At 41.4% G+C, this 144,179-nt stretch overlaps 2 protein-coding genes across 6 annotated transcripts in view; both read right to left on the bottom strand.

The window, feature by feature from the left end:
- The window catches only part of LOC142370286 (vasoactive intestinal polypeptide receptor 2-like), a 62,576-nt gene extending 11,290 nt beyond the window's left edge, over positions 1–51,286 (bottom strand). Inside the window, exons 1-9 of one of the 2 annotated variants that reach the window (XM_075452779.1) lie at positions 50,864–51,286; positions 42,636–42,735; positions 38,749–38,856; positions 33,293–33,390; positions 19,139–19,236; positions 14,826–14,964; positions 9,037–9,187; positions 6,771–6,831; positions 3,574–3,643 (exon numbers count right to left, since the gene is read on the bottom strand). In XM_075452779.1, the coding sequence (XP_075308894.1) occupies positions 3,574–3,643; positions 6,771–6,831; positions 9,037–9,187; positions 14,826–14,964; positions 19,139–19,236; positions 33,293–33,390; positions 38,749–38,856; positions 42,636–42,735; positions 50,864–50,914 (876 nt within the window). In that variant the 5' untranslated portion in view covers positions 50,915–51,286. The remainder of the gene's footprint in view (positions 1–3,573; positions 3,644–6,770; positions 6,832–9,036; positions 9,188–14,825; positions 14,965–19,138; positions 19,237–33,292; positions 33,391–38,748; positions 38,857–42,635; positions 42,736–50,863) is intronic. The other variant, XM_075452780.1, reaches the window with a different exon arrangement.
- Positions 51,287–64,456: 13,170 nt separating this feature from the next.
- LOC142369724 (disco-interacting protein 2 homolog C-like) lies at positions 64,457–142,701 on the bottom strand. 4 transcript variants are annotated; one of them, XM_075452066.1, is made up of 38 exons: positions 142,323–142,701; positions 127,294–127,356; positions 126,571–126,675; positions 122,330–122,455; positions 120,699–120,995; positions 119,145–119,267; positions 118,462–118,620; positions 117,817–117,936; positions 114,746–114,943; positions 111,557–111,648; positions 110,840–110,950; positions 109,683–109,806; positions 107,305–107,414; positions 104,163–104,265; positions 104,017–104,081; positions 101,467–101,560; positions 101,250–101,369; positions 100,095–100,209; positions 99,586–99,725; positions 93,169–93,305; positions 90,260–90,468; positions 87,680–87,794; positions 87,096–87,297; positions 86,906–87,006; positions 85,510–85,590; positions 85,172–85,295; positions 84,937–85,058; positions 84,493–84,604; positions 81,660–81,769; positions 81,235–81,365; positions 80,267–80,435; positions 77,723–77,893; positions 77,378–77,439; positions 77,238–77,295; positions 71,388–71,462; positions 70,968–71,142; positions 69,891–70,014; positions 64,457–69,136 (listed from the first exon to the last, which is right to left on the bottom strand). In XM_075452066.1, exons 1-38 carry the CDS (start codon positions 142,399–142,401, stop codon positions 68,884–68,886), a joined length of 4,875 nt encoding a protein of 1,624 aa, XP_075308181.1. In that variant the 5' UTR covers positions 142,402–142,701; the 3' UTR covers positions 64,457–68,883. The 4 variants fall into 4 exon arrangements, with proteins under 4 accessions (XP_075308181.1, XP_075308182.1, XP_075308184.1 ...); XM_075452067.1 differs by having other exon boundaries at positions 120,699–120,974; XM_075452069.1 differs by lacking the exon at positions 117,817–117,936.
- Between the last annotated feature and the right edge of the window lie 1,478 nt (positions 142,702–144,179).

Below are 144,179 nucleotides of genomic sequence, written 5' to 3'. Positions count from 1 at the left end.
ATGAAAAAGTATCTCCTGACTCTCTCTGTGAGCTTTTCCAGCATCGATATTAGACGCCTGATGTGATTGTCCATGATTAATATCACCATCATGCAGACCATGAACACGGTGGCCTCCCCACTCTCCATATTAGCTTCTTGGTGGTGTTTTTTCTACTCTTATTACTTTTACCGTTTTGTTTTGTGTTTGAATGTAGCGCTAAACGGCTAACGGCTAACACGTCACTGAAGCAGACGGCTGCGCGCGGCGCATCAGTCCCTATCAGGCAGAGAGTCTCCCGACTCATGTGCGAATGCAGACTGAAACAGTTCCGCTGGGGAAGGATAGTTATCAGAACGAAATTCGAGGAGGGTAGTTCTGATAACTACTTTCTTAGAACGGTCTGTCCGAAAGCGGCTTATGTCAGTCCAGAGAGATTCGGGGCTGAAGCCCCGAATGACCAGGTCTCTCGACGCCCCTGTTTTTAACTGAGAAGCTGGTTGTTTGAACATTCTGAGTAATATGTAAATCAAATAAAATACAAAAATGGTCAGACAAGGCCAAATCAATAACCACAACAGAAGAAATATCAACACCTTTAGAAATGACCAGGTCCAGAATGTGACCTCGAAGGTGGGTTGGTTCTGTTACATGTTGCCACAAACCAAACATGTCCAGCACAGAAGAAAATTCTTTGGCAGTACCATCCGTCATATTATCTATGTGAATGTTAAAATCCCCGGTCAAGATAAAATGGTTAAAATCAGTCGAAATAACAGAAAATAATTCAGAAAAATCATCAATAAAACTTGCACAGTATCCTGGAGATCTGTAGGCTAAATGATTAAGAACAGGATTTTAGGAACACCCTTTAAAATAAAACTCAGATATTCAAAAGAAGTGAAATCACCAAATGATATCTCTTTACACTGGAATGTATCTTTAAATAAGGCAGCTTCACCCCCACCTTTCCTACCATTTCGGCATTTATCCATAAAACTAAAGTTTGGGGGGGCTGCTTCATTAAGAACAGTAGCACTTGTGCCAGAGATCTAATATTAAGTAAGGCTAGCTTTGTGGAGTTTACACTGGTCTCTGTTGTATTCTGAGTTGTACGTGGTACCGTTAACAGATTAGATAGATTCACCCAGGAAGTTGACTGTTTTCGATTCCTTCTTTTACTAACTAATACAGGAATCCTATTGAGCCCCAGCTTGTTCTCAGAACAGCTGTCAGAAGTCGGACTACTATAGCAGGGACCCTGAACGCATCATGGCATGGTATCTTTGTTTTTAACTCTGGATGTTGTGCTGCTCCTTGAACACCCTGCACCCTGCACATCCCCTTGTGTTCTGCTCTGCCAGGACAGATGATGTAAGAGGAGGAGGAGGGGGTGCCTTGCGTTTCTTGGTAGATGGTGTTCGCTGGAGTCCTGGCTGGGATAGAGACATCCTTTGGAGACCTTGGGTGATGTGGAGTAAAGGGTCTGGTGAGGAGGGAGGTCTGGGGGTTGTTTGCCTCGCTGCTGTGTCCTTCAGTCTAATCTGTACAGTCATGTTTGGGTTTTGCTGTCCCAACAGCATGACGTAAATGTGCACCAAGTAATCTGCATCCAGTTCGATTGGGATGCACGCCATCAGGTCTGAAACGCTCCTTACAGTTCCAAAAGATATTAAAGTTATCAATGAACTTAATCCCATGGGCGATGCATGCATTTGACAACCATGTGTTTAGGCCAAGAAGTCTGCTGAAAAGTTCAATTCCTTTACCCACAGTAGGAATGGGGCCAGAAATGGAGACCCGGTGTGCTCCATAGTGACACAGTCTCTCAAACAGCAGAGAAAACTCCTTCTTCAGGATCTCAGAGCCAGTCTTCCTTCTCAGAATATCAAAATACCCTGTATGGACAATGATCCTCATGCCATCTGGATGAGTACACAGAATGGTCGGCAAAACATCTATCACTTCCCTGACTGATGTATCAGAAAAAGTTATATTTTCCGTCTTTGCCATTCTGACATGCTGTGTTATAGAGTCCCCGATTAGAATGGTGTCTATTGCTTTTTGTGTGGAGGTGTCGATCACTTCTGTAGTCCTCACCTTGGTTGTGGGATTTGGGCTTCTCCTGATGATCTGGTTAGCCCTAGGCTGAGGTTTGGGGCCATTTCTCTTGTTTGTCTTCATGTTTGGGTTACATTCATCATCACAGACTCTATTTTGAGTCAACGGATCATATCTATTATGCAATAGAACTTCAGGTGGCGGAGTGAGTGCTGGAGATTTAGTTTTGGTGCTGGATTTACCTCTGCGACGGACAACATGAGACCAGATCCTGGCTGGGGTTGATGATTTGGTTTGGCACCAACACTGTTCCAGTGGGAGATGTCAGTCGGACCGTCCGGTTTGGAAGCTTCACCAGATATTCCAGTGTTGTTTGGACAGATCCAGGGAAGTGTGTCAGCCAGGGCTGCAGTGTGAGATTCCACATCAGCTGTGATCCCGTGTAGGAATATCTGAGTTAGTCCTTTGGCACATGAAGGCTCCACAGCCAGCGCAGGAGCTATAATAGAGTCAATAAATTCCTCGTCGTTACGAATGTCTTGCAGCGTTTCAATCCTCTTCTCGAGCTGTGCTACCTTCGCAAAGAGTAGCTCACACTGTGTGCAGCTCACTGATACTGCAGGGTTAGGAGACATTGTTCTGTCCGATTCTCTTTGTAAACAGGAGGGCTAATACCGTTTACAAATATACAATTAAAAGAAAAAGAATAAAAGAATAAAATTATATCCAAGACTTGTGGAAAGAAGTAGAATGATTTAAAAGCGAATAAAGCAATAAGCAGCAGGAGGAAGCAGAGACACGTCTGCACTCTTCAGAAGCAGGAAGTAATTTGAGCAACCTCAGCCAAAACCTTCTCTGAATACATGCAAACAAGCAGTAAACATATGCTTACATGTGAGAAATATGCTGCTAAAACAGGAAAGTAAAGTTCAGGATGTCTCCTTTATCTGACTGGTCATCTGCTGGCCAACATGTTTCAAAATAAATTGCTAAAAATGAAACTTTATCAAGCACTTCACTCTGTTTTCAGATATTTTCTCAATGACTCCAGTGTGGAAACTTCTGAAATCCTTCACTGAGGGAGTAAGAAACCTACACTGTAGGTAGCACTGAGTAAAACTCCTGAGCCACCCCTCATATATTACCAGAAAAACAGGAAATAGATTAAATGATTTATTGAAACATGTGCAAACAGGAATGTAAATACAGTATTTAAGGCAAACACAGAGTTTGTACAATTCTGATGAGCTTTAAAGTGAATATTTCGACTGCCTTTTATTCCGTTCTCCATCAAGTTGATCCCACACTATTATTTTCTATTAAGTTTATTGTAGATTGTGAGAATAATCAAACTACCTCTCAACTCACTGAAAGATCTGAATAAAATGAGACAAGGGAAGTGTCTCAAATGTTAGACAGGGGAAAATAGTGACCTATGTCAAGAGTGTAAAAGGTTGATGGTTAAAAAAACAACGGGTAGTTGAAACAGCAAACTGATTAAATGTAAAAACCAAAAAAATGGACAAAACTCACAATGACAGACGTCATGATGGGCCAGTTGATGAGTCTGTCAGGGATGGGGTTGTCATTAAATTCCCAACAGCTGAAAATTAATAAGGAAAGAAATGTTTATGTTACATGTTTTTTACATTTATTCTACATATTTTACATGGCCAGCTGCCAAACATGACAAATGAATGAGGTTAGATAATGTAACATTTTTACATTAGTATGACGTTAAGAATTAGGACAGAAAAAAAAATCTTTCAAATAAATGGACGATAATTAGGAAAGCCTGTTTTAGGAAAGATTCTCGTATTTGTTAGTGTTACTGGATATGATTTACCATTCTCAAAATAAAAAACTGCAAGATGATGCATGTCAAAACCTTCATTCCTGTGTTCATTTTCAATCCTCAACCCAAATTCACATCCTATTTGTTGTGCAGTTTGAATTATTTAACATGATATCATCGGTTCAAGACAACAATGTCACACTGCGGTGAGGTTAAGTTGGGTTTTTGTCTCGTTTCATGTATTGTTTCGTCATTTCCTGTTTTATTTTGAAAGATTAACTTCCCTCTCGTTTCAGGTCACTTGCCCTTCCTCTCGTGCTCCAGTCTGATTGTCGTATGAACGAATCCACCTGTTTCCCATTACCCCGGTGTGCTTAAAAGTCTGCGTCTCCCCCTGTCTTGTGCCAGTGTGTTGTGTATCTGTCCGACTGACGTACCTCACTCTCGCCTTGTACCAAGCCTGGGGTCCGTTTCACAAAGCAGGTTCAACCAACTCTGAGTCTATTCCTGATCTCTGAGTTGATCTACTCTGAGATAGAAAACCCTGAGTTTTCGGTTCCAGAAACGCTGATTTGAGTGAGTTTAATCAACTCTGAGTAGGACCTTGAGTTTTGCGTGTGCACCACAACTTTAAAAAGCCAGCATCAATGGAGCCCCGATTCGACAAGTCACCTTGGCAACGGGGAAGAGGAGGGGCTACGTTTTTCACCAACCTCGAATTGGAAATCTTAATGCGCTCATACGGCGAGTTTCAATACGTTTTTAGAAATAAGTGCAACACCGCTGCAGCAGCAAAAGTGTAAGTTTAAATGTAGTTCTTTGCAATCACAATAATATTACAGGGAAACTGCTTGAATGGTAGCCCATTCATTTATTTAATTTAGGTGCAATCCCGCGGGGGAGAAGCGCACTTGGCAGCAGTTTAAGATGAAATATAAAAACATTGTTCAAACAGGTGAGACCTCGGCATGGAGGTACCTCATTTTGATCATGTTTTACACTGTAAAGTAAATATTAAGTGGCTATTTGACTGTGCAGTTATTTTATCCCTAACATAATGCTGTTTTCACACACATAAACTATGTCTTCTCATCTATATCATGTTCTGTTAAATAATTAAGCCTATTTAAACTAACACAGACTTCTACTGAGCCAACAGAAAGAAGGCAGATGCCCGTAAAACGGGTGGTGCCCAGCACCACCACCTCTAACGGGAGGGCAGTGGCTGAGGGAATCCCCGGAGGGAGTCCACCCCCAAGAAACGAGTGCCTTTATAAAATATAATAGGCCTATATATGTCTTTTTTAAGCATATTCATACAAATATTTATTTGTCTTTTATGTCTTTTTTTTTCTTTTGTCCCAACACATTCTGATGGTGCCGCTCAAAAAGATAATTGTCTGTAAATGCAAAAATCTATGCGCGGTCTGATAACCATCTCCAACGAATATTTATTTCTCTGCGCAGTAATGCTGCACCTTCATCCACGGGATGGTTGTCTAAAGGACATGCCATGTTCGTGAAAAAAGTCGCCTCATACTGTGCCTAAAGGACTTCTAGAAGTAGAAGAACTCACTCTGCTGACAGAATGAATGAGGAAATCAAATGTCGAGTGTGGCTGAAAGAGGGCGGAGACAGAGAGAAACTCGAGGTTTCTTGAGGAAAACCTGGTCCCGACCAGGTTAGGTTCAGAGAGTCTGTTACTACGGTAACTGACCGAGAGGTTGAGTTACCTCCCTTTGTGAAACGGAAAACTCAGGGTTTCCCTTATTTCAGGGTTAATCAACTCAGAGTTTTCACTAAGGTGCTGTTTACACATACCTGGGTATTTTGATAAACGCATATTTTCTAACCTTCGTTTGCAAAAAAAACTTGGTGCACACAGCCCCGTTTTTAAAAAAAAACACGTCTACATTTATCAGCATAAATACGCTATCAAGAGCTGTTAAATTACGCCAAGCCTGACGGTGGCAGTGTTAGAACAATGAGAATTCCACACAAGCCAATCATTCCATTCCCAAAACTCCGTTTTTGTCTCTTTCAACCAGTTTACACACAAATGCTAAACGGAGTTTTTAAAAAATCTCCACTTTTGCCGGAGTTTTTTTTTAGCTTCGTTTTCGGAGGAAAAAACTCCGTTTGTGTATAAACGAAAGGCACAAACGAAGGGAAAGGTCTTCGTTTATCAAAATACCCAGGTATGTGTAAACAGCACCTAAACCTGCCTCGTGAAACGGACCTCTGATCTATTGCCAAGTTTGTCCCAAGTCTGCCAGTTGGTAAATTCCTCATAAGAGAGTTTTTTGTTTTCCTGATAACGTTTAATAATTAATCCTGTAAGAGTTACAGAGATAGTTTATGTTTATAGCCCTCTTGTTTTTTCCTCCCGGTTGGAGTGATTTTCATTTGTAATATTCTAATAGTATAGTTCCTCCGCTTTTTCATTTATGAGTCAGACCTCACAATCGCTTGGCGCTATTTTCTCTCCCTTCATATCACTACGGGCTGTGTAAACTGTGCAGACCGAAGAGCAGACCGAGCAGTAAACACCGTAACAGGTGCAGCTATCGCTAGGTGGCTGAGAGGTCTGACTTTTTCCTGGAGAACGATTTTGTGATGCAAATGTATTACTCTTTTGAACGCATATTGTTTTGAGAAGCAAGACGCTTTATTTTTGTGGCCCCAGCCAACTAGCCGGACTACCTTTGTTGACGCCAAAACTCGGCTGGAACTCGGCTTACAGGACGCAGCAGGGGGTAAGAAGATGTTCATAAATGATATTACTAATATGGGATGTCATACAGCTTCATGTCAAAAGAGGCGAACTATCCCTTTAAGATGCTGGGCACAAGGAGAAACAATATCAACAATCAGTTGTAAAATAGTGATGCTTTGCAAATACTTGGAGCTTGCAGGTCACAAGGTGTGGACTCACCTTGTGTTTTCCAGATTTATCCTAGTTATGATCCACGCCAACATGAAAACAAAAGGGATGCCTGAGAGTCAGAGAGAGGAGACAGTCTGTTTAGATTCTCCATCTGCCAGAAACAGAACATCCTCACAAGGTGCCACGCAGGAAATATGACGTCAACACTCACACGTACATTAAACAGCTGGGGCTCAGTGGTGATGCATTTAGGGGGGGTGGAGTGTTGGTAAAGTGGTGATAAATAGTGGAAGAAGGTGTCACGAGGCAGAAGCTGAGACTGAATGGAAAAAAACTAACACAGAGGCCGGGAGAGTGTTTAGAGCCCGACCTTTTCCTAAATACACCAATCCACTGTGGGCTTGTCCGTCTGACTGTGGGACATTTTCTGTAGCAGCTCATGAAGCGCCGTGAAAAAAACAAAGAATCAGGTATCTAATGTATGGAAAGAACATAAAAGACCCAGTTATGTTCAGTAAATGTTAAACCTTTAAGTTAATAATCACTTAAATTTTTTAAGAAAAAGAAAAGCTGATTCTCTGGGTGAATTAAATGATACTTTTACTACAATTGGAGAAATCTTATTATGACAGAGTTGGCACAGGAGAGAGAGCACAGGCTTGAAGGAATGTAAAAAATAATTTAATAAAACTGTCATCATTTTGAGTAGAAATGATATGAAGAGCCTTGTCTTTGATATTTGAGCTGTTAAATATATTGTAGTAATTTTGTAAGACATTAAGCCACAACATTTACCCCCCCTGCTTATTACAGTAGGTCCCTCTCATACTGTCCAAACTGATTTGTCATGGCCTAGGTTGTGGCTTTCTGTTGGGCCCAGGCTGCAGCTTCAATAGATTAAAACTTTAGTGGCAAAAACTGCTGTTCCTTGAATGGTCTTTTGAGCGGAGCAACAATTTTGAAGCCATTTGGCACCAGTGTGTTATGGCTTTGAACTCCAATACCTCCTCCTCTTTTGTTGACAAAGACACAGAATCATTGTGAAAATCAATTTGTTTCTTTGTCTTTGAAGAACATACAAAGATTACTTTATTTATTCAAACTTTTTTAATATTTCTTCTGCTTTTGTCCTGTTAAGAGACAAACTCCAAACATATCACCGCACCTCTAACTAATCTGAAACTTGAACCTTAGGATTATGAACAAGCTACTTTATTGATTTGAATGCCCAATTTTCAGATGGGTTAGGGTTGAAACAAGGCCGTGCAGCAGTGGCGGCTGCTGACTTTTAAAACAGGGGAAGCCCATATTACGCGTTCAGGGTTGTAGTGGCTCGTGCCATCCCAAAGCAGAAGATAGCAAAGTTTAAAAGAATTAGTTATAACATAGCTGTGTCTAGTATGACAAGTTTGCCCAGCAAATACACAGAAAGAAGGTATAGACTTTTTCACACAGCAAGGCCAAAATCAAGTATGATCGAATCAAAGGCCTGTAAATGGCTGGATCTGTGGCTGGATCAGAATCTGTGCAGCATTTTTCCCTGTCATAATGAATACTTAGAGTTTGATGGAGCATAGCCGCCATTGTGACAAAACTACTAGCTAACACGACAAACAAATGCACAACAGGAATATGATTGACAAAACTTCTAAACAACAAGGATGTGTTTCTTATTTACAGCGTAATATTTACAAAAGTGCATGTGTGTGAGGATGGAAATGGAAACCATGGGAAATGAGCGAAACTCCGACAGCACTTTCACAGACAACCAGTCTCTTTCGTATCCGCTTTGGGACTGAAGTTCCAGCGTGCTTCTCCCCGCTTAAAAATTTGGCTGCCACAGAATCTCTCATGATGGACAAACACTAACTCCAATCATCTCGACACAGCCCCTCATATTGACACGCCCACGTCTAATCTACCCCCAGAGACGCCGGGCAGCCTCGGAAGTGATGAGTTTTTGTCGATTTAGCCAATGATGACCTAGAATTGTAGAAAAAAACTTGACTCTCCCGCCCCCTCCTGAAGCCGGGCAGCCCTCGGCTCGGAAGCCTGGCTGTTAGTGGCGGCTTCATAACATGATTTCCTCAGTGAACGGCGGCGATTTCAGAACAAATCACTTCATTAAGCTACAGGACAACATGTTGTAGTTATGAAAGTAAATGCAGTATTGGGCTTATCTTGTGTTTTGTGAATAACTGTTTTATCGTCAATTTAACATTGAAGATGTAGCAATTTCGCCAGAGAAAGGGAGAGGCTGCCCGGCTTCCCCCTGTTGTCTCTGAATAGCCGCGGCTGCCGTGCGCCAACCTACCCCAGCCGATGAACATAAAGATGGAGAGACGAGTGGAGTAGGCGTGGACGACGATCAACAGCATGTGCAGGTAGAGGCCCTCCACCAGCAGCCAGAAGAAGTTTGCCATGACGAAGTAGTTAAAGAACACCAGGCTGGCCTTACAGCCCACCTACAACAACAGCAAACAGTTTGCACAGTTCAGCTGTAAAGACACGTAGATTAATCAAGAAAGTGACATTCTTTTTTAGTAATGTTATGGATTTTACAAAAATCATTACGTTGATCCTCATCGCTTTTGTGCACACGGCAATAAAACTAGAGTTTAGTTAAGTTTTAATTCATCACACACAGAGCAGCAGGTAAACATACTGATTCTGTAGTCGTGTCTAATAAAAATACATCTGTTTGAGAAGGATTTCCGCTTTAGTACTCATCAACACTTCTAGATTTGAATTTTCCCAGAACAACATCAGGGAAAAGTCATAAGACCTTTCAGCCTGGCTTGGAATGATTAGAAGGTGCACCAGTAGGCTAATGGTATAAGCAGACACCATATAACATACATGATTTGACTCGTGGCTGGCTGCACATTTGTTACATGCCACAACACGTCACAAACACAGTGGCCATTGTTTTGAGATAAATAACATGTGGCTCAGTCTGAAGAGAAACAAGGACTCATACAGAACAGCTCTGATTGAGACACATCACAAGCTACCAACAGTTTTCCAACTAAATCTCATTTTGAAGAGAATCATTTTCTCCACCTGACTCCAATCCATTATGGTTGACTACTTGAGGACCTACAGCACTACTTCAGGTGTTTAGATAACTTTCCATCACGTTAAGACTGCAAAACCAAACGTACATCCAAAATGATCTTTAGTCGCACACAAAAAAAGGCCTACAAGTGAAGCCACTGACCATAAAATCTGAGCTACTGTGAGATGTACTGAGGAGAACCAGTGCTGCTTTGAAGCTAATATTGCTCAACCAAAATACAGATTTTTTTTTCTTTAATTTTCTTCAGTTTACATAAAATCAGCTAATGAATACTATTATTACTCCAGCTGTTACTAATTCTTAGCTACAGATGCAATGAATTTGCTTCGATTATGACCAAGGAGGTCATTAGATTTACACAAAAAGGCTGAAAGTTAAATAAATAACACTTAAAATTATACTTGCTAATTTATGCACTCAATCAAATGCTATAATATGAAATTAACAGGGTTAACGAGGAACTCACCGCTCTAACAAATGGTGCTGTTGATCATTTAGCTGATTTAGCTGGCTTTTTACACACTGAAACAGAACAGAGCCACCTCTATTTTGTATGTGTGAATTAATAAAGAGGACCAGTGGCGGGTTAACGAAGATATCGTTTTTGCGCTGATAAGACACTACACTGGAAAAAATCTAAATCTTACCAAGTATATTTTTCTCATTGAGTATCTCATTACACTTGATATAAGATATGTACCATTTCAGCCAGATATAGGGACTTGTTTGAAGACAATACATCTGGAATATCTTGTTAAATGAAAAAGTCTTGAAAACAAATTGTTTTGAGTCACATATCATATGAAACAAGCTTTTTTTTTCATTTGAAGAGGTTTTTAAGCTAATTTCAAGATCACTTTTAACTCACAAGTCCTAAATATCACATCTTATATCAAGAAATCTTGACAAGCCGATTTTCACTAGTTCCATTGGCAGATTTTTTTTGCTTATTTCAAGCAAAAACGTCTCGTATTTGTTGTTTTTTTACTTATTTTTGGAGGGGCATTTTTTCCAGTGTACTGCAATGGGGAAATGAACTGCTCACTTCAGGTCTTTCCATATCTATATGTCAAGGTAATTTCAAAACAGCAACTTAATCATTCTTTAACCATTCTTTTGTAGAACCACGTGTGCTGAGCATTACCGTCTTGCTGCTTGACAATTCTCCTCTTCACATTCAATTATAACACCAAAAGTATTATTTAAACCCTTTTTTTTTCTTTTTAAACATGGTTACACCCACTAAAACAAAGCCAGTGAATCATTTCCCACTGAAAAGTAACAGTTAACCTCAGTACTGATTTACCTCCTTCCATGGAGCAAGATGACATTACACTCTACCTGCAGGCTGTATTGGACTAAAGCTTCTGATCATCCCAAATCAAAATTAGGCTAGTTTAATATTTTTTACTGGACTACAGAGGCAGCGCCGGCGCCACGGGGGGGCACTCGCGGGCATTGCCCCCCCCCGTCCACGCCGGTGTGCCCCCCCCTGTTGCCCGGTGGGTCGGTCCACATCTGGGCCGGTGGCCTCCGATTTTTTATTTTATTTTTTTTAAATATACGATTTTTAAATGTATTTATCTAGTCTACATTTGCTAGCAGCCCGTTAATGGCCATGTGGCTCGTAATGTATTGTATATATATTTTTTTGGGGGGGTGCACAGACCTTGCCTCTTCAGGACAAGTTCTGAAGCAGGTGCGTGTTACGATTGCGCCCCCTGCCCCCATCCCTCAAGTGGATCTGTCCATGCCGCCATTACAGGATCTCCGCGGATCCTTAAAAAGTATTAAAAAGTCTTAAATAAAAAATACGTTTTTTAAGGTCTTAAAATGTCTTAAATTTCGCCGATTTTCGAAGAGTGGCATTAAATTTCATCTGGGCGGAATGAAAGAAAGATATGTCTGGAGAGAGCGTTTGTGTGTGCGCGCGAGTACTTCCGGTGTAAACTTCCGGTGATTGACAGCTAGCGCGTCAGGTTAGGGCCAGTGGCCGTAAACAAAGGTTATAGCCGAGAAGAAAGATGATAATATAACGTAGCTAAAAAGACTAGCTTTCTTCTGTAGCCTAATGCTTACCGATTTAGCAAGCCTAGCAGCCTCGTTGCTAATGCTAGCCGCCGTAACGTTACCAACCATACCCGACGTCAAGGAGTTGTGCTGAGCAGGGGCAAGATTATGGGGCTGGCAGAGTTAACTTCATAATGGGTGAGTGCAGGTTTCATTCACTTGTTTTCATTCTTTCACAGGATTGATTCACTTCATTGGTTTATCCGATTGCTGGCCGCCGAGCCATTATGTGTCTGGGTTTGTGTAGGTTACTGATCATGGTTGTTAGCAGTCGATAGTCAGGTTGTGTGTGTATTTTTTCTATGGGTACATGCCATTGACTGAGCGGTCTGTGCTCGTTTTTTATTTTTATTTAATTAGATTGGAGATACTAATTAATACTGAGGGGAGGGGGCTGGTCCCGGGGAAAATTGCCAGGGCCGATTTTTTTTTTCCCAGTCCGACCCTGAACTACATGTTCAAATGCGTTCTGATGTCGGCTCAACGCCAGTCTAAATTCACTGTGGCTGTGCGTGGGCGTTGCTGTTGTTGTTGCGCTCCTGTTTGCTCGTTGTGTGTATATTAGTATTAATGGCGACTAGAAAGGGGCAAACGTGATCTGGGCTTTGCGTTCAATTTATGCACCGATGATTATACAGAGTGGATGAAACTGTGCAGGCTATTCGAGATGTCTCCGAATGCCTACTTTAAAGGAAGCGTGATGTGTTTGCCAGGGCTGCCTAAACGAGTTGCCAACCGTCCCTTCAAATAATGGAACCGTCACGTATTTAGTAACAAAAGGACAGTTCCTTATTGGGCTGAAACGGGGCCCACAATTCGGTTAAAATGCAGGAAATTGCATCAAAGAAATACCAAATTTTCGGGGGGAGGACCCCCAGACCCCCCGCTAGGGGCCCCCCCTACTCATTTAAATGCCCGTCCAATAGCTTGTCTCTGCCGCCGGGTCTGAACAGAGGTCAGCCCCACAGAGTGAGCTGCCAGTGGTCTTGCACACAGGTAAATTTGATCATTTTCTTGTCAGCGATTTCGTGCCGTCAGTTTTGGAGACTGAATACAAGGCGTAACGGTCGTTGAGTGCGTATTTTTTTTTAGAAAAAATAAACTGTATCCACTCTTCAGGGCCCAAACAAGCATCGTCAGTGAAAATTAGCGTGGGTACCCGGGTGAGTATCACATTGCACTAAAAAGCACTAAAAAGCCAGATGTGGGCGGGTGTTTAAAGAAGCTTTATGAGTTGTTTTGCCTCTGTGATGACAAGCCGTTCTGGTCCAGATGTGGAAGACCATGATACTCCCACCACTGTTTTCCTTCCTCGAAGAATAACTTTTTTTATTTCAATCAAAAAGTTCTACTTGTGTCTCATCTGCCCATAAAGTATTTATCAAACAGTCCTTTGGTGTGTTTAATATGATCTTCAGGAAACTGCAGAATCAGGCAGGAATGTTTTGGTTTTTATTTGGGGTAATGGGGACTTTCTCCTTGCAGCTCTGTCATGCACATTATTGTTGCTCAGGGTTCACTCATGAACAGGGGTGGAGCAGTGATTTTAAATGTGGGGGTGTTACAGGGGAGGCACATGAGCGCCACATCAAGCACATAGACACGACGCTGAAGTTGGCATCCGATTCACGAATTAAATGGATGGGCATAAAGGGCCATTTCACTGCATTTTTTTGCATTTTGATCGCCCTAAACTGGGTCCTGTATGGAAACTACAATAGTTACACTGCTCAAATCTGGATGGGATTATTCTAAAGAGGCTATAGATTCATTAAAACCTTGTTTGGGATTTGTGAAACCTTTTTCTGTGAGTGAAAATGCAGAACAGGGCCATTTTACTGGTTTTTTTTGCATTTTGACCGCCCTAAACTAGGTCCTGTATGGAAACTACAATAGTTAGACTGCTCAAATCTGGATAGAATTATTCTAAAGAGGGTACAGAGTCTTTAAAACACATTTTATGATTTGTTAAAACTTTATTTGGTCGTTGAAAATTCAAAAAGGTGAAATCATCTTTCTGTAAAAGTGGGGGTGTTGAAACACCCCCATCCCCCAGGGGTGGGACGCCCATGCTCGTGAATGTCAACATTACCCAATATCAGAAAGGCCTCTGGTTGCCTGGAGGTAACCCTGAGTTCCTTTGATGCCTTCCACATATTTCTGTTGGTCTCATTTTTGTTGGTCAACTACTCCTGCAGGAGGTAGAAATGATTATGAATGGTCTCCTATACTTGCATATAATCTGTCTGATTGCGAATTAAGGTCCAAACTCTTAAGAGATGATTATAATAATGCATTTTATTTATAGGCGCCTTTCATAGGCACTCGAGGTCACCTTACATAAAACCAAACACAATTTAAAATACATAACAAATAGATAAAAAATAAAGTTAATTAAAACAACAATAATCACAATGCATAGGCTAATTTAAACAAATGTGGCAATGTTTGTGTTACGGAGATCAGGTGGAAGAGAGTTCCAGAGCTGGGGAGCAGATGAATTAAATGCTCTGCTCCCCATAGCAACAAGACTGACGGGGGGGGACAGTGAGATGAATAGAGGATGAGGATCTGAGGGTACGAGCAGGTATAGTAATGTGAATAAGGTCTGAAAGATACGGAGGAGCAAGATTGTGGAGAGCTTTAAAGGTAAGAAGAAGCATTTTGTTGTGAATACGATATGGGATAGGAAGCCAATGAAGCTGTTGCAAAACAGGTGTGATGTGATGGATTGAAGGGGTCCGCGTGATGATGCGGGCAGCCGAGTTTTGAACCAACTGTAATTTATGTAAAGTTTTCTGAGGTAGTGTTGTGGGGTTCACATACTTTTGCCCGACACAGATATGTGATATTGAACCATCTTCCCATGACCAGGTTTAATATCATTTTACGTTTATTTGATAGCGTTTAAGAACTTTGTGAAAGAAGCGCGTGTGAGTGTTGTGTGCGCTCACCAGTGAAGGTTGTGTGCTGCAGTCGATGGTTTCATCCTCTGAGAAGAGCAGGGTGTCTTTGATCAGCACGGCCACGGCTCTCAGCATGAACGACACAAACAAGTTGAGATGGATGTAATTCCGCATGCAGTGGAGCCTCCTACAAACACAAGAATGTTGAGAAGTGTGTTTATAGAAAGTGTCAGGGCGTGAATCCAGTGATGGATGCTGATAGCGGCCGAGTGAACAGCTGGAGTTCATCCAGACTGAGCTGCAGTCGAGTCTCACACATTTTTACAACAAACTCTTATAAACACAAGTGCTCTGTGTGTTAAAAGACATGTATGTGAGGGTGTGTTTAATGGGCTATTATATAAACTGAGTTCATTTGTCCAAATTATCTCGACTTTTACGGGTTATTCTGAGTTTAAGGCATTTGCACGCATAATTCAAGCAAAGTGCATCATTAATGATTCTTAGTAAAGAAATGAACATGACGAGAAAATACTCCTGCAACATGATACAAAGCAAATTATTAATAATAATTAGGACATTTAAAGAATTTTGATTTCTTCTGTGCCAGAAATTTTGATTATTTACGAAGATCGATGTTCAATTCAATTTTACCTGAAAACAAATCAAATGTTGAAATTGATTCACTGTTTAATTTTGAAAGAAATGCTCATTTTGAAGTTGATGTGAGCAACATTTAACAAAAGGGGGGTTTATTTTGTTTATTTTCGCAGCACAAACCACTTCCTGTATTACAACTACGTGGCTCTGTGGCAAAAAGAGTCTGGATGATAAATTGATGTGTCCGTGCTCCAGAACTCACACGACTGAAAAAGATCTGCGATGCAAACGTTTTGGCAAAATAAATCAAATAAAAAAAATTTAAAAAACACCTGGTGACACATCTCATAGCTAACTAGCAGCAGGCACACCCTAACACCTACGAGTTCCTTCCAGCTGCTTGTTTTTTAAAGTTCTTCTTTGGACATTGGCTGCTTTTTTACTCATTTTCAGTCCAGTCCTGGTACCTCATCATTTTCGGAGGAATACGTTTGTTTGCTAAGCCACTTAACTCTGACCTATGAATCCTTCAAGCAGAAAAAAGGCTCCTAACTCAAGCGATGAACCAGTGTTGTGTCGACACTAGGGGTGGAACGGTACAAAAAACTCACGGTTCGGTACGTACCTTGGTACGGACCCTACGGTTAGGTACATTTTCGGTACAGTGCCGAAGGAGGCGTGTAGCGAGGTTCGAGCACATGTAATAGATATCTGAATCCTGCTTCTTCTACAGTGGAATATGGGCGCATAGCAGATGCGATGTAAATTCATATTGCTTCGGTAATTTGTTTTGCTCTGCATGTATTCGTATCCAGGGGTTGTTGTAATACATTTGGGAGACGTAATTGGTCGGGTCTTTTCATGGTTCTATAGAACACACCTGACGGAGGTGTGTGGTGGTCGGTAGCTACGCCCCATGTCATGCTATCACGGCTGAAATGTTTCATCATACCACAGATAGAACCGGCGCGTGTTTAATAAGTTAAACTTACACGTTGTCTCCTTTGTCTGTGGCGCTCTGCTCTCCTTTCTTCCTTCATGAAATGAAGAAGTATCGCCTGCGCTTGATCCTGACTCTCTGTGAGCTCTTCCAGCCTCGATGTTAGACGCCTGATGTGATTGTCCATGATTAATATCACCATCATGCAGACCATGAACACAGTGGCCTCCCCGCTCTCCATATTAGCTTCTTGGTGGTGTTTTTTCTTCTCTCGGGTTTTGTTTTGTTTTGTTTTGGTGTTGAATGTGGCGCTAAACGGCTAACGACTAACACGTCACTGACGCGGACGGCTGCGCGCGGCGCATCAGTCCCGACTCATGTGCAATGCAGACTGAAACAGCTCCGCTGGGGAAGGATAGTTATCAGAACGAAATTCGAGTAGGACAGTTCTGATAACTGCGTTCTTATAACTACTCTGTCCGAAAGCGTATATCTCTACGGACCAATCAGAGCTTGCATGTGGCAGTGTTTAAATGGGTCCTGAAGGAAACTCTTGCAAAATAACAGTTCCGCGTTCAGAAAACTTCCGTACCGTGTGTATTCTGCGTGGAAATGCGCGTACCGAACCGTGACCCCCGTACCGTGACGGTTCGGTACGAATACATATACCGTGCCGGCCCTAGTCGACACATAACAGACAACTTAGCAAAGAAGCAGTTTTAAATTGTATCTTTAGGCACTTTGTTACTAGCAGCCTGTCACAAAGACACATCATTTGTTCCCATTTCTTTAGTTTCATCTATGAAAAACAGCAAAGATAACACAGTGTGACAGACAGAAAACAGGATTTCTGCAGCAACAAGGTGATTCCCAAAGAGCTGTTAGCTGAAAACTTGGCATATCTCAGCATGGTGTGCAGTGTGTCCTTAAAACATTTGAGGAAACTGGACAAGTGGAGGACAAAAGAAGAAGTGTCAGGCCTAAAGAACTATCTTACAGCAGATGAACATCCAAAGAAGAGCTTTGGGATGTCCTTCAAGAAGCCTGGAGAACTATTCCTGAAGACTCCTTAAAGAAAGGACAGAAAGCTCGTCTGAGAGGGTTCAGGCTGTGTTGGAGGAGAAAGGTGCTCAGACCAAATATTCACTTTAAAACTCCTTAGAACTGTACAAACTCTGTTTTTACTGCATATTTAAACAAATAGTTTATGGTATATAGTATCAGAACAACCCTACCCGACCTGTAAGGATGGGAATCGAGAACCGATTCTTGTTGAGAACCGGTTCCCAGTGTTTCAATTCCTTGGAATCGTTTGGCGATTTTGCAAACGATTCCCTTATCGATTCCAGTGGGCACGAATGACGTCACCACGCAACGTTGCGTGGCGAGTCCAGTGCAGCCAGCAGCCAACAGTAAACATGGCGCCCAAGCGGTACAAACGCTCGAAAGTTTGATTACACATCCCTAAAAAAAGACGACAACAGGGCAACTTGCAAAGTGAATATTTCACCAAAGGGAGGAAATACTACCAACATGCAATAACTATGAATGAATGTTGCGTTTTCGATCTGCTCCGGACTAACGTTGGTGAATCTGAACCCAGCAACGTTAGCAACGTTAGCATGTCCTCGGCTAACACTGCAGGTCACTAACTAACTAACACTGCCTATCATGTTAGCACCATTTGCCTCATTGTAAAAGCTGCTGTTAGTAACGGTTAAGGTTAAATGAATGCCTTCTCAGGCATTACATTTAGATGAAATCATGAGAGACAGAGCCTGAGTGGCTCAGAGCCAGAGGCTGGTGGTACTACCCCCAGTTCACCTCTACCTCCAGCTTCTCCTTTCACCAGAGCAGGAAGAGTTAAATTATGCAGGCCATGATAGACGTTTGTAAGGGTTTGTAAGGTCATGACTCGTGTTACTTCTAAACTAAACAAAGTTGATGCTAATCGACCGGTTTGTTGTCCTTTTTCTCCAAATGAGAATCGATAGGGGAACCGATAAAGAACCGAATCGTTAAGCAGAATCAAAAATGGAATTGGAATCGTAAAAATCATCAATTCCCACCACCACCCCGGACCCTCGCTCCTCTCCCTGCTGCCTTCAGGCCGGTTCCGCGGCCTGAGAACCAGCACTGAGAGGATGAGGAAAAGTTTCTTTCCCCAGGCCATCCTGTCTGCTCAACAGTGAGCGTTAAACTGGACTCCACTTCTATCTGTTAATACTGTTAATACTGTACATTTCAGATACCTTATACATTTTTTTTATTCTTTTTTTTATTCATTTTTACTTATATTTCACATTTAATTTTAATTATCTTTTTATTGGTAGCAGGACAAGGAAGAATTTCACTGCACATTGTACTGTGTATGATTGTGTATGTGACAAATAAAACTATCTTGAATCTCTTGAATCTTGGAAGAGTCCCTTGTGAGAAGCTGAAATCCAATATAATGCAAGACTGGAAACATTGTGCTTGCTGTTAAAAGAAGCTGCTGTGAAAACCAGCATTAAACATGGCCCTGTTCCATTCGTTTTGAGACATTTTCTCACATCAAATTAAATCAAGTACTTATTTTCTATAAGAATAACAAACAGTCTCAGTTTTAACTTCTGATATGTTGTCTTTGTGCTATTTTCAGTTGAATAAATGTTTCAGCAATTTTCAAATAATCTATTCCTGGTTTTGTTTACATTTTTTCACAGTGACCCAACTTTGGATTTTTGGAAATTAAGCCAAAAACTTGTTTTATTTCATCAACAGAAGAAGATGTATCACAAGTTTTGTCTGTTGTGGTTGTGTGTGAGGCTGCGTTTACCTGAACAAACACATGATGACGGTGCTGGTGAGCAGAGCGATGAGCGACAGGCTGTGGCCCAGAGTGGACAGAATCTGCACCACTTTGTAGAAGACCAGCTGGACACAAAGACAGAGAAATGACTCAGGGAGCATTGAATCAGGAACAATAAGACCATTAATCAAATGATAATCCCATAATGTAAAGCACAGCTGGGCTGCTTTCCACAAGCACATTATGTTTCATAAGTGCAGGTGAAAATGGATGATAAGATAACACCGCCTGGCCCAGTTAAACCACTTTGGGCTGACAGTTATTGATCCTGATGTTGAAGGAAAGCTTTTGAATCGATAAAAAGTAGAAAGTAGGGATCGGACATCATCTTTAGAAAGTTACCGTGAACTGCAAACAAAACCTTGAGGGTTAGGACACAAACAAAAAGGTCTGCCAAAATATGAGAGAATCAGCTGTCTTCTCCTCGCAGCTTTCAAGCTTCTCATTTCATCGGTTCCTTATGAAAAGCCCCTTCCAAGCAGTCAGACTTGGGGTTTGGTCAAATAGTCTAATAAAAATGATCTCCTAATATCTTTTCATTTCCTCTTGTCAATGACCTTGTTGGAAAACAGCACAGGGGTAAGGATGGGTGGTAGGAGAAATTCTTATGGACTTAACTTTAAGTTAACTGCACTACAGTGAGAATCCACCCACACCGACGCTAAACCTGTGACGTCGGTCTGTAGCTCTGAAATTACACCGGTTCAATAAATCTGCTAGAAAAAGTGCTTTATAACACACTGTTACACAAAGACTATCTCACATATTAGAGCCAACATATAATATTACTTTATCATAGTGATGGAGTTTAATTTAGTAAGTTATCTTAAATGTTACCTCCTCACTTAGCCTTGTGTTTTATCATTTGTTTGAATTGACTGTTAAACTAACTGGTCATTTAGTTTCTTTGTTGTTAGATTATTTGTAATTATTTATTATTTATATATTATTTATTATTATTTGTAAGTGTTTGCTTTCCCTTCTTTGTGTCAGACTGGTATGATCAGCCAGTATTTAAGCCCCCTTTGTTTGCTGAGTGTTAGGTCAGTTTGTTTCTGTTGAGCAGTTTAGTTTGGAGTTACTTTGTTAAGTTGCTGTTATGACTGAAGTTTGATTCTTCTCCTTTAAGGGCCCTATGTAGCTTGGTTGATTTTTTTTTAGAAATAGAAACAGAAAAATACTTTATTCATCCCCCAATGGGGGAAATTCAAATTAGTCAAGTAGCTCAATTTAAAAAAAAAAATATTTACAATGATTGTATTAACAACAACAATAATAATACCAATTCTAGTATAAAATACTACTACTAACTAATAATAATGACTAAATAAACAAATAAATAATAAAAAAACAAAAAAAACCAACAAAACTAAATTTTAAAAAACTATATATATATATATATATATATAAATATTTAATAATATTGTTTGCATTTTTGGATAAATAAAACCCACTTTTTCCTAAAATTACCACTGCGCCCTCATGCCTAACCAGCTTGGTCCCTCACAGTTATTGGGGTTGGTAATTATAAAAGGGAATTATAGTGTTATCACAAGCAGCTCGCACTCACTCTCCTGTTCTTCTATTTATTCATTTTTATGTAAATCAGTTGGTTCCTTAGTTGAGAAAGATGCAAGTAGAGAATATAAGTGAGCTGAGACTTGTGTTCGGTGGTACAGCGACTTTTTAATTTTTTGTTCTATATCTCTTTAAAATAAATAAACTTGTGTTAATTGTGCTGGACAAATAGCTTCTGATTTCCACTGAAATATCTCCAGAATTGCCCCGCTCTTTTAAAACATTATTCAATATGGCCCATAGCATTGACAGAAGATTTTTATGCTCTTTTAACACTTAAAGATATAGACTTGTTAATAAGGTTAAAACTTGATTTTTAGCAGAGGGTAACATTACCCGCAGCAGTCAGCTGCAAGTTAAAAACACATTTTTAAGATTAAACGCGTCTTTGTTTGATCAACATAGAGAAGAATAACATCCATCCCAATGACTACAGTAAACACACCTCTGAATGTATTTGTTAGTGTTAGAATTAGTTTTCTTTGATAAACTGGCCAAAAAATTGTGGGTCAAACTTTATGGTGCGGTTGGCAAAATACCAGCTTGCTAATTAGTAGATCTTTCATTCAGCAGTGTGACACAATTTCTCTTGGAAAAAGTCCCTCTACTTTCTCCTCTTTCTTTCTCCATCTCAAACCTTCTTTCCTTCTCTATCTTTAGCCAAACAAAACTGAATCTAACCAGGTAACAACAGCAGTAGGCAGAGGTAACAGGATCAGTCCTTACAACATGGCGATCTCTTCCCTGCATGCAGCACGGTGATGTGATCATTTAGCTCCCAAGAGTATCATCTTGGTAGGATGTTCTGAGTTTAATAAAGTATTTCTGACTATGATTTCAGACTGACCTGTTTTAAAAGTCCAGTTTCAGTCAACTAGCACAATAACTTGACAGCTTCTGAGGTCCTGTAAATGTACGGAGTGAAAAGACAGAACACTCTCAAGGAAACTTTTCCCACACCACCCTACAGTGACGAGATGCATAAGTGGGAAACTTGGCGGTAAGATTAACAACACTTGATGCCTCCTGCTTCTTTTTCCAGAGTTCAGAGGCTCTTTCACAACTGCTCTCATCATCTGTAAACAGCATTCCCCATGTCTGACACGCCGCCTGGCAACTGACTGGGAATACATTCTCATTATGTAGCATGCAATCACAGAAGCATCACACAAACATACAGGCAAAAATACACACATGAACTATCACATCAACATTTTTACAACATGGACTCGTTCAGTTTCATGTTCTCACAAAGACAGATTACCAGGAGGCGCGTGATCAACATCTCCAGCTGCTGTACTCGAGTATCATTTGGAGACGCTTGTCTTTTAACTTAAATATTTCCATTTTTGGAGACTCACTACTCCCTCCATTCTTCTCTCTACTCATCTTTTTCTTTTTTTCAGTTTCTCCTTATTTGTTCCCATTGCGAAAACTGTTTCACTCTGTCTTTTAAACCATATTTTACCAATTTACCTTTATGTAGCCTACTTCCAGAGATGGGACCAAGTCACACATGTGCAAGTCTCAAGTAAGTCCCAAGTAATTTTTTCTTGGGCAAGTCAAGTCTAGTCACTTTATTATTGCAATTTTACCTGCAGAATCTGATCTTAATAAAGTGAAAAGACAAGATATAAGTAACTGTCAGTGTAGGAGCTATTTCTCTATTTCTAGTTAAGTATTAGAATTTAGATTTATTTTTATATTATTTGCTTAGTTTTTGGTTGATAATTAGCATTTTTTTTATTTGAGTTGTTTAGGATAAATTGGTTTGTAATTCATTTAATTAATTTTTTGTTTGGGAAATGGGCGTTTCACACATAAATACTTTTTTTTAGGGTTTTAGGGAGCTCTGGGCGCACTTGGGTGGTCACATGTTTTTTTTTTTTTTTACCAGTTAGCAGTTTTCAGTTGTCGGTTTGTCAATCAGTGGGTGAACAGGTGAGGCAAGCAGAAGCAAGTACGGGAATCAGAGCAGGAGAGGCAAGAAGGGATCCTGTAAAGCTTGTCATGTTCTGTTTTGCCCTCAAACTCGGAATAAACCCACAAGTAACTATTTGAGTTCTGTTTAATTTTAGTTTGGTAACCTTTAAGACAAAAGGTTTTTATTTTCTTTTTATTATTATTTTCATAAACAAATAGTCATTACATTCAATAAACATCATTGGCCAATGTGTCCAACCTGTCCACCCCGTATCATATCAAGCTAACGTTAGCTAACTACTGACTAGGCTAACAGGATAATATTAGCTTATTATTAATTTTATATTCAAACTGAAAACATGAACTGAATAACACTCAAGTCATTCAAGTCATCGTGTCTCATGTCAAGTCAAGTGCCGAGTCTTTAACTTCCAAGTCCGAGTCGAGTCTCAAGTCTTTTCTTTTTTGTCAAGTCAAGTCACAAGTCATCAAAATAGTGACTCGAGTCGACTTGAGTCCAAGTCACAGTGACTCGAGTAAAAAAATGACTTGGGACTTACTTGAGACTTGCACATTTGGGACTTGGTCCCATCTCTACCACACCATAGCGCAGCCCCATGAAGCAACTTTTGAGGAAAACATCCTTAAAGCTGCCGTCTGCAACTTTTTTTTAGTCATATTAGCTTGAACTGTCATGGGATTCTGGAAGTAGAATATTAAATAGGCTGTTTAGGAAAAATAACTAATTCTGTAGCTCCCTCTAAAGCCTGTAATCATGCTTACAAAAACCGAGCGCTCCCGGCTGTTTTTAACCAATCACGTTAGGGTGGAGGAATCCTACCTGTCAATCACAGCTTGTGCACACGCTGCTGAGCGTGAGTCTGCCCCAGCTTGTGTGCGCGCACACTGGTGTGAACTCACGTGCACAACCTCGTCCACAGAGGGGGAGGGGCTTGGAGCTTGGTAGAGGTTGGGGGAGGGAACTGAAAGTTGTATCAGTTCGAATTTTCCGACTTTAGACTCGGAATTTTGAAAACCTGCCGACGGCAGCTTTAACACAATTGGCTAGAAAAACTGAAAAGTTTTCTAAAATGAAACAAAAAACACTTAAATATGGTTATTTGTTTGAACTTTTTACAGACATGAGAACAAATAATTCTAAGTTCGTCATATCTAGAAAATATGAACAAATCCAGAATTTGCTGCCAGTAATAGACTCAAAACAACTCATCTGACCACAGAACACGTGTCCACTGTCTTTCCGTCTATATCAGATGAGCTTGTGTCCAGAGAACAGAGTTGACATATGGCTTCCTCCTTGTGAAGTACAGGTTCAGGTTACATTTCTGGATGCAGCCAGGTGCTGTGTTAATAATCCACGCTGAGATTTCCCCAGACTCTCTGAATCTTTTCACAATATTCTGCTCTGTAGATGCTGAAAGACCAAAGTTCTTTACAACCTTACATTTGAAAATGTAATTTTAAAACTTACTGATGGTTCTCTGTAATAGAGTTTGGAACAAAGTGGTGAGCCACAACCCCCACCCAAACCTTTGCTGGATGCTCCTTTTACAACCAATCCTGACACCCTCACCTGTCACAGATTAATCTGCTGATTGCAGAATCTTCCAGAACGATGTTACATGTATAAACTTTTCTTTCCTTGCCTCTCTGCCAACTTGTTCCGAGTGTGCTGTTGCATCAACTTCTAGATTTGTTTATATTTTCTGAATACGATAAAGCTGATCAGAGAACACACATAAAAACATTCCTTTGCGCTTGTGTCTGTTAAAGCTGCCGTCGGCAACTTTTTTTTTAGTCATATTAGCTTGAAATGTCATGGGATTCTGGAAGTAGAATATTAAATAGGCTGTTTAGGAAAAATCCCGAATTCTGTAGCTCCCTCTGAAGCCTGTAATCATGCTTGCAAAAATCGAGCGCTCCCGGCTGTTTTTAACCAATCAAGTTAGGTTTATTATTGATCTATTATCTGAGCAGAACAGTCACCAACCACGTCTTCCATGCTGAGCGTGAGTCTGCCCCCAGCTTGTGTGCGCGCACACTGGTGTGAACTCACGTGCACAACCTCGTCCACAGAGGGGGAGGCACCTGAAAGTTGTATCAGTTCGAATTTTCCGACTTTAGACTCGGAATTTTGAAAACCTGCCGACGGCAGCTTTAAAGCCGAAGAGCTTGAATCGGGACAACTGGACTTCTTTTTGAAGAATCAAGACTTCTGGACCATGATCTGGATGACAGAAAATACAGCAACATGTGCCTGTTAAAGATTTAAATAAATGTATTCCTGCATCTTAGAAAGCTTCCCAACTTTTCTAGAAATGTGGTTTATACGCTTTAGTATCAGAGAATCTTTCCTTATTTCTAACTTTTTTTATCAATAGTAATATTTTCAATTGGAAATTGAATGCATGCTCGCACTGACCCCACTTAAAAGCCCGTAATTTAAATTTAAAGGCTGAGTATAACTAACATTGCTTTCATTATAAGGATAAATAAGCGCTTAAGCGTCAGGATGGTAAAATATTGTGATTTTTCGTAGGAAGTTTGGACTGATCAATCAATCCCACATGATTGTGACTATAATTTACCTTCTGTAACCAGTAAAAGTTTGGTTAATTTGTTTGAGTTGATTTGTTCACGTTTGAATTCAAATTCTGCTGAATTCTGCCTCATTAACGAGGTGAGAGTCATCTGTAGGTGAAATGTTTTGGACACCACAGATTAAATGTTTGGACTTGCTTTAAAGGAGCAGAATGATCATTATTCTGACCAGACATCTTCGTGATGGTACAGCGTGATGGAAACAAAGCAAAGTATCTAAAATATCTCAACTTTCTGTCCAGTGCTATAACTTTAAACCCAGCAGAGATTTTTTTATTGGCTATAAAGGCTAAATTGTTCTCAGATATAAATCCTGCAGGGTATTTTTCCACTGTGGCAGGACTTAGCCTGCAGTATCACTACAGTATTTCCTCCAGCAGTCTCTGCCCATTATAAATATTCCCACATACACAGACATAAACAGCCTGGCATCAGTGTCTCATTCCTCAGTTTGACTCTCAGGCCTTCTGGCTGGGAACTGATGACCTGCCGGTTCTGCTCTGCTGCAGCCACACTGCCTTCTATGTTCAAATGCACATCCATCCATAAACTGTGGCTCACTCGCCTCTCCGTCTTCCTCTCCGACACCAGAGAATTAAAGCGATGCTGCGATTTAGGGCTCCCTGACAGCATCCTGGCCACGGAGCAAGTCAAAGTCTACAGAACTCTTTACTCTCCACTCTTCTGGGTTTTAAATGACATCTCTAGTCGTAGCAAAGAGTTATCTGAGCTAAAACGAACATGTTTATTTTCTTTCAGGTACTATAAACCCTCTCTATTAGTCTTGCACATTACATGAAAAAGGGTTGTGGTGAGGTTCTGCCCCCGCACACACGTGTTAAGTGTTAAATACCATGTGATATAAGAACGGAAGTTTACATCTGTAAAGAGATATCAAATTTGCACAATAATTTAGATAAGATGTTAAATCTCACCCCTCCTCCATAGAAGTAGCTGCAACTTAACAAAATAATTCTTCCTCGGCTATGATATTTGGGATTTTTCTATCATGTAGATGCATCCTTCTCAAGAAATAAACGTAGCGAAATGAAAGATAAATTACCTAAAAATGAAAGAAATGCTGCCATGTCTCAGTTTTAACAGCGAGACCTTCCATCTCTAAACTCTGCTCTGCATTTTGATCAGTGGAAGAGAGGCCCAACATATCAAAACAAAGATAACAACCCATCAAAGATTAGAAAAAAATCCAGGAAGTCGTGACAAATTGTGCAGGAGAACTTTTGTTTAACTTCTGTAATTAATGATCTCATAATGCTTATTAACCCTTTAGACGGGTCCGATAGCAGGGACGGAAACCTATTCAAAGCAAAACTCAGTATAAATATCTATCAATCCATTTTCTATACCCGCTTAATCCAATTCAGGTCATTGGGCGAGCGGCAGGGTACACCCTGGACGGGTGTTTGTTATAGTTGTAGTCAGTTTTTGACTGCTGCTTTGGTCATTTTGGTGTTGACAGTTTGATTTCGTCTTAGCAGAATGACTCAGCTGTTCTCCAAGGTGATTTTTGATTCAATACAGTTTGGTTTACATAACCTGAAAGTAGCATAATGCTAAGATGCATTAATGATAATCATGAAAGTTTGATAAAATTCTGAAAAAAAACAACATTTGCCAGTTAAACCACACTCGATACGGCTTCTTGTGTCTCTTGAAGTCGTCTTTTCCTTGAGGTCATAAATGATTGTATCCCCACTTTTGAGCTCTGCTCACATGTTGCAGTGTTTTTTTTGATGATTTCAACAACTGTATGAGCAAAAACATTACAAAGCTGATCTCCTAAAGCAGCACATGCAACGGTTTTGCTTTATCAAAGGTTATGTGAACCGTCAGTTGTCGTTAATAAGTTAAATGTAGGAGGAATGTGCAGATATTGGATCAGATGGACTTTTACAACGTCCAGACGACAGGATCAGAGCATGTTGGGTGCCAGTGAACTGAGGCAAGACAAACCTATGACAAGCCACAAGGTGTTGAAAGATATGCTGGAACAAGTCTGATCCTCAGTACTCCAACAGCCAAGGCTTAAAGGGTCCACTGACTTAGAGCCTGACACCACAGAGCACCTCCTACGGTCTTGTAGAGGCCTCAGAAAGACTGCATAGCTTTCACTCAAGAGGGAGCACCCAAGATCTGAAAAGTTCATATGCTAAGAAAGATTCAAGTGAGATCAAAGTGCTGATTATAGAAAAGGAAGCCTGAAATTTTTTTTTTGTTGTTGTGTTTTTTTACTTTGGATCAGTAGCAACTAGCTTAGAGAAACACACGGTTATTGAAATTCAATAAAAAAAAGTGGATTAAAAGAAAAGGGTGATTGCGCTGAGAGTGACTGACACAGGCTGACGTGAAGAAAGCTGATTAAACGAACAAAAATAAAACACTAAATCAATCCCAAAGAGAAAATCTAATCATTTAGATACTTTGAAATGATTTTTTATCACTAACAGTTGTTTCATATGTTTAGTGAACTCCAGAGGTACAGAAGTCATGGAAAATATCAACTAAATTAACAACTAACAGAAGAATTACAGTGATTCTTACATAAATTTAGACTTCTCTTTCATGACAGACTCCTGAACCCAAGATATGTCATGCTTTTTATTGTAAACTTCATTGAATTTGTTAATATTCATCCACTTTTTTTGCATTTCAGGCATTCAACACGATCCCCCCCCCCAAAAAAAGGAGAGAAAAACAGTTGGAACGGGCCATAAAGGTGGTAAAAACCTGGTAATGTCAACAGGTGATCGTAAACATGAAGCAGCACCATTACAAAATAGCAAACACTTTATCAACCAATGAAACCAAACCATGAAATATTTTCCCTCATACTGTCTGCAATGAGAATAAAAGTAAACTCAAGTATATCAGCCCAAGATATCTGATTCCTGAGTCCCAGGAATGCGAGAAAAGAAAGTGTGAAAACACACCAGTGAGACACGGAGTTCTTTGGTAATTTATTCCTTCAGTGAAGTTCATTTGGACTCCTCACACACCTCCCGTGGCTAGAAATACTGACTAAAGCAGCAAAATTGGATTAATCTGCAGCTGAAAATCGCATGCTTGTGTGTTGATGTGGATGATTTGTGATAGACAGTGCCTCCTAATTTCCAGAATAAAACCACTGACTTTGAAGCACAACATAAAGAAGATTAGGAAAAAGTTGTTTTATGATTTAAGAGGCAACAAGAAACAACAGAGGGTGAGAAAATAAACTCTGTGGCATCACACAGGATGTGCCTCGGGGTGTGAAGATGTACAGATACTAACACACATCCTGCAGACTAACAGCAGAGCTGACACAAATGCAGACGCTGCAGAGAAAACTTAGACAGTTTAATCTTTGTTCTTCAAAGATCTGCAACACTCATAAGGGCAAATACTCAGCTGTGTCACTCAGCTTCATAATCCTCTACAGAGTAAGACGATGGCGGGGGAATTCAAGCTTTACCTTCATCTTGTGAAAGAGCAGATATGGAAACAGACGAGAGCAGATTAGAGCGCCAAGTGTGCCTCGACCGATAACTGAACCCTTTATCTCTGCTGGAGGAGCTGGAAATTTAAGCCAGTGTCTCGCCTTGAGAGCAAACAACACCAAACCACCTGCCTAATATTATTCAAGTCCCACCCATGTTGCTAAAAGAGCCCTGACCCGTCGAGGACTCCACAAGACCTCTGCAGAGGTCCTGAGGTACAGTGTCAGGCACACATAAGCAGCAGATCCTTTAAGTCCTGTAAAGTGTGGGCCTCTCCTTGCACTGGACTTGTTTTTCCACAGAAAAAGATTGAAATCTGAGGATTTGGAGGCTAACTCAATACCTTTAATTGGTTTGTCATGCTCTTCAAACTGTTCTTGAACAATATTTGGAGTGTAGATAGAAGCTTTATTCTGCTAGAAGAGACCACTGCCCTCAGGAAGTCCCCCTGCTAATAAAGAGGTGTACTCTGACAACTTAGATGTCCAAATGTATTAAATAACAACCATATGGAAACCAGGACTTAAGGGTTTCCAGCAGAACATTTTCCTGAGCCTCACAGAGCGTTCTTCCCACAGAGCTTCCTCTTATAACAACAGACAGACCTGGTTGTCCAACATGATTACATTTTTTTTGCCAATTACACTCATAACAAGTATGAAACTATAGAAAATGTCTAAAAAAAACACCATAAGATCAGTATATCATGACAGCCCTAATCCATCCATCCATTTTCTATATCCGCTTAATCCAAGTTAGAGTTGCGGGGGGGTGGAGCCTATCCCTGCTGTCATATTGTTAAAATCAGGAACATCTTGTCTCAGAGTGATGCAGAAAAACTAATTCATGCATTTGTTACTTCAAGATTGGACTACTGTAATTCTTTATTATTGGGCTGTCCCACATATTCTCTGAAAAGCCTTCAGTTGATCCAAAATGCTGCAGCCAGAGTTTTGATGAGAACTAACAGGAGAGATCATATTTCTCCAGTTTTAGCTTCTCTTCATTGGCTCCCTGTTAAATTCAGAATAGAATTTAAGATTCTTCTCCTCACATATAAAGCTCTTAATGACCGAGCTCCATCATATCTTAAAGATCTCATTGTAAGATATTTTCCTAACAGAGCACTTCGTTCCCAAACTGCAGGTTTACTTGAGGTTCCCAGAGTTTCTGAAAGTAGAATGGGAGGCAGAGCCTTCAGTTATCAGGCCCCTCTCTTGTGGAATAAGCTGCCAGTAAATGTCCGGGAAGCAGACACCCTTTCCACTTTTAAGACCAGGCTTAAAACTTTCCTTTTTGATAAAGCTTATAGTTAGGGATGGCTCAGGTGATCCTGAAACATCCCATAGTTAAGCTGCTATAGGCCTAGACTGCTGGGGGGGGCTCACACCTTTCCTCACTTTACTCTCTTTATGTATATGTGACATTATTGTGGTCATTAACTCGTGTTTCCCTGTTCCAACAGGTATCCTTTGAATGGTGTTACAGCGCCGCCGCCGCCCCCCGCTCTATATGAACGAATTGGATTATTTTATGAATAATTATGATTACAATGAATTGAATTCCAATTGGCTTGAATTGGACTTTATTATTTAAGTGCCTTAAGATGACATCTGTTGTATTTGGCGCTATATAAATAAAAATGAATTGAATTGAATTGAATTGGATGAGAGGCGGGGTCCAACCTGGACAGGTCGCCAGTCCATCACAGGGCCACACAGAGACAAATGAGACAAACAACCATCCACGCTCACACTCACACTGGAAAAAATGCCCCTCCAAAAATAAGTAAAACAAACAACAAATAAAAGACGTTTTTGCTTGAAATAAGCAAAAAAATCTGCCAATGGAACTAGTGAAAATCGGCTTGTCAAGATTTCTTGAAATAAGATGTGATATTTAGGACTTTTGAGATAAAAGTGATCTTGAAATTAGCTTAAAAACCTCTTCAAATGTAAAAAAAAAAGCTTGTTTCATATGAAATTCGACTCAAAACAATTTGTTTTCAAGACTTTTTCATTTAACAAGATATTCCAGATGTATTGTCTTGAAACAAGTCCCTATATCTGGCTGAAATGGTACTTGTTAGGCAGTTGTGTCTGATATTAAGTGTAATGAGATATTTTGACTAGAAATGAGACAAATATACTTGGTAAGACTTTGATTTTTTTCAGTGCACTCCTCGGGTCAACTTTAGAGACACCAGTTAACCTAACATGCATGTTTTTGGACAGTGGGAGGAAGCCGGAGTACCCGGAGAGAACCCACGCATACACGGGGAGAACATGCAGACTCCACACAGAGAGGCCCCAGCTGGGATTCAAACCAGGAACCGTCTTGCTGTGAGGCGACGGTGCTAACCACCACACCACCGTGCAGCCCACAACACACCTAATTCAGATCAAATTTTTTAAAAAGAGCTTAAAGGTTTAAAATGTGTTTTAAATAGCTTTTGGGATTTTTGTTCCTTTCCTTCTGAGTGTTTATCAACTCTATATGTGCATTTAAAAGCTGGAAAAGAAAGCGTACTCATACATAAACCACTGGCTGCAAACTGCTTCTACGTAGATCTTGTTGTGAGGTTACAAAAACATTTGTGTATCGTTCCGGGATGAGCTCTGAGAAATGTGTGGCTTGACGTAGTCATCCTCTGTGGTCTGTAAGCCAAACCCACGGAAAAATATGTTGACTCTAAATCATTTTTAGAGTCAACATACTAACTAAGTACTACTAACCTAAAGGAAGCCCAGATAGAACTGGAGTTTCCCTCACCGCACAGCTAAGGTGTTACATATAAACATCTCTGAAACTGGACTGTAGTTTGCATTTAATAAACCAGAAATCTCACATCTAGATCTGCTCAACAGAATATATACCAAGTCTGCGATCTGTGCAAGAAAGCCCTCCATAAAAGCTGCACTTATATAAGAAGCCAACCTGGTTTCACAGATAAGAGTGCAATAGTTAGAAAGATGTAAATCTTTGTATCTGATGTTTTTTTTTCCCTTTTCACGCCACTCGACATAACTTTAAAAGTAAAGTCTTTATCTTGTGTCTCCTTAATGTATTCTGTCCGTTGCAGAAGGAGTGGAGCTCGGCACCTCATCCGTCTGTTAAACATGTGACCTTGTGGCTGAAAGCAACCGAGATTATCCATTTTACTTATACTAACTGGTGCATTCTGTGCTGCTACCATTTGTGATAAGAGAGGTTCCCTCGACTCCAAGTTGTCGTATCAGACATGAGCTGTGCACAGTTTGAGATTGCTCAGCAGATAATATAACAAAGGCAAGGCAAGTTTATTTGTAGAGCACAATTCGTACACAAGGCAACAAAGTGCTTTACAGCTACATAAAAAGAAGGCAAATAAAATCATTCCAAAAAACATTAAAAAATAATCATTAATTAATTAATTTAAAAGTGAAGAGTGCAGATAAAATTCTTTCAGGTGTCATATGCACAGCTAAACAGAACTGTTTTCAGCCTGGATTTAAACATTGTCAGAGTCGAGGCCTGTCTCACATCTTCTGGAAGGCTGATGTTAGGAGCATAAGAATTTTACACGAGCAGAGCTGTTATAAACTCTATTCTCTGAGCGACAGGAAGCCAGTGCAGAGACCTGAGCACTGGACTAATATGGTCGTATTTCCTGGTTCTAGTCAGGACTCGAGCAGCAGCGTTCTGGATGTACTGCAGCTGTCTTACAGCCCGTTTAGAGAGCCCAGTGAGCAGGCCGTTACAGCAGTCTAACCTGCTGGAGACAAACGCATGGATCAGTCTCTCTAAGTCTGGTTTAGACACTATTCCTTTGATTCTGGCCATGTTTTTTAGATGGTAAAAAGCTGCTGATGTTACAGATTTAATGTGGCTGTTAAAGTTCAGGTCTGAGTCCATTATTACCCCGAGATTTCTAACCTGATTAGTAGGTTTTAGAGAGAGAGTCTGAAGGTGACTGATAACACTTTCAGTATGAGGTGGATATGAAACTAAACAGATACACACGCAGCTCTGAACAGATCAGGAGACTTTCAGAGCACAAAATGGATTATTTTCAGGTCTCCACGGACAACAAGACCCATGTACTTTTTTAATTTTGTGCAGAAATGAACTGGGGTTTATAACGTGCCATTCTCTTAGCTTCTGGGTGCACACATATTCTTAGAAATGTAATTCACTGATTAAACTGACCTGAACATCTTTTTAATGAATCCACCAGCTGAGATGTATTTTTGTTCAAATAAATCTAACTTTTATGACTGAATGATGTAGCAGCATGTTATAAACTCCCCGAAAAAATGGCTTTGAAGAAGCTTAAAGCTTAAAGCATCTCCCAACAGTCCACAGGAAGATGCACACAAAGAAAAAGCGGAAAAATTAGAACTGTATCAAATGTTTTTAGACCTACAGCTGTGCACACTCTGCAGTCCGTGTCCAAAGACTCACACACAGCAAACACAACTTCAAACGGACACACTGACCTGGTTTCAGAAGTGGAGCTCACCTCTTTCGGTTGATCTGTGACGTTTGATGAGCAGACGACTCTGATGTCGGGGTACACGGACGACCAGCCTTTTTCTGTGCATTTTCTGCTGAGGTTACCTGAGACAGACACAGATGGTTTACCGTCTTTAGACCCCTGCAAACTGAGACTGTTACTGGGACATCAAACATGATCAAATATATGAAAGGGTCACAGAGCCCCACTCCGGCAAAAAGGAAATGTGCATGTACGAAATGTTTACGTCACACTTTGGGGGGAAATTTGTGAAAATTCACCACTTTCCAGCATTTAGAATGTGAACTTTGATTGGTTTTTAAGCTTTCTAGTTAAGCAAACACGATATCTTTAGGTTTTTAGCTGACTGATTTAGCCAAGATTCAGAAAACTCTGACATTTTTATTATTGTCCAAACACTGAGGGTGAATAATTAGAGCAAATTGACAGAGTGACAAAGTTACATATTAGTAGGATTTATAGTTGTACTTTGGCAGTTCTTAGGCTGTGGAAACTTTGGACTCAGTCACATTTTTATGCCATGTTTACACCATAAATTATACTGCACATACTAAAGTTTTACATTAACACTGGGTAAACATTGTGTATATTTTCAGATGCAGTTGATATTGTTTATTATCACATGGCCTCCAGAGAGTTTTGCTGCCAGGTGGAGGCGCATTATGGTAACCTGTCAACAAAGCTTCTGCAATGTGTAGAAGTCATGAGACATCCATAATAAACCTGATCTATGAATCATTCAAGCAGAAAAAAGGCTGAACCAGTGTTGTGTCGACACATAACAGACAACTTAAACCAGTTTGAAATTTTATCTTTAGGTACTTTGTTATAAGCAGCCTGTCACAAAGACACATAATTTGTTCCCATTTCTTTAGTTTCAACTATGAAAAACAGCAAAGATAACACAGTCTGACAGACAGAAAACAGGATTTCTGCAGCAACAAGGTGATTCCCAAAGAGCTGTTAGCTGGAAACTTGGCATATCTCAGCATGGTGTGCAGTGTGTCCTTAAAACATTTGAGGAAACTGGACAAGTGGAGGACAAAAGAAGAAGTGTCAGGCCTAAAGAACTATCTACAGCAGATGAACAGGATCTGAAAGTGATGTCCTTAAGAAAGAGGAAAACATCCAGCAAAGACCTGACACAGGAGCTGAGAGATGCATCTGGACCTTCAGCTGATCCATCTGCTGTTGGCCCAAGCCTCATCAGAAATGGGCTCCATGGAAGGGTGGCTGTCAGGAAGCCGTTCTTAAGGAAGGGAAACAGGGAGAAAAGGCTGAGCTGTGCCAAAGGACACAAGAAGTGGGCTGAAAATCAGTGGCAGCAGGTCTGATGGAGGGATGAATCCTCCCCAGAGCCCGGAGCTCAACATTACTGAAGCAGTGTGGGATCATCCTGACGGAGAAACAAAGAAGAGCTTTGGGATGTTCTTCAAGAAACCTAGAGAACTATTCCTGAAGACTCCTTAAAGAAAGGACAGAAAGCTCGTCTAAGAGGGTTCAGGCTGTGCTGGAGGATAAGGTAAATAAAAATAAAACTTCCTTTTTCCAGATGCGAGTGGGTTCAGTGTAGGAGGTACAGGACACCGACCTCTGCCTGATAGTCAAACTGCAAGGTGTCCTCAGCATTTTGTACCTGAGGCGTGAGGAAGAGCTGCTCCAGAGTCTTCATAAGGTGTGAAGTGCCACCGGAAGTTGATCAGCTCGCTGGGCCGGTTCTTCTTTGGAACTAGAACGATGCATGATGTCTTCCAGAGGATGGGCACTCTCCCTTGTTGAACACCCTGCAGGTCTTAAGCAGTCGGAGGGGGCCGCTCTGGTCCTGTGGAAGGGGGGACTGGCAGGGGGGAGGGTCTGCTGTGGTGTTGGAGTGGGGGTGTATGTAAACCAGGTGGTGGTCGGACTTGCCCAGCGGGGGGAGGGCGATGACTCTGCATGCCTCCTTTACGTTGGTATACAGTAAGTCAATTGTCCTGCTGTTTCAGGTGGGGCAGTCCACAACCGGGTGGACAGCAACCAGGGTTAGGGTCCAGGGTGACGTGATTGAAGTCTCCAGAAATGATTATGAAGGCTTCAGGGTGCCATGTCTGCAGCTTTGCTGTGACAGTGTAGATTTTCTCACAGACAGTGGCTGCATCAGATCTCGGAGGGATGTAAACACAGAGGGAGATCACGTGACTGAACTCCCTCGACAGATAGTTTTTAAATATTCATAGATTTAACTCAGCATCTGATAAGTCTCTGTGGAAAAACACAGCACTGCATCAGATACATTAATCTGCACACAAAAATAGTTAATACTTTAAAACGCAGCGTACCAATGTTAAAATTGGCTTTGTTCTTAGACATTATGAATGAAATAGTCTCTGTACTTTTCCACGATGACCTAAAGTGATCCAGGAATGGGGAGACAAAACAATTAGCCTGGGAAAACAGGTGCAAGATTCACACACACACATTGTTTTGGGCTGATCCAGAGAACATGACGAAGCATGTTGAACCTACTCATGTCCAATCATACTCGGTCGAGTGTGAGTCCAACCTATGAGGCTATAAATGCAAATGATACGCGGAAATCGAGGCTCAGTCTGACGGATTTCCTGCGGGAGCTCTGTTCCACTGAGCCCAGCGCTGATATGCTTGACGTGTGACTACCAATAAACACTTTATTTAACTTGAGATTCCTCCGGCTTGTTCTTGAGCTTCCAATGAAAGAATCGATCTAACACCAACATGTAAACACTGAGAAAACATTTTTCCACCCTAATCTAAGAAAACTATCTGGTTTCAGGACATTCCTGACTCCAATGACCAGAAACCGACTAAAAGTTTTTGTACATATCAAACAAGACAATGGGAAAGTTAATGAACTTCCCAGGCCTGCAGCTTCCAGTTTTCAACCATCAGTCAGGCAGAACAGATGCCTCCAAAACAACACACACTGGTGATCCAGATGAGACACCACCTCTCTCCAAGTCAATCGCCTACAGGACAAAGAACATCCAGGAACAAGGAAGAAGCTGCTGGGAACTGTAATTAAACTGTAGTCAAACATAGAAAATGTGAGCAGTCTATCACACTTTTTAATCCATTACATTTCCACAATTACTCCTCATTTTCTCTAATCCTTCAGAGCTAATTGTTGTTTTTCGTGTTTAAAAAGTAAACAGCTGATTTGTGCTTCTAATCAATCTGGACACCACCGGCTATCACATGATAATGACTAAGCTTTTATTAGCTTTTTCAAATGCATCTGCTTTCGAACATTGACCGACTCAAGGAATAGGAAGTTCGGGCCCAAATCTATTACTTGTTTGACAGGAAGCCGGGAATTATTGGCTCCCGTCACCTCAGGCTTGGTCAGATTGCGCTTTCACAGCCCTCAGCAGAGACTGTGAGGTAAATCTGATGCTATGACCAACAGGAGAGTCATACAACTCGGTGGTTACAGCTTCAGTCGGGACCTCTGACGCCGAGCAGCTCTTATCCTGCTGCTGATTGGATGTTTCACCAGTTCAACAGCTGACCTGATGTTTTCTGTCTCTGCTGAAGGGGCAGGAGGTGAATGAACCAGCTGTTGGCAGATAGTGCTGAAGGAATCAAAACCAGTTACAATTGATCAAACCAAATCTGTAAAAGAATGAGAAACTAAATGAGCAACATACTGAGTGAGTTAAAACTTTACGGTGCAAAGAAACTCGACTCTCAACAAGTAACCTCTGTGTTAATGCTGAAAGATTTAAAAACAGGTTACACATGCTGCCATCCTGATGAGGTCTTCAGTGAAGGTTTTACTCGTTTAGAAGCACAAACCACATTCGACACGTATTATAACAGCAAGGCTCCGAAGATAAAGATTCCAGATGCCTGCAGTCAAAACACGTCACACGCTGAAAACATCTGGAGCTTTTAGAAATAAAAAAGTGATTCAAAAACGGCCCAGATGTGTTGAGCAGCCGAAATAGAAAAGAAAAACTACATCAGTTGGTCTCAGTTCCCAAACACATACCATTTTTACACTAAAGTACGTGTTTAAAAGGGTTTTTAAATGCAGATTTAAAACATAGCCAGTGGTAGTGTGTTTACTCTCAGTGCCCTGGGTCTACATGTACTCCCAGAACAACCTGCCAGGGGACAAGGCTGGAAGCTACGGCAACATGAAGGGATAGCACTAAGACGTCTATGTTAACCTGCTGCTGTTGCACCTTGTGAGTCACACATACCAAACAGAGGAGGATTAGCCCTGCATCACTGTGTCCTTAGACGCATCAAGTCCTACTCGTGCAATCAGCTGACAGCAGCACCGTTGGTTAGAGCGGCGTGTTCTGCGATTCTGGCTTGTTTCTTTACTTTCACACATAGCACGATGCACAACATCATTCCCGGCTTTAAAAAGGCAGATGTGGATGAGGCTGCGTTATCCTGCAGTCTGCGTTGGACCACGGTTGTTAAAAATCACAACTTTCTGAGTTAATTTGTGGATTTTAAACACACAGATGTTTTGGAACTCAGACTCAGCTGCCAGCTGTGCAGGTAAATCCAAAAGGTTTTCATCAAAAAGGTTTTCCATCAATGCCGATCAGAGCTGGAGCAGATTAATACCCGCAAGCCAAGTGTGTGAGTGGTTTCTTTAAAGTGTTTTTCATTGAGTTTAGTTAAAAGAAGAGCTGATTTAACAGAGTGGGAAGCTTTAGTGGGACATGCTTTTGTCATTAGATTCAAAATGGACATAAATTCTGATTTTGACGTTGTTTTTGTGATATAATCATATATGTTTTAAATAATTTGCAAATGATTGCATTAAATGTTTTAATACATCCTACACAAGATCTCAACACCTTTGGAAACATGGTTTTGATATCAATCAGATATTTCGTTTAACATTAACTGAAGAAATTTGTATTATTCTGCTGTAGCATTGAGGTTTGTGCTTTTACAGACAGCCTCTCTGGTACTAAAAAACGGATTTCCAACCATCCTCAGAACTTATTAAGTGTTGATTTGCACTAACTGTCTGTTAAGTGGACAAACTTAACTGTTTTCAGGCCTTCGAACCGTTTCACATCTAAATGTGATTCTTATTTTGTTTATTTTGCAAATCTAAGTTGTTCAACTCGCAGTCTTTATTGGCAAAGCTACAAATGAGTTGCACAAGTATTGTAACTTGGTTTAGCAAGCTGTTTCTCTTTAAAAGATCTTTGGGCAGATGATTATTTAGCAAGTGAAGCAAATTAGATCCAACAATTAAACTGAAAGAAAAGTGAAATACTGATATTTGATTGATTTTTTTCCTTTATCGGTAATGAGCACTGAATGGAACAGGAGGACAGAGGTGTTCTTTGAATGTAGGACTGTCCAATTCCCACATTTTTCTGTAGTGTTTGTGTGCTAAGGAGGACAAATGAAGGCAGGAGGAAGTGTGTGTTTGAGGTGAAGCTCACCATCCTTGCCAAAGAAGAGCAGGAAAGGGGAGGGGCAGGGAAGGGTCAGCACTTCACCGACCGCCGCACTACGCCAACACGAGACGTTGTTCCACTCGCCTTGACATCCTGCACACAGACACACACAGAGATTAAAAGTTAGCAGGCAGAGAACTTCCTGTTTAGTTGAGTTACGGCTTTGAACTACAATGAACTACAAATCAAGTCCCCATAAAAGCAACCAGACCGGCAGCTTTGAAAAATGTGACGATACCTCTCATATTACTGATCAGTCTCACTTATTGCAACCCCAGTTCCAAAAAAGTGGAGACATAGATAATGAAAATATGAAAATGTAGAGAAAACCAGAATGCTGTGATTTTCAAATGTCATAAAGAAATTCAGAGTGAGCACAAAAACATTTTACACTTTTATTTCACAAAACATATCAGCTCATCTCGAATGTGATGGCAGCAACATGTCTCAAAAAAGTTGGGACAGGTTCATATTTCCCGCTGTTTAGCATTCACTCTTCTTTTAATAACATCTGTAAACATCTGGGGACTGAGGAGAACAGTTGCTGGACCTTTGGGAGAGGACTGTTGTCCCATTCTTGTCTGATAGAGGATTCCAGCTGCTCAGCAGTCCTGGATCTTCTTTGTTGTATTTTAAATGTTTTCAAATGGTGAAACATCTGGACTGCAGGCAGGTCAGTCCAGCACCTGAACTCTTCTACTATGAAGCCATGCTGTCGGAATAGATGCAGGATGTGGTTTAACATGCTGAAATATGCGAGGCCATGTTTCTGGATCATGTTCACATATGGCTTCTTGTCTGCATGATAGAGCTTCAACCTGCATTTGTGGATGTTACGGTGAGCTGTGTTCTCAGACATGATCTCTTGAAGTGTTCATGCAGTGATTTCCAGGACAGAATCAGGTCTGTTTTTAATGCAGAGCCGCCTGAGGACCTGCACTGGAAAAAATGCCCCTCCAAAAATAAGTAAGAAAAACAACAAATACAAGACTTTTTGCTTGAAATAAGCAAAAAAATCTGCCAATGGAACTAGTGAAAATCGGCTTGTCAAGATTTCTTGAAATAATTAGGACTTTTGAGTTAAAAGTGATCTTGAAATTAGCTTAAAAACCTCTTCAAATGTAAAAAAAAAGCTTGTTTCATATGCTATGTGACAATTTGTTTTCAAGACTTTTTCATTTAACTAGATATTCAAGATGTATTGTCTTCAAACAAGTCCCTATATCTGGCTGAAATGGTACTTGTTAGGCAGTTGTGTCTGATATTAAGTGTAATGAGATATTTTGACTAGAAATTAGACAAATATACTGGGTAAGACTTTGATCTTTTCCAGTGTGAAGGCCTTGAAGGAGTTTTTTCACTGCAATAATCTATGAAATTTCAGTGTAACAAAAAAGGTGTCTATTAATTTCGTGTTTGTCAGAGAAATCCCTTTATCATTTTTTTTTCATAAAACAAACAAAAAAAAAGAAAACTGTCATCTTTTCACTTGCTTTTTTGATTTTTCAAACCTAGAAAATCCCCATCCTTGTTTTAAAAATCAGCTGAAATGTTCGGAAATAATATTAAAAAAAGTAAATGCAGATATCACTAATCTGCTCTGATAAGTCTTACAGCAGTATCTCATACTGGTTTGTGATTGAAGATTAAACACGTGTGAGAAAAATCTCCCGTTGCTCAAGCTGCAGAACACAAAGATACAATATTTCATCATCACTGCAGGGAAACATTCGAACAAACACAACCTTACAGATAAAACCAGACCAGCGCAGTGCTGCATGCTCTGTATCTTTATGTACGTGTGCTCTTGAATTACTCATGTTGCGTTTATGCACACTGTGGGAACAAAAAGCAACATTTCATCATGATTTAAGTTTTTATTTGAAGGGTAAGTTGAGATTTATGTCAGTGTAGCAGGTAGATGACTGACTGACTCAAAATTCTCAATGTTTCTGTCCCATCATAAATACCAACACTGCATTATGCAGTTATCCTGAAAATGTCCTGAAAAGGGAGGAGGACTGTTGTTAAGGATAGGCGCTAAAAGTAGCTGGTTATGGTTAGGGAAAAGACTCAGGTTAGCTGGTCCAGTCCAGAGTCCAGACTAAACATGGAGAAGCAGCATTTAGCTGTTATGCTGCAAACAAGTGGAACAAACTGCCAGTGGAGATTAAACTTTCACCAAATGGAGACATTTTTAAATCCAGGTTAAAAACATTTCTGTTCTCAAGTGTCTATGCATGAAATCTGCACGATATCTTTGAACTTATTTAGACTATTACTTGTTTTTAAATGCATTTAAATTATGCTATTTGTTTCTCTTTATATTCTTTAATGTATTTTTAATGCTTCTTCCACTCCCTGCTGCAATGCTTTTATTTTATGTAAAGCACTTTGAATTGTTTGAACATGAAATGTGCTATATAAATAAATTTGATTTGATTTGATTCAGATCGAACATTTTCCATATCGTCGTGGCGATGTGTCCAACACTGTTACATTATAGACTCGGAGGAAACCCTGCGTGTGATGCTTTGGGGTACCCTCTGCATTTAAAACAGACACAGTGGGTTCAAGACCAAGTGTGACTCTGCGACAAGTAGGGAAAAATGGGTTGCTAGGTTTAAAATACACCTCCTCACAGTGTTAATCCAGTAGATTGGATAAGGATGAAGAAATAAACTGCTTTGCTACGTTTATTTGGCCTGTGGAAAAGAACTTTGAATACCCAATACTGTTTGAGCATCACACAGCTTGTGACCCTTTTCATCAAAATTTGATGCAATTGGCCTAAAACATCTGGAAAGCCTCACAGAGATGATTATTTACTTGCTATGATGCTAAGGAGAATACTGTTGAGCAGCTTTCAGTGGAATAATGACTCATCATCTTGTAATAAATCCATGATCTAGTATAACAATACTCCCATAAACTGCGGTGGGTCTAGACTGTAACGTTTCAAGTTAACAGGACTGTTCAACATATGCAGCTATCATTAAATTATGGCTTTGAAACAGCTTTTGTGTGCATGTTTTAATAGATGGATTATCCTGAAGCTCATGCAGCCATTAGCAGTAAATACTGCACACACGGCATCAATACTGAGAACATTTGAACACACAAAGCTCAATCTCTGGGTTTTACAGACTGTTCTCACATCAAATGACTTCTTAAAAATGCAGCATCCGATGGAGGCATTTGATATGTTGAAATGATCACAAGCCAAACCTTCTTTAACTGTAGAGCATAAAGGAGCTCTGCACTGCTCATGTCTTTGTAAGGACCAGGTAAGGCTGTCCTAAAGCTAACCAAGTGGTTTTGGTGCCTAAATCTAACCAAAGACAGGCTGAAAGTAAAAACTAAATATCACTTTAAAAAGAAAGTAACAGTATTTCAACTGAATTAATTCATCTCTGACCCTTTCACAGAAGCTAATGTCTCGTCCCCACCACAGCAGTAGGCTGCTCCAACAGCCAGATGGGTCACTGGAACATGACTTATTTACATGTTTCAGTCAATAAAGGACAAGTTTCACAATTTGGTGCTCATTTCTCTTACCTGTACACCTGTGACACCAGGCTGCCTGTAAGATTAACTGCCCTTATGACTACAGAAAGCCCAACGTGTGTGTGTGCGTGTGTGTGTATATTTGTGTGTACTTCCTGATTATTTGGCCTGAGAGGTGAATAAATGATTGATGGGTCATGTGTTGAAACAGCTCACAGTCACACCCTCCTCCTTATGTAACTGACGTCACCGACCTCGGTCGGCACACACATGTTTTGGTGGTTTTTTGAGCGTGGCCTTTGTTTCTGCAGATGTATCGTAACTAACACATTCTTGTGTGCTTTTCAAGGTGTGTTTGCGAGTACCTGTGGCAGTTGGCGTCTGTTGCTGCAGTTGTGTCTGACACTCTCCTCTGGCTCTTTCCATCTCCCAGTGCAGCAAGCAGTGAGGAAACCTTCCACTACCCTGTCAGGACAAGGGGAAATAAATATTATGAATATTACCTCCAACCGACGCTAACCTCCTGTCAGTCAAAGGTTCAGGCTCTGCCTCTTTGTGCTGCTGTTTGATAAACGTTCCTCAGCTCTCTGGACTAAAGTTCACGTTTCTGCAGCTTTCTCATGCAGGCAGTGAATCTCTGATAAATCTGAGCCTGACTTAGACATTTAGGCCTCTGTTCACACAATGAACTCATTCTGCTCCAAATGTCGTCTGCTCTCAGTCATCCAGGTCGAAGTAATCCTGAGTGCTTAAAAGGAAGAGAACTGAACCAAAAAGAAGTCAGGCTGTCTTCTCTTAATGCGTTTATAATAAATGGTTTCAAGGTTTTAAAGCTAATTATTCCCTTAACCCTTGTGCGGTCTTATCATTCTGTTTACTCCCCTTGTCCTACGGGTCAAAAATGACCCGCCCTATCAAAGCCCCAAAATAAAGCAACTGAATAGAATTTTAAATCCAAAATCTACTTTGTATGATGAAACCACCTGTTATTTATCTATTCAACTCAATTCAATACAGTTTTTATCATGTGTTTTTTGTTACACAATACAAAAAGACAATCACCAGTTTTCAGGATTACACTTTTTTTTTTTTTTACCACAAACCAACTGTCAGTTGGACCAACAGTTTTCTTGTTTTCTCAGTTTTCTTTTAGGGCGTATTCAGACCAGGAAAGTCCGATAGTTCACTTGCTTTGGTCCGAACCTTTTTTATTTTCATTTTGGTGCGGTTCGCTTTCAGACTGTACATTTCAGTAAACGGACCAAAATATGTCATCAAAGCCACGCGCCCTGAAGTCGTTCGGCTATTGGTCAGAATCGACACGCGCAACACAAAGTGCTAAGTTCAAAAGTGAATGTAGTCATGGACGCTTTCCGTGCCGTTATTGCTTTTAATATAATCAAAACTATATGTTTTTTCAACGTATATGATATGTGGGCATCTGCCCAAACGTCCACAAGAGCACGGGTCTCCTCTTCGGCCCACGTTTGTCCCCTACTCATTTTCGGTCTTTCGTTAGCTTTACCACAGCCGGTCTAGTAATTAGAAGAACGACGCTCTGTTCTGTTACCTAGCAGCAGACAAACGACGGATGCTCCCGAGGTACAAAAAAGCAAAATATCTGGGATTAGGTCCGGTCTGCTTTCACACCTCCAAAAGATCCGCACCAGGGTTCGTTTGATCCGGACCGAGTCCAACCTTTCAGCTCGGTCTCGGTCCGCTTGTTTGGTCCGGACCAGAGTTCGGTGGTTTGTATTCAGACCATCCCAAAAGGTCCGAACCAACGGAAATCTGGTCCGTTTGGTCGTTTGGTCCGGACCAAACGAGGTAGGTGTGAATACGCCCTTACATAACAAAGGTTTATTATTGCTATTATAGAAATGTGAAGTAATTACTTCCGAATTAATTATATTGAAAGGGAAAAAAACAGTGAACTTTTTTTCTGGTGTTTAAATGTTTTTATAATTCATGGCTCAAAAATGACCCTTAAGACAATCTTTGTGCCCTAGTGGTGTACAGCCCACATGGAAACATAAACGAAAATAAAGTATGACTGTTTCTAATGATGGGGTCCCTTTAGGAAAAGTCATAAGATTTCAAGTTGTAAAAAGATAGTTTAAGGTATTTTTTCTACAGCTAAACAGGCTCACTTTTATTTTATTTTATTTGTAGTTTATTTGGCAGGGACAATGCAGTGCACATTATTACAAACATGACATGGCAAAGGCCATGACAAAACTTGCAGATGTGAATACATAAAAAGGTTTATAGCCAGATGGCTAATTTGCAACCCCAGTCCCTGATCAGGCTTCCTATTCTAATTAAACATCATATAAATCACATACAACATAGAAATATTCAATTACATGTTATCTTAAAACATGCATCCTATAGCATTAAAACCTTGGTCAAAAGAAAAACAATATAATGTGTGTGAACTATATGTGTTGTGTGTGCATGTGTGTGTGTTATCTATTGTGTAACATCATGATTACAGTTTTGGTTTTCCTTCAGCCAGTGTTTCACTTTTCTGCTAAATGTTTTAAACTCAGTCTGTGTTTTTATTTCATTTGGTAATTTGTTCCACATTTGAGTTCCAATAACTGAAAAACTGGACTGTCCAAAACTGGTTTTGCGCACCTCTGCTTTTGACCCGCAAGACAACAGGAGGGTTAAAGACTGACTCAATGTGATTATCTAAATACCCATTTTAATGAACACAAAACATACAAAACACTGGCCAACTAAAACCAAAAGATTCAAACCTAATTTTTACTTCCAGGTCCTGAAAACAAAACTTTTGTAGCCAGAAATGGACCAAAGCAACGGGACATTGAAATGAAAAAAAACCCTATAATGCAGGTTGTTTTGATGATTTTTTGCTTTATATATATTTATAGAATGAGAAAATTAAATCAACATGGTCTGGTTAGCTGAAGCTGAGTTGCTGCTAATACAGTACGAACACATTTTTCAGGCTTCTGATGAATGGTTACCGGCTTCAGATCAGAACCTGTGTGTGTTCTGGTACAGCTGATGGTAACCAAGGACACACACACTGAAACAGAGTGTTCACAAAGCCCAGCGTTAACAATCCAGACAAAGAGAAAAGCCCTCAACCAGAATGAGTTCATGTGTCAACTTGACTTTGCTGATATACTGAGTTTGTATGTGTGCTGGGAGGTCTGTTTACACTGAGATATATCTCCACTCTCAGCTGCATGTCAAACCTGTCAGTGTGTTTATAACACTCTCCGTCACACACACACTCCCACACACACACACATTTCCTCAGCTTTCCTCTCTTCCTGCTGGGACTCCATCGATTCTGACCAAACCTGCCACATCAACACGTTCATTAATAAAATACCACTTAACTTCTGGCAACATCTGACCAATCCCAGAGGAGAATGACATTTAAAACACATTCATAGATACACATACACTTATTTTATGAACTCTGAGAATTCAAACAGAACAAATTTGTTGACATGGAAGATTAAAGCATCGACTGTATTTCTGTGAGAAAGAAGGAGCTTTTATCCAAAACTAACAACGTGTTTCAGCTCTTCCCTGTGAAGTCTGGTTCTCAACTGTGAACCCAATGGTTCCTGCTGAGGATATTAAAGGATAAGACCGGTTTTTTGACATTGGGCCCTTGATTTCACATTATAACATGATGTTCTACTCACCCCTGCTTGTTGTTGGTAATTTGGAGCTGTTCCGAAGATATTCGAGAGGCGTCTGGCTGCTCTCTTGAGATATTCGGCCATGAAACGGTTTCCTATGGGCAAGCTTATACAGGCACAAATTATGCTGTTTATAATTTATTAATTACTCTACACCAGCACTGATAACGTGGAGGTGCGTCGCTTACTTAAAAAAATCCGGGTTACTGTAATTTTGATTTTTTTTGTCGTAAAGTGGGTGTTACTGACGTCCTCGTCGTGCTACTGCCACAGACAGCCCACAGACCTGCTGCCTATTTATTCATTCGGCTAAAATTCAAAATTAGTAACCCGGATTTTTTTAAGTAAGCGACGCACCTCCATGTTATCAGTGCTAGTGCACAGTAATTAATAAATTATAAACAGCATAGTTTGTGCCTGTATAAGCTTGCCCATAGGAAACCGTTTCATGGCCGAATATCTCAAGAGAGCAGCCAGACGCCTCGCGAATATCTTCGGAACAGCTCCAAATGACCAACAACAAGCAGGGGTGAGTAGAACATCATGTTATAATGTGAAATCAAGGGCCCAATGTCAAAAAACCGGTCTTATCCTTTAAATCCTTAAAAATGATCCACTCATGTGGAAAAAAATGCACCCACTTTCATTCTAAGGTTTTATATAAAATTACATGATAAAAAATTAATCCGGTCTTTGCCAGGTTTTAAAATTAGGTAAAAACAACGTCCTCTTTCCAGCGTTGCTTCAGCTCATTGAGGTTTGCAGCATTGGTTTATGCACAGCTCTCTGAAGCATCTCAGTCAGGCTGAGGTCTGGACTTTGACTGAACCATTGCAACACCTCGATTCTTCTCTTCTTCAGACATTCTGCTGTAGATCTGCTGCTGTGTTTGGGATCTTTGTCCTGTTGATGAGCCAGTTTCAGCCCAGCTTTAGCTGTCGGACAGACGGCCTCACATCTGACTCTAGAACACTTTGGTATCCAGAGGAGTTCATGGTGGACTCAATGGCTGCAGGTTGCCCAGGTCCTGTGGCTGCAGAACAAGCCCAGATCATCAGCCCTCCACCACCGTGCTTGACAGCTGGTGTGAGGTGTTTGTGCTGATATGCTGTGTTTGGTTTCTTCCAAACGTGCTGCTGTGCATTATGAGCAAACATCTCCACTTTGGTCTGGTCTGTCCAAAGGACATTGTTCCAGAAGTCTTGTGGTTTGTTCAGATGCAGCTTTGCAAACCTAAGCTGTGCTGCCATGTTCTTTTTAGAGAGAAGAGGCTTTCTCCTGCAGCCCTTCCACACAAGCCATACATGTTCAGTCTGTTTCTGTCTTTCCTCCTTGTGTGTCAACACACACCTGGACTTCTGCCTATATGGGGTGTTCACACTTACTGACGATCAATTGATGAAATGCATTTGATCAGCAGCACCTTGCTGCTTCTTACCATCTTAATTCTATGGAAGCAGTAAGGATGTCCTTAAATTTTCAACCATGCTTTTAGATAATTAAGTCATTTTCACATTGTTTATTTTACCAACATGTTGTGAAAATGAGCTAAAAGACTCAGTGCATTTCTTTGGGCATATTATCATCAGTGGATAAATATGCATTTTGTAGAGATGTATGAGTCAGTGCATCAAACTGGAAACTTCTACCTGTGCAGATGGGACTTATTGTACTGGAGATGAAGGTGATTGAGTAGCTGCTTATGTTCCTTTTACATCCTGATGTACTGCAGATTATATCAGTTTCAGGGCTGACAATACAGAAGAAAAAACGAGTTTGATTTGAGACTTTCAGTTCCTGTCTGCAGTTTTTCCGGCAAGAATGTTTTGGAATGTGAACATCTAATAAATGTGTCATGCTTGAGTAAATTAGGAGGAACAAGTCTGAGTTGGAACTACATGAGTAAACTTTCTGTTTTCTTCAACTTCTCTGTTCCCTGGTTGCCAAACTTTTAGAACTGTTGGCAGATATTTCAAAAGGAAACAGGATGGGTAAGAGATGGAAAGTAAGACATTTGCAAACTAGAAATAGGTCTCCTGGCTTCAAACAAACAAAGATTGATGCAAATCCAGCTGTTCCCGTTTAGAAGGACTGTGCTCTACAGAGGTTTCACAACAGGTTCACATGTTTCTCTGGGTTCACATCTCCCATGTTTCCCTTAATACAAAACAACAAAAAAAGACTATAAATAGAAAGCAGCAGCAATCAGGAAGTGATGGATTATTTGATCTAATTTAATCCGTCTCTGTCTAACAAATAACATCGTCTCTGTCGTGTAACAAGAGCCCACAGATCCATGACGGGATGGAGGATGAAATGTTCAGGATTAAAACAAAACAAAAGATTTTTCTCCCAGTTTTTAATCCTGAACCTTGTGTGACCTCTTCTCGCTGGTCCAACTCATTCGGCTTACTGAGAACAAAAAAAAAGAAAAGCAGAAGCAGTTTGCTGTAAAAGACTGACACGCATGAGCCACAGGCACTAAATGTGAAGTGACCACACTCTTAAAAATAATGACAAAGCACGTAGGATGTTTGGGCATCTTTTCTGTGAATCCGGTTTGTCTCAGCTGAGACCGAGACTCTGTGAGGACCAGATCATTGATTTTTCACTCCAGCTGGATGTTTGCACTTATTCTGGGATGATCTGCTTCCTCCCTGACAGTTCCACATGATGAACAAAGACCTGCCTAAAGCCTTTGTACCGGGCTGCCCTCAGTTCAGCCAAACCAATGTCCAGAAAAACAATGAGCAAACGGTTACAGATCAATGCCATCGACATTCATGGCTATTTTCTCCCCTCAAACTTTGGGCCTGCTGTTCACTGCAGACTCACAGATCAACATAAATCACATTAGAATAAAAGCTCCTGGTCAGACTCACACCTCCTACAAAATACACACCTGTGTATCTATTTTTCTAGTTAAACTTTAAACTTCTCTTCGTGGGCTTCACTACAGGCCACTCTTCATCATGACATGTTTGAAAGGAATTCTCCAAGTTATCAAACTGCAGTCACGCAACAGCTAAAAGCCTTTTCCTCCGATAAACGCTTGATTTATTCAGCTCGAAAAGAACTGGTCAACAGAAAAACTTTAAATCTCTCCCAGCAGAACATCTGCATTTTGGAGCCTTCTCACACTACCGCACAAGACTTTTGGTAATAAATGTTGACTTCTGAAAACAGGCTTCACACGTTTTACGTCTTAAGTCAACAATTGGGACAAAATACCCGGAGCAGTTAAAAACTGTCACACTGTGACGCATACAGTGTTTACAGTCAGAGCGTAACACCAGAGAGAGCTGATTCAAATGCATCCGGTAAACATTGATTTTGTGGTTTGCAGGTCAGAAGATGTGTAGACGTCCAGGTTGAAATTGGACCACTCATATTGAAGCAATGATACGTCAAACGAAACATCACTCTTCAATTCAACTACCCACAACCGACAAAAAAATGAGACGCAAAAATGGCATCAAAACACGTCGAAAATACAAATCCTTAGATATGAAATTAAATAAAAGCAGGCTTCTATCATTTAAGGTCTTGATCTAAAGCACAAATGTAAATATATCAATATTTGAGGTGTGTTTTAAATATCGGGGTCACATTTTACACTGTATCAGTGATTTAAATGTGTATATGCTGATGAAGCAAAGTTTTTACATACAGTCCTGACAAATAGAAACAACAGCCTCCATTATTTCTAAGGTTTAATGAGGTAAATCCAACCTGAGATGAAATGCAGGAGCAGTGTGTGAAAAACTAAGTGAACCCTTACTGCTGCCACAGGAATTTAGAAGGTAAGTAGCAGCCTGGTGCTGCTAATCAATTAACTTGATTAATAGATCATCAGTAAGTGTGAGAACCTGATACCAGCTGTCAAGCACGGTGGTGGATGGCTGATGATTCGGGCTTGTTCTGCAGCCACAGGACCCACAACCATGTGAGAGACTGATAACATCATACAGAAAACCATTCTTCAAGTTTTGCCACTGATTTTCAGTCCACTTCTTGTGTCCTTTGGCACAGCTCAGCCTTTTCTCCCTGTTTCCCTTCCTTAAGAACGGCTTCCTGACAGCCACCCTTCCATGGAGCCCATTTCTGATGAGGCTTGGGCCAACAGCAGATGGATCAGCTGAAGGTCCAGATGCATCTCTCAGCTCCTGTGTCAGGTCTTTGCTGGATTTTTTCCTCTTTCTTAAGGACATCACTTTCAGATCCTGTTCATCTGCTGTAGATAGTTCTTTAGGCCTGACACTTCTTCTTTTGTCCTCCACTTGTCCAGTTTCCTCAAATGTTTTAAGGACACACTGCACACCATGCTGAGATATGCCAAGTTTTCAGCTAACAGCTCTTTGGGAATCACCTTGTTGCTGCAGAAATCCTGTTTTCTGTCTGTCACACTGTGTTATCTTTGCTGTTTTTCATAGATGCACCTAAAGACATGGGTTTAGTGGCTTAACTAACAAAAAGATTCCTCTGAAAATGGTCAGGTTACAAGGAATGGACTGAAAATGAGTGAAAAAGCAGCCAATGTCCAAATAAAAACTTTGAAAGACCTTCAGAGAGCCTGGAGAACTATTGCTCAAGACCACTTTAAAAGATTAGAAGAAAATCTGGCTGTTCGGAAGGAAAATATAAAGAAATGAGGGCTGGATCAAGACTTAAGCTGTAAATAAACGAGATCCCGTCTGGATATTAGTCGAAAATAAAATAAATCAAATAGATCCTTTAAAAAACTCACAGTGAGTAACTCTTAGGAATTTTAACCTCTGGGGTTTAAAATCATTCTGAGAAATGCTATAAAGTCGAAGCAAATGCCCTCATAAAGTTTGGCTTTCAGAACGCACCATTCTGATAAAAAGAAGCGTAATGGTAACAATAATAAGCAGAGGACTGACCGTGTGGATCACGCCGAGCAGAAGCAGAGCGAGTCGGTGCGTAAAGGACATCTCATCCAGCGGAGGGTTAAACCCACCTGAACAGCAGCTCAGCGCTCATCTGACTCTTATCTTCAGTGAGAAACAGGTGTGGTGAAATGCTGCCGGACTGCAGGCTGACGGGTTTGTGGCTTCAACGCGCAAATCTCCGCCTGTAACTCAGATCCGTCACCTTGACGCAGTTCCAACACGTCGCTTCACCAACCAGATCTCACTTTGGCTCCCAAAAAAAATAGAAAATAAAGATGATATAGGCACCAAAAACATGAAGACACATTGACCCCGGTGACGCAGAGGCAGTAGAATATGACACTGACACCCGAAAAAGTCCAAACTGACGCGGACCAGCTGGAGCGCACGAGCCGCGCAGAGACAAGTCACACAGCCGATGATCTGGGCTCACTCCCTGCTCCCTGAAGCGCGTCCCCGTCACACGTGCAACCTCTGGTCTCCCGGGACCGATGCGCGCTCCCGCTGCGCGGACCTGGAAGAGCCTTCAGGAATTTTAGTGTTTGTGTGTTGACGACAAAACCCAGCAGCGACCTCATGTGCACACCAGAAGAAAGGGAAAATTTGAGAGTAATTTGGCCCTTAAAGGGGCCTCGATTTGACCCCAAACAATGAGCTCATCACATGAGAATTACCCTAAAAGAACTATTTCAGGATGAAGAAACTTCAGATAAACTAACAAAAAGCTGTCTAATTTCTATTGAAGTTTTTCTGTGCCATCAGAGTTTGAATACGAATTTCTAATATTGATTTTTTACAGCATCAAAATCAGACTTTGAATTTATGTAAAAAAATTTTTTTCAGATATTTAATTTTTTTTACACTGATTTTTGTTTTTAGAAATTGATTTTTTTTTTACACTGTTGGTTTTTCAAATTCAAAGTCTGATTTTGATGCTGTAAAAAATCTATATTAGAAATTCGTATTCAAACTCTGATGGCACAGATAAACTTCCATAAATTTCTATTTACACATCGCAACTTTACATCTGGAATTTAAAGCCAATAATCCAATAATCCATGTTTAGGCTGATATGTAAATCTAATCTAACATATTCACCCAAAAATGGGTCTGGTGATACTGTACAAGCTCGATGCTTTTTCAAATTCTTGTCCCTTAAGGTCCTCCATCAATGCTGATGTTGACGAATTTAAAAAAGTTATTACAACAGCCAAATGAGAAGAAATCTGTAGGAAGCGAAGATATTTATTGTTAATTTATTTTGTTGCTATACATCGTTTTTTCATCGTCAGCTTGCAACATGTTACAAAAACAGATGGCACAGTAAAGCTTTTACCACAAAGAACAGTTTTTAGCTGTCACATTGCCCCATTCTTCCTGCAAACACGACTTATGTTGCACAATTTTAAACCAACCCAGATCAAAGAAAATGAGAATAACTTCATTCATGTAGCACCTTTTAAAAAGAGAGTTTACAAAGCTCTTTGGCAGATCAGGTAGAAGAAACTGTGAGCCCAACAAGTCCAAGTTAAGGATCAAGTACAAGAAACACACAGGGAAAAAGAGTACAATACATTTTTAAAATGTTACAAACAATGAAAAGTAAATAAAAGACAAGGTCACGTGAATGCCAATCCATAAAAATCCTGATTAAGAAGGGATTTGAAAGAAGTCACAGACTCTTTCAGCCTTATTTCCACCGGCAGGTCATTTCAAAGTCGAGGGGATTTGTAATTTGTGCAGAATGTGGTTTTACATTGTCCAGACGTCCCTGGAAAAGATGCATTAATGCTGCCATCACTGAGCTCTGATACCACCCCATACCATCATAGAGCTCTGATACCACCCCATACCATCACAGAGCTCTGATACCACCCCATACCATCATAGAGCTCTGATACCACCCCATACCATCAGGGCTCTGATACCACCCCATACCATCATAGAGCTCTGATACCACCCCATACCATCACAGAGCTCTGATACCACCCCATACCATCATAGAGCTCTGATACCACCCCATACCATCAGGGCTCTGATACCACCCCATACCATCACAGAGCTCTGATACCACCCCATACCATCACAGAGCTCTGATACCACCCCATACCATCATAGAGCTCTGATACCACCCCATACCATCACAGAGCTCTGATACCACCCCATACCATCACAGAGCTCTGATACCACCCCATACCATCACAGAGCTCTGATACCACCCCATACCATCAGGGCTCTGATACCACCCCATACCATCATAGAGCTCTGATACCACCCCATACCATCACAGAGCTCTGATACCACCCCATACCATCACACAGCTCTGATACCACCCCATACCATCAGAGCTCTGATACCACCCCATACCATCACTGAGCTCTGATACCACCCCATACCATCACAGAGCTCTGATACCACCCCATACCATCAGAGCTCTGATACCACCCCACACCATCAGAGCTCTGATACCACCCCACACCATCACACAGCTCTGATACCACCCCATACCATCACAGAGCTCTGATACCACCCCATACCATCAGAGCTCTGATACCACCCCACACCATCACACAGCTCTGATACCACCCCATACCATCACAGAGCTCTGATACCACCCCATACCATCACAGAGCTCTGATACCACCCCATACCATCAGAGCTCTGATACCACCCCACACCATCATAGAGCTCTGATACCACCCCACACCATCAGAGCTCTGATACCACCCCATACCATCACAGAGCTCTGATACCACCCCATACCATCACAGAGCTCTGATACCACCCCATACCATCACAGAGCTCTGATACCACCCCATACCATCAGAGCTCTGATACCACCCCATACCATCACAGAGCTCTGATACCACCCCACACCATCATAGAGCTCTGATACCACCCCATACCATCACAGAGCTCTGATACCACCCCATACCATCATAGAGCTCTGATACCACCCCATACCATCAGGGCTCTGATACCACCCCATACCATCATAGAGCTCTGATACCACCCCATACCATCAGAGCTCTGATACCACCCCATACCATCATAGAGCTCTGATACCACCCCATACCATCAGGGCTCTGATACCACCCCATACCATCATAGAGCTCTGATACCACCCCACACCATCAGAGCTCTGATACCACCCCATACCATCATAGAGCTCTGATACCACCCCATACCATCATAGAGCTCTGATACCACCCCACACCATCACAGAGCTCTGATACCACCCCATACCATCACAGAGCTCTGATACCACCCCATACCATCACGGAGCTCTGATACCACCCCACACCATCACAGAGCTCTGATACCACCCCATACCATCACAGAGCTCTGATACCACCCCATACCATCAGAGCTCTGATACCACCCCACACCATCATAGAGCTCTGATACCACCCCACACCATCAGAGCTCTGATACCACCCCATACCATCACAGAGCTCTGATACCACCCCATACCATCACAGAGCTCTGATACCACCCCATACCATCAGAGCTCTGATACCACCCCACACCATCATAGAGCTCTGATACCACCCCACACCATCAGAGCTCTGATACCACCCCATACCATCAGAGCTCTGATACCACCCCACACCATCATAGAGCTCTGATACCACCCCACACCATCAGAGCTCTGATACCACCCCATACCACCAGAGATGGTACTGGTTGGACTGGTTGCTGAGAACAGTCTGGATGCTCCTTCTGCTCTTTGGTTCAGGGCACATGGAGTCGGTTTCCTTTTCCTCCTTTGTCCATTTAGCATCGAAATTCCTCCAGATTCCTCCAATGGTTTCATCATATTCTGCTCTGTAGAGGGAGAAATATGCGAATCCCTTCCAATATTTATTTTCAAACAGTTCAATGTTTTTCTTTGACACATCTGTCGACAAACTGGAGATTTTCTGCCGATGTTTGCTCTATAAAGACTTTTGGAACAGATCACAATTACAATCACTTGTTTTTTGTTCTTCGTTTCTAATCCCAACATTTTTAGGATGGTAATTTAGGCCTGAAATGCCAAAACTGATACCACCCCATACCATTCAAATTTTAAAATGTTCATAAGACATTCAGCTATTATCAAATGTTTCAGCTTTTAAAAATATTTGGCCAATTTTGAAATATGACAGTTTAAAAAATATGAAATATGAAAAATTTTATGAACGAGACATTCAGCAGTGTGTGCTGAACTATGAGCCTTTAAGCTTGAGCAAAATCTCAAATTCTGACGAAATCTGACAGCAACTCCAATGTTAAATTTTTGAGTCCTCAAAAATCATCTTCAAGTGAGTTCAACCTGCTTCGATTTAAATATATTTCACTCCACTGATATAAAAACTACATTGCTAGCTTCCTCTAAGCCTTCTGCTTCTAACGGTGTTAAAATTATTTTTCTGGCTGGTCAACTTTTGTCACAATATGTCATAGTATGGAGTCTTGCGCTCCAGCTTTTTTTTTTTAGCTTCTTCAGCTCCTTCAGCTTTAGCTTCTTCAGCTGTTTTAGCTTTTTTTAGCATGGTAATTCAGCTCATATGCATTCTCACTGCTGTTTCGCAGGAACAGCAATTTCTAGTTATTATTCCGTATTCTTCCGCCGATTTTTGTCCTTCAACTACTTCAGCATACTTTCAGCTATTTCAACAATTTTGGTAAACTTTTAAACTTTTTAAGATATTAAGCTTTTTGTGCAAGTTTTTCTCCCTTTAAAAGTAATGGTAAATCCTTTCAAATCCTTCAAATCCTTTCAAAAAGCGTCCTCTTTCAAATTTTAACTACTTCAGCATACTTTCAGCTAGAGACACCATTCAAATTTCAAAATGTTCATAAGACATTCAGATATTCCGATTTTATGAATAAGACATTCAGCAGTGCGTGCTGATAAGTTTCAACTTTTCAAACAAATTACTATAACTTTCATACAGTTTAACTGAGAGAAACAAATTACACCTTAAAATGTAGGAAAACTTGTCCTCTTTCAGCCAATGTAACTCCTAAAGAGCTCACATGGACAGATTTTGAACTATGAGCCTTTAAGCCTGAACAAAATCTCAAATTCTGACGAAATCTGCCATCAACTCCAATGTCAACTTTTTGAGTCGTTAAAAAATCAGCTTCAAGTGAGTTCAACCTGCTGCCATTTAAATATTTTTCACTCCACTAATATAAAACTACTTTGCTAGCTTCATCTAAGGCTACGTGCCCACGACAAGGCTCTGAAGCATAAACGCAGATGACCGTTTTTTTCCTCCACAATTTATCTGCATTCTCATGAGCGTCTTGGGGGTGGATATCTGTCTATCCATGGGAACAGGGAAAACGTATAAAACTCATAAAACTCACAGTTTGCCGATGTAGTATACACGCCCCAGACGTGGGTGGCAGTAGCAACAGTACCAAATACCAAACTTCCAGATGCGTGTGCAAAAAAAAACGTGTGCAAAAAACGCACTTCTGCGTTTTGAACTGTTCCTACGGCGACGAGAGGTTGGAAAGTTTTCAATATCTCCACTCTGTGGGGTGTTTGTGTTTTCTCCGTTTTGAACTCCTAAAAACGCCGTCGCCGTGTGCAAGATAGGCACATCTGTCGAAATGTTCTACGTTTATCTGTCGTTACCGTTGTCGGGGGCACGTAGCCTAAGCCTTCTGCTTCTAACGGTGTTAAAATTATTTTTCTAGATGGTCAACTTTTGTCACAGGACGTGTTAGAAGACAGTCTTCCGCCTCATTATTCTACCGCGGCCGCCTCTGTGTCTGTCAGTGTACTCTTTATATAGGTTGTATGCACTTCCGGTTCGATCGAACGCGAGTTTGATCCCCAGCATGTCAGATAATTATTTTTTTATTTTTTTAACTATTTAAGCATACTTTCAGCCATTTCAACTGTTTCTAGCTTGAAATCATTCCGCTTTCGTCTTTTGAATGTCATTTCAACTTGAAACTCCTGTTTCTTCTCAGTCTTTTTTAGCTTCTATAGCTCCTTCAGCTTTTAGCTTCGAGAAGCTTCGAGAAGCTTCTTTAGTTGTTTTAGCTTCTTCAGCTACTTCAGCTTTAGCTTCTTCAGCTGTATTAACTTTTTTTAGCTTCTTGAGATTTTTTAGCAAGGTAATTAAGCTTATATGCATTCTCACTGCTGTTTCATAGGAACAGCAATTTCTAGTTCTATTTATCTTCTTGAAACTTTAGATCATTTTAATCTACTTTACTTTATCTTAATTACGCCATTCAAACCACATTTTCTCGTGTCTTCCGTAGATCTGCATGACTTTTTAAGTCTGTGAATGTGTTGTCTGTTTTCTTGGGAGTGTTTTTGTTTAATTGTTTGTGTAACTATTTAAAGACGGAGATAAACGCTCTGGTTTATCTCCGCAGAAGGTCGGATGTCGGGGATCCACCACAGATCAAAGAGCAGCGGATGAGCAAAGAGTGGAAACTTCGTCCATCAGCTGAACTCATCCATGCGACCCCCCTGAGTGTGAGATCACTCAGTCGTTTATGACTCTACGTACATAAATAACTGAGCTGAAACGGTCCAGGAGGCTGATCCTGCAGACCAGAGCTCAGAGAATCCTTCTGTTTTATGGTGCTCGTCTCAAACTGTTTGTCCATCTGTGGCTCTTCTGTGAACGTGACTGCGTGTATAAACTTTACTCTTTCGTGTCAACAGATAAAGTGTTTACAGTGTGGGAGAGGAGGCCGGTCATCGACCTTTCATCCTGGGAATACTGGGATGCAGAGTGATGCTGTGAAATACATTTTGTCCTGCTTTGAACATCAGCATCACTTTATTAGAAGTGTAAAAGTGCGATTAGCAGCAACTGGTAAAAATTTGTCAATAAGAGGAAAGGAACTTTAAAGGGATAGTTCCCCTCTTTTGACATGAAGCTGTATGACATCCCATATTAGCAATATCATTTATGAACATTTTCTTACCCCCTCTGCGGGTGGCTAGTTGTCTGGGCCCACAAAAATAAAGTGTTTTGCTTCTCAAAATAATATGCGTTCAAAAGAGTAATACATTTGCATCACAAAATCGTTCATCCAGAAAAAGTCAGACCTCACAATCGCTTGGCGCTATTTTTTTACCTTTGTCTCACTGGAAAAAAATCAAAGTCTTACCAAGTATATTTGTCTCATTTCTCTTCAAAATATCTCATTACACTTAATATAAGACACAACTGCCTAACAAGTACTATTTCAGCCAGATATAGGGACTTGTTTGAAGACAATACATCTGGAATATCTTGTTAAATGAAAAAGTCTTGAAAACAAATTGTTTTGAGTCACATATCATACGAAACAAGCTTTTTTGACATTTGAAGAGGTTTTTAAGCTAATTTCAAGATCACTTTGATCTCAAAAGTCCTAAATATCACATCTTATTTCAAGAAATCTTGACAAGCCGATTTTCACTAGTTCCATTGGCAGATTTTTTTGCTTATTTCAGTATGGGCGCATGCGCACGCTGCGACCGGCAGGAAAAGTTTGACTGAAAGCCTTGTGGTGTTTTTATCGTGTTTTATTGTTTTATGTTCGTCTGTGTCGGGATAGTAACATCCCAAGTGATCGTAACTGAACAGTGCTCCTTACTGAAGCGATATGGATCTTTTACGCGTCACGTCGCTTATTTTGTTATCCCTCCTATTGTACCTGAAATTTATCTCTGGGAGGCAATACAGCAGTGTGAGCTGCTGCAACTTAACTTTGTGAGTTCAGCTGGCGTATCAGATATCACACTCCAGATCCCGGATCTCATACGAAGAAGTCCAGAAAACATCTATGAAGAATCAAGGGAGAAAGGGAGAAGAAAAAGGGGGAAGCGCAGTGGAGTTCGGCTGCGCCTGAGGAAGGCGCAGTCCAATCGGCTACCGCTGCCCTCAATTATCCTGGGGAACGTTCAATCCATAAGGAACAAATTGGACGAACTTCAGGGAAATGCTCGCTTCCTAAAGGATTATAAAGACTGCTGCGTTTTGGCGTTCACTGAGACGTGGTTGACCGAGCGTGATCAGGACGCGGACTTGATGATCACCGGCTTTGGAGCACCGCATCGCTTGGATCGGAACAGTGAGGTGACAAACAAAACTCAAGGTGGAGGGGTGTGCCTCTACATCAACCAAAGATACTGTTCTGCTGTAACAGTGAGAGAACGGATTTGTTTACCCGACGTGGAACTTTTATCAGTGTCACTGCGCCCGTTTTATCTGCCCCGTGAATTTCCCCAGATTTTTATTACTGTCTTATATATTCACCCTGCAGCACACGCCCCCTCCGCTTGTAAAACCGTGTATGACGTTGTTCAAAAGCTACAATCAATATCCCCTGAATCTCCGTCCTTTATATTGGGCGATTTTAATCATGTTTCTCTTAAGAAGACTATTCCGAACTTTTATCAATACGTAACTTGCCCCACCAGACGGGAAAATATTCTTGACCAATGTTACGGATCAGTGAAGGAGGCATACAAGTCAGTCCCACGAGCCCCTTTGGGCCGTGGAGACCACAACCTTGTGTATCTCATGCCCACATATAGAACTGTCCTAAAGAGGGAAAAAGTCTATACAAAGGAAATAAAAGACTGGAACAAAGATTCTGTGCAGTGTCTAAAGGCGTGCTATGACTGTACTGATTGGGATATGTTTACAGAAGCTTGTGGTGAAGACCTGGATCAATTAGTGGATGTAACATGCTCTTATGTAGCATTTTGCAGAGACATGATTATTCCTTGCAAAAGGGTGAAAATATATGCAAATAACAAGCCATGGGTCACAAAATCAGTGAAAGCCTGTATAAAGGCTAAAAAACATGCTTTTAAACATGGGACTCCTTCAGAACTGTATACAGCCACCAACGACTTGAAAGTCGAAATCCTTAGAGCTAAAAGTAACTACAAAACAATGTTGGAAAATAAAATGGTTGCTAACAATTTGGGTTCAGCCTGGTCAAGTATGAAATCTATTGCAGGTATTAGTAACTCAAAGAATGTAAACACTATCATTTTAGAAGATTTTGACTCAGACACTGATCTTGCTAATGCTTTTAATAATTTCTTTTCCCGTTTTGACACTTATGATTTTAGTAAAGAGTCACTGGAACTTTTTCAGAATTGAACAGATCAGGATCACTCTGAAATAAATAAGGGCTCTGTTGAAAAAGCACTACGTTTCACAAATGCAAACAAAAGCTGTGGTCCCGATAATATTTGTGGTAGATTGCTTAAGTGCTGTTCTAAGGAATTGTGTACAGTTTTTCACTATATTTTTAATAAGTCTTTACAAAGCCAACATGTCCCAAAATGTTGGAAAGATGCAATAATTGTTCCTGTTCCTAAGATAAGGTGTCCCAAAGTCCACAATGATTTTAGGCCTATTGCTCTGACCTCGCTGGTCATGAAAACATTTGAAAAATTGGTAAGGAATTTTATTTTAATGAAGACCCAGGCTGATCTTGACCCATTCCAGTTTGCCTATCGGCCATACAGGGGTGTTGAGGATGCAACTGTATCCTTAATGAATTTGCTTTTAAAACATTTAGAAGGCAAGGGAGCACACGCCCAACTATTATTTATTGACTTCTCCTCTGCGTTTAATACTATTCAGCCCCATGTTTTAATAGAAAGACTTTTGGAGCAATTTCACCTGAGCAGGAACCTTCTGGGCTGGGTGCTACATTTTTTAACTGACAGGACACAAAGAGTGCGGGTCAATGGAGTGCTGTCTGACCAGACTTGTACCTCCACTGGCTCCCCTCAAGGTTGTGTTCTGTCCCCTCTTTTGTTTATTCTTTACACCAACATGTGTCGCAGTAGCATGGAGGACCGATATATTCTCAAGTATGCAGATGACTCTGTTATTGTCAGTCTGCTAAAGGACAATGAGACAGGTCATGGTCCAATTGTCCAGGAGTTTGTAGATTGGTGTGAGCAGTCCTTTCTACAACTGAACATCTCAAAAACAAAAAACATGCATGTCGACTTCCGGAGACGCATCACTGATAAGGAATCAATTACCATAAAAGGTCAGGCAGTGGAATGTGTAGACAATTATAAATATCTTGGGACCATTATCGACAGTAGACTCACCTTTGTGCCACATTTTGAATCTGTATAAAAAAAGGCAAACCAGCGCCTACACTGCCTAAGGAAGCTGTCATCCTTCCATATTGATAAAAAACTGCTAACCGTGTTTTACAGATGTTTTATTGAGTCTATACTTTCTTTTAGCCTTGTGTCCTGATTCAGCAACCTACCCCTAAAAAATAAAAACTCCCATAATCAGATTGTGAAGTGGGCAAGTAAATTAATTGGAGAATCACAGCTCAACATTGAAAATCTTCACAATAGGCAGTTACAGAGACTGGTGGGGTCCATCTTGAATGATGCATCCCACCCACTATATGGTGAATTCCAGCTTCTCCCCTCGGGTCGTAGGTTCCTAATGCCTGCCTGCAAAACCAAGAGGTATAGATGCAGTTTTATCCCCTCTGCTGTTAAAACACTGAACAGTACATGAGTCCTACTTTTAGGGTTTTAGCAGTGTTTTTATAGATCTATTTATATATTTATTTGTCTGCTTATTACTCTTTTCTATATCCTTGTTTGGAGCACTTGTCTGCTTGTCATGTTCTGCTTTTGTTGTCCTTGTTTTTGCTTTGTTATTGTCCTTTGTCACTGTCATTAGTATTGTGTTGTTTGTGCAAGCTTTTATTGTTACTGATGTCAGTACTGTGTTGTCTGTCTGTGTAAGCTTTTGCTACTTTTACCTGCAACCAAATCTACCTTCGGGTACAAATAAAGTCACCTTACCTTACCTTACCTTACCTTAAAAATGTCTCGTATTTGCTGTTTTTCTTACTTATTTTTGGAGGGGCATTTTTTCCAGTGCAACGCCAAAACTCGGCTGGAACTCGGCTCACAGGACGCAGCAGGGGGTAAGTCAAATTTAATAAATGATATTGCTAATATGGGATGGCATACAGCTTCATGTCAAAAGAAGCGAACTATCCCTTTAATGCTTTAATCCTCGAATTTAGAAAACGGTGAAAGGACGGGTTCGTTTCAAAATGTTTAATTCTGACTTTTTTAAACTTTTAACTCATAGTTTTGATTTTTCATTGTTTAATCTTTGAGATCATTGCATTTTTGTGTCTTTTAAGTTTTGTCTTGCTCTGTAAACACTTTGTGTTTCAGCTCACATTAGGCTGACTGTTTACTGATGATCAGTCTATCTTTATTAACTGGCTACGGACACGTGTTCTCGTGATTCAACAACAGTGCGCACGGTGGCCCTGACGGACTCTAAAACAGGCTTTTACTGACGTTAAATGTTAATTTCTGAGAGTCCCTGTCTGCTCCTGAAGATGGTTTCCATGTGAAAGCTTGAAAAACTGTGACATCACATGTCTTGGTTAAGAAAACATATTACGCACAAAAACATACTCTTAGAATTTAAGAGCATGTGAAACATAGACAACACACAGAAATTTGATATTTTTTGGTATCATAACAGTTTTTTTCCCACTTGTGTTTTGAGCTTTGAGCTTTCAGGGCCACCATAGTCTTCTCACTGGTTACTTCAGTGATTAGACCGGCTTAGGTGGCGACATGTTCGGTCTGATTTCCAGGTCAGAGAGAAATAAACCAAAGCGGGACAAGACAGAGAAATAGGATAAGCCTCCACATGTTTATTTTCATCAAGACATGATTGGTTTGCTTTGACTGTAATCTGCAACATCTTTAGCTGCGTTTCTGATTATTTCTAAGATTCTGGAGCCCAAATGTGGCTTCCTTTAAGTGTGAGAACAGCTGCTATAATCCAGGTAAACAACAACATGCGCTTGTTATGATATGACAAATGTATCAAATTGCTCAAAGCAACGCAGCTGTACATTTCTATCTCTGATGTTGCACATCACTCCGGCTCCTATGGTTAAAAATGTTATCATCTCCACTTTCTTTCATGTTTGTTCTGACGCCAGAAAGCACAGGACATTTGACTTATAGTTAGGCTGCAAAAAAACCATGAAGTACCGTTTAGAGAACATAAAGCAAAGCAGAAGTTTTTATGATGTTCTCTAAACACTGGAGTTCCTCTGAGTTCTGCACACAACGTTCCCATTTGGTTGTATTTTAGGCAAGGCAAGGCAAGGCAATTTTATTTGTAGAGCACAATTTGTACACAAGGTAATTCAAAGTGCTTTACAGCTACATAAAATCACAAGAAGGCAATAAAATCATTAAAAAAAACTAAAAAAAACCCATAAAAAAGAATCATTAATTAATTCATTTAAAAGTGAAGGGTGCAGATAAAATACTTTCAGGTGTCATAAGCACAGCTAAATAGAACTGTTTTCAGCCTGGATTTAAACATTGTCAGTTGAGTTGAGGCCTGTCTCACATCTTCTGGAAGGATGTTCCAGATGTTAGGAGCATAAAACTGAAACGCAGCCTCAGCTTGTTTAGTCCTGACTCTGGGCACCAGCAGGAGACCCCTCCCTGAGGCTCACAGAGCCCGAGTTGGTTCATATGGCTCTAACATGTCAGAGATGTACTTTGGCACTTGACCATGAAGAGACTTGTACACAAGCAGAGCTGTTTTAAAGTCTATTCTCTGAGCGACAGGAAGCCAGTGCAGAGACCTGAGCACTGGACTAATATGGTCGTATTTCCTGGTTCTAGTCAGGACTCGAGCAGCAGCGTTCTGGATGTACTGCAGCTGTCTTACAGCCCGTTTAGAGCCCAGTGAGCAGGCCGTTACAGTAGTCTAACCTGCTGGAGACAAACGCATGGATCAGTCTCTCTAAGTCTGGTTTAGACACTATTCCTTTGATTCTGGCAATGTTTTTTAGATGGTAAAAAGCTGCTGATGTTACAGATTTAATGTGGCTGTTAAAGTTCAGGTCTGAGTCCAATATTACCCCGAGATTTCTAACTTGATAGTTAGGTTTTAGAGAGAGAGTCTGAAGGTGACTGATAACACTTTCTCTTTGTTTCTGTGGGCCACAGACAATGATTTCAGTTTTGTCTGAGTTTAGCTGGAGGAAATTGTTTTGCATCCACACACTGATCTGTTCGATGCAGCGACACAGTGTATCTATGGGCCCGTGTTCTCCTGCCGTCAGTGACACGTAGATCTGAGTGTCATCTGCATACTTGTGGTAGGACACATTATAGCTGCGTATTAGCTGGCCTAATGGAAGCATGTACAGATTGAACAATACGGGTCCCAGGATTGACCCCTGGGGAACCCCACAGGTCATAGCCATTTGGTCTGAGACACAGTTACCAATTTCAACAAAATATTTCCTGTCCTCCAGACAGGACTTGAACCAGTTTAGTGTTTCTGAATACAGAAAGCTGCAGAGATTTGAATGCTTCGGCTTAGAGGACTGAACTGTAACGCTGTTGCTGGGTTTTCCGAAGGTTCGGGGGAACGTTCTGCACCGGAGAACGTCTGGAAAACCGAAGTCACATTTATATCAGAGAAAACTTTCCTGGTGAACCACAGAACAATCAAAATAAACAGTTTCTGTAGGAGAAGCACAGTAATAAAAAAGAAAAGACCAGTCTGAGTTTTAGCCAATCAAAGCACTTTATTGCACTGTATAGTGTGACGGTGAGCCAATATCAGGCTCTTATAAAAGTGTCATTTAATCTTTTCATCATGTGTACAAAACAAGTCAACACACTTGTACCGTACAAAATCAACACTATTTACATACAGTATACACACACACACACATACACACACACACACACGCCATGCAGCCTCTCTCCCATCGAGCCATGAACGCACAGACGAGCCCTCCGGGTTTCTGATGGGAAATCCTCCTGATCCACACACACACACACACACACACACACACACACACACACACACACACACACACACACACACACTCAGGGACTGAAACATAACCGCTACGCTGCTACCAACAAACCCAAACTGCTAAGTTAGCCAAACAAGCGCTAAGCATCTTCTGATATGCATAAAGGTTTTCTTCTTCTGATGATGAGCACGTGGAGAAAAAACGATGGCGTGAAACAAAGAGACATGAGATGACGTCACACGTTATTTACCCACAGGCATGTAAACAAACTCATTGTTCAGGAGTTTCTCTAAACAACATCAACACTCTGAGTAAAACGCTTTTACACCACCTGCAGACAGGTTTGACGATTCCCACTCAGACAGGAGTCCTGGAATAAAGTGATATCTCTTTAAACTCTTCATATACTTCTTTTAATTATCTATGTTAGAATCTTATATATCCTCAGTTAGTTTTGAGGAAACATTTGAGTCAGAGGGTGTTCTTTACTGGGGATTCCCATTAAAAACCGAGAGAAGAAGCACTGAGACACACGCGTGACGCTTGGAACATGCTTCTTTTAAAGGATAGACTCAGAAAGTGCATCAAGACTGATGACATTGCTCAACTCAGACTGCATGTTTATTCCTAAATGACGAGAATTACAAGATTTTAATCATTAGAGTCATGTCCTACAGGCTGACTAAACAGCCATTAAATGTGTCTTTATTCAACAGTGGATGAACAGGAAGGGACCTTACATGGGGCGCCACCTCAACTAGTTAAATTATCCGGCGCCCCAGGCTCTTCTGTTTTAATCTTACGCCCAGGATAATGAAATTTTGTCAAATCTCTTTAAAGATTAGCTCAATTACACATTAATCACCTACTTTTCATTGAACAGAAACGTCACACAGCAGCCTCTGACGCTAGTCGTCCATTGTTCCGTCAACGCAAGCCGTATCCAACGCATTCAGTTCATTTTCAATGAAATCCGGCCGATCGCTGTCGCCGTGCTCGCAAAGCATGCTGGGATTCCGGCACGTCGAGCGGGGGACCTGCGGCACGTCAAAAAGTTGGGCTCGCTCGAAGTTTCTGCAAATTTGCCACGGCAGACGTAGTGCGTTACCCAATGACAGTAGATCATGTAGGCGTGTCATGATAGGTTTGTCGTGACGAAAGCATCGTGGAGAAAAATAAAAAAAAAGATGGAGGAGTGTTTAATTACAGCGGTTAGCGGGTTCCCCGTTTTATTTGATCTATCCCTGCCATCATACAGGGATACAAACATGAAAGACGAGGCGTGGAGGAAGGTGGCGGAGATTGTGGGTGTCCCTGGTGGGTTGACATCTGTGTGAACTGTACAAAATTACATGAACACCTTGCAAACATCATGGCCAGTAATGTATGCTAATGTAAATGGCTAGGTCATTCCCCTGGTTGTCTTCGTGGTGATGAGCTAGATATGTTATATTATGTATAGTAAAATAATGAATGAAATAAATGAAGGGCATCACTCAGTTTTTTTCCCTTTGTTTATTCACCCCTGAACGTTTCGGGTATTGCTCATGTCATTGCTATTGCTGGCAAAATGAACAGCAGCAGTGGCCAGAATGGCTGTGCTAAAACGATTGTAGGCGAATAAACACACCTAAAACATCAGGCAATTGTGTGAGCATCTCCACTTTTGCAGTAAAGTAATGACCATCAAGGAATAGAGGTTCAATCCAGTGCATCAAATTCTTTCATGGGCAGAAGTGGAGTAGTGGATGAAACGTATTCAATAATTGTGATAGGCATTCATTTCAACAAAAGAACCAAATCACACCCATGGACATGTTTTCACAAGATGTCTTGTTCATGTTTCATTTTTAAATCAGAGAAAAGGTGCAGGGACAGGTGATGCAGCGAGAAGGAGATCTCCTGTGTCGCAGCAGCAGCACAATAGCAGCTCTCCTCGCTCGCAGATCCAGATCCATGGTGCAATATGAAATAATGTTCCATTGCTGACGATTTATACACATTAATTTCCCTCCAAAACTCAAATTTTTAGAGGGAGAAACTTCGGTTGGTTAAAATCACAAGTTATTTACTTTCCCCCGAGCCATTCTACCGTATGTTCTATCTACAACTTCGTATACACGCCCCTCTGTAGTAGCAACACGGCGACACTAGGCATCCAATCCGGCGAGTTAAGTTGACGTGACGGAACAGTGGACGACTAGCGTGAAGCTTCTCCAGTTAAAGGTTTCAAGTCGGGGGTGACATCTAGTGGCAGAAATGTAAAACTGCAACTATCTGAATATCTCAACACCCTGTGGAGCCAGTGGTTGTTTGTCCTTTCTGGGCTACTGTAGATATATGGCAGAGGACCTCCATTAAAAGCTTGAACTACCACACAAACATTACCGTCTCCACACGACTATCTCATTGCACGTCTGTGACCTGAAAAGTTACACACAATCGTTACCATTAGAAGTGACAAATACACTTCATACTGGCTCTAAAATAGCTGTTTGATTTGAACTCCACATGAAAAGATGTTTACGTGTCAAGAGCAGAGTGACACGACTGCAAGAAAACACAAAACTTGAACCCTTAGAGGCCGTTTCTGATGTTTAAAACTTCAGGCAACAGAAGCAGAAGATGTTATGGGAACCATCAATGTTAGAGATATTAATCTCATTCTTCTGGAATCCACACAGCCAGTAAAGAACACCCTTTTAGGGTATTATTGCTAAAATAGAAGCTTTTCTATGTAAACTTCATCTGGAGTTCCCTTTGTCCCAACAGTTTCCAGATGTTTCTGCAGTCAAGCCACACGATTCAAGATTCAACAAACTAATGATTTAGCACAGCTGTTCTTTTTGTTTGATTAAAACATTCAAAATGGAGCAGTGGTTGATGTTCAGATTGTTTTATTTAATATATATTAAAAAAAGAATCTGCATCATTTTGATCCTTTTTAAGTCATAAATGACCTTTATTACCCCTCAGAGAACTCTCAACACCACAACCTGTTTAGTTTATCGTAAAAAAATTAATTAAAATCTGCAAATTGTTTCATTTCCTCTGATTGACAGCTTAAAAATACAGCAGCAACATCTGGAAGCTGTTATTATTGTCATCATTCTTTATCTATGATGTAGTTTCCCTTGAACTCCATTTAAATAATGATAATAGTTACATTTCTTTTATATATTCACACAGTGCACTTTGATGCTTTGGGTCTGATTTTCACAGGTCAGCAATTCACTAAATTAACTGGACAAAATGTCAAAATGAAACTTTATTACTGTCCGTGTTAAAATTTGCAGCATTTTTGCTTGAAACGAACCTGTTTTTAGAGAGCCAGCACACTTCTGAGCCTTTAAAAACTACACGAGACTCAGAGAAGATGCAGCAGTGCAGTTTCGTCGAGCCACTCCGGACACCGAAAAACACACACAGGTTATTTTGTTTCCTTCCTTTGTGGAAAAGTTTCTTATCTGGTCGTCTCAGGTGAAAATCACTGTTTAAATGTCCCTGTCACACATCAACACAGGTAAACACACACACACACACACACACACACACACACACACACACACACACACACACAGACAGGGTGCGGGTGGAGAGAGCTGCATATAGGGGCTACTACACCTCATTGTGTTTTAGGTATCTCTCCATATAGATTATTATGTCTATGTACAATATTTATATTTTTACAATAATCTGGATGCCCCTGTTCTAATTGAAATAATACCACAAATATGGGATGTTTCGATTCGACCAGTAAAACGATTTGACAGGTACAGTCTCTAGAACATTTCTGCTTCTACTTTAACCTCCAAGACGACGAGCGGAGCCGTCGCCCCCGAACACAGTGTCCCCCCCGAGGCTTTCTGCAGTGACGAGCTCCTGGTAACGGTCGCAGGGTTGAGCGCGGGTGTAAGAATGGTCGTAACACCTCTGAGCAGTCAGTCACTCAATGAGCCAATCAAAACCCACCGGCACAGCACGACTTTAAAGAAAACGGACAACCACACCGTACGCAGGTTCAAAAATACAGTACATCTTGATTTTTCGGGAAATAAATGAACAACAACGGCAAAATGCACGGCATACGAACGCATGCTCGCTCTCACTCCCGCACAAGCACACACGCGGACACGCACACACGCGGACACGCCAGCGCTCTCAGGCTACATGTTGTAGGCCACGTAGATGGGGTCCAGCTGGTCTTGTAAGAAGCCGTCGCGGAGGTGCATGCGCTGTTTCTCACCGCGGGAGTTGATGGGGATGACGCCGATGTCCGTCACCACGACGACACCCACGATCAGGTAGTGCTCCTCCAGCACCGCCTTGGTCACCATGGGAACCAGGTCCAGGGCCTCTTGCTCGGAGCCCTCCAGCTCCACCACCACCACCAGCAGGTTGGTCCAGGTGAACACCGCACTGATGAAGACACACAATCACGCTCAAATCAGTAAAGCGTGTTAGTGTGCTGTAAACAGCATTCAGTGGACTGAAAAGAAAAACTCTGAAAGACCTTCAGAAAGCCTGAAGAAATATTGCTCGAGACCACTTTAAAAGATTCCAAGAAAGTCTGGCTGCTGGGAAGGAAAATATGGTCAGAGCTTGTTTGACAGCAGCTGCCTGTAACACGAGGAGGTGTTGATGTGTAAAACTGAACAAATCGTAAATGTTCCATAAAACCAAAGCAATGAGTTTAAAGAGGCAAAAAGAGTGACGATTTTAAACTAGTGTTGCTGGTGTTTAGCTCTAACGCCATCAATCAACTCCATGAATCCTTCCCAGACCATAGAGCGAGACAACATCACAGTTATGCATGTAAACTGTCTCTTTGTTACAGGTGGTCAACTGTAGCGTCGTGAGATCGCTTGTCATTTCCTTTTATTCAATTTATAAATATTTCCAAAGTTGATTTTTTTTTTTGCGTCATCATTTGAAGACAAGTTACAGAGCATGTAAGGTCATGTGCTGCACTACCCTGCCAACTCCCCACTGTAACTGATCGTCATGTCCAAAGCTAAATGACCAATACAGTGGGGACAGGTACAAGCCAGCGAGAGGACGAGAAGGGTCGTATTGTCAGGGGATTAAGAAGAAGATACCCGCTCTACACCAACAGCTGCATTTGCACACCGATTTGTCGACTTCATTCTTGACAGTATTAACATAAACCTACCACTCCATGATGCTCTTGTGTGCACGGATGACGGATGTCTCGATGTCGATGGGATGGTACCTCATGCCCCGCAGCTCCATGGCCTCCTCCAGAGCCCCCACCACGAACAGAGCGTCATGCCTCTCTGTGCCCACACACAAATACAGAGTCGGTCCCGGTCTTTGCAACAACACATCGAGGAAACTTAAAGGGATAGTTTGCCTCTTTTGACATGAAGCTGTATGACATCCCATATCAGCAACATCATTTATGAACATCTTCTTACCCCCTGCTGCGTCCTGTGAGCAGAGTTCCAGCCTCGTTTTGGTGTTGATGAAGGTAGTCCGGCTAGTTGGCTGGGGTTTAAAAAATAAAGCGTTTTGCTTCTCAAAACAATATGCGTTCAAAAGAGTAATACATTTGCATCACAAAATCGTTCTCCAGAAAAAGTCAGACCTCACAAATGCTTGGCCCTATTTTTGCCTCCCTTCATATCAATGCGTTCAGTCACCTGCCGATTAATGCCCTGCAGCACTTTTAGCACTTTTACCATTTCTGAATCGTGTTTTATGTATTGTTGTTTTTATCCTGTTGTAAAGCACTTTGAGTACCAGTTGGCTATTGTAAATGGCTATATAAATGAAGTTTGATTGATTGATTGATTGATTGATTGATTGATTGATTGATTGATTGATTGATAGCCGCGCCTGTTACGGTGTTTACTTCTCGGAAGGAAGGAACTGCTCGGTCTGCACTTCGGTCAGCAAGGTTTACACAGCTCGTAGTGATATGAAGGGAGAGAAAATAGGGCCAAGCGATTGTGAGGTCTGACTTTTCCTTGAGAACGATTTTGTGATGCAAATGTATTACTCTTTTGAACGCATATTGTTTTGAGAAGCAAAACGCTTTATTTTTTAAACCCCAGCCAACTAGCCGGACTACCTTCATCAACACCAAAACGAGGCTGGAACTCTGCTCACAGGACGCAGCGGGGGGTAAGAAGATGTTCATAAATGATGTTGCTGATATGGGATGTCATACAGCTTCATGTCAAAAGAGGCGAACTGTCCCTTTAAGAGTCGAGAGAGCAAACATCACCTCCGTTGGCATCAGTGAGCTCGGTGCGTCGGAGAAAGCCAAGGTAGCCCGTCCTGGCCCAGACCGTCTGAGTGTCTCCGAAGCTGAGCCTGGAGCTGAAGTGGTCCGACTGAAGGACCTCCTCGCCGTAGCCGCTGTAGTAACCGCTGCCGTTATGAGCGCTGTGAACCCAGATCTGCAGGAGGAGCACAAAGGCTCTTTCAACCTTGCAATTAACTTTCATTACAAAATGTATATGGAGGGATGAAGAAAAAAGAAAACACCGGTAAAGCTACGATAAGAAACAGAAAAAAGACAAAGACGGAGGAGGAGGAAGATTACAAAGAAAATGAATGAAAAACACAGAAAAAGAGAACAACAAATAAAAATAAAAGGTGAAAAGAAAGAGAAACAAAAAGTTAAAGAGAGGAAACAGTCGACCTCTCCGAGGTGAGAGTCTCCCAGCGGTCCTTTGGTCTCTGGGTTGGCGATGATGATGCGAACTCCAGGCAGGATCTGGGGAAAGAGGAGGTTGCCATGGTTACTGCTTCACGCTGAGTTACTCCTTTGATTCCACCGTGAACAGACAGCTGTTTGCATTCAGCCCACAGTTAGACTTTAAATTCAGCTACATCAACACGTTAAATGACAGAAAGCTGTGAATACACAAACACTGTGAGAACAAACACACCAAAACTTCATGTTCCACGAGCTGACATTCAAAACATTTTGCTTCTTTCCTCCACCCACATGCAATGAGTCAAAATCAGCAGCGTGCCGATCGATGACCGGCCCCCAGGCATGACGTCCTGCCTTTGTGTGTCAGTGTGGGGCCAGATCACGTACGGACAGCTCATCAGGCGCAGAGAAAAATCCATCACTTTTCCACTTTGCTTTCAGAAACTCTGCTTATATCATACATAAAAGTACTCTGACAAACGTCTTCTACCATCTGTTTAATGACCTGTCCAGTAAAATTGACCAAGTTTGAAGTCAGCAACCTTCCTGGATTGTGAATATTTTGCACTCCAGCCAACAGATTGGCCTACATGTCACACACCAGAGCTTCAATCTAACACACTAACACTCAGCACTGAAGGTGATGACATGCTGCGCACCAGTGTCATGATCACACACCCAAAATTTGTTGGGTTGATTCACTGATTTCAAAGAGTGTCACCAAAGTCAGGAGCAAGAACGTCTGCACCACATTTATGCAGCTATATTTCCATTTTCTATCACATAAGGAGTGGAAGTTACCAAAGTTAAAGGATAAAAATGGAGATGATTGGACATGATTGAGACATGAAACCATGTGTTAAAATCACAATTAATCATTTGCAAGACGAGGCAAATGTATCTATAAATCTGTCATCCACTCCCATAACTTTTCCTACCACTGCTATGCAGACGACACCCAGCTGATTCTGTCTTTTCCCCCTTCTGACACCCAAGTGGAAGCACGCATTGCTGCGTGCCTGGCAGACATCTCGGGGTGGATGTCGATGCACCACCTTAAGCTCAACCTGGACCAGACTGAGCTGGTGTTTCTCCCGGGGAAGGGCTGCCCATTCTGAGATCTGGCCATCACCATGGATGACTCCGTGGTGACGTCAACTCGGACCGCGAGGAATCTGGGTGTGACCCTGGACGACCAACTGTCGTTCTCGCCAAACATCGCATCAGTGACCCGTTCCTGCCGATTCCTCCTCTACAACATCCGGAGGATTCGCCCCTTCCTCACCGACAAGGCAGCACAGGTGCTCATCCAGGCTCTGGTCATCTCCCGCCTGGACTACTGCGACTCCCTCCTTGCTGGCGCCCCGGCTTCTGCCATCAGACCTCTGGAGCTGGTTCAGAAAGCTGCTGCTCGTCTGGTGTTCAACCTCCCCAAGTTCTCCCACACCACTCCCCTTCTCCGCTCTCTACACCGGCTCCCTGTAGCTGCTCGCATCCAGTTTCAGACTCTGGTGCTGGCCTACAGGGCAGTGGAAGGAACAGCTCCTTCATACCTCCAGGCTATGGTCAAGCCCTACACCCCCGCCCGACCGCTTCGCTCTGCGGCCTCCAGGCGGCCGGCTGCCCCTCACTCAGCGGTCTCTGTGCACCATCCACACGGTCACGGCTTTTCTCTGTTCTGGCCCCCCGATGGGGGAACGATCTCCCGACTGATATCAGGACAGCTGAGTCGCTGCCCATCTTTGGCCGCAGGCTGAAAACCATCTGCAGGAAACACTGCTCTGATCCGCCCTCTTAGGACATCACCTGTTTCGTCCCAGCTCCTTACGCACTTATTGTTTCCTAAATTGTCTTTGTTTTCTAAATTGTCTTCCCATTTGTCTCGGTACCTAACTTACCGCACTTACTCTAGCACTAGTTTTGCTCTTAGCTGTTTGGTTTTGGAAGGAAATGCACTTATGATTTCTTGTGACCTGAAGTTCTTTTGCCTACCGATGTTGAACACACTTATTGTAAGTCGCTTTGGATAAAAGCGTCTGCAGAATGACCATAATGTAATGTAATGTATAAAGTGATAGATAAGATAAAGTGATTCAAAGGTGTTTTACATATAAAACCAAAACTAAATTTACAACTAAAAACAGAGCGTTACAGGCCAGTGAGAGTCCTTTAATTCATTCATCGATGAATCAAATGTGAACGGGAAAATCTTTGGGTCTGATTCAGAAAAGGCAGGAGCTGGGAGTTTGTTCCACATAAATGGATCATGTTTAGTTTTAACTCTGCGGACAGAAAGCAAAACCGTTCCCTTAAAGGTTAATTACGTACCAGAAGAACTGAAATCAAACCATTTAAAGCTTTATAAACCAACGGCAGTATTTTTAAATCTGACATTTATCATTTGTGGAGGATGCCCACAAAGGTGGGAGTAGCAAGAACTAAGGGATAGGCTTACCAAACAGTTCATCCCTCTATCTTTACATTCACATACATTTAGCACGCCCGTTACTAGCTTATAAGCATTAGTCACAGTTTCATTCTCTCAGCTCTGGTTACCGGCGGTACTTTCATGAAAAGATCAGTAAGATTCTGTGTTGCAAATGATAAGTAATCATTTTAACGAGTATATGATGAAACCTGTTCTCTTTAAAACATGACTGTTTAAATCAAAGTAACTTTAAATGAATCAAATCAAAATTCAGTTTGCGGAATATGATTTTTCAGCTTGTACGTGACTGACTGTGGTTCATAGGGTAAAATCAATTATTACAAGGTGTGGTGTGTTTTTTCTCAGGCTGACTGTTTCCTCGCTGATGGAGTTCACAGAGTTGCTGTGAGCTCTGTAATGAAACTGAAATACGTTCTGCTCGGCCGTCACATGAGAACAATGTCATTTCCTCCTGGATTAAAGCAGCAGATTCGAGGCGCCGCTGGAGGACTTGGTATTTAGTTAAGGATACCTTGTGGCTTTTTTCTGATAGTTCTTTGGTGTTTGGAGCTGCAGGGAGGACTGAGAGGTGGACGACACGGTGCGGCTGCGTCACAGGTTCATTTATTTATTTTTCCAGATACCTTCACTCTTTAACATCCACTCCAACTAATGCTTATATTTGCTTTTCATATATGGTCTGACATTTATGTGCACAATGATGGATAACATAAAGAAATACAGGAAGACGAAGGCAAACATTTGAAGTGATAGTTGAAGGTTTTTATATATCTGCTCCAATGTTGATTTGATAACACTATTCCCTACATTCACAGTAAGGACACGTGTGTAAATAGCTGTTACATCTGTCAGTAAACAAAGCCCTTGTTAAATTACAGACAGCTGATCATTATTGTGAAACAGCTCAAACAAAGTGTCTGGTTTGTGTCAGGTGAATGAGCTTAATGTGAAACAGATCGACTCTCATGTGACCCGTCTATCTAGTGAAGTCTGGAAACGAACAGCAAAGGTTTTGTTTCAAACACCCACAACGACTATGAGCTCAAATCTGATATCAATGCATTCCTTATTTCTAACCTGGCAAAGGAAGAAACAGAAAGCCAGCTGCTTTCACTCGTGGATGATGACAGAAACCACCAGCACACAACAACAGCTGTTGTTTTTTTAAAAGAGCTCTAAAAATAAACGGACTTCGCCGGACTTTATCGACTCGGCGTGGGCGAGTTCTCCACCGCAGGTGATGATATTTTCTTCCTTTCTCTTCCATCTGTTAGCCTTTGATGAGTAGCTGCAGTATTCTTTTTCTCTCCTGTTTTATCTGGATAATAAATAAATGGTCACTTTGTCCTGATAACAAGACAAATGTGTGAAGGAAAAACTTTTTTAGACAATAACAACGGCTGTTACTATCATGAGACTGTTAGCTTCACAATAAGCGTCACGAAAGAAAATTGCTACAAACTTTCAACTAAATCTGAGCCTGGGCTGTTCGTCCCAGCCAATCAGTATATCCAGGACATAAAATCAATAGAGTAATCACTTCTTTATTTCTCTCCCCAACAGAGAAACCTGGGTGTCATGATTAATGACCGGTGCTTTGCACCGCAGAGAGGAGAAAAACGAGGCCGTGTCTGACTTAATAGGCTATGTGGGCGCTGTTATCTCCCATCTCAGCTTCCCGCGGGTCTCCCAGCATTCACAGGGAAACTCCTGCAGATGGTCCAAAACGTGACGACACATCCAGCGTTTCATCCGCCAGTAAGGACGCATGTCCAGCACTCATTCAGGGTGCTTGCGCAAGTCTTGAAAGTCTTAATAAGTATGGAATTTTGAAGCACTGTTTTCCAGAACCTTGAAAAGTCTTGAATTTTGTGTGAAAGTCTTAATAAAGTATGGAAAATAAATGTATGGTAGAATGTTACAGTATGCTCAAAGGCATTGTGAAATGAGAAATAGGAAGGTAGGCTATAAAACTATAATTTTACTAACTGGTCACGTACTGTATTAGCCTAATGGGATGAGATGTGAGTGAAGAGACTGAATTCTACATACATTCATCCATCCATTCATTTTTTTTATAGATAGTTTTTGTGACACTTGTTTGATGTGAAATTCATGTACTTGTGATTTTCATGTTTTGAAACGTTTTCATCAGTAAACCCATAATTTACTGTGAATAATGCCTTTGTTCATTGAATACTAGCCTATAAAAATGAACATTTCTAATAAACAATCTCAACCAATGAAGTAGGCAGTAGGCACACAAGTTACAAGTACATAAAGTTAAGGTCTTGGGGGAAAAAAGTATCAGTTTTAAAAAAGTCTGGAAAAAGTCTGCACCCTGGTCCTCACCCAGCCGTCTAAATGCAGTCAAACACGTCCTGGTCGCATTTGCTTTGCACCTCTTTATCGTTCCTTCTTGAACTTTTGTCCTTTGAATAGATTTAGGACATCCTGCTTACTCAATAATCTGTAATCTTTTGTAAGATTTGCAATGATTCTTCCTTCTTGGGTTTTGATGGTTCGTATAAATGTCGACATTAAAATATCCGAGACGATTTAAAATGCTTTTTAATCGTAAAGGCATAATCATAATCAACTCCTCGGAGAGCCAAATGTTTGAGCTTGGAGTTGCCTACGCCATCCAAAGCGCCTTAAACAAATCCACAATGAATCCAGGAGGTGCTCCAACACAAAAAAAATAGTTTTTTAGGCCTGCAACTATCTCACTAACTCAGAGATAAGGTGACACTGCTACATGCAGAGAATCATCCATGTAAGCAGCCACACAATTACTCTGTGGAAATCCTTCATGCAATAGCACAAAAACAAATATGACGATTAGAAAATGGTCGGATATATCGAGTTCTCCTCGTATAAAATGTCACTAATGGATGAGGTAACTTTGTTAACTATATTCTAGGCTCGATGCAATTCTTTTCTCCCACAGATCCACAGACAGAGAGGGAGGATGAACATTTGAAGGCTCATCTTTGACTCAAACCTGCTGTCCGTTGTGACTCACAGAGTGTGGGAGGACGTGCAATAAAAAGCAGCAGAAATAGTCCTGGAATGTGCTGTCATTCAGTCGAAATCTCATTCTGATATCTCAGTGTCTTGTGTAAGTTCTTTGCTATTTAAGAGCTTTTATCTGTTTTCTGTCATTCGTTATAAAGCGGAGTTCTGTGCAAATCCTGTTTAATTTCAGTCACTGTTAAATCTAATTAAGTTTGAGCTTCATATTTCACACGCACTGTCATGAAACGTCCCCCAGAACGACTAGCCAGGAGAAAAATCTTCTGCGGGGCTTAATCACTCCCGTCGTTGTTTATTTTTAAATCACAGCATGTGTAATTCTCCATCTGAAACGAGGATCCACTCACCTTTCCAGACTCCATTAAGGGCAGACTGTGAGGAGAACCTCGCTCCACTAACCGAACCCTGACAGAGACAAATGTTTACACGTCAAACCTTTTGTACACAAGATTAGAAGCTGACAGGACTGACTGACGGACTGACCTACCTGTCGTGGCGTAATGCTCTCATGTCCACGTACACAGTTGTGGGGTCGGGTCCAGAAGTGCCCTGCAGCCAATCACAACGCAGAGGCGGTGAGGATGTGATCGGAGACGGTTAATTGTACAAAACTAAACTATTTCTGTGTGTAATCTGTGTTGTATTTACCAAATATTTACCAAATACAACACAGATGCACATGGGAAAATTCTCAATTTGAGTCAGGAGTAGTTTTCACTTCTCATAGAGTATATAAATGAGATAAAGATCTTACAAACTGCTAAGTTTTGTAAGATTTTCAGCCCACGGTGGTGTAAAGTATCTCAGTTCCGTGTGGTGGTTTTGTTTTTACCTGCAGACAGATGGCCAGGTTGACTCTGCAGCCAAAGGCCGTGCTGACAGACCGCGGGTGAAGACCGAGGTCTTTGAACAGCTTAGAGAAGGAGTGTGTGAGCGACATCCTGGGCCTCTCCTCCGCCACCACCACACAGGCCCGAACCCGGGACAGGTCCAGACCTCGAGCCTGGATGAGAGACGAGGGGGATTTTTAAAACAAAATAGAGAACAGAGCAGGTGTGTTTTACCTGTGCGTTCACACAATAGTGACTAAATCTTTTCCATTTTTTTTTAAGCTTTCTGTCACTGCATTTGTATTTACACTTTATCTTATCAGATACATCCAAATACCATCGTGTCCATATGATGCATCTAAAAAGCTAAGTAAAAAAAAAAATCTCCCAAAAGAGTCGTGTGCTGTGATAAACTGCCTGTAATAAAGCAGATTTCTACTTCTCCCTCTGCGTTTCAGTCTCCATGGAGACTTAAAGACAGATAACGACTAAAATTAACTCTGTGGCTTCCATCAGTGACCAATCAGAGGCGCGTGTGTCTGTTACTCCAGCACTCAGACGTGGCCTCCGGCTGAGCAGATGGAGATGGAGTTTATTACCGCTGAACCAGAGGACGGACGCCTCCCGCACAGGATGATGAAGCCAGCTAGAGAGCGGCAGTCTTTAGAGAGCTGCCGTCTCCGCTCCCACACGCACTCAGAGGCCGATGGTCTCATATTTAGCTACAGAACAGGCCTTTAGTTCACCTGTGCTGATGCATTCTGGGTAAGCTGAGCAGTTGACTGTGGATGGCAACAAAGACTTCAGTGGAAGAAGTTTCAGGTCATGATCAGTGATCCGTCTTAGCAAAAGATTCTGTTTTTTCTCCATAAACATTGGGCTCCTTTAGAAAAGAGACTATTAATGGTTTCATGGATCTATCAAAGCGAGCCTGGCTCATATCTCTTTTTAACCCTGAACTGTTAACCCAGCTTTTCCCTCCTCACCTCTTCCTTTTGTTCGTCTCCCTCAAAGGATTCCTTTCAGGAGCTATTTGTGGGAAGCGTCACAGTAAATATCTGGAACTCTGAAGCAGTTTAGTCAAACTGAACTGATTCAACAGCTTCGGTTAAAGCTATGCCATGTGTTTCTTTTTTGCTTTATTGGTGAAGCTCAGAGTTGATGGGTAATGTTTTGGTAGTTGTTTTGGGCACTGTCCAATTCCTAAGGCAGCTGACCCTTTTTTGGGTTAGGTCGCACATCTTTTCATCAGCTCAGCACTGAAAAAAGTGACTTTTTGGTGAAGTAAACTCTATTACAGTAACTGTCATCATTTCTACCTTGTATTTTTAAGATTCAGTAAGAACTAGAGCTTCTTAAGTAAAATTAAACATTTTATGAACGTAATACATGAATTATGGGGGAAGAGTAAGTTTTACTTAGGTTTCCTCATACAATTTAAATGTTTAATAGTTGTATGTACATAAACCTAGAAATACTACATAAACTTTACTCTGAAAGTGTATCGTTAAAATCTACTAAGTTACTTCATAACAGCAAATACTACAGATATATAAAATTTACTTAAAATTTTGAGTAAAATGATGTTCCTGCCTATGAAAAACAAGTAGACTTTACTTAATTTGTTTAAATAAATATAACTTAAAACTCAGATGTAATTAAGTAAATGTTACTTAATATCTTCCAAACTGTTATGTTTTATGGTAAGTCAAATTTACTTGATATTGCAGCATTCAATCTTACTTAAATCATTTGAGTGCATATACTTACAGAGGGTTTTTTAAGCAGATCTTATGAGTTTTTTTTTTCAGTGTGGTGTCTTTGGACATGGAAGTAACAGACGGCATTCAGTCCTTTGTGTTAATGTTGCTGACGGTTCATTCAGACATGAAAATGGGAAAGAGCCACGGTGGATCCATGGAGATATGACAAGAGTATAAAGTGAGATATAATCCCATTTTTTTCACATGTAAAAAAACCACAATGCTTACTCCACCTGAGAGCACCTTCTCCACCTTTTGCTGTAGCACCACTCTCTAAGCACCTATATAATCAAAGATTTCTCTTAAAAACATGTTGTTTTGCCATAAAGAATCATATCAAGCTAACAAACATGCAGCATTGTGTTAAAAATGATGGTGGAGGATGGGAGCAGTTGAAAATATTGAGGTATAATCAGGAAGAAGAAGAAGATTTTAAACAGTTTTCTGTTTAATTTGGATCAGATGATGTGAAATAAGACTGTTATAGCTGACGATCACAGGTAAAAAAAACCAAAAAAACAATGTTATCGATATGTCATCTATCAGAGTCCTGTGAACAGCTGATCATATGTCAAATGAAAGAGTCTGAACTTTTCAGTTTTCCCTCGTGAAAACGCCACAGAAACAAGCACCTAAAGGTCATTTTCTTAGTGACACAGACACGTTCGGCTGCCACCAGATTAATGGAGAACAGAGCAGGTGGTAACACTGAGGTGTGAAGCCTAAATACAGAAACAGGTATAAGTGGAATTGTTATGTTGGAAGTGTTTGTGCCGTGCTGACCTTGAGAGCTTCGGTTTGCAGTCCGAGTCCTTTGGTGCAGAGCTCCATGACGCTGTAGGAGCAGAAGGTGTCTCGCACCCTCAGCTGGCTGACGGCCAGCAGCCACAGAGCCGGGTTGGTCTCCAGTTCCACCGGCGGGATCAGGATGGACTGGTGGCCGGAATAAACACTGCAGACAACACAAACATGCTTCCTCAGGGTGTGTGTGTCTGATACTGGAGGCGTCTTTAGGAGCTAATTCTTTATTCTTTCCAGCAAGTCAAGATGCAATTAAAAATGGAAGTTTTCTTCTTATTTTGCTTGTGTTTTAGCACCATTTCCACCAAAGCTGTATGTAGTGATAAAATGGAGCAAAAATCAATCATGTGAAGCTCAGGATGTGCTCTCCAGAGAAGCTACGGGGTCGTATCTTACAACAAGCAGATGTAAGCGTGAGTTATTGCTGCTTAAAAGTCGCAGAAGGGGGCGAGAAATGCTCATACCGTGAATGATTTGTGGCATTTTTTATTTAGAAGACTTTTTTATTTGGCTGCAGAAATAGACTCCAGACAATTTCTGAATTTATGGACAGAGAATTTAAAAGTGAGCAAACTTGCAAACTGTTTTCTATTTCTAATAAAAAATGTTTTCTGGTATTCAGCTATTAAAGCATACGAACCTGAATAAATATTCAAATAACATTTCATTTAAGCAACTCTTGTTTCAACACAGCCCTCCAACGACTGATATTAATGCACTTACAATCCTATATTAAGACATTTTAAATGTTAAATTTAGCTTTTAGGTGCATAAAAAGTGCCAATTCATGTTTTCGGTGCTTTATCTGCAGCAGCAGTGAAAATTTTATCTCTCGACATCTGCTGCTTTGATTTCAAACATGAATTTGTTGCTGTAGTTTGTCAACATTAAAACCAAACTTAATTTCGGGCTTCTGATAAGGTGGCGACGAATAGAAGAGTTTCACCGACCTGCAGAGACACCAGAGGACGAAGCCGAGGCCGCAGTAGGGATCCAGACAGATGGCCACCTCTCTGGACGGGTACAGCTCACACTGCAGCTTCACAGAGCGACAGAAGGCTCCAACTGCATTATGGGACATCTGGACAGAGGAAGGGAGGGAGCGGGAGAGACAACAACACAGACACGAACAAGGAACAAAACAGACTGACAGTTACTAATAAAAAAAGGCATTGAAATGTTTACACACTGCAGCACGTTTGTTTGTGTTTGAGCTAAAATCTTCTAATTCTGAGCTAAAAACGCTTTATTCTGCCGTCTCTGATCACTCGGCCAAAACTCCCTCTGAAGTGGAAAATGAATTAATTAAGGAAGGAAGCAGGTGGTGGGCTTGGTTTGGGTTTGGTTGGGTGGTGAGGATTAACGCTGGGCTGACCTGAACTCCGGCCAACATGCCAGTCGTCGACACGCTGAAGTCCAGATAGGCCAGGCCGTCAGGGTTGGAGGGTTTATAGAGAGCCGGAGCCTTCTTCTTTGGCAGGTCATCTGGAGTACAAACACACACACATATTTATTTCATTACATTCAACAGAACGGCCTGTTGAGTTTTATCCGTTTCAGAAAGCCTGACCTCAAGTTGAACCCACAGAGCTCCTCTGGCAGCTCGAGGAGGGACTACGATATTCTGATGCAGCAGAGCCATGGCAACACCACAGATGCTCTGCTTTCTATACGAAAAGCAGCTCATCACATTCTGGTTACATTCTTCATTCTCACTCTCGACAAAACCCGCGGAAAGACGCAGGTCAACAATATTTCCTGCTACCAGGTGCTCTGTGTGTTTATCCAGGCTGATACAGTTTATTGCTCCGTGCCAGAGAGTTCCATTCTTGTCCAAAACTATTAAAAATGAACGACTCATGCTGCTTCACCGGGTTCCTCCGTTACCATGCACGCACACACACTGTCCTTCATTTCGCCTCGGTCGCACACACACATTCGTGCTGCAACCAAAGCAGAGCAGCAACTGTGTGTTGATGCCCTCACTGGAAAAAATGCCCCTCCAAAAATAAGTAAAAAAAACAACAAATACAAGACTTTTTGCTTGAAATAAGCAAAAAAATCTGCCAATGGAACCAATGAAATTAGCTTAAAAACCTCTTCAAATGAAAAAAAAAAAGCTTGTTTCATGTGAAATATGACTCAAAACAATTTGTTTTCAAGACTTTTTCACTTAACAAGATATTCAAGATGTAAAACAAGTCCCTATATCTGGCTGAAATGGTAGTTGTTTGGCAGTTGTGTCTTATATTAAGTGTAATGAGATACTCAATGAGAAAAATATACTTATTAAGATTTAGATTTTTTCCAGTGTTGCTGACACTTACAGTCGGCTGCTGTTAGCATGTATGGATGTTTTCCTTTATCGATCTGGCTCTGTTTATGCTTGTTTTACAGCACTGTGGTGCAACTTTTGTTAGTTCTTTATGAATAAAAAAAGACTGAAACAGAAATTGCTCAGCTTCTTACAATACAAATAAATAAAGCTGTACATGTAGTGGGCATTTTTACAGATAAATATCAGCAGAAACTAATGCGCTCAGTTCTCTAAAGCTTCTACCACTACTGCATGTGAATATTCGATTATTTCTTTGGCGAGAAGGATAATCAATGATTCGTTTTTACTGACTTCTTTTTAAAGCACCAAACAATAAATATCTTGACCTTTTTGGACAGGCAGATGGCAGGACTGCACCGCCGGAGGGAGGATTTGGTCCCCTGATCCACAAAGGGAAGCTGTGCATGTGCCAGATATAAAATAGAGCCCCTTATATGCAGGTAAAAAACAACCGCTTACACGTGCTTACATCCGGCATTTGAGTGCAATGAGAAAGCGTTGAGTTGACATTTGGTTCCGCATCAAACGACTCTGCTGTAGATTTTTAACAGCTTCGGCTCTGATTGGCGCTGATGGGAACTAAACACCCGGGTGCACACACCAATTATCAACAAGGGAGCTGCAGTCACGGCTGCAAGAGTAGCAGTGTAATGCGATTCCGTCATGTTGTTGTAGTTCCAGGGAGTTATTGGTAGTTTTAGGACCGGTTTGGGTAAAAAACGCGACTACTGAGAATAAGAAACTATTCAATCAGCCTGTTTAAGCGGTTTGTACCTGCATATAAAAATCCTTATGATATAAAAAGGTGAATTACAGCACTCTTTTAAACCAAGGCTATGTGTATTGTGCTTTTCCTTTTTTTTCAGGCAATGTCAGTTTTTAAAAGTAAATATCCAGTATTTTAGAGACAGATTAAATTTGATTAGTTCTCATTCTGCTGCTTACTCATTGTTTCATTTGCTTCTGTCCTGTTTCCATGACAACCAGTTCATTTTGGGGACAAAATGAGGCTAAAGGCGCTAAAGTTGACAAAAACTCACTCTGAATCTTGAAAGCTGCCTGCAGTTCTCTTCGTTTTAAATTTAGCGTTCTCTTTGGGGAGGATTTTTAGGCCCAGGATGCTGTTTATTCAGAGCAGGAAAATCTGTTAAACATGTGGTCGCGAAGGATCTTACATCATTACACCTGTAGGAGCTACTTCTCTATTTCTAGTTAAGTATTAGAATTTAGATTTAGTTTATATTATTTGCTTAGTTTTTGGTTGATAATTAGCATTTTTGTTTAATTTGAGTTGTTTAGGATAAATTGTTTTGATATTAATTTAATTAATTTTTTGTTTGGGAAATGGGCGTTTCACACATAAATACTTGGGTTTTAGGGAGCTCTGGGCGCACTTGGGTGGTCACATGGTTTTTTTACCAGTTAGCAGTTCTCAGTTGTCAGTTCGTCAATCAGTGGGTGAACAGGTGAGGCAAGCAGAAGCAAGTACGGGAATCAGAGCAGGAGAGGCAAGAAGGGATCCTGTAAAGCTTGTCATGTTCTGTTTTGCCTGCAAACTCGGAATAAACCCCGTTTTTGGACCTTCTTCCTGCGTAAACCAGAAACCCACAGTGCGTCAAGTAACTATTTGAGTTCTGTTTAATTTTAGTTTGGTAACCTTCAAGACAAAAGTTTTTTTTTTTTTTTTTATTATTATTTTCATAGACAAATAGTCACTACAACACCGTTACATCCTCACAAAGCAAACCGTAGTTTTAAGCTTTATGCCACACACGTTTCTTAGATGTGTGGTTGTGATGTGAAGGACAGGGTTCAACGAGAGGCTGAACGTCAGTGGAAACATGTGTGTTTGTTGCAGAAGCCACAGTACCAGTGTCCAGGACGGGTGGCCAGTTCCTGATGTCCACAGTGGCTGTGGCCTCCTTGGAGCGCAGCAGCTTACAGATGACGGCTGTCGTCATCACGCAGGCCGAGTGGCTGACCTGCAGCGGGAATCAGAAGAGGATAGCAGCTTTAAAGAGGTCAAATCATGCTTTTTGAGTTATTCTCTTATTCTTCTGTATGCTAAATGGATTTTTGTGGACACAAGTCTGCAAAGTTACAAAACCCTGAGTCCACCTCTCCTAAAGCAAACATGAACTGCCTGAAACGCCTCATTTGTAGTGTAGGCTGTCTTCCCTTACAGAAAGACATCATATATGCATAGCTCTTGCCTACAGGCTAGTTTTATACAGCATTTCGTCAACTGAAAGACACTGACATGAGAAGCTGTTGACATAATGGCCAAACAGGGCGGTAAAAATCAGAGTCTGACCTCGACAATCATCTTGACGGTGGGCAGGGTGGTGGCGATGTTCTGAGGGTGAGGCGGTCGCACCGTGATGGGAACGCAGCCGGCGTACAGGCAGCCGTAGAAAGCAGCAATCAGGTCTATACCTGCAGGATGAACAGATATATAAACAGAGAGGGTGTGTGTGTGTTAACCACCACTGCTGGAAACATTCAAATGTTGAGTAAACAAAAGGTTTAACGCGTGCATCATCTCTGACCTGGTGGGTAGACCAGAGCGACGTGGTCTCCCTCCTGCAGACCTCCTCTCTCCATCAGCAGAGTCGCCACCCGCTCTGCCCTCTTATGCAGCTGCAGGCAGGTGAGGGAGCTGGATACTGCCCCCTGGAGGAGGGGAGGGTTTGATGGATGTTTGAACCAACAGATTCAATTTATTTTGGAGCGATTTCTCAATATAAAACCTAGTTTTACCTAGTTTACCCCATTTTTATCTGAAAATCCTCACAGTGGAGACTCTGTCTTCTGTCAAACTAACTGTGGCACAGTATTGTGTAACAACAAAAAACATAGGCGTGGTCGGAGGTGTGCGTGTCCTTACCCGGGAGCTGAGCAGGGTGTAGAGGACGTGGTCCGGTGTGGTCTGAGCTCTCCACTGCAAAACCTCTGACAGGAACAGGAACTGAAATACAGAAATATCACCTGTTATTTTATCATTTAATCTTTAACCAGCGCTTTATTTGTGCAGTGTTTAGTTCCAAACTTTTCATCTTAAAGTTGATCAACTTAAATCTGCCTTCCCCTGATGTTCTGTAGCACTTACAGATAAAAAAAAATCCCTGTAAATAACAGCAGGGATACAAAACGGTGTGTTTCAAAGTAGACGTAAAATTCCAATTAAGCCAAAATGAGCGTGTGATTTCTCACAGCTGCTGCATACAGAGCAGAGCCTTCTGTCTTCCACATTTAAGTGGTTCGATCAATATTACAGGCTGTGAAATTTCAGAGAAAGTAAGATGAAACCTGCCAATAATTTAAACTGCCTCTGAAGAATGCTGCTAGGAGCAGTTTAGTGATGCAGCAACAGGGACTTTGATTTATCAGGCAGTTAAAACTGTGGCTGGCTTGTTCAGAAAGTTCATTCCCAGGTTCTGATTGTAAATCAATAGAACGTCCTTCATAAAGTCAAGATTATTAATTGTGTAGTTTCACTGAAATGTCAAATTTTTCGAATTGAGAACAGACAAAAACAGTCCCGACCTTCACTCTGTTCAGTGCTGCTGTGCATTATGAGCAAACATCTCCACTTTGGTCTGGTCTGTCCAAAGGACATTGTTCCAGAAGTCTTGTAGTTTGTTCAGATGCAGCTTTGCCAACCTAAGCTGTGCTGCCATGTTCTTTTTAGAGAGAAGAGGCTTTCTCCTGCAACCCTTCCAAACAAGCCATTCTTGTTCAGTCTGTTTCTAACTGTGCTGTCATGAACTTTAACATTTAACATGATAACTGAGGCCTGCAGAGTCTGAGATGTAGCTTTTGGGTTTTTGACCTTGGGGGGACCTTGCTAGGACGTCCACTCCTGGGAAGACTGACAGCTGTCCTGAATGTTTTCTACTTATGAATAATCTTTCTTTCTGTAGAATGATGGACCCCAAATAGTTTGGAAATGGCCTTATAACCCTTCCCAGATTGATGGGCAGCTTCTCTAAGATCATTGCTGATGTCTTTCCTCCTTGGCATCGTGTTAACACACACCTGAATGCTCCAGACCAGCAAAGTGACAAAACTTCTGCTTTTATGGAGGTGCTCAAACTTACTGAATGATCAGTTAATCAGTGCATTGATCAGTTTCACTTTCTAGTCTTGCTGCCATGAAGAAAAAGCAAACTTGTAAACTTTGACGACTTTCCTTTTAATTTTTTTAATGAGTTTTTCTAGCTGTGACTCAACCCAGCATTCTATCCATCAACACATTAACAACATGGAGTCTGTGTGCTCGCCTGGTCGTTGTCGTCGGTCTGTCCCAGGTCTCTGCCGCTGGCCTGAGCGATCCTCTTCCCTGACACCAGATTCCCCACCATCACAGAGGCAGGTCCGATCTCTGTGACGCACAGAAGCTGGATCAGCACATTCACACGCAGAATGGACACACACACTCCTCTCTGAGTTCAAACAACCCCGGCGTCCCACCTGGCTGTTTCTGCCGCGGTTTGGGCAGGTTGGTGACGCAGGTGTGGGGGCACATCAGGACATTGCAGGGGTGCAGCCCCCCCTCCAGGTACAGCTGTTTGATCTCTGATAGATGGATGCCCCCCAGAGGAGTCTTAGGGAGGGTGTTGGCCGGAACCAGAGCCAGACAGAAGACGCCCACCCCGTGGATGCTGTCTATGGCCTGAGACAGAGATGGAGAGGTTATTTCATTCAGATTAAACATTTTAATGTTCTCGGGTTATCTTCTTCTTGCCTTGATTAATATCACTGCAGATTTTGGCAGTAATCAATCACAAAAACACTTTACTCTTAATGCTTCCGAAAGGTTTTCAAGATCAACAAACTACACGAAACAAAAGTCGTAAAAAAACTGCGAGGAAGATCAAAAATCCTGCAACACCTCTCACAGCAGTACAATTAATACTGTGTTGTTACTATGGCAACACCTTGAGTACAAAGAGAGGCTGCTTTATCTGACACAAAACCGAAAGCAGTGTATAAAATGATGCAATGGAGTCAAATAACACTGCAACGTGTCTGGGATAAATCTCAAGGACGAGTACCTGCAGCACGCGGCTCATCCACTGGAAGCTGTCCTCCTCTGTGGAGTCGGGCCTCTGCTCGGCCACCACCACGATCCTCTCATCCCTCAGCACCGTCACAGAGAACACCGCTATCCTGCAGGGCGGAAAAATCCGTACTTTAGCCAGTGCATACTGAGTCATACGCCATGCTTACAAAGTAGCTGTCAGTTACACATCATCTCCTTCCTAAAGAGGTAACCAGTTAAATGTTGTGCATTATTTAGCGTTTGGTTATGTTTCTAACCAAAGAAAAGAAAACCAGGAAACAGTGTCACCAAGTAGAGCTTTTTTTTCACCACGTAAGCAGAGAACATTATCAGAAAGTACAAGAGAATCCACTAATAAAAATGGGAACTACTGTAGATGGTTTCAGTATCCAGGGTCTCACATTAATTAACATATTTGTTTAATTATCAAGAAGATCCGGCTCTATAATACACACACACACACATAATGTAGGTTTGAAAGTAATAAACACGTTTATATCAGTAAACAGAAAGAAAAAAGAAGCTACAGCTCTAAGTATCTGCTTTAAAATGTGATTCCTTCAGCCCATCACACAATGTGGCCCATCGTGGATCTAAAAACAGCTCAGAGAAACTGACCTCAGAGGGTTTTTAGTTTCAGACAGAGCCTCTGCTGCAGATACATCAGACTGTGTTTGATGCAGGTCTCACTCTTTTGATGATGTGTTGCACGATATATATCATTTCAGCGCTGACACTGCAATGTGAATAAAGACACTAAGGATCTTCTTTTTGAGTCAGTTAATGTGAGGTAGTGCCAGATGTTGTCCAGAACCTGGACTTTGTTTCATATCATCCATTCTTTTGTCATTGAATGCACTATGTGCACAGCAGTGAGACTTACGATTATTTTCCTATTGAGCAGCGACAAGCACAGACGCTTTCTAGCAAACACCAGAAAAAAAACAAATGATGGTGTTAATTTAAAAAGCATCTTAACATGTTGGTCCTACCAAAAATGCACAAAACAGAGCTTCTCAAAGCCAGATAATGTGGTTGGGGATAGAATATCTGCTGCATGTGTGCGTTAAAATAGACTCAAATGAAACCGTCACTCTGAACACGCTCCAAAGTTTCATCTTTTTGTAAAATCTCACTCTAAAAGTTTAAGAGTGTATTAATCCAGCAGAATTCCCAACAGTCAATAATTGGCCAATAACTTGATTGGGCTCCTGTTCACGTACACTGGGACAGGAATGGTGGTCCGACTAAATGGCCAAGTCCAATTCTAATCACAGTTCGCCTCAACTGAATGAAAGCCTACAGACAACGACCAGACAGACCATCATTTACTCCAGTTACCTTCACTTTATTTACCAAACAGCCAGTAACTCGCAGGTTCTGTGTGAGCGCGGCAAAGCACACAGAAAGGACGACATCAACCAAAAACTTTTTTAAACGCTGTCATTTCTACAAAGAAATTAGGCGTAATGACATTTTCGTTAGATTATTCAAAGTGTCACCAAAAATCTCTGTTTGATGAGCACGAAGCCTGATTGAACTTCTGTTCAAAGCTAAAAACTGTCATTAAATGTTGGATCATTTAGCTGACGCATGGGGCATCAGCCAGTGTAATTAACTACTTCATTTCCCCTGTAAAATCACCTGAGGGAGGCAGTGACTGTGCTCACCGCCTGCATGTGTGTGCACTGCAGTGAAACAAGATGCTCAGGATTAAAATGTAAGAAACGATGGTTCACAGTCAAAGCTTTTTACAATGAAAAGTATTTAGAATTCTACTTTTTTTTCTGGGCAGCTCTACTTCCTAATGAAATCTCCACAATCATTGTAAAGTGGTTAAATTGTTGGTTAAACAGATTTATTAAAGTACGAGCTGCAGATAAATGAAATCTTTCACTGTTGTCTCGACATAATGGATTATAAGTGTGATTCGGGAATCTATAGAGGAACTGAAACATCTGAATGCAAAGCAGAGGAGGAACATGACACATAAAATACAACTCCAGCTACACTTGATGCTTTCAAAGCTTTTAAAGTGTCCCAATAAACTAGAACCGACATGATCAGGATCAATGACTCAGCTCAGTAAAAACAATGGAAACCACAAGGAATCCGATGCAAATACAAACAAAGCAAAGAGAACTAAACTACGAGCCAGCTTGCTTTACATTTTAGGAGGATTTTGAGCTCACGGTTGCTGCAGCTGCCCCAATCCCGCCCCCTCCCCGACTACAAACTTTAAATAGCTCCAGAACGCGTCATCAGAGCCTGTCGGGTAAAAGATGAATTTCCTCCTCGCTGGATGTGGACACAATTAAACTTCACTCTATTACTGTGCCTGGATTCATCCGCTATTGCTCTACTTTATTAGATTTATAATTTGTGGGGGTATTGCTCATTTATCAGCGTGACAGTAAATGTGCCAGGGTTGGACATCTGGGTGGTTTTATACTGCTGTCGATGGGAATGGCTCCTCTGTGTGGTGGATACGTGACTGTAATATCACAGGTATAAATACGTCTGAGAACGTCTGTCATCCCCCCTTTCGCACAGACACAGCATTCACACTCACCTGCCCCTGTAGACAAACTTCATGGGCTCCACCGCCAGCGCCGTGGCTACGATATCATCGGCGTTGTGCCTCCGCCCGCTCACCATGATGAGCCCGTCCATCTTGCCGGTGATGAAGACGAGACCGCCAGGTCCGATGAAGCCCAGCAGGCCGGTCCGTACGAAGGCGTACTCGCTGATCAGCCCGCCGCTAGAGCTCACGGGGTAAACCTGCAAACGCGCACGATGAAAGTTGAGCTGCAATCGCCATGGCAACTGGCCAGGGCCAGAAATAATATCAGATATTGCATCAGCTTTCACTCGAGACTCTTGATAATAATAATACTAATCACGCTGCTGGTTTTAATAAAGTGGATATGACGGCCAGGCGGGCGTTTATGTAATTCAGTGGTTACGTAACTCACATTTAACAGCGAGAAAAGATTCGATCCATGTCACAAATAATGTCACCAAAGGCTGTAGACGTGAAACAAAAGGTTTTCTAACCTCCCAAGTGAAATACAAAAACAGATTTCCTAATACAAGTGAAACTTTTACTCGATTAGATGAAAAAAAAACATCCTCGCATGATGTTCCTGCTGAATGTGGCAGATAATTCAATGAAATGATCAAGCAGGAAATGTAGAGGCTTATATTCCACACATGGAGATACTATGTCTCCACCTTATCAGAGATCATAAACCAAAGCACTTTCCCTCCAACAAACTTTTTTAATAATTATTATTATCGTACAGGACAGTGGAGAGAGACAGGAAGCAGGGGGCAGAGAGAGGGGGAATAACACGCAGCAAAGGGCCGTCCGATGCGGGATTCGAACCAGGGTCAGCTGCAGCGAGGACTACAGCCTCTGTACATGGGGCGCCTGCTGTACCCACTACGCCACAGACTGTAATCATCAGTTAAACACACCCTCACACACAGGGCACTCTGGGTTTATTTCAGTAAACCTACAGTTTGATGCCGCGGTGACTGAAAAATTCATTCATATCGATTTTTCAAAAGTTTTTCAGTCTTTCATCGAACATGTTTGGCCTTGGTCTTTGAAAATATCTCTTCAGACTGTGCAGATCAAATAACAGAAAATAACCAGTGTTGACTAAATGAATGCCTCAGACATCTATTTCCAGAAGCAGAACGAACTCCGGCACACCCTCTAACATATCTGAAACCTTTCTGATCTCGACCGTTGTGAACACTCTTCAGAAGGAAGTGCCTCTAAGTGTACAGCCAATCAATCGCTTAATCACTTACTTATAAATCTATCAATAAAATGTATAATTCCAAGAATAATCCTGTGGGATTCACTCGGCAGAGGAGACAGGAGCTCTTTAAATACAACAAATGACAAACACAAGTACATATAAAATTCAAACTTGCAAAATCCAAGTTTGTAGCTTAAACGTACATGTGTTTCTGTCATCAAATTCAAGATGAGCTCATATTTAGTATAAATTAAATAATTAACTCAAAATTTAATTTATATTTTTATTTTATTTTTTTTAATTAAATTTATTTTTAATTTAATTTAATTTTATTATTTTTATTATTATTATTATGTATTTGTTTATTTAGTCATTTATTATTATTATTAGTTAGTAGTAGTATTTTTACTAGAATTGGTATTATTATTGTTGTTGTTAATATACAATCATTATAAATATTTATAATTTGTATGAGCTACTTGACTAATTTGAATTTCCCCCATTGGGGGATGAATAAAGTATTTTTCTATTCTATTCTATTCTATTTCTATTTTTTATGATAAAGTAAAATGCCTCACTTTTAACACCTGATTTGGTTTTTATGTTCTATTGTGAATGAAATGTTTTTATCTACATTTTACCCCGACATCCCAATGTTTTTGTGATCGTTGTTGTATTAATATCAGTCTCTGAAGTGGCTAAGGCAAGAAAAACTTTAGATCAAATATCAAAATATGAGTGTACTGCAAGGAATATCTGCAGAGACATTTCATGTTATGGAAAATGTGAATTTGTAATTGGTTGTACATTTATTGCCACTTCCTATTTAACCCTCCTGTTGTCTTGCGGGTCAAAAGTGACCCACTACCATGTTTAGCTGTAGAAAAAATACCTTAAACTATCTTTTTCCAACTTGAAATGTTATGACTTTTCCTAAAGGGACCCCATCATTAGAAACAGTCATATTTATTTTTGTTTATGTTTCCATGTGGGCTGTACACCACTAGGGTACAAAGATTGTCTTATGGGTCATTTTTGACCCGTGAATTATAAAAACATTTAAACACCAGAAAAAAGTTCACTGTTTTTTTCCCTTTCAATATAATTAATTCAGAAGTAATTACTTCACATTTATATAATAGCAATAATAAACCTTTATTATGTAAAAGAAAACTGAGAAAACAAGAAAACTGTTGGTCCAACTGTTTGTGGTTAAAAAAAAGAAAAAAAGTGTAATCCTGAAAACTGGTGATTGTCTTTTTGTATTGTGTAAGAAATTTTTTTTATAAAAAATGTATTGAATTGAGTTGAATAGATAAATAACAGGTGGTTTCATCATACAAAATAGATTTTGGATTTAAAATTAAATTAAGTTGCTTTATTTTGGGGCTTTGAAAGGGCGGGGCATTTTTGACCCGTAGGACAAGGGGAGTAAACAGAATGATAAGACCGCACAGATGGCTCCTGATTATCAAAAAAAACTGAAGGACTTGCAGGTCTTCCTCTAAGATTAAAGGTTCAAACAGATGTTAACACAAGTGTTAACACTTTCAGGGGTTTTTTAGGTAGTAACACCATTCTACATGGTGGCATTCACAAGCTACAGCTGAATGGTAATGCGTCATTGTCTGGGTTTGTGCTCAGTCTTTTGATCACCTGCCAGCATCTTACAGTCTGAGAGTCTCAAACAGTCTCCGGACCGCCTCACCTCAAAGGTGTTCTTGGTCATGCCCGTCAGGCCGTAGTAGGACGTGCCGGTGGCGATGGAGCAAACGCAGAATTCACCGATCTCATCTGTCTGACAGAGCTGAGGGACGCCCTCTGGCTTCACCACACACACCAGCCCTGGGGAAGAGGAGAGGGAAACACGACTTATTTTTCACACAGTGGGAGGATGTGATGACCCCAACAGCAGCATTACTCACTCCAAAGTCATTTATTTTGAGTCATTTCTTTTGAACATCTTTTGAGCTTAATGTAGGTTGTTTTAGCCCAAACTAAGTACGATGTCTGCTAATGTCTGAGCGCAACAAAAAGCAGGTTACAAACAGGATATATGAAGCAGCAAAGTTGTCCCTGTACGTACTTACTGATGTTTATCTCTCTAAAATCAATCTACAATTGTAAAGAAGTCACACATAGCCTAAAATATAGACACAGGAACAAATCAAATCCCACTTTGATCTTAAAACAGTATCCCTACCTTTATCAATTGCAAAATGCAAAAGATCCCACGTTTCGCCCACCCAAACTGCAAATTAAATTCATTCTATTGAGCAACAACTTCTTCAGGTGTCCACGAGTTAGAGAAAAAACTCAAATTAAAACTTAAAGAGAATCACTCGTTTCAAATTTTCCACCATTTCGAGGCAAGATTATCTCATACAAGACTCTACTGACAATGCTCTGACCATCCTCAGATGGATTTAAAGCTGGCTGGAAAAAAGAAATGTAAAAAAGAAAGATGGGAAAAGCCTCAGGAAAGTTTTGAGCATGCACACAAATACTCACATAACTCATATACTCCATTATGTTAGGATAAAAATTTATAGTATGAATAGAAATGAGCAGATCTTTACTTGAGCCAGAACCTAGGCTTCATTAATCACTCTTGGTGCATCAGAAGCCCGAAGGAGGCTGAACTCTTCTCGTCTCATCACAGAAAGTAAACTAGGACTTATGGCGCAGAAAGGACCATCGATACCCACCTTTAAGATGTGGTTACGTGACTTAACTAGTGCACTTTATTTGAAAAGGATCAGATCTGTTTTACAGGAAAAACTCCTACAATACGACGCAATCTGGCAACCTGTAGTGGAACATGCTGAGCACGACTCTAAACCACTGAACGAATGAATAAATGAAAAGGATTAGAGTTAAAGAGGATGAGGGATTTAAACTGTGTTAACCGCCTCACAATTCTGATTTATTTTGTTGCTGTTTTTCAGTCTTTTTACTGTCATATTACCTTGTTCATCTGAGTCCTTTTTGTTCCTTTACTGAATCTGTGACTACACACTGATAAAACATCTTTACATTAAGAAAAAAGCCATCACATCACGTATGTGCATTCTTTTACTCTCTATGACTCAGTAAAAACATGAAATAAACACCTTAACAGGGAACATATAACAGGAGTGGTGACAAGGAACAGAAATACAACAGAATCTAACTCTGAGGACTGAAAACTAAAACCGAATACGAGGAACAAAGCTCAAGCCAACCAGCAAACCCCAACACAGAACAAAGATCAAACCAAGGCACTGAGAAATAACAGTATGAAGAGAGATGATACTGTTCTCAGAATGACCTCTGCAGAGATTTTAAAGGTTGCGGATCAATTTGCAGTGACTCAGCAAACGATCTTTACCTCCCATTTTTAGATTTCTTGGTTTTAAACTCTCCCTTTTAGGTTTTTGGATGATAAATCATCACATGGATCATCAGTTTCAAACGCACAGACAAAAGATTTCCTCATTCAATCTTTAACTTCCTTTGTGTTAATTGAGGTGTAATTCCAGAGGTGAACACTTAGTGGTGTGAGTTCACAACAACAAGAGGCGAAGCCGGCAGCCTGAATGTTTGATCAGCAGGGTTTACACGCTCCCGTCTGAAGATTACTGCCATCTTTGTGGATTAACAGAGAACAAAGTTCACTTACTCACGTCTAAGTTTCTACATTCAGTCCAAACACTCACTGCTCATGGAGAGCGTCACTGAATAGAAGATATTGATTGCCATGTGGCTTTCTACCTGTGTGAGTCTCCTTTAATATCTTTAGCGGCACCGATTTTGTACCCGTCGTGGTCATGAAATCCTCAGCTTTTTAAAGGTATGTTGCAACCACTTATACGCTGTGTGCAAAGCTAAGCTGATGATGATGAGCGAATGATGTTCAACTTGTGATTCTGGGCGGCAGTTACAGTATATATAACATTAAAGTGGGCTTGACTTTATATATCTGACAAAAAATCCACTCCAAAACAGTGTCTGTCATATGAAAACACCACTTTGTGCCAGCGATGCAGGTGAAGAATACTCGGTTTTCATCAACTGTAACGATTCTGTCGGGTTCACAAAGGTTAAAAACTTCCAGCTGCTTTGATATGAATAATTTCTATTTTCATTGAATTTTATTCATTTATGAATTCACAGGAAATAAGGCTGGTTATTGCCACTGACTTCCCTAATGGATTCAATTAACTTTAACAAGGTCCATTTTCAGTTCTATTCTAATTTTAATTGGGAGGGGGGGGGGGTGTTCAGTAAAAAACTAAGAATTGTGTTTTTCATGCAGGACTAATGGTGATAAAGTCACAGCTTTTATCTGAAGATTAATCTTTGAATAAAATTCACGTGAATTTTTATGCAAATAATTCACATAAAAATGTTTCAAACCAGCTTTAAGCCTCTTTCACGCACAGATCTCGGAATAGTACCATTAAGAAGTATAACCCATTTCAAAAAATGTTGTAAAGCTGGTCCAGTCCAGAGTCCAGACTAAACGTGGAGAAGCAGCATTTAGCTGTTATGCTGCAAACAAGTGGAACAAACTGCCAGTGGAGGTTAAACTTTCACCAAATGGAGACATTTTTAAATCCAGGTTAAAAACATTTCTGTTCTCATGTGTCTATGCATGAAATCTGCACGATATCTTTGAACTTATCTGGACTGTTGCTTGGGTCTAACTTTGTCTTGCTGAAATATGCAAGGTCTTCATCTGGATGGGAGCATACCTTTCTCTAAAACCTGATACCCACCCCCCTGGAATTTCTGGAAGATTTCTGGAAGTGTTCCTGAGCCCGTGCAGTGGTTTCCGGGACAGAATCCGGTCTGTTTTTAATGCAGAGCCGTCTGAGGGCCTGAAGGTCACAGACATCCAGGACTGATTTATCAGCTGTGTCTCGTGTTTCCAGATGTTTCCAGATTCTCTGAATCTTTTGATGATATTATGTTCTGTAGATGATGGAACATCCAAAGTCTGAGGAACATTTTTCTGAAATTGCTCTACAGTTTTAGACACAGCATTTTCAGCCTATCTTTACTTCTGAGAGACTCTGCCTCTCTAAGGTACTTTTTTATACCCAGTCATGTTACTGACCTGTTGCCAATGAACCTAATTAGTTGCAACATGTTCCTCCGGATGTTTCTGTTTTGTAACTCTTACTTTTCAAGCCTTTTGTTGCCCCTGCCCCAAGAAGACTTGTTGCTGCCATCAGATTCATAATGGGATGAAATATTATTCATGAAAGAGTAAAATGTCTCACTTTAAACATCTGATATGTTTTCTATGTTTTAATATGACTAAAACACTGTGTTATGATATTAGCAAATGATTGCATTCTGTTTTTATTTGCATTTGAAACAATCTCCCGGCTTCATTGGCGTTTGGGGCTGCATGATGAAAGGCTCATCGCAGTCTTTGCTCGTCTTTTCTGGTTCACACTTGCCATGCAGAGTGTGATGCTGCCCTGGTGTGTGCCCTCACACAGCACACTTGTGTATCGGATCAGGAGTGTGATGTTTAACGGCGCCAGTTTGGAGCATTTATCCATGTTATCAACACATCTCTGCTGCCAGCTCAAGGTAACAAACCCCGGCAATGTTTTCATTCCTTTCACACTGAACAGTAATAAACAGACAAAAAGAGCTGTGTGAGAGGGGCTGTAAAGACATAATAATCAATCAGTACCACAATATTAGACTAATCCTTAAAGAAAATAAGTGCTGTCAACAGCTGTTTGTTATTATAAACACGTTTAATCCATCCATTACACTGTTCTAATACAAATAATTAGTCTGCTGTTCATGGACGCTTCATTAAGCCCTGAACAGATGATGAATTATGTATTTTTATGCTCTGTATTACCTTTTAAAGTTACCAGTGTGAGCTTCATCCACAGAATAAAACTCAGCTGATTAGGATGGATTGCAGTTTTATCAAAAACTCTTGGGTTCTTTTTCCCCTCGGAGGCGATCGAGGCTTTGAACGTGAAGCTGAACACACTTAACTCGCTCAGTAATGAGCAGAGAAGGAGCAGCAGAAATTGGACATTGATGAACAAGAGAGGCCCAACATTTACACACTCTTATAACTAATTTAATGACTTAATGAACTTAATGGATTCTTTGCCATGCGATGCATGAAACAACCGAGGGCCGATAGTTTAACTCTTTAGACGAGCAGAGAGCAGCGGTGGGCTTATCCTTCAGCACATACAATAACTTTATATATATTTATATTTAATTTATATTCATCTGAATGATCTAACTTTGAATCTCATAACAATATCTATCGAATGTGGTAAACTTATAAGCAAAGTCTAACAGTAGCTATGCAGCAACATCATTATTCTTCATTTTGAATCGTGTTAGTTGGTCTTGAGGACGTCGATCAGAACAACATCTGATGCTGTAGCTGCTCGATGCTCCGCTGTTTGCTGCTGAGAGAGAATATATGACACACAGGTGTAGTGAGAGATAGAAAATAGAGCCTCCTCAACCTCAAGTTGCATCATGCTGCATTTGCTGTACCCCTGCACTGCTACTACTGATGGCAAATCATATAAACCTCTTTTGTTCAATGCAGCAGTGGATGATGTATTCCTAAAGCAAGAGAAAGCTAAAATCCCACCAAAGCCACACCTGTACAACACGTCCAAACCCACCACCTCAGCCTCGGACTAAGGCCAGAAACTGTGGTAAAGACATTCGTTGATGAACATCCATTGTTGTAGATATTAAGGAAAACAGCAAACTCTTGGTTTTAAGCTTTTCGGCCCTGTGATACAAGCCCGCCTTTTGTTTCCACCTGTCGCAGTGCTTGATGTGGAAGGTTTAAGCTGCTCGCCTATTTCTGTCAGTCCCGTTTTGCTCTGCTGTTTCTTCTGCTAGCTGCTCTCTGTCCCTGCACCACGTTGGAGGGCAGGCGAACAGGAAGAGAGGCTGGTGGGCCAGCCAATCACTGCATTCGGTCAGTGATAGACCAAGTCATTGCAGTCATATACACAGATGTTTTTTTCTTTTTTCATGCAAATTTATCGATAGCTGTGGAAACAACGCGAGCACGTCTGACAGAAAGCGCAGTTATAGAGGATGTCTAATGTTTGAAATCCCAACTGGAGTCCTTATTTTTCGTTTTTTCCCCAGTTGGAAATTGGAAAATCAAAGACTCTATATGTCTAATTTGAACTTAAATGATAGGTTGTAAGCTACGGTTCTATGGAGCCGATCTGTGAGCAATGAGTATAAACCTGGAGGCTTGCCGTTATGTTGCATGGTGCAGTGCTTTAACAACCCGGGCCAGTTCAAGACATGACTTGTGACAAGTTTTTAAAAGAGGAATCAGTTCCAACTGTCCAAGGCTGAACTACTGACAAGGGAAATCCACATATATGGCAAACAAATTGCCTGTTAAGTATCTCTATATCAGTGTGATGTGTTCAAGCCTATCTACAGTACGCTCTCTCATATGGTAATAATGTGCTACAAGGGTCATTAAATACTACAGATCCCATAAGAGGTAAAAGTGATGGAGTGGAGCCTTAAAAACAGATCAGTGTGAGTGGAGGTGGAAATTCATGGTGGAAAAATGAGCTGTTGTATTGTATTTCTGTGGTATTTTGATCCCATGTCATTAAGAGCTCAGAAAATTGTGTTAAAAATCAGGTGTAAGCGACTTTTTGTCACTTCTAACTTTCTGCCTGAGTGATCGTGGTACATTTAAATACAGCTGAAATCGCAGCACTAACGTTTTTTTTGGCTCAAGTGAATCTCAGATGACGTCGAGCTCAAAGAAAATCAGGATCTTACATGAGCAGAGCAGAAGGAATGCAGTCACTGAGGCCGTGGGTGAATATGCCTTATACATGTTTTACAGTCTGACTATAGAAACAGAAAAATATGTGAAAGAGAGCAGCTTTATTAGGAATGTGGCCGTGTTGAGTTGCAGCGAATGTGAACAGAGAGAGCAGAAAACCTTTCTGCTACATTCCACTGGAAATAGTTGGCAACTTTTTTAGCTTCCATGCTGCACTACAGCCAGTTCACAGGCTCTGTCTCTGTCTTTGAGCTTTAAATCTGTATCACTGCTTTGTGAGGTTTTGTCTTACGAACAGGGACTCACCTCCTGGTGTGACGGTGCCCACGTCCTGCACTGTGAGCACAGACAGCCGCTCCTCCGTGTCCACCCTGACCACCCCGTACGTCAGACCCTGCATGGACAGGACGCCTCGACCCGGAGGCTGGCTGATGTCCTCCACTGGCCTGAAAACCAAACATCACGCACACACAGGCGTGAACCCGAGACGCTTCTCCATGCAGCGGTACACAACCTCCATCAGAGCTATGAAACATGCGCTGGTGAATGTGTACCTCTTCTGGTAGATTCTAAATGTGTAAATCAATAAACAAATTTATTAACGAGTGAATTATTTATCAGCTAAGTGTGTGTAGCATGGAGAAAAAAACACTCACAACATGTTTACTGTGTGTGCTCTCAGTGGATGTTTGCATGCAGTAAGTGTGTATGAGGCTTTTTGCATATTTGTGCTTCTGTGTGTGTGTGTGTGTGTGTGTGTGTGTGTGCATGTTTGCAAATCTGTGTATGTAAAGTAGGGGTGAGCAGGTGTGTACCTCCTGATGGCCACTGTGAGGGCCTCAGGGGAGCTGGCGCAGGGACAGATGACCTCGCCTCTCAGCCCTTTGGTCTGAAAGACGTTGAGGAAGGCATCACAGGAGGAGATGGACCCTAACAGACGGAAACAGCCACAAACTGTCAGAGCCGGTCCAGTTCAGGTGTCAGGCTACTTTTTTCCTGAATCCTGGATAGATCATTTGCATGCAAAGTGAGGGAAGAATCTGGCTGCTCAGTCTTTCTTCCACTGTATTAAGGCTGGAAACCATTTATGGAAGCAAACGTGAAAAGCTGGACACATCCTGCTCTATTCTTGTGAAATGACCCAGTTTCTGACACCCCTCGAGGGTTTATCCACTTCCTTGACATTTTCTATCTCAAAATCAACAGAATTAAAGGTTTCCTCTCCCAAAAAGACCAGGAGAAACTCATCCATGCATTCATCTCCAGTAGACTCCATTACTGTAACGCTCTTTTAACTGGACTTCCCAAAAAGAGCATCAAACATCTGCAGCTCATCCAGAACGCTGCTGCTGGAGTTTTAACCCGGACTAAGAGATCTGAACACATTACAGCGGCTTTAAAATCTTTACTCTGGCTTCCAGTCCGTCACAGAGTAGATTTTAAAAGCCTGCTGATGGTTTCCATCTGTGATCTGTTCAGAGAATATAAAGCCAGCAGAGCTCTTAGATCCAAGGACTCAGGTCAGCTGGTCCAGTCCAGAGTCCAGACTAAACATGGAGAAGCAGCATTTAGCTGTTATGCTGCAAACAAGTGGAACAAACTGCCAGTGGAGATTAAACTTTCACCAAATGGAGACATTTTTAAATCCAGGTTAAAAACATTTCTGTTCTCATGTTTCTATGCATGAAATCTGCACGATATCTTTGAACTTATCTGGACTGTTGCTTGTTTTTAAATTCATTTAAATGATTTTATTTGTTTCTCTTTATATTCTTTTATGTATTTTAATGCTTCTTGCACTCCCTGCTGCAATGCTTTTATTTTATGTGAAGCACTTTGAACTGTTTGTACATGAAATGTGCTATACAAATAAATTTGATTTGATTTGATTTGATTTGATTTGAAAAACACCTTAGTAAACCCCCCTGTTAGTGAAAGAGCTCGGCTGATGAAGCTGTGCGTGACCTTACAGGGGTTTGATCCGTCGGCCACCAGCAGCATGCGCAGGGAGCTCAGGTTGATGTCCTTCTGGTCTTTGTGGGCCACCAAAGCCCAGTGCATGTCTCTGGACTTCACACACGCGACCTTCGCTGCAGGGCGAAATAGACAGACACACACGCAAATTAGCATTGATCTTTTTAAAGGATGGGAAAAAGGCGTGACGGAGCTGAGTGGCGTGTGCCTGACCTTTGTACTGGCAGACTTTCTGGATCCAGGACAGCGGGTTGACCTTCATCAGCGAGTACGGCACGCTGATCACATGCATCATGTTCATCACACTCTGCAGACACACACGGAGAATACGTCAAACAGTCAAAGCATACAACCTCAATTCCAAAAATGTTGGGACGCAAAAGAATGCAGTGACACGCAAATCTCATAAAGCAACATTTCGTTAACAGTAGAACAAAGAAGAGACGTCAGATGTTTCAAGTGAGACATTCTATTATTCAAGGAAAAATATTTCAGCTCACCTTGAGTCTGATGGGAGCAACATGTTTAAAAACAGTCCCGTCCTGTTGTTCCTTCGTAAGGTTGTTCCTTACACCGTAATTAATGCAGATTTACATGGTCATAGATGTTGTTAAAGATAACCATAATCTCTGAGTGAGGTTAATGGATATTTGTAAGAAATATATTCTTGTTTACTTTTGCCTATATCGAGGACTTGAATAGACAGCCGGTATATTTACGGTAGGTTAAAATGTTTAAAATGGTCTGTGTAAATATGTAGGAGCTATTTGTAGAGTTAGTTTTTGTTTTTTGGTTCTAGTTGTAAATTTAATTTGCTAATTATGAGTAACTTTATTTGATTAATTTCAGAGCTTTATTTAGATTAGATTTTTTTTGCTAATATTCTTTGTTAGTTATTTGTTTAGAATATTTTGCTAATTGGGTCACACTGGGCACCTGGGCCCTCATTTATCATTAGTGCGTAGAATCCCTTCTAAATCCTGTCGTATGAGTGAAATCTAGAATGTGCCCAAGTACAAAAAAAAAAATCGGCATTCATCAAACGTTCTTACACAGGTCGTACGCACACAGGTAGGTAATCTGCAATGATAAATACCACACCTGCCAGTTCACCGGTCAGACTAATTTGCATCATGGAATGCCCCCAATTAACCATATATGGCACCAACATTCCCTTTAAAAGCCACCGGAACTTGCTTGCTTGCGCTTGACATTTCTTTTCTCATGTGTCTATGCATGAAATATCTTTTAACTTATCTTGACTGTTGCTTGTTTTTAAATTCATTTAAATGATTTTATTTGTTTCTCTTTATATTCTTCTACGTATTTTTAATGCTTCTTGCACTCCCTGCTGCAATGCTTTTATTTTATGTAAAGCACTTTGAACTGTTTGTACATGAAATGTGCTATACAAATAAATTTGATTTGATTTGATTTGATTGACTCAGAGCGCGGATCTCGAAAACACATGAAAAGCTATACAGAATCATACGCGGCGGACAGCACAGCTTTATGCCAATTACGCACACAGGCTCCACACCTCCACACACGCATCGCGTCTGCAATCATAACTCATTAGGGGAAATCACATTTTGCCAATATTTTAGAGACCCCCCAACATTTCCCAAATCATGTTTTCGGGGGCCACTCACTACTTTCTGCCAATAAATCTGCACGCTCCCTAAACACGCGCTCCCTCCGTAGCGCACGGTTTTCCAGATCCTCAAGCAATGCAAGATGGGCCATGTTGCATGCCTTTTATACCCATATCAATTAAACTAGGCTGATTATTGTCAGGTCTTCTGGTGAAACAATTATTGTTACACTCTGAATGAAATGCAATGAACGCCAGGTAGGTCTAATGCACCGTGCTTTGGAATTGCAGAGGCTACGCGGACCCAAATGCCGTCAGACATACTGTAATGCAACAACTGAATGAACATTGTAATATTCCCCTGTGCAGCGATCAACACCATTTGCAGTTTCGTAATTCTACCACTAGGCAATGTGCGTAAGCATGGTCAAAGCTGTGCGTAGATTTAGGCACATTTCTAAGTTCAAGTACATGTTCATAAATCCCACACTTTGCTCAGGAATGATCGCACGCACGCTTTACGCACAGATCTGTTCATAAGAACGCTTGATAAATGAGGGCCCTGGAGTACCAGCATGCACCAGGGTGGGCCAATGGTTTTTACCAGGGAAAGGGAGAGAGCAGCAGGTTTTCTTTGTTCTTTTGTTTGTTTTATTGTTTGGAAATAAATAATCAGAAAAACGCAATAATTCATTTTTGGACATTCATCTTCTTTTGCCTGCGTTAAATCACATCCCCCATGGTGCATCAGTGGTCTTTTGATTTTGTTTGGTTTAAGTTTAATTTGTTTTTTATGGACAAATGGCCACTACAGATAGTAATAAGATGCAAAATGTGAAACGGGACAAAGAGTGAATTGTGTATATGTTTGTACAAAATGGTTCATGGAAAAAAAAAAGTTAAAAAAAAAAAAAAAAAAAACCAGTCCCGTCTGTCCCAACTTTTTTTTGAACATATCGCTCCCTTCTGAAGAAATAAGCATGATTCGGAAATATTGGTTTATGAGATTTATGAACGACTGCATTCTGTTTTTTTTTATCTACGTTGCAAAAAGTGTCCCAACTGTTTTGGAATAGAGGTTGTAAACAGATGTAAATAGTCAGAAGGTGACATGCAGAGCTGATAAACTGCCTAACTAAGCAGGAATCTAAAGGTCCTGGACCTCTTACCGTCAGGATGCCGTGCCACAGACCCACATCCTTCTTAAAGTCTAAGACGTTCACGATGGTCTCCGCTGCACAGCGAGAGGAACAGAGCAGTGTTAGGAGCACGGTTAGGACCTACAGACAGGGCTGTGTTTTTGGTGTGTGCCTACCCTCGGTGTAGCTGCAGGACTGAGTGAGAGCCTGGCAGTGTGTGAGCAGAGCGATCCTCGTCACCGTGACTCCCAGCACGCTGCCATCCTTACAGGTTTTATACTGAGGGGAAAACAACAGATGGGAAACTTTCAGCGGGATTCTCACCATCAGTCAGAACAGAGAAGTCTTACTTGAACTTTAACGCTGAAATTCAGTTGATTATGAAACCCTAACCCTGCAAAAGATCATCATGAACAATCCACACCATTTTTGTTTTTTACAGTTTCATTCAAATGACATCATCACACATATGAGGTGAGTACAAAGATATTTCAGTGTGTAGGCTGGAGAGGTTCTGGCTTAAACCAGCGACTCTCCAGAGCCACGCCCCCCTCATTTTTTCTTCTGCTTTGAATAACTCTCAGTCAAATGTCTCGTTTCAAATGACAAAAATAAAAAAAACAGCTGGTGGCAGCAAATCCTACTGCTGGAAGCAAATACAGTTAATGTTTTTGTCTATTATTGGTATAGATTTCATGCCACTGATGGAATTATCTAATTGCATAATGTGCTTTCAAAGCTTTAAATAAATTTAAAAGCTCACAATCAGGGAGCGATGCGAAAGCCATGCTGCCCTGCTGTGTTTAAAGCACGGTGAGGATGGTGGACGAGGCTCCCTGCTTATCCGTTTTTATGTTTCTAGCAATACGACCTGCATTTGGAGCCGTATACACGGTGGCAAACAAGCGGAAGAACAACAGAGAGAAGTTATCAAAACACACACTTAAGTCGCCTTGAACTCTAGGAGGAATCAGCTGCTTTATTGTTATTTGGGCCTGCTTAAGTCAAGTCAAGTCTAATTATACAGCACTTTTAATGAAAACTGACAAAAGTGCTTAAAATGTACAGCCAATAACGATGTAATAAGAGATAATAAGACATAAAAAAAAACCACATCTAAAGAAACAGGAATTAAAAGGAGATGGAAACACGATAAACTGCAAACGATCAGTTTAGTTTAGTCACACTTTGCTCGAGACAAAAGCAAAGAGGAAGAGGTGAGACTCAAGCCCTTTAAATGTAAATATATCTGCAGTCTGAGTGGCGCTTGTGTGGAGGAGCGAACTGTTCCACAGATTTGGGGCAGTGTTTTAACCTGCACCGCAGCGCTCTCACAGGGCTGCGGATGTTGAGGATCTGTTAAATCAGATGGTGCCCGTCTATTCTAAAACTTTAAAAGTAAGCAATGAAGTCTTAAAATCGATCCGGAAACAGACAGGAAGCCAGGGAACAGTTATGTGTTCACGCTTCTTCAAACCAGTTAAAAGACGACGCAGAGAACACTGATCTTGACTGATGGACGATGCAAGCTGGTCTTCAGTGGTGAGAAAAGCACGAATAACTCGTTCCGGGTCTTTAAACTAAACATGGAGAAGCAGCATTTAGCTGTTATGCTGCAAACAAGTGGAACAAACTGCCAGTGGAGATTAAACTTTCACCAAATGGAGACATTTTTAAATCCAGGTTAAAAACATTTCTGTTCTCATGTGTCTATGCATGAAATCTGCACGGTATCTTTGAATTTATCTGGACTGTTGCTTGTTTTTAAATTCATTTAAATGATTTTATTTGTTTCTCTTTATATTCTTTTATGTATTTTTAATGCTTCTTCCACTCCCTGCTGCAATGCTTTTATTTTATGTAAAGCACTTTGAATTGTTTGTACATGAAATGTGCTATACAAATAAATTTGATTTGATTTGATTTGATTTGATTTGATTTGATTTGATAAACGAGACTTAGCTGATGAAGCTGCTACAACAGACTCCACCGTGTGCTGTGCTCAGTTTAGATGAGACGATTATGTGCCCAGATATTTTAAGAAGTTCCAGATGGGATGTAGATGCCAGAATCGTATGAGCCTGGCAGCTGACAGCGGTCCACTCGGTGCAGCTGCTTCTTCCGTTTCTCTCCATCGGCATCAGGCTGCCGGACATCCGGAGTCCCACAGAGGCGGGAACTGCACACTTTTCTAATCAAATCGCTCTCTGGATTATTTGCAGCATGTACAAATACCATGTAAAAGTACAAATGTGTTGAATAAATGCTTTACAGGCATTATTTCACATCTTAGACAGTAAATGTAACAGCCAAATTTTAAGACGATTAATAAATGAAAAATACTTCTTCTTCTCTCTGGATATCATCAAAGTTCAAACTAGATACTTTTCATTTTCTTTGTTACCAGAATGAAAGAAGTTCTTTTTGAAAGAGTAATACTGTATATTTATCAGAATGAATATGTTGCCATAAAGATATCAAACACTGCTGTTAAATGTTTTAGGGACACACTGCATGAGTGGATAGCTTTACAGGATGTAGTACCCGCGTTAGATTAAAACAAAGCTATTGGGTAATAATATTTTTTCACCAAATTCTAATTTTGCAAAAATGTTCTAATAAGTTAAAAATAAGTTTCTGTACGTATGTAAAGAATTTGGGGGAAAAAATGCCTTAAAGCTTCTGGAAACATTAGCAATATATATATGAACTAAGTTTCACTGCTTTATTGACTTTAAAGCACTTCCTTTTTGCTCTTTAAGTTTATTTGTTTGATGTTTTCTTTTTTTAACAGGTGCCTATTTGTTTACCTTTGAAATCAAGATGTTAATTTGTGAGTTGGTGAATCAATGAAATCGTTTGGTAAAAATTAAAGGTCATGTCTGCTGATTCAACCCACCATAAAATGTAGCTTCCCTTTGTTTTACCCTGTGTAACATGACTAATAACCAACCAGCTCCAGGAGTAAACAACCACCTATATTTTTGTTAGATAAGGTCACTAACTGAGCAGCACAAACTCTTTTCTCACTGAAAGATGATTATTTTTTTGCCTTTCAGGCTCGTTATTGCTGCTTTGCTGCTCGTCTTCATGCTGAGCTAATCTTTTATAAAGTGTACGAAACAGATAGTAAATCAGCTCTAATTGTTATTTTGAGGCATATGTATTTATTTTAATCTACTTTTATATGCATGCTAAAATACAGCTGATTAAACACACATACTTAGATCTCAGTGTTAGAAGAGGAGTGACCGTAGGAGTGTCAGCTCAGATTTAAGAGCAGCTGATGCCCCAGCTTCTGTGGACCTGTTAGCTCACCTCTATGTAAGCTGTGTCGTTGTTTGCATCTTTGATGTGAGGGAACCAGTCTCTGGGAGGCTTGGACAGGTGCTTCGACTCTGTTACGAACCACAGCAGCTTGGGCCAACCTGCAGTGAGGAGAGACGCAGGGTGAAAGGATGAGTCAACAACAGCACTCACACAGGCAGAAGCAAGTGATCCAACCGGATAGAAACATTTCGGAGCTGATAATGGGAGAAAAAGGGGATTCTCTTTCATCCACATGGTTTTTAGACATCCAAACAATGTCAGGGTGCTTGCTCTTTTTCCAAACTAAAATTCCAGACTTTTTCCAGACTTTTTTAAAACTGATACTTTTTCCCCCCCAAGACCTTAACTCTATGTACTTGTAACTTGTGTGCCTACTTCATTGGTTGAGATTGTACCAACTGTGTTTATTAGAAATGTTAATTTCTATAGGCTAGTATTCAATGAACAAATGCATTATTCACAGTAAATTATGCTTTTACTGATGAAAACGTTTCAAAACATGAAAATCGCAAGTACATGAATTTCACATCAAACAAGTGTCACAAAAACTATCTATAAAAAAAATGAATGGATGGATGAATGTATGTAGAATTCAGTCTCTTCACTCACATCTCATCCCATTAGGCTAATACAGTACGTGAGCAGTTAGTTAAAATATAGTTTTATAGCCTACCTTCCTATTTCTCATTTCACAATGCCTTTGAGCATACTGTAAAATTCTACCATACATTTATTTTCCATACTTTATTAAGACTTTCACACAAAATTCAAGACTTTTCAAGGTCTGGAAAACAGTGCTTCAAAATTCCATACTTATTAAGACTTTCAAGACTTGCGCAAGCACCCTGAATGTGACACATCGGGCTTTTTCCTTCAAAACTCAATTTATAAAACAGGCAAACAAACAAGATGTGCCTTATATCTTTTGTGTATCCAAAGCCAAGAGCTCCTGAACTAAATTTCATTATGCCTGCATAGTGACAATAAAGATTCTTGATTCTTGATTTCTTGGTTCCAACCAACAAAATACACAAACCGTCTCTGAAAGTGGTGAAGATCTCATTAGTCTGAGTTAAAGGGATAGTTCGGGATATTTGACATGAATCTGTATGGCATCACCATAACCAGTGTCGTGCATTCAAACTGACTTACCCCCGACAGTGTCCTGTGAGCCGAGTTCTTGTCCAGTGTTGGTCAAGGCGAAAGTAGTCCGGCTTGTTTGCTGGGGTCAAGAAATTAGCGCGTTTTTCTTCCCAAAACAGTACGTGTGCTAAAGAGTGATTTATTTCATCACAAAAACCGAAGCCGGCAAAAGTCACTCAACGTTATCACTTGGGCCCTATACTGTCTCTCATTGTGTATCAGTGCGCACGTCATTCTGACCGCGAGCTGTGCGCACGAGTCGATTCACTTTGTTTACTGCTCGGGAAGATGTCTGACTACGAGAGCGACGAGGAACATGTTGACTTCCGTTCAGAGCCAAGGGGGTATCTTTATGAACCCGTTTATACTGAGGAGGAAGTTCGCCAAATGGACTTAGATCGGGCAGAAAGAGAGAGGGTGGACAGAGAAGTGATGGAAACAGAAGCTGGAGCCAGTGCTGGAGCTGCGATACCCAGGGTGGCCGACAAATCCTGGTGCACTTGTTTGAAGTGCGAAGTAATGCAGACAGAGGTGGAATGTTACTGCTGCCACGAGTGGGATTTAGTTATGCCCCAGATACAAAACCTTTCCATAGATGAGGATGTCGGCGGCCGCGGGACAGCTGCTGCCTGCATCACAAATAACGGTGACTTCCCTGCACTCCTGAATGCAGGCGTCTTGAGAACTTTTTTCCATGTTCCCAAGATCAACTGGAAGAGGCGTCCCAGACCAGCTGGACCCGATGGCCAGTTGTCTGCAGAGTAAGTGTTGAGCACTGCCAAAGAACAGAAAGACTCGTGCGCACAGCTCGCGGTCAGAATGACGTGCGCACTGATACACAACGAGAGACAGTATAGGGCCCAAGTGATAACGTTGAGTGACTTTTGCCGGCTTCGGTTTTTGTGATGAAATAAATCACTCTTTAGCACACGTACTGTTTTGGGAAGAAAAACGCGCTAATTTCTTGACCCCAGCAAACAAGCCGGACTGCTTTCGCCTTGACCAACACTGGACAAGAACTCGGCTCACAGGACACTGTCGGGGGTAAGTCAGTTTGAATGCTGACTTACTGGTTATGGTGATGCCATACAGATTCATGTCAAATATCCCGAACTATCCCTTTAATACATTCATGTCGAATTAAAACCTTCTCTTTAAGAGCCTCCCCTCCCCCACACCAGGCCTTCGCCATCCAGCTTTGATGGATGATTTTTCTCTCTCACCTTTGAACTGTGGGATCTCTCCTGTTGCGCTCTTGGGAAGACCCTTATGGCAGGCGTCACTGGTCAGCGCCACGGTAACGCCACAGCTGCCCAACAGGAATCCAATCTGCTGGCTGCCGGCATCCTATTGGACGATACAGAAGGTGAACAAACAGACAAGACGGTAAGAAAAATGACAACAAAAAGCTTGCATTCCCTTTTTTTTTACCTCTGATAAATACAGTTAGACTGACATATTGTGACTCACTGGAAAGTATAATTCATATCAAGTATAGTTGCATTAATAATACTTCTACATAAACAGTGCATTCGCTTAAAACTAAACTTTAATGGAAAATCCTGCAATAAAAATGCAGACTGGTTGAGGGGGTTCAAGAGAGGAAGATAACCTGCAGCAAAAGCATTTTTCTACTGCAGCAAGTAATCACTGTGTAACCATGCCAACCCTCTTCTGCACATAATGCTGCAAAGACAGGCAGCTGTGTCTCACTCCTGGCCCACAGTTAGCACAGACAGAAGCAGAAAGCACTGAGTGTACTAAAGGAAGAGCCAAAAGCCACATCAAATCAATACTAAATATATTTTTCAGCCATGAGCTCCTTCCTGAAAGCTTTGTGCTATAGTAGAGACTCCAGACTTTGGAGGTTTTAGGTCTCCGGAGTCCAACAGTTGCACCTACTTGATGACGATTTTTAATTCTTCTTTACCTCAGCAGGAGGCTGAGGCTTGTTTCTTGTATGTCAGACATGTTTTTCTGCTTCCTGTTCAGACAGGATTATCCTCTCAGGAATACTTGCTGCCAGCAAACAGTTGAGTCTGAAGATCCCAAACACGTTTTTAAGTCTGCTGTGTGACCAAAATGTCCACAGAAACAGGAAGGAGATGAAACACAGCAGGAGTCTGGAGCTACTGATGTGGCCTAAATCAAAGAGGATTAACATAAAACAGCAGTGCTGTAAAGATCCCATTCCCTGACCTCCAGCTGGGAGACCATGACCGTGTGGAACTAATTTAAAGGCAAATTAAATGGTCTGGAAGGTTGAGAAGATGGCTAAAGATATCACAGAGAGTGTGTCTGAGATGCTGTGCAGGTCAGCGAGGAAACAAGGCAGGACTTTTTGAAGGTGACACATGTTTAAGTGTATTTCACAACAAACCTTGCGACTTAGTGGCACCTCTATGGGAACAGGAACCACCTCAGCCAGCAGACAGCCGTAGAAGGCCACCATGAAGGCCACTGGGTCATTGTTGGGAAACACCAGCGCCACCTGAGGAAGAAAGAGAAGATAGCAGGTGGGTTCACAGATGCTGGGAGCCTTCTTAAGGCCCAATGCCAGCTCCTTTCCTTGGCCCTGACACTTGTCCTTTGGTTTTTTGTGGAGGTAAAGTGGATGTTAACCATTTGAGATCATGAAATAGTGGTCATCTAGCCATCCAAAGAGCCCCCGATGGTCTGTCTGAAGGGCGAAAAGTCTTTTCCAAGGGGAACCTTAAACAGAGGGGTAGGACTGAGAGAATTAGGATTGGGACATGGAGCTCGATGAAGCTCGTGGCAACGAAGTAATCAAAGGGGTGATGTGTGCTTTAAACTAATTTCGATGGTAAACTGACATTGATGATGCACACTGAGGGCCTGAAACCCACCTGGAGTGCTGCTGGGCTGAAAAACCACACTTTGGCTTCCCGCCCAGCAACATCTCATGAGAATTACATTTAGCCTAACGGTACGATGCCACACGCCAACAACTAGAAAAACGAGCCACTTTTTGCCATCATAGCAATAGCACAAACTAATAAAACTACTCAGGTGAAATGAGCACAAACACAGGCGAGAAGCTAAATGGAGCGTGTGACGGTGGGAGATCGTGACTCACCCGATCGCCTGGTCGCACCATGGGCTCCTGCTTGCTGCCCAGCTTGTGGAGGATGTTGTAGGCAAGCTTGATGCTGCGAGACCAGAGCTTTCCTGCAGACAAGATGAGGGTGTGAGAACCCGCGGTCATGTGAGTGAATGTGTGTGTTCCTGGACTTCTATTTCAGGAAGAAAGAAAACAAAACTGTCTAGAGAGGGGGCACTTAGGGTTTTCAGGTCACTTTGTATAGATGGATGGCACTTAAAGCAAATGCTGTTTATTGGACCGTCACTGAACAGATTTAAAGGAAAAAAGGAACGATGTGAAAAGGAGGGTTAGATTCCTGCTCGCTGTCCTCACAGACTTCATTGAAAACACAAAGTCCAGGCATTTTATTAATGAACAAAATCTTTTTTCCTTTGCACCTGAGTTTTAACAGCAAATGATCTGAAGACAGATTATCCTTCCAGTTACAGCCACATGTTTATCATTACGTGATGCCAAAATTAACTTTCTAACATCTGCCATAAACAAAACAAAGACACTCATATATGTGCAAAAATGGTTTATTTAGTTTATTTATGATATCCACATCAGTTCAGTACTGTGGCCTCCCTAATGTTGATATATATTGACAGGAAAACAGGAAATAAGTGCAGTTAGTTTGTGCAAACACAAACATAAATACAGTATTTAAGGAAAAAAACTGAGTTAGAACATTTCTAACAAACTTTAAAGTGAATATCTGCTCTGAGCTCCTTTCTCCTCCAGCACAGCCTGAACCCTCTCAGACGAGCTTTCTGTCCTTTCTTTAAGGAGTCTTCAGGAATAGTTCTCCAGGCTTCTTGAAGGACATCCCAAAGCTCTCCTTTGGATGTGGGCTGCCTTTTGTTCCGTTCTCTGCCAACATGATCCCACACTGCTTCAGTAATGTTGAGCTCCGGGCTCTGGGGAGGATTCATCCCTCCATCAGACCTGCTGCCACTGATTTTCAGCCCACTTCTTGTGTCCTTTGGCACAGCTCAGCCTTTTCTCCCTGTTTCCCTTCCTTAAGAACGGCTTCCTGACAGCCACCCTTCCATGGAGCCCATTTCTGATGAGGCTTGGGCCAACAGCAGATGGATCAGCTGAAGGTCCAGATGCATCTCTCAGCTCCTGTGTCAGGTCTTTGCTGGATGTTTTCCTCTTTCTTAAGGACATCACTTTCAGATCCTGTTCATCTGCTGTAGATAGTTCTTTAGGCCTGACACTTCTTCTTCTGTCCTCCACTTGTCCAGTTTCCTCAGATGTTTTAAGGACACACTGCACACCATGCTAAGATATGCCAAGTTTTCAGCTAACAGCTCTTTGGGAATCACCTTGTTGCTGCAGAAATCCTGTTTTCTGTCTGTCACACTGTGTTATCTTTGCTGTTTTTCACACATGCAGCTAAAGAAATGGGAACAAATGATGTGTCTTTGTGACAGGCTGCTGGGAACAAAGTGCCTGAATGTACTATTTAAAACTGCTTCTTTGCTAAGTTGTCTGTTCTGTGTCGACACAACACTGGTTCATCCCTCGAGTTAGGAGCCTTTTTTCTGCCTGAATGATTCATAGGTAAGTGGCTTAACAAACAAACAAACAGATTCCTCTGAAATCGGTCAGGTACAAGGACTGGACTGTGAAAAAGAGAGTGAAAAAGCAGCCAATGTCCAAAGAAAAACTCTGAAAGACCTTCAGAAAGCCTGGAGAACTGTTGCTCAAGACCACTTTAAAAGATTACAGGAAAGTCTGGCTGCTTGGAGGGAATATAAAGAAAGGAGGGCTGGATCAGGACTTTTGTGTCGTATTGTAGGTCTTATTCTAACAGAAAATATTCTAACTGTTTTAGAGGCTTTTAAATAAAATAAAAAAAATCCCTCGTCTGCCTCCATGCACTAACAGTACTGCAGAATTAAATAGAATTTTACTCAGACAAATGACAAAAAAAATGACACTCGGTGGTTTATCTGTTGAGATTGATCCACTATTGCATTCCTTTGAGCTACAAACGTATGTGAACCTCAAGGATGAAGGTGTTTCAAGTCAGTAGGTGGGTGAACTGTTTGATATAAAGAACAGGAACTATGTGAAGTGTCATCTTAACAACATGTGTTTATGTAGCTGTATTTAGGCACGAACAAAGAGTGATTGATCATCAAGTCGGAAACTCTTTGAGTTTGAATCCAGGCCCATTGTTAAAGATGACTGAAAGAGCAGAGTGTGTAATAGACTGTGAAGTCAAAAAGCAACCCGGGGTAACTGTGGACAGATGAAACAAGAATTATGATCAATATATGTCTATAAGATTGCTATAATTGATGAAAAAATCTATTCTGAATCTGTGAATGAAACTCAAGAGAAGGTGACAGAGAGCGTTCTACAAAAGGATGGCTGAAGAAAATGAAAGTTAATGCTTTTGAACGGCCAATTCAAAGTCCTGGAATAGATTTAATGGAATTGTTTCAGGAGGAAACCAGCCAAGAGTTGAAGCTGTTCTCTACAGAGGAAAGACGTAAAACTCGTCGCTCACACTTATGAGACACTGTCCTCAATAATACATGATCACGAATCTGATGGTGTTTAAATCATTGTTTCAGATCATTTACTGAAGAAAATAAGGCTGCGTGATGTGGCCGGAAAGTAAACTCTCAGATTTCTTTCCCTTTTAAACTAAGATTTTCAATCTTAATGATTTTTATCTGTTCTTTAAAACAACAAAAAAGTCACCACGGATTCAAATTCAAAAAGCTAATTTTTGCTCGTATTTAACTTAATTTCCTTTCTAGGATACAAAGATTAAATTCAGATTCCTTTTGGCCTTAAAGCACAAGCCTAGGAAAGGAAAATCTGTCCTAATTTTAAAAGTATACCTCAGAAAATTTACATATCACCGATAGAAATCAATGTGCCTCTTGGCATTAAAGTGTCTGATTTTTAAAGCAGCGTGAGTGGTTGTTTGTCTCGTTTGTATCTGTGTGGCCCTGATAAAAAAGATAAATTTTCCATATGTGAACATAACATAAGAGCATATGGTTCTTTGTATGCAGTGCGTTGGTCATTGAATAGTAAATATATATTTCTTTAAAAGGTTTTTAAACCATAAATTTGATTAATCGATAAAATTGATGTATTCTAAAAGGTAAAAACCACTGTAAGCTAAATGTATGTGAATGTAATGTGTCTGCTTACCGTATGTGAGGACATAGAGGGGTTTCCCTGCTGTGTCCAGGCTGGTGAGGCAGGGGGCTTTCGGGGAGATGGTTCCCCAGCGTTGGAGCGCAGCCTCCAGGGAGGGGGGCCAGTTGGTGACCACCCCCAACGCCTCCCCCCGAACCGGCATCATCTCTGCCCCCTCTGGCCGAGGCTGATTGGGATCCGGCTGCTGGACTGGAGATCAGAAGACAAACAACGCCATGAGTGTCCAGCTCACAAAGCTCTACTGTTCGTTGTTTATCTGCTGCTGTGTGAGTGTGAAAATCCATGAAAATAATTTGTTTTATAAAATGGCAAAGCGAGAGAGCTGTAAGAAAACTACACTTTGGGGCATTAATTCATTAGCAGGGCTTGTTATAAGGCGGGAAATGTGTTAATTTTAGCACTGGACAGCTGATTTATTTGAATAGTTTCTACAGCAGTAAGGCTGCACCAGTGGGCATAATCAGGAAGGGTTCAGCTTTAAGCTTCTGTCAATTAAAGGTCTTGATTAAAACATCGACCCTGAGCTCAACACTGCCGTGTATAACCACACTGCAGATCTTTATGATATTGTTAAATGAGACAATGAAAGACAACTGACTGGAAATTAACAGACAGAGTCAGAAGGATAGAAAAAACTGATGAGAGCAGTTTATCTCTGTGTTCAAAATCCCTCAAATTTCAAGTTTAACCCTGTCATCTGCTCCATGTGGCTCTATGGATGGAATATATTCTTCACTCAGACACCAGAGATAGTAATAAAGAAACTATGAACTCTGTGTGTTCGAACAGGACACCGTTTCCCTTTGTTTTCCGCACAGTTTAAGCTAAGTCTTCATAAATATCACGGGGAAAGTTTTTATTCAGACCGCATCCAACACATTCTCATTCCCAACTGTTGTCAACACTCTGGAGATCATATCTAAACCTCCCAGTTTGTGTCTCAGAGGGATCCTGACCCCCCACTTTCCAACACACAGGGAACTGCTCTACAGCTGCATATTTCCAGTTATCCCTCTGTGGTGGTGAATGGCGCGCTGTAAACCAGAACAGGAAAACTTTATTCTACAGTGGTGGCTTACAAACATCAATATGGAGCCCACAAAAACTCGAATAAGAGCACCTGGGGTTCTTCTTGGATCTTGAAGACTTTTGTCCTAATTCAAGCTCTTATGATTACCAGGACCTGGATGACTGAGGATCTCCAGCAACGAGCAACATGGACCCCATAAGAAGGCTGAGAGGGACGGCTGTTTGTCCCTTATTTTTTTATTTCTTTGTTGACCACTTTATTAATAAAAAAAAATAAAAAAAATACTTGGTTAAAGGAGAATTCCGGCCATTTAACAAACATATCCCATCTGTTGGAGACCCAGGGAAGTTGTCCAAAGGGAAAACCGCGAGAAATTTTCATGCCCGCTGCGCAAAGTTCAATTGCCGCTGATTTCCATGAAAGCGGGCTCTATCGGGCAAGCTTTTAACCTTTCCTGAGGCTCTTAACGTGTATCAAAATACTTTTTACCAAATTGGCCGTGGTGTCAGTAGCAATACAATTCAACCCAGGGGCTAACCATACATACCATTAGCTAGCACAGACATGATACATTTTGAGATTTCAAAAACAGCGCACTTACTTTTCTCAGCTTCCGTGTTCCACAGGCGTGCGCACAAATTAATCGATCGCCGAAGTCATACACTATAGTATTCCAAAATTGTCTTTTTGTCCACCAAAAACGACCCTCGGGAACCGAACTACACATTGCCATGTTTGTTATTGTTTCCTATCGAACAGCTGACTCGTTTCAACACCCATATTCGCCGTGATGTCATGACGTGTCACATGACTCCTGGAAGGAGCGCACCTTCGCCCATTATTCAGCGGCGGGAGATAAGAACCCTCTGGATTTTATTGTTTAGCTAGCTAATGGTATGGTTAGCCCCTGGGTTGAATTGTATTGCTACTGACACCACGGCCAATTCGGTTAAAAGTATTTTGATGCACGTTAAGAGCCTCAGGAAAGGTTAAAAGCTTGCCCGATAGAGCCCGCTTTCATGGAAATCAGCGCAATTGCACAACTTTGCGCAGCGGGCATGAAAATTTCTCGCAGTTTTCCCTTTGGCCAACTTCCCTGGGTCTCCAACAGATGGGATATGTTTGTAAAATGGCCGGAATTCTCCTTTAAGATGAGGCAACAGAAGTACATGGTTGAGATTAAGCATTAAAACACATGATTAAGGTTAGGCATCAAAAGAACTTGGTTAAAATTGGGGATTAAAAGTACTTGGTTGAGGGTCAGGAAAACATCCCCATGAGGTGTTATGATACACAAAAAAAATATATATATCAATTTTACTGGTTGGTATTACGTTGCATTAGCTGGCTGGGAAACCCTGTATGTCCAAAAGTGACGCTTTGGTTGTACCCTGTGTGTTCAGAACCAGCAAAGTGAGGCGTTGGGAATGAGAACATGTGGTCACGTCAGCTGACCACCAGCACTTATTGTTTCAAAATGAAACAATAAGTGCAGTTTTTCCAGGTGCACTGCTGCTGCATTCGCCTGCTAACTGCCGAACCCAACCAACACCGACCGTCCCTTTCAGAGGCCCAGCTGTCCTCTCCTTTCTCCACCAGCACTAAAGCAGGCTCACTGCTCTGCATCCAGCTGCAGTCTGACTTCAGTCTTGGAAGGGGAACAGATCTACTGTCATCAGCCCGCAATCATTCTCTCTATGCTGCTCGGCAAAGATGGGAAACGCACGGCAACATCCCTGACGTTCTGCTTTCACGAGTAAACAAACTCGATTGACTAAAATGCCACTAAAATGTCTCTATGCTTTAGGCTGCCATATGTGAGGACCTGCAGTGTTAACATTTCAGAGACAAGCCCTTTGACATCCACTGGATTTATCTCTAAACCTTTGCACTCACGGGTGCACTCAAGGCTTTCACTGCATGAAGACCACTAAATACATGCTAACTATGATCATTTATCATGTTAAAATGCAACTAAAGACAGACAGATGGACAGACAGAATGTCATGCAGACAGAAAGACAGTTTCTAACCCTCTAGAAGCTCATCGAAGTCATCGACAAAGAACTCTCGTAGCGGCGGTCTGCGAGGCTGCTTCAGCGTGTTAACGAGCTGCTGGATCTTAGCCGACACACGACTGCTGACTGGAACACCTGGAAAAATCCCAGTGGAAAGAAAATGCCTCAATAGCTTGCATGACTGATAATCTTTTCAATAACAACTCCAACAAACCTCAAGAGTTACGGCAAGTCTTACCAAGAATGAGATCAGATCTCAAGACTGGCTTTTTAAACTTAAGAGAGAATCACTGAGCAGGAAACTTGAGGTACAAGGAGGCATTCATCTCTCTGCTAATGCTGCTAATGTCTATGGTTGTTCTGAGCGGCTCTCAGTTTTCTGTTTGTGACCGTGTGATTGTGAAGCACGCAAAAAAAAAAACAACAAAAGGTGCTCTGTCAGCTTTGCGTGGAAAATAAAGAGTAAAAAAAGACCAAAGCACGATCTGTTCATCCAAAGCACTGACATCAACAGAAACAGCGTAATTGGACAGTTCTCCAAGGCACTGGTCCAATTTGAGCACACGTCCTGATTAAAGAGTTGCTATTTTTATCTTCCGTCTTCAGTATCTTTATTCAGCCTAACGGAGGGGCAGGGTTCCACCGGGCGATGACTCTTACCATCGCCTGTCTCCATGCGCTCTGCGTTGCCGTACTTCTGTGTGTTCCTGGCAATCGTTCCCATGTTGGACATGTGGTGACGCTCGGTGTGGGAGTGGGAGTGGGAGTGGGACGAGTCCGACGAGTATCCCGTCACGTCCGGAGGGGCCGAGTGATTTTCTGAAGGGAAGCGGAGAGCGACAGAGTGAAGCAGACAGACGGAGACAGAGAAGCTGCAAACAGGGGTGACTCACTGTTCATCTCCACTGTTTGTCAAGTGCCATGTTTCATTGTCTTCCCGGTCAATTAAACACGCTTTGATGGTCATTTTGTTTCGTGATTAATTGGGTCGCATTCCTGGCATGCACAGGAGTCAGTGAGGTGGACTCACTACAGCGCCTAACTTCCTCCATCCATTCACAGAAAACTGTCAAATTTAGATCATTAGCTGAAATACTTGAATCTGTTTTGTCATGTTAGGACAGAAACATTCTTAAAAAACTCACATTAAGCCACTTCTCCAACTTCTTTTCAAGTTCTGATCAAAACACTCAACTACAATCAACAAAATACGTTCTGAAGGAAATCGAGCTTCCAGAAAATAAGCAACATTTATTCCAACAACGGCTCATTTTGGTTGAATATAAGCCTGATTCAGACACGCTGACATCCTGTAAAGATGTTCATATCTCAGCTGAACCTACCATCGGACTCCAAAGGCGGCGGCCACAGCATGTCAGATCCAAACTCGCAGGATCGTCGCAGAGATCCGCCGTTCTCTGCTACACTCAGAGGTCCCTTCCTCTTCAGAGAGAGGTGGCCGATACCTGGAGGAACAATGCACACCAGTGTGGTACTGTACCGACAGACTTCACTAAGAAGCGAATGTGTGAGTGGCAGTGGAAATAGTAAATGTGCAAGTTTTAAATGAGAACAATTTGGGTTTTCAGTGCTGGTTCAGAGCAAGAACCTGACTAAGAACTGGTTTTATGGCCCCAACTCCAAAAAAGTGAACCCAATCTTTGCTGGTCCAGAGCAAAGAACCCGCTATGTTACATATAACGGGGTAATAATGATAACGAGTCCCACCAGACCAACTTAAACGCTACGCCTGCCGTGTTTAAAAATTGAGACGTGTGACATCCAGACTGCTTAATTTAAGAGAAAATTGAAAAACTAAAGTTCAACATGGATGTTAAGTTGAAGCAGTGGAAGAATATGGGCTAAAAATTCCTCTCATTTTGGGTTTTATATGTCTGTGAACACTGCCCAATGAGCCGCACAGAATGCAGTTAAATTGTGCATATTTTCAGCTAAATTCAAAAACAGCGTTGGGCGTTTTGACATCACGGGCGCTCAAAACTGGATGCATGAATCCCGTTGGCAGCACTGTTCATTTGAATCAGCATCTATAAACCAGGCAGATGATATTCAGACATGAGTTTGCAGGAAAAACTAAATAAATTCACTGATCTGTGTCCCTGCACTGTGGTCCTCAACAGAAATTCAGAATAGACGGAGGTTCACTCATCTACTGGAAGAAATGATGTGGCTCTGAGGCTGTGGAAAACATTTGTTCATTTATTGATAACTCATCTATAAACTCACATCTGGATTAATGTTGAAGGCATCTTTATTCACCAACATCTATTGTGTGTTTGGGAGCTTTCGATCCCATCTCAGGATCATTTTCAGCTGAAAGATTCTGTTCACAGTTTATGAGAATTGCAAAGAACTGAGATCTTAAAGAAACCTGAAGTGCATGTTGAGGTAAAAGCACATCTTATACAGTACATCTTATACAATTCTGTTAATGTGTTTTCCTGCAGAAAACTACTTAATGCACACAATCATTTGGATCCCTGGTTATCTTACAGGTCTGGAAATGTACTGAAGCTTCAGTGTGTGTTCTTGTGGGAGGGCGGAGGGTGGGCGGGTAATTAGCAACAACTCTGATGATCAATTAATCATTTTAAGTCCATTTCAAAGCATAAAATCATAAAAACTCAGAGACTGCAGCATCTACAATGTGCATATTATCAACACTAAATGAAGTTTGACGATGTGAGCTTCCCCTTTGTTACGCCTTTTATACTTTTCTCATATTTAATCGGCCAAATTGTTACGTTAAGGAATGCTAATCAACAACAAAATTTTAGTTGTTTAAAATTTGAACAAACTAAAGCAGGAGAAATATAACCTCTGTTTCTCTTTGGGTTCACTAACACGCACCAGGAAGTGAGGAAGTGACGTCTTACCGTGATGTGACTGCGACAGGTGGCTCTGCTGGTGGTGCGACTGGCCCAGATGTGCGTGCCCCAGGTGTGTGTGCGCCAGGTGCGAGATATGCGTGTGTGCCAGCGAGTCGGCCAGTCGGCCGGCGTTCCCGCTGCCTCCGCTCTGCGTGGACGAGGACGAGGAGGAGGTGGAGCCTAGGTGGGCGGGGCCTAGCTGGGAAGGACGGCTCATCCAGTGCTCCATGCCCGACATGTCGTCCCCTGGCCCCGCCTCCTCCTCGGAGCCCGACGACGAGTCTGAGCACAGTGGGGACAGGCCTGGTGAGAGTCAGTGGCCGCCATTATTGGTTAATAGAAATCTTCACAGAACATTAAAATAACATAAACACACAAAAGAAAACCTTCAAAATTCCCCAGTGAGTGAGATGATCAACACAACTTCCACATCAGTTCATGCAACCTGAGGCCAGATCTGACAGCTCACTAGCATTATGACCCCACATTGGTTTTGCTTTGTTGTGGATTAACAAGAAAAACCTGAAATTCATTCATTCAATGAGCATCAAGTCGGTTATTTTGCCTACCGATGTGGAACACACTTATTGTAAGTCACTTTGGATAAAGGCGTCTGCAAAATGACCGTAATGTAATGTAATGTAATGTAATTTGTTTGTTTCAGTTTTTAAATGGAATAATATGACTTGTTATTCTGCAGCTTCATAGGTGCAATATTTCTGTTTTTATAGCATTAGAGGAAATCATTCCACTCGGAGACAGCCATTGTTGTTTATCTAATATTAATCAATAATCATCAATGAGGACCATGATGATTCATACTCTTCAACACTGCAGTTTTATAGTCTTTGAGTGACCGAGGCAGCCAGACATGAAATGTCAACCATCAGTCGTCTTGCACAATAACCAGTTTACTAACAACTGGCTTCAGGTGGAATTTATTTCTCTATAAAAGAGTTAATCATGTGATTTAGTCATTGGATTTAAAAAATACAACAGTATTCGATAGTCAGACACACAAGTTACAGAAGTCTTTGGGGAGATGTCAGGTTCGCTTAAGAGTTTTCCAAGAGGTTAAAAAGCAAATGACAGGGGATCAAAGTTATTATTTTTCCTTAATCAAAATGCCAAAAATTACCCCATCAACTCTGATTATTGTTTAATGAGCTCATATTGGAGGTAAAGGTCAGCTCCACCATCCCTTTCCAGCCAGGATTTCTTTGGTTGGTTGTGTGGTTAATCCGTATTTTTCCAGTATTTGGTGGCAGAGTTGTTCTTCACAAGCTGACGGGGTGTTACATCACACAGCTGTGATGTAACACCTCGTTTTTAGTGTGAATCAGTCGGTGGGTTTGCACGTCTCAGAGACTGTGAGACGAGCGAGCTTCTGTTTGAGAAAGCTGCGTTACTCCGTAATCCTGTTTGGGATCTAACAATATATTTAAATCATCGCAAACGTATCGTTGCTTTTAATTGTGTCAATTTGAGAACTAAAATGAACAAGTTTCGAGGAATCCACAGCACAGCAGACGACTTTTCCCGTCTCTGAGTCTACATTAGAGGTCATGACAAAGAGGAGGATGATTTCTAGTGAAGGATGAGTGCAGGTGAGGGTATTTTTGCATCTGTGTCGTCACCTGGAGGTGTGTATGCGTCCATGGAGGTCTGGACCACCAGTGAACGTCTCTTGGAGGGCATGGGCACCGCCACCTTCCTCTCTACGTGTCGCGCCAGCATGGCCTGCACCGCCTCCGTGTGGACGTCTGATAAACAGAGATGAAATATCAGATTCATACAGCAGAGGATGAATGTTTCCTGGACTGGTGTGTTTCAACGACTCTAAAACAAGTTGATTTCAAGTCAAATCTAAGGAGCTAAACTTCAATTTGTTGGATCACAACAACAAAGCAGAGCTAACTAAAAGCCAGTGGAAGCTAACTATAAAGTGCCAATGACTTTCTATGCTGATGATCAACTCACTCAATTAGTCTCCACTATATTAAACTCTTTTTATATTTTCTTTATCATATATAATATTGATACACATTATACTACTGTCTGATGTTTAATGTGACTTTGGAACAGTTTTTGACTCGTTATTTCCATTTATGTCCATTCTGAACCCTATTGAACCTGCTGAAATGTGAAAATGCTGTAAGACTGAGGGTAAAACATTTAATTTATGAATATAGGCATTGAAATGTTTTTTTGAAAATGCTTTTCATTATTTTCTGTCATAAGTGTCATGTTTACAGTTTAATGTTCCTGTGAGAATGAGATAAACGTCTGTAAATGTTTTGTTTGTTAAGAATTTAGTCAAATAACGCATTAAATTACAAAAAATCCACAAAACTCCAGATTTCTTCTGTTCTCGAAACATATTTGAAAAGCATGTATGTTGTTAAAAGTTTGGTGGATCTGGAGGTTAAATGTCTTTAAAACAGAGAAACAAATACATTTGTTAAAATATCTTCTATTTAAAAAATTAACTGTGTTTTGGAACATTAAATTCTGGAAAGTGTCATAAAATCATTAGAACTCCACCGTTCCTAAGTGTCACTTCCTTCAAATCTCGGTCTGCAGTTTCTGTACCAGGTCTGTAGTTTCTGTAACTGATCTGTAGTTTCTGTACCAGGTCTGTAGTTTCTGTACCTGGTCTGTAGTTTCTGTACCAGGTCTGTAGTTTCTGTAGGTCTAGGGCTGAACGATTATGGAAAATAATCTAATTGCGATTTTTCGCGCCAATATTGCGATTGCGATGCGATTATTTTTTAAGGTCTTTGTCTTCTGTATTATTAAACAAAGACAAGCAATACATCATACAGTATGGCTAAAACTATATTACATTAATTTTAAACTGTTCTTTCCTGGAAGACAGACCTCTGTTATGATGACATGAGGTGATGCATGAATTGATGACTGACATTTTTATTTAACAAAACAGTATATTTGAACATACAACAATAGTATCTTTTGAGCTTACAAACATTTGAGCATAAAGTGTTGACAAGGAACAAGGAAACACATGCCATGGACCAAACTTCTACAGTAGTACAAATATGGTCCAGGTCTGTACTCACAAAACGATGCATTTGGAAGTTTGTACATAGTCCAGGAGACTATTATTATCAACAGAAGCCTGATAGCTTCTCTGCTGCTAAAGCTGCGTCGACGTCACTTCCTTGATCTGGGAGCTTCAAAGTAAGATGAGGGTTGATCTACTACTGTAGACAACAAAGTATATGCTATATTCTACATGAATTTTTATGTTGTAGAGTTGTGAATTTATTTTATCAATGGAGAAATTGAGCAGCCTTGCTTTGTTGTCTACAGTAGTAGATCAACCCTCATCTTACTTTGAAGCTCCCAGATCAAGAAGTGACGTCGACGCAGCTTTAGCAGCAGAAAAGCTATCAGGCTTGTGTTGATAATAATAAACTCCTGGACTATGTACAAACTTCCAAATGCATCGTTTTGTGAGTACAGACCATATTTGTACTACTGTAGAAGTTTGGTGTCATGGCATGTGATTTTAGTGTGGTAATTTTGGAGATACTGCCAGGGTCCGTTAGCGCTTGTAGCCTACTAAGCTATTCGGGATAAGCTAACTCGGCTAAGCTTACTCGGCTGATGTTCGGCCAAGATCGGAAAAACTTCGGGTGGGCTACTTGGCTGGATGTCACGGTTCAAATGACCCGGTGAATCTACTCCGAACCATCACTTTAAAACCAAAATAGTCCCACACGACTGATGTGCAGTTCCTCTTTGAAACTAGCATCCCCGCAGGGTCTGGTTCTGTTGAGCCTGAGGCCATTGTGTAGGTTACAGCTTTGCTTGCGAGTCCTCTCCGGTAGACTGTTTCATAACTTTGCTCCCCGTGTCACGTGACCTGAGTGCAGCCTCTGTGGTTAGACAATCTCGTTTGATCATATCACATGTTCTACTCGCGCATGTCACGTGAACAGAGTATAATGCAGCCTTTTTTTTTTTTTTTTTTTTTTAAATAATCGCAGCCTTTAGGATAAGAAAATTGCACTTGGTCATATCGCGATATTATCGCAAATGCAATATATCGTTCAGCCCTAACCAGGTCTGTAGTTTCTGTACCAGGTCTGTAGTTTCTGTACCTGATCTGTAGTTTCTGTACCAGGTCTGTAGTTTCTGTACCAGGTCTGTAGCTTCTGTACCTGATCTGTAGTTTCTGTACCAGGTCTGTAGTTTCTGTAGCCTGACTACGTCATACTCACGATTCTAGTCAGAATGTGAGTCTGATACCGCTCAATAGAGATTTGAGTATGGGGCGTGTTTCAACCAAACCAGGAGAAAAAATGCCTCTTCGCTCAATTGGATAGACCTACAACCAATCAGAGCAACGTAGTATGTGACGTAGATTAAGCAACACACACTTGTTGTAGGAAGGACGGCAAAAACATATTTTCTATCGATAAAAGCCTTTATCGCATTCCTCTGTTCGTCTTTCAAAATGAATGCAATGTGGAGATCCTGTAGAACAGACTCGATGGCAGAATCTACACCCTAGCTCTCCAGCGGCAGCCATGTTCAGCTCTTTAGTGACGTAGTCGATAATATCCCTGTTGATCATCTGTCCATCATCGTATAAAGCCCGCCCTGGCAATCTGATTGGTCCGACCAATTCTTGGTCGGGCATAATGATTTCCCAACTGAGCAGAGCCAGACCGAACTTCCCGACCAAAACTTTTATGGGCGGGGCTAAGTTCGGCTGGCACCCAGGCTATAGTTTCTGTACCAGGTCTGTAGTTTCTGTACCAGGTCTGTAGTTTCTGTACCTGATCTGTAGTTTCTGTACCAGGTCTGTAGTTTCTGTACCAGGTCTGTAGCTTCTGTACCTGATCTGTAGTTTCTGTACCAGGTCTGTAGTTTCTGTACCAGGTCTGTAGTTTCTGTACCTGATCTGTAGTTTCTGTACCAGGTCTGTAGTTTCTGTACCAGGTCTGTAGTTTCTGTACCAGGTCTGTAGTTTCTGTACCAGGTCTGTAGCTTCTGTACCTGATCTGTAGTTTATGTACCAGGTCTGTAGTTTCTGTACCAGGTCTGTAGTTTATGTACCAGGTCTGTAGTTTCTATACCAGATCTGTAGTGTCTGTACCAGGTCTGTAGTGTCTGTACCAGGTCTGTAGTTTCTGTACCTGGTCTGTAGTTTCTGTACCTGATCTGTAGTTTCTGTACCAGGTCTGTAGTTTCTGTACCAGGTCTGTAGTTTATGTACCAGGTCTGTAGTTTCTATACCAGATCTGTAGTGTCTGTACCAGGTCTGTAGTGTCTGTACCAGGTCTGTAGTTTCTGTACCTGGTCTGTAGTTCCTGTACCAGGTCTGTAGTTTATGTACCAGGTCTGTAGCTTCTGTACCTGGTCTGTAGTTTCTGTACCAGGTCTGTAGTTTCTGTACCAGGTCTGTAGCTTCTGTACCAGGTCTGTAGTTTCTATACCAGATCTGTAGTGTCTGTACCAGGTCTGTAGTTTCTGTACCAGGTCTGTAGTTTCTATACCAGATCTGTAGTGTCTGTACCAGGTCTGTAGTTTCTGTACCAGGTCTGTAGTTTCTGTACCAGGTCTGTAGTTTCTATACCAGATCTGTAGTGTCTGTACCAGGTCTGTAGTTTCTGTACCAGGTCTGTAGTGTCTGTACCAGGTCTGTAGTTTCTGTATCAGGTCTGTAGTTTCTGTACCTGGTTTATAGTCTCTGTACTTGGTTTGTAGTTTATCTAGCTGATCTGTAGTTTCTGTATATTGTCTGTCATTCTTGTAACCGATCGGTAGTTCAGTACTCCAGTACTCTCTGTACTTTGTCACTAGTTTGGGTGTTTCTGCACCTGATCAGTAGTTTAGTATTCTGTACCTGATCGGTAGCGTTCATCTCTTGTACCAGAGGTTCTCCGTCGGTGGAAACGGGCAGCAGAAGGAGGGCCGAGTGGGGCCCGATGAGACATCGGCCCTTCCATACCTACAGAAGCAGGCAGATAAGCAGGCGGACACGCACATATATATATACATATATATATATACGGTACAGACACACACATAAGCACATCCACGTTTGACAAAAGCAATAGATAAGAGTGCCAAAAGGAAAAACAAACATGGAGGTGATTTGATTTGGCAGAAAAATTGTATTTTTCTGGCTTCATAAAATGAAATAACCAAAAGAAATAACAAAAAATAAAATCAGAAAATGTGGTTATTGTATCTCTGCTATCTGATAGAACACCCCTCAGTATCCTGTGACCCATTACTGCTAAAGCCTGTGATACGTAGGGTAAACCAGGGTGTGTGATGGATGAGTGTGTGTTTTAGTAGCCGTGAGGCCTGTAGTGGTCTGTGTGTGTGGAGGCAGCGAGTGACTACAAAACGATCAGATACAGAGGAGCAGGCCCAAGCTGAGCTCCAGGGAGTCCTAACCTACATTCACTAATGGCGCTGGCTGAAGACTGAATCGATAAGAGTAGAGTAGAGCGTCAACGCAACCGTGTTTGTCATGATACCAGATCGATGCGCTAGTAGTGGTATGGGAATATTTTAGCTGAGTGGGCGTGTGTGGAGGGGTCAGAGGTTGCTAAATTACCTCCAGCATATGCCCTGATCAGCTTGGACCTCTTCTTCTCATAACCCTTCTGAGTGATGTCCCCTGTGAAAAGATAGAAATAGATGGAGAATGAGAGAGATCGAGGTGGCTCTGTGGGTTGTTTTTGTCCATTTACCCATATAATTGCTTCTTTAATTATCAATGATTTTTTTTTTTTTGGGGGGGGGTTAACCCAATTGGCTGAGGCTTATTGGAGAAGCAAACTGATCAGGTCTGAGACACCTGTCTCATGTCTCCCAGCCACCTCTGTCTCTCCCAGTCTTCAATGGTTGCCTCTGACTGTTAATTAAAGGTAAAAATGTGAACATAAATAAAACAACATGAAATGAACATATGAATGGAAATGGAAACGAACAGTGTGACAGAAGGAATAATGAGAATAATGTAGAAATTTCCACAACTGTCCACTGCTCTCTAACTTCAGGACAACAACACGTTTGCGACAAAGTATCACACAACGAGTATCACATTTTCTCTATTTTTGGGTATCAAGTTCCAGGAGGATCAGAAATTTCCCTTCCAACATCTGTGTGGGATGATGGCAAAAACTTCATCTTGGCATCTGGTCTCTATGTTAAAGATTAAGTTGCCCTTAATTACACGACGTGTCCAAAATACTGCATGTTGGCCTCAGAGAGATCAAAGGAAACAGCTTACATCACATCTGAGGTGACACTTAAAAGCGCAGCAGCTGTTCAGGTGTGTTAATTTTAAAGGTAGCGAGGCGTTAACAGAAACGTCACTTAAGACACAATCAAATGCTACACCCTGACAACCTTTTGGGGGAGGAAGAGCGCCAATGTGTGGCCTCTAATTGTACTTTTTCAAGACTAAAAAGACAGAGTTGTTTAGACTAAGGAGGGACTAGGACACAACCACGAGGAGCCTTTGAAGGCAGGCATGCTTGATTTGCTATGAAATCTGGCCAATCATAACAAACACTTTCTTACATTAAGGCTCAGTGAAATTATGGTAAATGTCAAAATCTTAACTAGAGACTTCTTTATTTAGGTGGCGAGCTAGCATGCAGACAGCTGCTTATTACAAAGTTCGTTCCAATACTATTTTACAATGTAAAATCCAAAAAACGTCCAAACACCGCTTCTAGGATTATTTGGTGTCGTATTTGTCCTCTTCGGACAGCTTTGCTCGATGATTTCTTCTATTTTGGTAGCCACACGGCAAACATATCATTAGCTTATTCCCCTGAGAGCTCACCAGAGAAAGTATTCGGTCACGCTGATTCTGACGCGCCTACAACCATCGATATAGCCTGTGATCTGAAGCACGTAATTTCCTAATTAAAACAGGTTACTGGCATTTGAAGTTTACCCACACTGGAACAAGTACAAACTTGGAAAAAATGTTTAAAAAAAAAAAGCCCATGTTTGTGTACTATCAATCAGATTAGGTTTAATTACCCTGACAGAGAAAGCTTCTCAGTACAGCTCAGAGATTGAGATCATGAAAAGTATTTTCAAGTGATAAAGTTGATGAATAATAACTCACATATATGGATGAGGAGCTGCAGCTGCTAAATGAATTTCCGTCCTGTGGCTGCCCACTTTAATTCACAACACACTTGATGGTTTTTATCATTTTGGCAGCTAATTTGATGCCAGCTGATCATTTTCATTGTGTGGAACCACACTCACTATCATATTTAATGCTAACTGCCTTGTTTGCTAATCCATGTCCAGTGTCATGGTTATTGATCGTTAACAAATAGTGGACGTACAGAGAGGTCAGTGCAGAGGAGCCCTCTTTGGAGAAGCTCGTTACTATCCCCGGGGGGGGGGGGTCTTCGCTGCCTTGGCAACCTCCCCTCAATCACCACAAACAACACCTTCAATCAATCACAGCATCCTCGGGTCCCCACAGCAGGGATAATATGAGCTAATGCTTCCTTGTTTGTCCCAATTAAAAGCTGTTAAACTGCCTCACACCAGTTTGCTAATTACTGATTCTCATTTGATTGCCAGAGAGTCGGGAAGCATAATCAAATCCAGTGATAACAGAGGATGAGTCTTAAAATATCATTCTGCTCAGAACAAGTGGAAATTATACGCAAATGGCGAAAATAAAACACGCTTTGCTTTAGAAAAAAAAGGGAGCGTTTTTAGCTCACTAACAGACGCTGGAAAGTTCATTTCAGTGTTAACAAATGTCATGAAAATGCCATATCTATTACAAATGAATAAAACACACCATTGTTTCATTCCAAAAACAGGTGTGGACAGGAATTTTTAGCAAACACGGAGAGAGTGCATCTGTTGGGGACTGCTTTCAGCAGCTGATTAATCCAGCGTCCCAGTGAGTGTTTCCTGCAGCTGGACGATCTATGTTGAGCCGAGTCAAAATAAACCACAGTGTTTGTGGTAATGTGTCCCAGCATAAACCAGCCAGGCTCACTGGTGTGTTTTAGGGCTCTGTGGACAGGGTTTTGATATTTCTTGCAGGGGTTTTTTGAGTGCAAACACAGCAGGGGGACGCTTTGTCACGTTACACACAGATGGGTGTCGCAAACGTTTCATTCTCCAATCTGGAATTACATTACATCAAGATTTTCTGAGACAGAAGTGCAGATTTCCAGTTTTCTATGTGCATTTCATTTCTTCCAATCAAATGTGAGAAATGTTGACAGAAATAAGAATTGACACAAAAAAACAGAGGATTTCTGCATGTGAGGTGGGAGCGTTCGCCTGAATGAAAAGTGACTAAAAGACAGTGAAAGAAAGACAAATTTCCATGTTTTCATGAGCCAGAACCAAACCCAACTCACAGACAAGACAAACAGACTCGAGTCTGCATTTCACAATCTGATGGTGGACAACAGCCAGAACATCTGGGTCCAATCTGCTCAGCTGAGTGTGTGTGTGTGTATTCGATCTGAGGCCTCCTCTCAGATCAGCCGCAGTGCAAAAACATTCCTGGTTCTTCTCTTTCTCTCTCTCTCACACACACACACACACACACACACACACACACACACACACACACACACACACTTGTGTTCCGTGGGGAGACGCCATCTTCCACTTGCAGCACAGCAGAGCAGGGAGGGTGTTGCCTGGCAACGGTTCTCCTGGAGAAGGCCTGAGACGGCCATCTTGGATCTGGAGCATCAGACGTGAGAAGCGGGCTAATGATACCTGCCACCACCCTGGCTCCTCCTCCCTGCTCCCTGACACACAGCTGAGAGAGGTTTGATAGCGGCCCAGTCCAGCTTGGAGTTTTTCCAGCTGAGATCGTGTAGCCAAAAGGTCTGAGCTTTCAGCTTTCAGCTGACTGACTGTGACGTCCTCTGCAGCAAACTCATCAGGCCTGATTTTCTGCTCAGCTTTATCTTAAAGGACAGTTTCCAGCTGAACTGAACTGTCATCCGTCAGCGAGCTGATTCATTTTTGATTGATCCATTAAACAATAAACAATGGCGTTTACAACCGCCTGAAGCCGTTGATGTCTTCTTCTTATGCTGCATTTGTCTGACCAGTGGTCCAAAACCCAAATGTCATCAATCCCACTTGTATGATTAGTTATTCCAACACATCTATTCTTAGTTTGCGTCTCAGCTCGACCCATGACATTTCCAGAACTGATCCAGGAAATACGTTCACGAGTTACGACAGCACACAAAAGATTTTGAACATCTGGAATATCCGTTGAGCTCCAACTAGGGATAGGCAACGATAAATGATATGTAATGATTTATGTGATTATCACCTGGATTTAAAGTGTATTTTCTAAGGATGTCTCGATCCAATCTCAAGTATTAGATCAGTGTCCTACTGAGGGCGTTTGTTTTATTTCTAATTGATCAGTGATTCTGATCCCAGTTGTTTTACATACTAACATCACTGAGTCAGTGGAAGACGACCCCATCGAGGGATTATATGAGACAGATGGCACAATAACATGTTCAAGTGAAGTGGAAGTGTGACGTAGTGAGGGAGCAGAATTCTGCATTCACTGTCATTTAGAAACAATCACTGTTTGATATGATATTCTTATTTCAAGGTTTTATTTCCCATTGTTCTGTTTTAGAGCTCAAATAGAGTTCACCTTTGCTATGTTCCACTGAGTGTATCAAGGATTGTCTTCATTGTGTTCATACATTAATTATGTTGATGTTATTTTGTTATAAAATAACTGATAATTCGCATTGCGGTTTGTAGAATTAAGAGCTTCTGTTAAGAGATTTTTATTGAGGGAAAATTTCACATTTTTGTTGAAGAGCAAGAAGACTTGCATGGCTTCTTTTTCCTCATGTTTTTAATAGAAAACCAACAACACAGTGAACAAAGGCTGTTTTCCTGCATTGCAGAGCTACTAAGGTGTAAAGCACTGACTTTAATACATGTACTTATCGGATGTTGTTTATAGCTTACAGGCTCTGGACATCCTGTCACGTCTGTTAGTTTTGTTATGTTTTAAGTTCCTGCTTAGTCTTTAGTTTTGCCATGTTTTTCCTGAGTCACTCTTGCCCTGATCATTTGTTTCTCCCCTCAGCTGCACTCCGTCACCATCTCCTCAGTATTTAGTTTCCAGGTTTTCTCATGCTCATTTCCAGATCCTCCCCGTCCCTCATGCTAAGTCACTGTCACTGATGCCTTGTCACAGCAATCCTTCATGTCAGGTTTCTCCATGTTTTTTCACAGTCATAGTCAGGTTTTGTTTTGCCAAGAGTTTCCATAGTTAGCTTTTGTTTTTGCGATTCTGACTCAGCCGCGCTTTTGTTTGGATTGTTTAAAATAAATCAAGTATTTTTCTTTGAAATATCTACATGCAGGTCCTCCTTCACCACGCAAATTTTCTGGCAGCAACACATCTCAAAAAAGTTGGGACAGGGGCAACAAAAGGCTGGAAAAGTAAGCAATACCAAAAAGAAACAGCTGGAGGAACACGTTGCAACTAATTAGGTTCACTGGCAACAGATCAGTAACATGAAAGGCTTTAAAAAGCACCTAAGAGAGGCAGAATCTGTCAGAAGCAAAGATGGGCTAAGGTTTAGCAATCTGCAAAACAATGTGTCTACAAATTGTGGAGCAATTGCATGTTCCATCATATGATCCCATCCAGACGACGTCTTCTTCAGGGAAGGCCTTGCATATTTCAGCAAAGCAAAGTTTAACCACATCCTGCATCTGTTCCGACAGCATGGCTTCATTGTAGAAGAGTTCAGGTGCTGGACTGACCTGCCTGCAGTCCAGATGTTTCACCAACTGAAGACATTTAAAATACAACAAAGAAGATCAAACCGTCAACTCCCAACTTTTTTGAGACGTGTTGCTGCTATTAAACTCCATCAATTTGTGTCTCACTTTTAACATTTAACGTGTTCTACTGTGAACAAACTCTGTTTTATTTCCCTTTGACATTACGGCTGACGTTAGTTTTACCTTCTGAGTCCCAGAATAAGGTGAGAGCCCTAAAATATCCACAACTATACTGTTTATTTTTAGCATTTAGTTGACAAAGTGCTTTAACTGAAGCACAACAAGGAAAATAAGCAGAACAGTTACAGAAATTCCAGATCAGATCTAACAACCATCTATGATATTTAATCATTTCTGGGAGCCTTCTTTTACTTCCACACCAGTTAGTCATTTCCTACATTTCCCAGAATTACCCGCACCTCTCAAACCCCCATCTGTCTTATCAAGCCGTGACGCTGGTGCCCTTTCTTCTGGATGGATTTCTGCCTACTCAATGACTCTCAGGAACTGAGAAAAACTTGACATTTATCATCTGACCGGCTCATTATAAATGATGTTGCAGCATTTAGAGATAAAAACATCAAGCGCTGAAGACAGATGTCTGGGCATTTTGGATGTCTTATTCAAGTATTCTTTGATCAGATTCTGACTTTAACTGACTGAGATGCGTCCAAAGCAACGGGTGTCGACTACAGTACCAAATATATCTGGAAATCTGGGTGTTATTCGCTTCTTTGATGAAACAGAAATGGACTTTTTGCCAGTTTTTGACAGTGTTCAATATAAAAAAGATCAGCGAGTAACAGAGAGTGAGATGTTTTGGTTTGTTTAATGAAGATATTTTGATGGAAAATGTTAACTAAAGCGCTGAAGGTCAGCTTCAGCTCAGCTTCAGCTCAGGTATAAAATACAAAAAACTACAAAAACACACATGCTGCTTGGATCCAGATGCTTTCTGTTATTTTGGAACATTTTTCAGGTACTGATTTTCATCCTTCTTTCTTGCCTCATCACCATAAGCAGCCAGTCCACCTATCAAGCCACCATGGTAACCAGATCTACCTCCGGCCGACCGACACACACACTCACACAGAACTGAATGCGTCATGCTTCGGAGACCTTGGGCTGTCACGCTCACATGCAGGGACCCGTGTGGACTCTGGCTCTACAACTCATTTGTCCACAACAGAGCCAGAAGCCACACTGACACACACACACACAAACGCACACATTTGCAGTAGCAGCCAAGTGTCACGGCCAGAACCAGGGCGTCCTGTCAGAGCAGTGGGTTAAGATGCCACCAGTGGAAATACAGTCTGTTGTCTCAGAAGGGTTAGATGTACTCATGACATCAGGAACATCAGTTAAGTGTCTCTTTGCGTCAGATATTCAGATTTGAATTTCTTTTTTTATCAACGTCTCAGGATCTCAAGAGTTAACTAGAAAGCTGCAAGCAGCTGTATGCGGGACCGAGATGTGCGCACGTTGGGGCATGCGCTGGACGCCGTAGTCACTCCGCCGTACCCTCTGCGTACGTACGAGCATAAAATAACCCCAATGCGGAGGGGTTTTTGAACATTTCTAGGGGGCGCCACTGAGCCATTTTGCTCCGCCCACACACGATACGCTTTACATACGTACGAGGTCGACAGGGTGGACGTGTGTGCCAAGTTTCATGACCTTGCGATGATGATAAGGCTTTCAAATCACAAACGCCATCACACAATTTTCACCGCCTGGTCACGCCCTTTAAGTTTTGAAAAAGTTTCTCCATGATTTTTTCCCCCCATGTCTCATGAGTAACCTGACCAAGTTTGAAGCTTTTTGCATTAAATATGTAGGAGGAGTTCAATCAAATGCGAGGTGTGGAAAAAAAGAGATGTTTCCAACCACCAGCAGGTGGCGCTATAGGTGGATGTCACTATGATAAAATATACGCGTTCAGGCTGGGTCCAGCATTCACCGTATGAAGTTTGGGACAGATTGGATAATGTATGTGGGAGTTATAAACGACGTCATTTTTTATAAACAACGTCATTTTTTGAGGCGTCACCACGCCCACGCCCTTTAAGTTTTGAAAAAGTTTCCCCATGATTTTTTGCCCCCATATCTTAAGAGTAACCTGGCCAAGTTTGAAGTCTGTAGCATTAAGTATGTAGGATGAGTTCGATCTTATACAAGGCGTGGAATCGGTCAAAAATCGCAAGAAAACTCACTTTCCATCCAAAATGGCCGCCTTCCTGTGGATGTGGGACCATGGTGGCAGGAGAATTTTTTGTGCGTCTGGGCATGATGAATAAGTGTACCGAATTTTGTCATCCCACGCGAAACTAACCCCAATGCGGGGGCCATTTTTAAGCATCGTAGGGGGCGCTACAGAGTCAATGAGCGACTCCCAAAAATATAAAGTTTAGAATCTTTCATGTCGTCGACTGGCAGGTGGCGCTCGCAAAATTTCATGAGTTTTCGAGTATCTTTTGCAAAGAATAAGAAGAAAGAAAGAAGAATCCTTACAGATACAACAGGGTCCTTGCAGTTTCATTGCTCGGCCCCTAATAATTATGTCATTATCTGGAGATAAACGCATTGTTTTTTGCTCTCCAACAGTCACAACAGTGATAACGAAGCATGACACTGGGCGTTGACACAGTCTTTTTAGCTCACCGTAAACCACGCCGTGATCTGGAGAGACCAAAAGACTGATTTACTGTGGAAAAAAAACTTTATTTAACCTAATATAACAGAATAATCAACTCGCAATCTTGAGATAAAGACATCGTAATAAATCATTCAAAATACCCTCGAGCACAGCCTGAAATAATCATGCTAATAAAAATAATAATAAAGCTGCATAACTACAAAGAAAACATTTACGCTTGATCATGCAGGCAAAGATTAAGTTGAGCGTGACATCGGACACAATCTTGACAGGTAAGTTATCATGAAGTCATTGATCAGGTGATAACAAAACTTGTCCTGATTTAAGCCTCTGAAACGTTACAATTTTTGCTTTTTATTCTCTAAAATTGATTTTTCATGAGAGGGCTCTTGGCCAAGTTCTGATGCAAATGTCTCATGTTGTGGCAAAAAGCTCCTGTTTCACTCCTACAAGCTGCTAACTGAGCAAATGTTTGGTGTTCTCACTCAGTAAACCAGACCAACTGCTTCATCAGCCATCAAAACTACTGTTTGTTACAGCAGTCATGGCGCCTCTGCTGCTCTTCACTACCACCAAATGAAGAAAGATTAAAACGCTGAGTTGACCCTGAAATCTTCATAAATGACTTTTTTTTTTTTAAATTCTTTAGCTCGACACAGGGAAGAAAACAGCAACGATTGTACTTAATTTTTCTATTCGGTTAGAAGTAAATGTTATATTGATCAGTTTTGGTTGTAAAAAGCAAACCATAAAATGTTTAAAGCCAAACTAAAGCTGTTTGTGTTGTGTTACATCTGCACCGTGATGGAGGGGGACGTTAAACGTCTTCCAGTCTTGACTTTTTATCGACGCTCACAAGGGAATTACTCAAAAGAAATGTATTTTATGAATATGTTCTGATAAGAAGTGCTCCAAAAATCCCACTAAATGGGAGAAAAAGGCAAATATAACCCTAACAGAACAGTTTTTTTTATTACTTTAAGAAGAAAATATCAACAGAATAGGAGACCAGTGACTTTCCACTTTCATATCATCCTATAACTCAACCATGCTGGCCAGAGAAAGCCACTAAGATAACGTCAATATTCAGCAGAGAGCTGTCATGTACCTGGGTAATGTACCACCAGACCTGAGTGTTTGGACAAATATCTTCTTAAAACACAACTTGTGGATATCAAGACGGCGATAATCAAGAAGTGGGACCACAAAACCAAAGAAGAAGAGTGGACGGCCATCGTAAGAGAGCTGTATGAGCTTCTCCTTAAGACTGCTGGAGAGACTGTAAAATACTGGATTCATTTGCGTTTCTTCCTCTTATGTGTCATCAAACATTAAAAATCCAGCAAAGAATGTAGTTGAGTTTCGATCCAGAGCCAGCCCGAGGCATATGCCAACTACGCGGTCGCTTAGGGCCCCCACGCCACCAGGGGGCCCCAGAGAGCACTGAGATGTTGTGATAAAAAAGTAAATATATTCATGAAATTAGAATAACATTGAATAATTTAAACAAAATTGTATTACACCAGAATTTATTTTTTTAATTTTGACAAAATACTAATACTAGGTTAATTTATGCCTCCTGTTGGCTGCTGCCACCGTTGGGCAAAATTATTTAAGTATTGTATTTATTATTTAAGTATTTAATTTTGATTTGAACATTTATTTTAAGATAATGTGAATGTCATTTGATTCTATTTTGTATTTGTATTTTGAACATTTTGCACACCATTGCACATCTGAAAGAAATTAAACTATTTAACGTGTTTACTATAAATGCAGCCTGTCTCCAGCCTGCTGATGTTACTTTCAAATAGTTAAATTAATGAGCCATACTTATACATCACTCTTTATGTAGAAGTTAATTAAACCATATTTATGAGTTTGCTATCCCTTTAAGGTTAAAAACAAGAATGACACCTGTATAATGTAAGATGATTACAAATAATCCTAATGATTGTGGGTCCGTTACACACATAACAGTGTAGCCTATGGAATAATGAGGCATCTGGAGCTGAGGTGGTGGTAGGGGGGCCCCAAATGAAATTCTGCTTAAGGCCCCATAAAGGCTTGGGCCGGCCCTGTTTCGATCTGATGGCTGAATGGACAGTTGATATGGGCTTTAACCCTAACCCTAACCCACGGGAGACTCCTTTTACATCTTTTAACACCATTTAACATCTTCCAGTTGTTGGCAGGAAGAAAAGGTCTCAGTGAATATGCAAATGAGCTATCTGAGCTCTCAGGATAACCAGGAATTTATCCAGCACGGCCATGACTTCGCTGGCAGACATTTCCAGTTGGATCTCTTCTCTGATCTGTCTGACACCCTCTGCCATGCGACACTGGAGGGTGGAGGAGAGCAAGCGTGACGCTGCACCTTGCCGTTTGGTGAATTAAGCCATATGTGATCCGGCGCTGCTATGAGGTGAGCTACAGAGGCTTCTCCTTCCCTCCGCTCCTCCATGCAGAACAAAGCAGCGTGATGGCCTCCGCAGACCCGTCGCTCATAATGAGCCCCCATGGTGCATCATCTGCCAAGTCATGACATTGATTCTCAGTCAATCTGAGCTATTTTGATCCAAGATGTCGTCCGTGAGCAGTCGAATCACACGACGCACCCACAGAACCAGCCCACAGCCTAGTTCTGTTCGTCTGGAGGCTCAGCGGGGAAGTGATGGAGACGGACGTCATCTCAAACAGGCTGCACAGCAACTGACTGACAGGCGGTCCGTCCCGATAACACACCAACGCATCACTCATCAGGCTGTCACTGCACAAACACAAAGCCGGGCGGCTTTTTGTTCGGAGGACTAATTATGTCAGATTTAGCCGAACATCATTACTCGGAGGCACAGAATGTTTTTATCAGAATTGTACACTGGCGGAGCTCCTTTGTGACTGTTTGGGTTTATCCAACCGGAGGACCTCAGAGTGGGAAGTTTTCAAAAGTGTTCAGACTGAATGATTACTATGGCGGTAAGATTGCCACCTTTCATGGGTTCAAATCCCCTGCATGAAAGGTACTACCTGCACTAGGGGTCCTCAGGCAAGACCCCCCTTTACCCAATCTGCCTACCAGTGTAAGTTGCTTTGGTTAAAAGCGTCTGCCGAAAACATAAAACATTATCTGTAACTGTCCTTCGATGAAGATGTGAGACAGGCCTCAACTCTGACAATGTTTAAATCCAGGCTGAAAACAGTTCTGTTTAGCTGTGCTTATGACACCTGAAAGTATTTTATCTGCCCTCTTCACTTTTAAATGAATTGATTAATGATTATTTTTAATGTTTTTTTTTTATTTTATTTTATTTTTTATTTATTTTTTATGATTTTATTGCCTTCTTGTGATTTTATGTAGCCGTAAAGCACTTTGAATTACCTTGTGTACGAATTGTGCTCTATAAATAAAATTGCCTTGCCTTCGCTATTAGCCAAGCAGTTTAACCTGGAAGTATTTACAGCTGGTGAGTGTAATGGATTTGGCCTTTTGTCAGAGACTGTGAATGACCATTCCTCTTGTGTCAGTGACTTTTTCTTTATATTCTCTATGCATGCGACCTGCATCTGTGGGACTTCTGTGCTAATTTTAGTGCTTCTAGCCTCCTAAAACTGCTGGTACACATCCTGATCTGTAGGGTTTGACCCAAACACCTCCTCAAAACTGTACATTTGGAAGTTTTTCCCATGAAAAAAAGGTTGTAGTACGTACGACTCCCCCCTTTTCTTCTTATTCAGTGAATGCGGATCTATGAATATGCTAATCTGACCCTCCCACATCGACACCCGCCATGAAATGAGGAACTACAGGACGAGTGAACACTTCTCTAATAGCTTCCTGGCTTTTCATTTCATTAGTTCGCAGCTGCCTCGTAATGGTGACTTTGAGGTCTGCGGGACATCTCAGTACGGCTGGGCGAAAAAATCGATTCATGTACATATCGCGACTTTTTTATGGGATGATTTTAAAAATCGATTTTTCTCCCCTGAATCGATTTTTTATTATTATTATTATTATTTATTTATTTTTTTTACCCTTGTCCTGTCCAGCATTCTGGCAGCAGAATTGTAATCTGAATACCGTTTATGCTAAACACATTTGCAATGCCAAGAGAAGCTTTATCGATTATATTACATCATATCCGTGTCCAGATAAACTTCATCAATTCATTACATTAAGTTATGTTAAAACTAGCCCACATTTGTGCTGTGTGGACATTTCAACTCATTTTGTAACCGTAAACTTTAAAAAATGCCTCTTTTTGTCTCAGTTGAAATAAATGTCAGCTGCTGGACTGACTGACACAGACTGATGTGCATCGTTTATGGGAACGACATTCATTCTAGAAGTGTATGATTCAACTTGTTTGTTTTTTTAAGGAGGAAGAAAATTGCAATTACTGATTATATCGAATCGCAATTATCAAGAATCGTGATACTAATCGAATCGAGACCAAAGCATATCGTCCCACCCCTACATCTCAGTGTTCGACTTTATAACCCTCTTTAAGCAAACGTAATCTTAAAACTCACAGATCCCCTTCTGCAAACATCCAGCACGTCCGTCGACAGCTCAGTTCCACTCATCTGAAAAAGCCACTCCCCTAACGAGGCTGTAAGACGCTGAAGACCACCGTCTTACAGCCTTGAGGTCTCAGAAACTCAGCAGAGATGTTGTGACTCAGGCGCCACTAAGCGGGGCAGCAGGAGAGGCTTATCTCCCAGAGCTCGGCTGATGGCTGACTTTATCTAATAAACAGGTGGATCGTCTTCTCAAAGATAAAGAATAAAGTTGCAGCCCTTCTGAGCTGACAGGAAATTGCAGCCTGAGGTTCCCTTCTCTGACAGTGATGTTCTTCAGGCTCAGTTTAGAGGTTTTAATCCTGCTTGTTCTACATGTCTGTGAGCAGTTGATATGAGGAAGGACGCTTCATTTTTGAGCAGCTGTGGCGTGTTTTAGCCTCTCAAATGCTTTCGGTTAAGTGAATATACAAGTGTGGAGATGATTAGTCAAATATGAGAGGATCAATTTAGAGGCTGGCTTTTGTACGAAGCAATAAAGACAGAGAGCACTGGAAGTTTTTAAGGTTTTTGATATCACGGGCCACTGTTCTACAGACTAGAGGAGAGGAAGCATCTCTGAATGTATGGGACTGGAAGCAGTCCCCAGATGTGTGCAGATGTTGTTAAAAGAAGAGGGGGAAACACTGAAAGACGTGTTGCAACAGTTAAATGTCTCCCTTTCAACTCTTGATCATTTTCATATTGTGAATAAAATGTTGAAAATCCCTGCGATCTGTTGTTTTATTCACATTTCTCAAATGTCCCAACGTTTTTTTGGAATTGCGCTTGCAATGAAATGGTTAAAAAAAAGGTGAGAGACGCCCCAAAGTGACACATTCAGAATGTGAATTCAATGTCAGCTCATGTCAACATGGAAAAGCAGAACATTTTGGGGCATTTTACACATTCTCCAACATTGCAAAATGCGGAGGAACCAACATGGTTATAATCAGCATTTCTGAGTCATTTTTTGAGAAAAGCTCCACCACTTATTGAAAAAAAACAACTGTTTTCCATCCCTTCCAGTTCCAATCTAAGCCTCTTTGAACGGATGCCACCTTTTTAAACTGCTTCATCTGCTGCTCGCCATGATCTTACTTTGTAATGACCACACACGCCCATAAGCCAAAACACTCTCCCTAAGTGTATCAGCACGCAAACCAGCGGCAGACATGTTCTCAGCCTGCTGACACGTCCGTGAGGAGGCCTCTAACCCCCGCCGGCCCCTCACCAACACACCTGGATGTCTGAAGCGCCTCTTCCTCGGGCCGTTTCCATCATTAATAACATCCGCCAGCAGCGGGTTCTGCTCTGATAAACACTCCCGGCTGGATTATGGGCCTCAGCTTTACCTCAGTGTGTGTGTGCACGTCACTGCGGTGGGAGAAAATAAAGGCTTTTATGAATGATGAGGCCGATCAGAAAGAAACGGGACGGCTGATGTATGGAGGTTTGACTGCTCTCAAAGATTTCAAAGACTTCCTCTGATGTTTTCAGATTACAGCTGCAGATTCCCGATCGCCTGCTCCTGCAGTATAAACCTTTTCATGTTGAATTATTCAACATTTGTCCCAGAATTTACACTCCACCCTGCATCACCGAGGAGACCCTGTCACAGCATCCCGAGCTGCACATCTTTGTCCCCTTCGGTCGCACATTATCTAACTTCTCCTGCAAAACAAGGCAGCGTAATTACAATTGGCGTGCTGCAGAAGCCTCTCACACACACCTGCTCATATTGATCTCCAGTAAACAGACATTTCTGTTAACACTGTGGCTAACACCCAGCATATATGGAGGCTTCACCACTCTCAGTGTCTGCCTGTATGAATAAAATATGCCGTTCCCATTATATAAAGCAGATTATTCCCTGTCTGAAATGGGTTGCATTCAAATTAAAAAGTGGGTGGGCAGGGAGTGGAAGTGTTTGTGTGCGTGGAAAAAAAAAATAAAAGAGGAAAAACTGGGCATCCTCCTCATCCTCAGCTGCTCCACAGGCCCAAAAGCACAGAGGCAGGAGCCCGAGATCAAAAGCCGAACTGCCCTCTCCGTGCTGCTGTCACGCTGCGTTGCATCGCGATGCTATCATCAAACACGCGCACGCGCGTGCACACGCACAGGTAGGCTCGGATGATTGTGTCAACATCTCAAGGTCAAACAACGACTCTGTTTTCGGAACCGAAACCGGACAACAAGGCCGGTCGGGTGGATTTTATTTATTTATTTATTTTATTTTTTTGTCTCCGCCGCTGAGACAAAGAGAGGCGGCCGTGTTCCCGCTCTGCCCTCATCCTCTGTCGGCTGCACAGAGCTGCCCGGGCCGGTTCCCCGGCTGACAAACATCTGGATGGGAGGAGCGGGGGGGATGAGGAGGAGGAGGAGGAGGGGGGGCCGCAGGAATGGACGGTCGGATTCCGTTAGTAGGCAGGCTCCCGGTGAGGATGGTGATGGTGATGAGATAACGTGATAACGAGAGAAAAGAGGAAGAGGAGGGGGGGTTAGGGGGGGGCTTGCGCTTTTTTTCGCCCCCCACCCCCCCACACCTCCTCCTCTTTTCCTAATTAATTTCTTACCCTCTGACAGCTCCAGCTCCAGCTCCGCCAGCCGGGCTCGGATCTCCAGCGGGATCGGCGACGCCTCACGGTCCGCCATTCGGTCTCGCACAGTAGAAAACAAAAAACACCCTCCCCGGCTCAGCTGCCTCCTCCTCTGCTCCGAAAGGGAGAGCTTCTCCTGGGCGGCCCCTCCTCGATGGAGGCGCGTAAAGACTGCGCGGCGTCGGGGCGAGAACAAAGAGGATGAATCTGGGTGTCGTTTTAACGGGGGCCCTCCATGACGCCCGGCTCCTGGAAAAGATAAACACCCCGGTGGCTCGGTCGGCTCTCTGCGCTGCTGCTGCGGCTGTGGGGATGATGGTGAGGCTCGCGCTGTTTGCAGCTCCTTGCCGCTGGTGTCACGTGACTCCAGTCAGCGGAGGGAGGGAAGGAGGAGGCGCTGCCTGTGATGGTCTGCAGGGGGCGCAGCGAACCAATCACACGTCACCGAAACTCGAGAAATAAAACAGGAATTTTAGGGCTTAAAGGTATAGTTCGCCTCTTTTGACATGAAGCTGTATGACATCCCATACTAGCAATATCATTTATGAACATTTTCTTACCCCCTGCTGCGTCCTGTGAGCAGAGTTCCAGCCGAGTTTTGGCGTTGACGAAGGTAGTCCGGCTAGTTGGCTGGGGCTTAAAAAATAAAGCGTTTTGCTTCTCAAATGAACATGTGTTCAAAAGAGTAATACATTTGCATCACAAAATCGTTCTCCAGGAAAAAGTCAGACCTCACAATTGCTTGGCGCTATTTCTCTCTACCTTTGTATCACTACAGGCTGTGTAAACCTTGAAGACCGAAGTGCAGACCGAGCAGCAAACACCGTAACAGGCGCTGCTGTCGGCAGGCGGCAGCAGGCAGTGATACGAAGGGAGAGAAAATAGCGCCAAGTGATTATGAGGTCTGACTTTTTCTAGATGGACGATTTTGTGATGCAAATGTATTACTGTTTTGAACGTATATTGTTTTGAACCCTGTTTTTAAACCCCAGCCAACTAGCCGGACTACCTTCGTCAACACCAAAACTCGGCTGGAACTCTGCTCACAGGACGCAGCAGGGGGTAAGAAGATGTTCAGAAATGATGTTGCTAATATGGGATGTCATACAGCTTCATGTCAAAAGAGGCGAACTGTCCCTTTAAAGAAAATAAACATCTAGAAATATATATAATTATTTAGAAAGTTCAATTTGTCTCTATATTCTTATTTCTGTTGAAGGAAAACTGTTTGATTGACACAATTTTACACAAATAATTCTCATTTTTAGTCCAGTCCTTGTACCTTGTACCATTTTCAGAGGAATATGTTTGTTTGTTAAGCCTCTTAACTCTGACCTATTCAAACATAAAAAAAAGGCTCCTATCTCAAGGGATGAACCAGTGTTGTGTCAACACATAACAGACAACTTAGCAAAGAGACAATTTTGGATTGTATCTTTAGGCACTTTGTTCCCAGCAGCCTGTCACAGAGACACATCATTTGTTCCATTTCTTTAGCTGCATGTGTGAAAAACAGCAAAGATAACACAGTCTGACAGACAGAAAATAGAATTTGTGCAGCAACAAGGTGATTCCCAAAGAGCTGAAAACTTGGCATATAAAGTACAGAAAGCTCGTCTGAGAAGGTTCAGGCTGTGTTGGAGAATAAAGGAGCTCAGACCAAATATTCACTTTAAAGCTCTTTCGAACAAACTCAGATTTTCCCTTATAAACTAAACTGCTGATTTGCTCTTGGAGGTGAAATTCTAAAAATGAAAATATAGAAGTGGTCAATAAGGCATAAATATCTTTGAGAAGTTATTTCGTAGCAATTGTCTGAACAGTTGAACCACA

Source organism: Odontesthes bonariensis, chromosome 20, assembly GCF_027942865.1.
Source record: "Odontesthes bonariensis isolate fOdoBon6 chromosome 20, fOdoBon6.hap1, whole genome shotgun sequence".
NCBI classification, from domain to species: Eukaryota; Metazoa; Chordata; class Actinopteri; order Atheriniformes; family Atherinopsidae; genus Odontesthes; species Odontesthes bonariensis.
This window is presented reverse-complemented; position numbering and strand designations above follow the sequence as displayed.

Coding starts and splice junctions, on each gene's coding strand:
- LOC142369724 (XM_075452066.1), bottom strand. CDS start 142,401: ATGGCGGACCGTGAGGCGTCGCCGATCCCGCTGGAGATCCGAGCCCGG. Junction 117,937..118,461: donor GCGCATGGAGACAGGCGATG/GTAAGAGTCATC, acceptor GGATTTTTCCAG/GTGTTCCAGTCAGCAGTCGT. Junction 81,770..84,492: donor GCCACCCGTCCTGGACACTG/GTACTGTGGCTT, acceptor TTTGTACTCCAG/ATGACCTGCCAAAGAAGAAG.